This window comes from Eschrichtius robustus, chromosome 1, assembly GCF_028021215.1.
Source record: "Eschrichtius robustus isolate mEscRob2 chromosome 1, mEscRob2.pri, whole genome shotgun sequence".
NCBI lineage: Eukaryota > Metazoa > Chordata > Mammalia > Artiodactyla > Eschrichtiidae > Eschrichtius > Eschrichtius robustus.
Window position 1 is genome coordinate 57615659 of NC_090824.1, and position 144179 is coordinate 57759837.

Here is a 144179-nt window from a genome sequence, read left to right on the forward strand (position 1 = left end):
TTGTTATTTGTGTTCTTTTTGGTGATAGTCAGACTGACCAGTGTGAGGTGATATCTCACTGTCGTTTTGACTTGCATTTCTCTGATCATTAATGATGCTGAGCATCTTTCCATGTGCCTGTTGGCCATCTGTATGTCCTTTTTGGAAAAATGTCTATTCAGGTCTTCTGCCCATTTTTAATAGGGTTGTTCGTTTTTTTGATGTTGAGTTGTATGAGCTGTTTATATATTTGGGGCATTAAACTCTTATTTGTCATATCATTTGCAAATATTTTCTCCCATTCAGTAGGTTGCCTTTTTGTTTTGTAGATAGTTTCCTTTGCTGTGCAAAAGCTTTTAAGTTTAATTACGAAAACACTAATTCGAAAAGATACATGCACCCCCAATGTTCATAGCAGCATTATTTACAATTGCCAAGATATGGAAGCAACCTAAGTGTCCATCAAAAGACGAATGGATAAAGAAGATGTGATATATATATATATATATATATATATATATATATATATACACACACACACACATACACACACAATAGAATACTACTCAGACATACAAAAGAATGAAATTTTGCAATTTGCAACAACAAAGATGGACTTGGGGGGGTATTATTCTAAGTGCAGTAAGTCAGACGGAAAAAGACAAATACTGCATGATATCACTTATATGTGGAATCTAAAAATAAAACAAACTAGTGAATGTAACAATAAAGAAGTAGACTGACAGGTATAGAGAACACACTAGTGGTTACCAGTAGGGAGAGGGGAGGGGCAATAGAAGGCTATGGGATTAAGAGGTACAAACTATCAATATTATGTATAAAATAAATAAACTACAAGGATGTATTATACAGCACAGGGAATATAGACAGTATTTTGGAGTAACTAAAAATGGAATATAAACTTTAAAATTGTGAATCACTATGTTGTACACCTGTAACTTATGTAATATTGTACATGAACTATACTTCAATTAAAAAATAAATAAATAAATACCAAGGGATAGCCAAATTCCATGTATGACAAAATAAAAGTTCTCTGTGTGGAACAGAAGAGAGGAGAGACGACTGACGGAAGCACACAAAAGGAGAAGAGTATGTAAAATGGTGAAAGGCATGTGGCTTTCAGATAAGGAAGTTCTCAGATAAAGAGTATCTTGTTAGCTGGGGTATCACATTGCTGCTCCCCATCAACTTCAAACCTGAAGAAGTGTGCTTCCCCCCATATCAATGCTCTGTGGAAAACATCAGGATAAAAATGTTCCACATCTGACTTGGTATTGAATGATGAGAAAACTAAATCTCAGTGAAGGTCTGAAAACATTAGTCACTGAAGACTCCAATCTGGATTTAATACGCTGGTTTCTCTTTCTGTTGCATCTTATTGCAGGTAATCAGGTTTCAATGGACACGGGGGAGAAAGGTCTAGGATATAGAATATTATCACAAATGTGAAATGCAATGAAATCAACTATCCTGTCATTGCAGAGTTGTAGATGACCTCTGTTTTCTTCCAATTTCCAAGAATACGGCAGCGCCCTTCTCAGAATTCACCTTGCTTTTATGACAACTTGAAAGAACATCAAGAGGGTTATAATACAAATTCGAATGCCATTAATCTGTGTTTCAAATCTAGTAAGTGATTTAGTGCTTTATCCGTTCTTCTTTGGAATTCTGAAAGGTGACTCTCTGAGTCTTTGAGATGTCATGCTACCCATTATGTTTCAGTTTCCTGATGGTGTTTAACATTTCATGTAACTAGTCTCTGTGGTTATATTGGTGCTATTGTGCTGTTGCCATAGCAATTAAAGAGGCACAGTTGTGGAGCAATGCAGACAGAACGATCAGCACAGAGATGCTGTTTGACACAATTCAGGCCTCTAGAAATCTGGATAATTCTTCAGGAAAACAATATGGTTTAGACCTTGTCTTGATATTTTTGTGGGCATTGAGGCAGCCAAGATATCACCAATGGAAAATCTAGCTGAAAAGCTGAAAAAATTGGGAGAGGAAAGAAAGGCATACACATACAGCGGAAGTAATGAATTTACTGAGGGTTTACATACTAAATATGTGCGTGGGTGGAAAGTTCCGGCAGTACTCCTCCAGAAATGTTTTGACAAACTGACACCATATGGAAGCTTTTATGTCACTGAAAGCATTATGTGTTTTCTCGCTCTCTCTCTCTCCTCCCCCTTTCTCATTCTTTCTTTCTTCTTCTCTATTCCTCCCTCCCTCCCTCCCATCTCTCTCAAACACACTCACCCTACTCAGTCTTTTTGGATTCTCCTATTTTTTGTATTAACATTGTTTGGCCTTTTACAACATAATGATCATTTCAATTTGATGTTATGCATATTTTAAACAGTAATATAATAATATTACTACATAAAAAGTTCATGTCCAGTTACATAAAAAAAAATATAAATATAGCAGATAGCTGAGTAAAGGATACAAAGAGTTGATTCATAGAAGCCTGGACCTTTCCTGCTCTCTTTCTATATTGAACTGCCAACATGTCCACTCCACCTTGATCTTTAAAAAATCTCAAAATTGACATGTCTACAACTGCGCTCCTAATTTGCCCTCTCAAATCTGCTTTGCTCCCACTATAGTACTTTCCACTGGCATCCCATCTCACTTGGAGAAAATGCTCAGGTTTTTATACTGGACACCAATTCCTACATGGTGTGGTTACTACTGCTTCTCTGATTTCAGAACTACTCTGGCCCTGGTTCACTTAACTCTTACCAGATTGGCCACTTTGCTCTTTCTCAAACACACTGGTCAAACTTTTGCTCAAGACTTTGCATTCTCTTTTCCTTTTTTCTGGATCTCACCATCTATCTTTAAGAGTATGTGTAGTTTCAACCATCAATTCCTTCCAGTCTTAAATGTCACCTTCAGAGTGGGCCCACCCTATTTAAATTATAAGCCCTCGTTCTTAAATCCCTACTTTATTTTCCTCCATAACAATGACCATCATCTCACCTTCTACACATTTTACTTATCTTTGTCTACTTTGTGACTCACCAAATAAAATGCAAGTTCCATGAGGGCAGAGATTTTTCTCTTTGGTTCACCATTGTATCCTCAACACCTAGAGGAAGGGTTGGCATAAAATGGGCTCTCAATAAATATTGGGTGAAGGAATAATTTGGAAATCCAGCTATTTAGCAAGTGTCTGAGAAAGTTTTCAAAGTTTTTAGTAATTGAAATGTGAACAAAAATACTGTTTTGTAAAACAATTATGGTTTTTTAAATTATAATATCAGTGCTGGTGAGGATACAATGAAGAGATATTCTCACACATTGCTAGAGGCGGTAGACATTTAGAATTTTATGCCATCTAAAATGAAAAAGGTCCTGGAGGCTAGGGAAATAGATAAAATATAGAATGGAGGAATAAGGGAAAAGTCCAGTATTGGCAGGCTTTGACAAGGGAGAGAACTGATTAATTCAGCAGCCTTGAATTATGAGGGAAATGATGAATTAGGAGCATTATAGGATGTTTTATTGTATTTGGGGCCATGCAGTCTCCTCTAATACTCCCAAAGAAAACCTTAAGTAAAATTTGCATGATTTGTAAATGCTCCTGCATTTGGGGCTTGTGTGACCTATGCTACCCTTGCTAGCCCATGCCTGAAGACAAGCGTAAGAACCAAATTTATTCACCTAACTTATATATAAACTATTTAACAAAACCACTGGCTTATGATAGCTGTTCCATGAGTAGAAGCAGCAGCAGCAGTCATCATGGCAGCAGCATAGCAAGCGATAACAACAATAATAATATTGAAAAGCCTATCATCAACTTTATGGCAAATTATAATACATCAGTTCAGTTACTTTTTAATCAAGCCATTAAATGTTTGTTTAAGAATCACAAAGAAGTAGAATTTAGACAGGTGCTTAGAGAAAAAGCAGGATAAGCAATCATATATATATATATATATATATACACACACACACACACACACACACACACACACATATGTACATCCAAGTCTGTATGGCTATCTGTACATGTATATGCACGTGTGTAAGTACTAGTTCCCCTTTCAATATCTATTCTTCCCTTCTTTAATAACAGAATCCCAATTTTCCCTGGTATATTGTTTCCCAGAATGAACAGTTTATTTTCCAGCTTCTTTTGCAGGGAAATATAATCATGTGAGTCACTTATTTCCCATGAGGTATAAGTTAAAATGTTGACAAGAACTTCAGAGAAGGTACCTTAAAGGGAAATGACTGAAATGAGATGTACTCTTACTTGTCCTTCTTCTGAACTATAATTTTAATAGGATGCCTGGAACTCTAGCAGCCAACTTAGACATTGAGGTGACCTTGAAGATGGGAGTCATGAGTCAGGATGATGGAGGAAGACTTCTTGATTATCATGGCATTGCTCTACCAGCCCTGGTTTACCTTCTATCATGTTTAAACTACTATTTTGAAAAGTCTCTTCTACTCACAGCTAAACTAATCTCAACTGGTTACAGTATAATTTTAAAAACATTAAAGCACCAGGAATTAATATTCTAAAAATGCCTAGAAAAAATATGCATTCAAGTCTACATAGCTATAGATATTTCAAATATTTTAAAACATGGTATGTAGTAAGTACATATTTCCTGTAAAATAACAAAAAGTTAAAACTAACTTGGATTCTTTTAATATTAATTCGTATGTGTTAGCAATGAGTCATATAATGATAAAAATTGTCTATTAAATTGAGAGATTTTTGACAGGTATTGCTCTGGGCTATAACAAATGCCACAGAAGTACTAAAAACAAATATTTTATGATGATCAAAGTGAGTAAACACATTTAGCACACATCTGCCATATATCAGTAGGTAGATACTGTTTATTCAATCCCTGAGGCAGTGCTTGATAGTAAGTTAGTTATGAAAGTTCATTAATTATTTCAAGCTAACCAAAGAAAATTTTATAAAAATTAGGCATTGGGTCAACTACAGATATTCTCTTGACTATGAGAATGTAATGTAAAAATAGATTTCTGTCTTGGTCATTGACTAAATGTTTGTAGTAAGTGCTAGTATTGGCTTACTTCCTCAATCTTGGCTTTAGTAAGAGTGGATAGGGTGACATTAACTAAAATATAGAACACAGGAAAGAAAAATGGTTGGGATGTGATGAGAGATAATGAGTTTGGTTTAAGATAATCTATTTTTGAAGGGATTTGTGCTGTTTAAATCCAGGCTGGATATATTTTGAAATGAACAAGATACTGGTATTTAAATCTGTGAGCATGCAATCTCTGAAGGTTATGATCGATATGGCTGGTTTGCAGACAATGGAAATGCATTATTTTAAATTTCTTGACAGCACGCTATTGTCTACATTTGGGAGCATCTATCCACTGTCATTTTATTATTTTACAAAATAATGATTATTTTTTGTTTCATGATTATTTTCATGTGTCACCTGCCAAAGATTTTGACATAACATTTTTTTAAATGAGATGAATCTAGTGTCTAATATTTGCCTTTAGCATTTTGAAAACTGAGCTAGACGCCAAGTAGTTATTTAATAATGTGCCTACCCTTCATTTTTTCCGGTTTCTAAGGACCACTGATTTATAGCTGAGAAAACTGAGGCCCAGATATTGTTCAGATATGATTAGAGTTTTTGAACCCTTAAAAACTATGCATCCAAAACATAAATATATTCCAATAATCTAGTGTTCAAGTGAATTATAATATACTTCATGTTTGAATGTAATACAGTCATGAAACATCTTTACAGTAGATAGTTAAAAATAACAGGAAAATATGTGTTACAGTATGTGGTAGGTAGAATTCTAAGATGTTCTCATTATTAGTACTCCTAGGCATATGCACTCCTGTTTAATCCTCCCACTGAGTGCAGTTAAAACTTGTAACTGGCTTCTAACCAACAGAATGAGGCAAAGGTAAAGGGACTTTCCATATATTAATTATTTGACTTAAAGTTAATAAAAAGAAGCATTATTCTGGGGCCATGACCTATCATGTGAGTCCTTTAAAAGAAGGTCCAAGCTTTCCTTGAAGTTAGATGCCTCAGGTCGAAGAGACTGTCTATCCATTGCTGGCTTTGAAGAAGTAAACTGTCAGGATTCTACAGCAGTGAGGAAATGCATTTTACCAACAACCTGAGGGCACCTGGAAGTGGTTCTTCCCTAGTTAAGCCTCCAGATGAAAACTCAACACAGCCAACAATTTTCCTGTAGCCTTATGAGACCTTAAACAGAGGATCCAGCCAAGATGTGCCCAGATTAACCTATGGAATCTCTGAGATAATAAATGTGTACTGTTTTAAACCACCAAGTTTAAGGTAACATCACAGCAATAGAAAATTAATACAAAGTATTTAGATTAAAGAGTGGGAGGAGACCTTCAAGATGGCGGAGGAGTAAGTCGTGGAGATCACCTTCCTCCCCACAAATACATCAGAAATACATCTACATGTGGAACAGCTCCTACAGAACACCTACTGAACGCTGGCAGAAGACCTCAGACCTCCCAAAAGGCAAGAAACTCCCCATGTACCTGGGTAGGGCAAAAGAAAAAAGAAACAACAGAGACAAAAGACTAGGGACAGGACCTGCACCAGTGGGAGGGAGCTGTGAAGGGGGAAAAGTTTCCACACACTAGGAAGCCCCTTCACTGGCGGAGACGGGGGTTGGGTGGGAGGGAAGCTTCGGAGCCACGGAGGAGAGTGCAGCCACAGGGGTGCAGAGGGCAAAGCGGAGAGATTCCCGCACAGAGGATCGGTGCCGACCAGCACTCACCCACCCCGAGAGGCTTGTCTGCTCACCTGCCGGGGCGGGCGGGGGCTGGGAGCTGAGGCTCCAGCTTCGGAGGTCAGATCCCAGGGAGAGGACTGGCGTTGGCTGCGTGAACACAGCCTGAAGGGGGCTAGTGCGCCACAGCTAGCCGGGAAGGAGTCCAGGAAAAAGTTTGAAGCTGCCAGAGAGGCAAGAGACCATTGTTCCAGGATGCGCAAAGAGAGGGGATTCAGAGCACTGCCTAAATGAGCTCCAGAGACGGGCATGAGACACTAAGGCAGCTGCTGCAACCACCAATAAGCCTGGTGCAAGCGCAGGTCACTCTCCACACCGCCCCTCCCGGGAGCCTGGGCAGCCCGCCACTGCCAGGGTCCCGTGATCCAGGGACAACTTCCCTGGGAGAACACATGGCGCACCTCAGGCTGGTGCAACTTCACTCCGGCCTCTGCCGCCGCAGCCTCGCCCGCCTGGCATCCGTACCTCTCCCTTCCCTCAGCCTGAGTGAGCCAGAGCCCCGAATCAGCTGCTCCTTTAATACCGTCCTGTCTGGGCAGGAACAGACACCCGCAGGCGACCTACACGCAGAGGCCAGGCCAATCCAAAGCCGAACTCCAGAAGCTGTGTGAACAAAGAAGAGAAAGGGAAATCTCTCCCAGCAGCCTCAGGAGCAGTGGATTAAATCTCCACAGTCAACTTGATGTACCCTGCATCTGCGGAATACCTGAATAGACAACAAATCATCCCAAAATTGAGGCAGTGGACTTTGGGAGCAACTGTAGACTTGGCATTTGCTAAGTATGTGACTGACTGGTTTCCGGTTTTATGTTTTTCTTAGTTTAGTATATAGAGTTTATTATCATTGGTAGATTTGTTTATTGATTTCGTTGTTCTCTTCCTTTTTTAATATATATATATATAGATATATATAGTTTTTTTCTTTTTCTCTTTTTGTGAGTGTGTAGGTGTATGCTTCTTTGTGTGACTTTGTCTCTATAGCTTTGCTTTTACCATTTGTCCTAGGGATCTGTCTGTCAGTTCTTTTTTTTTTTTAATATAGTTTTTAGAGCTTGTTATCATTGGTGGATTTCTTTTTTGGTTTGGCTGCTCTCTTCTTTCTTTCTTTCTTTTTCTTTTTTTTTATTAATCTTTAATTTTTTTATTTTTAATAATTACTTTTATTTTAATGTTTATTTCTTTTTATTTCCTTCCTTCCTTTCTTTCCTTCTTTCTTTCCTTCCTTTCTCCCTCCCTCCCTCCCTCTGTCCTTTCTTTCTTTCTTTCTTTCCTTTCTTTCCTGCCTTTTCTTCTGAGCCATGTGTCTGACAGGGTCTTGGTGCTATGGCCGGGTGTCAGGCCTGTGCCTCTGAGGTGGGAGAGCCGAGTTCAGGACATTGGTCCACCAGAGACCTCCCAGCTTCATGTAATATCAAACAGCAAAAGGTCTCCCAGACATCTCCATCTCAACGCTAAGACCCAGCTCCACCCAGCAACCAGCAAGCTACAGTGCTGGACAACCTATGCCGAACAACTAGCAAGAGAGGAACACAACCCCACCCATTAGCAGAGAGGCTGCCTAAAATCATAATAAGGTCACATACATCCCAAAACACACCACCAGATATGGTCCTGCCCATCAGAAAGACAAGATGCAGCTTCATTCACCAGAACACAGGCACCGGTCTCCTCCACCACAAAGCCTACACAACCCCCTGAACCAACCTTAGCCACTGGGGGAAGACACCAAAAACAATGGAAACTACAAACATGTAGCGTGTGAAAGAAGACCCCAAACACAGTAAGTTAAGCAAAATGAGAAGGCATAGAAACACACAGCAGATGAAGGAGCAAGGTAAAAACCCAGCAGACCAAACAATTGAAGAGGAAATAGGGAGTCTACCTGAAAAGAATTCAGAGTAATGATAGTAAAGATGATCCAAAATCTTCGAAATAGAATGGAGAAAATACAAGAAATATTTAACGAGGACCTAGAAGAACTAAAGAGCAAACAAACAATGATGAACAATACAATAACTGAAATGAAAGCGACACTAGAAGGAATCAATAGCAGAATAACTGAGGCAGAAGAGCAGATAAGTGACCTGGAAGATAAAATAGTAGAAATAACTACTGCAGAGCAAAATAAAGAAAAAAGAATGTAAAGAATTGAGGACAGTCTTAGAGACCTCTGGGACAACATTAAATGCACCAACATTTGAATTATAGGGGTCCCAGAAGAAGAAGAGAAAAAGAAAGTGTCTGAAAAAATATTTGAAGAGCTTATAGTTGAAAACTTCCCTACCATGGGAAAGGAAATAGTTAAGCAAGTCCAGGAAGCACAGAGAGTCCCATACAGGATAAATCCAAGGAGAAACATGCTAAGACACATATTAGTCAAACTATCAAAAATTAAATACAAAGAAAAAATATTAAAAGCAGCAAGGGAAAAGCAACAAATAACATACAAGGGAATCGCCATAAGGTAAACAGCTGATATTTCAGCAGAAACTCTGCAAGCCAGAAGGGAGTGGCAAGACACATTTAAAGTGATGAAAGGGAAGAACCTACAACCAAGATTACTCTACCCAGCAAGGATCTCATTCAGATTCGATGGAGAAATTAAAACCTGTACAGACAAGCAAAAGCTAAGAGAATTCAGCACCACCAAACCAGCTTTACAACAAATGCTAAAGGAACTTCTCTAGGCAGGAAACACAAGAGAAGGAAAAGACCTACAATAACAAACCCAAAACAATTAAGAAAATGGGAATAGGAACATACATATCGATAATTACCTTAAATGTAAATGGATGAAATGCTCCCACCAAGAGACATAGACTGGCTGAATGGATACAAAAAACAAGACCCATATATATACTGTCCACAAGAGATCCACTTCAGACCTAGGGACACCTACAGATGGAAAGTGAGGGGATGGAAAAAGATATTCCATGCAAATGGAAATCAAAAGAAAGCTGGAGTAGCAATTCTCATATCAGATAAAATAGACTTTAAAATAAAGACTGTTACAAGAGACAAAGAAGGACACTACATAATGATCACGGGATCAATAAAGAAGAAGATATAACAATTGTAGATATTGATGCACCCAACATAGGAGCACCTCAATACATAAGGCAAATGCTAACAGCCATAAAAGGGGAAATCGACAGTAACACAAACATAGTAGGGGACTTTAACACACCACTGTCACCAATGGACAGATCATCCAAAATGAACATAAATAAGGAAACACAAGCTTTAAATGATACATTAAACAAGATGGACTTAGTGATATTTATAGGACATTCCATCCAAAAACAACAGAATACACTTTCTTCTCAAGTGCTCATGGAACATTCTCCAGGATAGATCATATCTTGGGTCATAAATCAAGCCTTGGTAATTTTAAGAAAATTGAAATCATATCAAGTATCTTTTCCAACCACAATGCTGTGAGATTAGATCAATTACAGGAAAAAATCTGTAAAAAATACCAACACATGGAGGCTAAACAATACACTGCTAAATAACCAAGAGATCACTGACGAAATCAAAGAGGAAATAAAAAAATACCTAGAAACAAATGACAATGAAAACACGATGACCCAAAACCTATGGGATGCATCAAAAGCAGTTCTAAGAGAGAAGTTTATAGCAATAAATTCCTACCTCAAGAAACAAGAAACATCTCAAATAAACAAGCTAACCTTACACCTAAAGCAATTAGAGAAAGAACAAAAAACCCCAAAGTCAGCAGAACAAAAGAAATCATAAAGATCAGATCAGAAATAAATGAAAAAGAAATGAAGGAAACAATAGCAAAGGTCAATAAAATTAAAAGCTGTTTCTTTGAGAAGATAAACAAAATTGATAAACCATTAGCCAGACTCATCAAGAAAAAAAGGGAGAAGACTTAAATCAATAGAATTAGAAATGAAAAAGAAGTAACAACTGAGACTGCAGAAATAAAAAGGATCATGAGAGATTACGGCAAGCAACTCTATGCCAATAAAATGGACAACCTGGAAGAAATGGACAAATTCTTAGAAAAGCACAACCTTCTGAGACTGAACCAGGAGAAATAGAAAATATAAACAGACCAATCACAGGCACTGAAATTGAAACTGTGATTAAAAATATTCCAACAAACAAGAGCCCAGGACCAGATGGCTTCACAGGCGAATTCTATCAAACATTTAGAGAAGAGCTAACACCTATCCTTCTCAAACTCTTCCAAAATATAGCAGAGGGAGGAACACCCCCAAACTCATTCTACGAGGCCACCATCACTCTGATACCAAAACCAGACAAAGATGTCACAAAGAAAGAAAACTACAAGTCAATATCACTGATGAACATAGATGCAAAAATCCTCAACAAAATACTAGCAAACAGAATCCAAAAGCACATTAAAGGGATCATACACCATGATCAAGTGGGGTTTATCCCAGGAATGCAAGGATTCTTCAATATATGCAAACCAATGAATGTGATACACCATATCAACAAATTGAAGGAGAAAAACCATATGATCATCTCAATAGATGCAGAAAAAGCTTTTGACAAAATTCAACATCCGTTTATGATTAAAAACCCTCCAGAAAGTTGGCCTAGAGGTAACTTACGTCAACATAATAAAGGCCATATATGACAAATCCCCAGCCAACATAATTCTCAATGGTGAAAAACTGAAACCATTTCCACTAAGATCAGGAACAAGACAAGGTTGTCCACTCTCACCAGTATTACTCAACATAGTTTTAGAAGTTTTAGCCACAGCAGTCAGAGAAGGAAAAGAAATAAAAGGAATCCAAATTGGAAAAGAAGAAGGAAAGCTGTCAGTGTTTGCAGATGACATGATGCTATACATAGAGAATCCGAAAGATGCTACCAGAAAACTACTAGGGCTAATCAATGAATTTAGTACAGTAGCAGGATACAAAATTAATGCACAGAAATCTCTTGCATTCCTATACACTAATGATGAAAAATCTGAAAGGGAAATTAAGGTAACACTCCATTGACCATTGCAACAAAAAGACTAAAATGCCTAGGAATAAAGCTACCTAAGGAGATAAAGACCTGTATGCAGAAAACTATAAGACACTGATGAATGAAATTAAAGATGATGCAAACAGATGGAGAGATATACCATGTTCTTTGATTGGAAGAATCAACATTGTGAAAATGACTCTACTACCCAAAGCAATCTACAGATTCAATGCAATCCCTATCAAATTACCAATGAGATTTTTCACAGAACTTGAACAAAAAATTTCACAATTTGTATGGAAACACAAAAGACCCTGAATAGCCAAAGCAATCTTGAGAAAGAAAAGCAGAGCTGGAGGAATCAGGCTCCCTGACTTCAGACTATACTACAAAGCTACAGTAATCAAGACACTATGGTACTGGCACAAAAACAGAAATATAGATCAATGGAACAGGATAGAAAGCCCAGAGATAAATGCACTCATATATGGTCACCTTATTTTTGATAAAGGAGGCAAAAATATACAATGGAGAAATGACAGCCTCTTCAATAAGTGGTGCTGGGAATACTGGACAGCTATATGCGAAAGAATGAAATTAGAACACTTCCTAACACCATACAAAAAAATAAATTCAAAATGGATTAAAGACTTAAACGTAAGGCCAGACACTATAAAACTCTTAGAGGAAAACATAGGCAGAACACTCTATGACATAAATCACAGCAAGATCCTTTTTGACCCACCTCCTAGAGAAATGGAAATACAAACAAAAATAAACAAATGGGACCTAATGAATCTTAAAAGCTTTTGCACAGCAAAGGAAACCATACACAAGACAAAAAGACAACCCTCAGAATGGGAGAAAATATTTGCAAACAAAGGGACTGACAAAGGTTTAATCTCCAAAATATACAAGCAGCTCACGCAGCTCAATATCAAAAACAACAAACAACCGAATCCAAAAATAGGCAGAAGACCTAAATAGACATTTCTTCAAAAAGATATAGATATTGGCAACAAACACATGAAAGGATGCTCAACGTCACTAATCGTTAGAGAAATGCAAATCAAAACTGCAATGAGGTATCACCTCACACCATTCAGAATGGCCATCATCAAAAAATCTAGAAACAATAAATGTTGGAGATGGTGTGGAGAAAAGGGAACCCTCTTGCACTGTTGGTGGGAATGTAAATTAATACAGCCACTATGGAGAACAGAATGGAGGTTCTTTAAAAAACTAAAAATAGAAGTACCGTACAACCCAGCAATCTCACTATTGGGCATATACCCTGAGAAAACCATAATTCAAAAAGAGTCATGGACCACAATGTTCATTGCAGCTCTATTTACAATAGCCAGGACATGGAAGCAACCTAAGTGTCCATCGACACATGAATCAATAAAGAATAGGTGGCACATATATACAATGGAATACTACTCAGCCATAAAAAGAAATGAAATTGAGTTATTCGTAGTGAGTTGGATGGACCTAGAGACTGTCATACAGAGTGAAGTAAGTCAGAAAGAGAAAAACAAATACCGTATGCTGACACATATATATGGAATGAATCAAAAAAAAAAAAAAATGGCTCTGAAGAACCTAAGGGCAGGACAGGAATAAAGACACAGATGTAGAGAATGGACTTGAGGACACGGGAGGGGGAATGGTAAGCTGTGATGAAGTGAGAGAGTGGCATTGATTTATATATACTACCAAACGTAAAATAGATAGCTAGTGGGAAGCAGGGGCATAGCACAGGGAGATTAGCTCGGTGCTTTGTGACCAACTAGAGGGGTGGGATACGGAGGATGGGAGGGAGACACAAGGGGGAGGAGATATGGGGATATATGTATATATATAGCTGATTCACTTTGTTAGAAAGCAGAAACTAACACACCACTGTAAAGCAATTATATTCCAATAAAGATGTAAAAAATAATAATAAAGACTGGGATATAAATTGGATATGCAGTATGATCACAATTATTAAAAAAAACTAAACTAAAACTGTAAATAATGCTTGATAGAATTCTGATTCTAATAATGTTGGGCTAAATTATATGGTCCCTTTTACTGAGTATAATTTAAAAAGCTTAATGAAATACTCATGAAAAGCTTTAAAAAAATCTCGATAAAATTAACAAGGCAGTGAAATATACCAGATTGAATTTTAGGAAATGTAAGATCCCACAGAGATAAGTTTACTTCTCAAAAACAGTTCCGTCCTGAGAGATTTTTCTGATCATGAATATAGAGACTTCCTAATAGATCAGGGGGCTGCACATGTGCTCAGGAGGCATGCAGAAAAATGTGTTCATTAGTGTTATGTGTAATAAGCCCAAACTGGAAAAAACCCAGTTGTCCATCCATAGTGAAATGGAAATAAACATTGAAGTATTTAAACAAGGGGATACTATAAAACAATGAAAACAAATGACTACTGCTGCAGGGAACTACATATTGTTCATGAGCATAATGTTGACAAAAGAAGAAAGATACACAAGAATAAACACAATAGACTCTACATAAATTTGAAAAACCAGGGACATACTCAAAAGGGGATAGAACCATAAAGAAAAGCAAGTAAGCGATTAACATAAAAGTCTAGATTATGTTTATTTGTGAGGAGATGGAGGGGATCTGGTCTAAAATAGGAGCAGACTGACAGAGGAACAGACCACATGGGCGTTCATCTTATAATTACTCATTGTACTGCACATGTATGTTTTATGCACTTTTTAGTATAATCTATTCCACCAAAAATGTTTTAAAATGGTTAAATATCAAAAAGTAGCCAAAGTGTCTTGTGATTAAGAATAGTCTTTATTTAAGTACATTTTCTCTTTTAGGCCAAGTAGGTACCACTTGGCAATAAGAATGTCATAGGAGTGGAGGATGTACTCTAAAGATACATTCTTGCATGGTGTACTCCATTCATGCCATGCTTCCCCAGATGGTGAGCACCTGGAGAGAAGGAACTTATTTTATGTGCCCTTTGGAGAAACCAGGGAGAAGCCAGAAGGGCTAAGAACTTATTCTGGTTTTGTTATATAAGTGAATGACTACAACTACTATTATTACTACTAAAATTAGAGCTATTATTGCTCTTGCTACCATTTGCTGATTGCTTTCTTTATGCCAAGAACTGTGCTAAGCTTGAGGGAGCATAATGGTATAAAATACGAGCCAACGAACATTTTTTTTTTTTGTCCTGCAATACTTTAATCCCTTTATATATTCCCTTGCCCATTCCTTCCCCTGTCCACTTATTTAGAACCTTGTCATCTACTGATTAACGGGTAGACAGAAAATAGAGAAAATGTAAAGAGAAATAAGGAAAAGTTAATTTTTACCTTGAGTTTTCAAAGCTCTATGTCTTGATAAAAATTTTGTTAATTCACCCTATCACACCTAGTTTGCCGTTGCTTTTTAGTTTTTGCTTTCTGTCTTTCTTTTTTTGTCATGCTGAAGGACGATGAAAATATTCTGGCTTAGACAAAGAGCACAAAGACAAACGTGGACATAGAAACAGTACCTCCAAGGTGAATATAAAGAGAAAATTGTAGTAAAACACTTCTAGTTTTCACAAGTTGAGGAGAGCTGTCCTACACTTTCTGTCTAGATCTGTGGAAGACTTAGTTCCCAAAAAAGATCTCTTAGCAATAATGGCATGAGAGGTATAAAAAGGTTATGTATCAGAGACAAAGAAGGCACCAAAGTAATACATCTGAGTACTGTAAGACAGCACTTCCAAGAAGCCTGTGGGGGTGGGGGTGGATGGAGAGAGAAAGGGAGGAAGTGGGGAAGGGAAGGTGAGAGCTAACAAGTATAAAGGGTCTATATGAGAGAGTTCAGTCAATACATCATTGAACAAACAGGGATAAAACATCTAATAAATGCTAATATCAGGTTTGTTATTATCTGAGAATTATCTGGGACGATGTATATAGTACGAACCCATGCCTGCGTGAGTTAATATTAAAAGACTTGACCCCTTATCCTGATAAAAACTTAGTTGGCACTCTGGAGAAAGAAATGGAAAGGAGTAAAAAATAAGATGTGAGTAGGTTAAAATACGGAGATTTCATAATGTTGGTATTATTATAATCACTGTAAAACTAAGAGACAAAATTTCAGGTAAATCATCAAGAGTCACAGGGCTATTAAAAAGTACAGCTACAATTCCAAATACCTTCCTAATGGAAGGTCACATAGATTTAACTCTATGTTTTCATCTAAACGTTTGATGGTTTTAGGTCTTACATTTAGGTCTGTGATTTTTGTGTATTGTGTAAGGAAGTGGATTCATCCTCCATGTTTTCTCTTTATCTCTTCCTGGAAAGTCTGACAATTACAGATTGCATGAATAGGCTTTCTTATGCTCTAGCAGACCAGAAAGATAGCACCTTTGAAGGAGTTCCTCATCTTTTTCAGGCTCAGGGAAAATATGGCTGAGGACAAAGTCCAGGTTATGACAATGCTCTACTCTTGGCTCTCTGGTGGGAAATACTTTTCACCCCAGTTTATGGTATACCTGAACTTATTTAGCCCAAGGATTTCCAGGAGATATAAATAAACTGCATAAGCAGGTTTATCAGACTCCCATGGTACCAACTATTATTGCTTAGCTGCCTCTTTTCTTCAACCCGCCCTGATAACCTCATTCAGGGTTTCTTATTATTATAAAAGAAAAGGGGGAAAAGTTTTGCATTTTATTGCTATTTCTATCATGATATTATTAATTACAATATATGGAAAGATCAGTATGAAACAGAAAAGCTCCCTTATGGAGCATATCACACAATTTAAAATTATCAAATCATTAAAAGGTTGCATTTAAGTGATAAACTGTGAATGTACCTTATTTTAACATATTGTTATCTTAATCTCTAAGAACACTAACATAGACAACTACCCAAGTTGTCTCTCAAAAGATCTATGAACAATCCCAATTAATGATTCTAGAATATTACCTAGATCTTATTATTAGATAAATAATATCAGATTGTGTTACTATATGAACCAAGTGTCTTATGTATGTTGTTAGGGAGCACTTTAAGTGGTTAAATTGTAGGGCATGTGAATCAATAATGCTGTTCTAAAATAATGGTACACGCAAAAAAATTTTGTAAATCATTAATGGAAAAGTCAAAACAGAGAAAAAATTCCAAATGTTGTATGGTTCACTGCTTGAAAAGTGGCAAAATAACTTATTTAGTTTTGCTATAATAAATTAAGACTACATGCTGTACAAGAAAATAAAATAAGATACAACAGAGAAGCTAATAGAGGGAAAAAAAGGAATCATATAAAAAGCTTTTGATTATCTCAAGGGGAAAATAATCAACCAAAAAGAAGACTAGAGTGGAAAGGAAAAAAAAAAAAAAAAGAAATAATGAATATACTGAAGAAAGAGAAAAAAATACTAATATGATATATTTAAACCAAAATCTATCAGTATTTACATGAAATTTAAATAGAATAAATGCTCTGTTAGGAGTTGAACTGGATTCCCCCAGAATTCATATGTTGAAGTCCTAACCCCCAAACCTCAGAATGTGACCTTACTTAGAAATAGGGTATTGTAGATATAATCAGTTAAAATGAGGTCATACTGGAGTAGGATGGGCTCAATCTAATATAACTTGTGTCTGTATAAAAAGGGGAAATTTGGAAGCAGACTCACAGAGATAACCCCAAATGAAGATGAAGAGAGAGACCAGGGATGCATCTGCAAGCTAAGGTACATCAAAGATTGCCAGAAACCACCAGAAGCTAATTGAGAGGCTTAGATTATTACACAACCCTCAGAAAGAAGCAACCCTGCCACCACCTTGATCTCAGACTTATAGCCTCCAAAACTGGGAGACAACAAATTTCTGCTGTTGAAGCCACCAGTTTTGGTACTTATCAGGTATTTTGTCTCAGAAGCCCTAGCACACTAATACAAACTCCAATTAAACAAATAAGTTTGTCACTCTGGACTCTATTGAAACTTTATGTTGCTGAGAGGAGACACATATACAATATAAAAATAGATAAATGCTGAAAAGAAAAGACAAAAAATCTTTTCATATGCAAACGTTAAAAAAAGCTATATTAATATCAGAAAACATGACCCTTTAGTCAAGAAAGCATTACTAGAGAAAAAGGATACGCTTCAGCAGGATGAGGCAGAAATTATAAAACTGTATAGTTTCTTAACAATGTAGCCTCACAATGTAGAAAGCAACATGAATAAAGTCATAATCATCAGATATAATTTAATACTATATCCTCTTGTGTACAAAAGAATAAACAGAGAAAATAAAAATAATCAATAAGAATATAGAATAGTTGAAAACATGATTCACTAGTTGCTCTAATAAACATTTTATACAAACACACACATACACTCTGTGTGTATATAAAACACAACACACACACATAAACTCTGTGTGTATACATATACACAAACACTACACTCTGTGTATCAACTGCAAATTACACATTTGTTAAACACAGAAAATATTTTTAAAAATCAAATATTCTTTGAATTAAAACAAGTCTATAAAAATTTCGAAGGACTGGAATTATCCAGAATAATTTTTTCAGACCACAGTGCTTTAAGCTAGAAATTAATAAGAAAAATATATCTATAAAACCTGCATGTGTATGGAAATTTACTAGTATACTCTAAATAACCCACGGGTCAAAAAAGAACTAATAATGCAAATCAGAAAATATTTTGAATTAAATGATAATGAAAACTCTAAATAGGAAATCTTGAGGGATACAGCTAAAATCACAAAGAGGGAAATGTATAGTTGTGAAGACATATTTTAGAAAATAAAAAAGACTGAAAAGCAAGGACTAATCTTCATTCTTAAGACGTTTTAAAAGGAACAGCAAATTAAGCCCAAGGAAAGTAAAGGAAAGAAAATAATAAAGATAAAGGCAGAAATTTTTGAAATAGAAAATAAATATACAATAGGAAAGTTCAACAAATCAAAACTCTTATTTAAAATAACTATTAAAAGTAGTTTCCCACTATCAACACTGATTAGGACAATAAAAAGGGATGCCATTAGAGATAATAAAGGTATTTTTAAAAATATGAAGCTGTTAGAATAACTGGAACCATGCATTTAAAAATTTACATGACATCAACAAATTTTAGAAAAATATAATTACCACACCAGTCTGACACAGATATATTATAAACAAATTTGAACATATCTATCGTTATTAATGAAGTAGAATCCATAATTAAAATCCTCCTACAAGGAAATCTTCAGGAACAGATGGTTTTACTGACTAATACTTCCAAACAAGTAAAGGAGAAATAATAGCCATCTTACACACTCTTTCAGAGAATAAGAAAAGAGAAAAACACTCTCAATTTATATTATGAAGTCATCATAACATTAATGTTAAATACTGATGAGAATGTTATTAGAAGAGAATTATGAACGATATTGCTAAGGAACCACCGGCACAAACATTCTTAACACATTATTATTAAACTGAGTTCAGCCATATACGTAATGAAAAACATAATGATGAGTTTGGACTGATTTCAGGAACTCTTTTTAACATTTCAAAATCAGTCAGTGTAATTTTCTAACAGAGTAAAGGAGAGAAACATGTATCATTTCAATAGACACAGTAAAAAAATTTAGAAAAAATTCAACACCCGTTCTGATTTAAAAAAACAAACAAAAAAAAACCTTTTTAGACTAGGAATATACAGAAACTACTTAACCTAATAAATGGTATCCTAAAAATATTATTCTTCATGATGAAATACTGAGTGTTTTCTGTCTGAGTTAAGTAACAAGATGAGGGTGCCCATTATCACCACATTTATTTAGCAATGGACTGGATGTTCTAGACAGTAAAATAAACAAGAGCATAAATAAAAGGTATAAATAATGGAAAGGAAGAAATAAAACTGTTATTGTTTGCAAATTGATAATGTACAAAGAAAAGCTAAAGCCACAGATAAAAATATACCATTTGCCATAGCAGGAAAAAAAGTCAAAGACCTAGGATTATATTTACTGAAAATGATGAAGCAAAAAACAAAAATAAATAAAATAAAATACTGAATTAAAAACTAAACTAAATAAAAACACTAGATTTGATATTCTAAAAATGCCATTGGTTAAAACTCCAACCCAAATCACAAGACATGTGGATTTGTTCTACTACATAGCATGACTGATAAAGCTATTGACAGAATAACTAAAACAGTATGATATTGGGTAGCATAAAGAGAATGTAGAAAGAAACAACTATCTAGAAGACATTTGCTATACATATAATAATAAAGAACTCATATCCAAATTATGTAAAAACTATGTAAATAATCCCTATAAATCAATAAGAAAAATAAAAACCAATTAAAGAGGTGGAAAAGACTTGAATAAGCACTTTACTAAAGGTATTTCATAAAAGGCCAATAAACATATGAAGAGGTATTCTACCTTATTTGTCATCAAGGAAATGGAGAGTAAAATTACAATGGGTTACAACTATATATCTATATATACTACCAACTACATTAAAAAAATAGGTACTGTCAATTCTAAACATGATGAGAACACAGAGCAATGGGCACTCGTATACCTTGTTGACAAATTGCACAATCACTGTCTGGCATTTTCTACTTAACGCTGAATACACACACACGCACACACACACACACACACACACACACGCACTATGATCCAGGCTTTCCACACATGGCATATATCCAGCACCAATGTACGCTCATAGGCACTAAGAGATATATATTGGAATGTTCAGATCAATATTATACGATAGTGAAAAACCAGAGGCATTCAACTGTCCCTAAATTGTAGGTATTCATATGGTTCAACACTATACAAGAAAAAGATAAATGGAGACACTTCCAACACTCAAAAGTGTGGATGAATCTCACATGCATAATATTGGGCAAGAAAAGTCATACCAAAAAGTTCTGGGTGGTTTACTACATAAAATACAAAACCAAGTAAAAATAATTCATAGTGTAGAAGTTAAGATAGTGGTTGCACTTGAAGAGAAAGGATGGGTTACTGACCGGGTGGGGCATGAGGTGAGTTTCTGGAATGTTGACCATGGTCTTTTTCTTGACAAGGCAGTGTTTACACAGATCTTCACTTTGTAATAATTAATCAAGCTGTACACTTACTTTTTGCACTCTTCTGATTATTGTACTTACTTTAATAAACATTTAAAATAAAATTAATTCACATCAGAGCTATTGCAGCCCTTTATCCACCCAACAAGTGTTTGTTGATCACTACTACAATCCAAGTATTCTGTTAGACATTGGAAATACAGAGATGAATAAAACAAAGTCCCTCCCCTCAGAGAGCTCTAGTAAACATGAAAAACAAAAGCATTCATTAAAAATGTAGTATAGAATTTGCTAAAATGAAGCTGGTTAGAATTTTGCTGCACAAAGTGTGTTTCATGAAATTTGAACATCAAAACACAAGATAGTAATGGTTTATAACCAGTTGAGTAAAATAGGAATACATGAGTCAATGCTGATAATACTAGTAGAAATGAACAAATGTATAAACAAGTTGGGGACAAGGAAACGGTGTTCCTTATAGTAGTAGAAGGTAAACTGATAAACGCAGAAATAATAATAAAGCTAGAAAAATCACCATTAGGCAAACATCATGGTAATAACTGACTCAGGCATAATCATTAATAGATGTTAAAACAGTGGGTGAAAGTTTGATAAAAAATAGAATATTTCCACAGTCTCAAAATATCTCCTCACAAAACGACTAATTTAAAAGAGGTGTGTAGTAACTTTACAGTGAAGAAAACTGGTTGACAACTTCTCAAAAATTTATAAAAAGCAACATCATTCTGCTGAACTGTTCTAGGTTAAAAGAGACTAAGGAGACCTGAAAACTAAATGCAGTGTGGATTGGACCCTGGACCAGAATTATTTTTTTCTATAAAGGACAATATTGGGATAGTGAGTTTAAAACCCTCTTTAAAAAAGTCCATTAGCATTTATCTTCAAATGTATTTCAATATAAATTCACAGGGATTTCACTTTGTAGTGGATGTCTGTTGCTTTTTTAAAAAAATTTTTTCCCCAAGCATTCCTTCCTCTTTCATCTGCTAAAGAAATCCTCCATCTACTGGAGAAACACCGCTGTCACTCCAGGTGGTTCTGGGGAAATGACTATTCACAGTACTATGCCCTAGACAAGGGCGAGCATGTGAGCCAAAGGAGACAAATTTGGGTCATCTGCCTTAATTATCCAATCTTGAATGAAAGTGGAAAGGAAACTCTCCCTTTCCTCATTTAATTTTGAAATAGCAGTTTCAGCAACTTTCTTAAATAGAACATAGAAAAAATATCATGAGAACCAGCAGGAAAAAAATATGTTGTAAATCTTGGTGTATGTTATAGAAAAATGTCCAGAGTAAAACATTAAATGAAAAAGGATTAACTTCAGGATAATCTACTTTGCTGAATCCATTTATATTAAAAAAATGTTTCTATGTGGGTACATATATTTTTGTTTATATAGAAACAGGTCTAAAAGGATATAAGTATAAAACAAAACTTCTAAGATCGGGAAAGAAAGAAAAAAGAAAATCACACTTTCATTTTCTAAAACCCTGTAGTGTTTGAAATATTTACAACTATTTTGTAAATAAGGCAAATGCAATAAAAGCAAGGTTTTTTGTTGTTCATTTCTGTCTCTATGAAATGTACAAATTTCCTTTTAATGCTAGGTGTCTTATGCCTTTAAATTTCCTGGATTTTTTGTTTTGTTTGTTTTCTGGGCTGTGGTAGAGCTTCTGGGCTTTATTTGTCTTTCTAGACAGCTGGCACTGTACTAAGGTGATGCTGGAAGTAAGAACTATCTGGTCCCACAATCCCTGGAGTCAATTACGGAACACTTGGACAAGATTCAAGCCGAAGAATGCATGATGACTACATCATGCCCATGTACAATCCATGTGTCTTTGTCTAACTATGAACCACAGTAGGTGGCTCCAAAACCCAATGCAGAAAGTAGGATAGGGTGACTGATGTGACAACTGGTTATAATATAACAGAGACCTGACATAAATAAGAGGAGAGATATTTTTAATATGATGAAAACAGTGAGGTAGTATTAAGGTATAAGAGCAATTAAAAATAAAATGGTGCATTTTAATTAATATATTATTGGAGATAAATTCAGATAAAACATTAAAACTGTTACTTTTGTCCTAAGTAATTCCTGCCAGGATGGCCTTGAATTTCTGTATATTTGGATAATGCTTGAATATCTTCTTTCTTGAGTAGAAAACTTTTTTTGTAGACTTTTCTTCCAGAATTTGAGCCCATTTATAGCAGTCCTTAAATATGGCTATAGGTAGGCACAGTGACTGCTGAAAATGTTTCCCCCTCTGGGAAACACAATAGGTATTTGTGATGTTTGGCATAAGGCAGGAAGGAGTGGCCACTGTCTGTCTGTTATATTAAAGTTGGAAATATGACCTCACCAAACATTGGGGTTTCCTCATGAGGTTACTTCTGTTAAACACTTGTCCTCCCTCTCAAATGGATGCAAATGGATGTAGTTTCACTAAGAATTGTATTTGGATAAAGTTAAATTTGATGAGAGGATACCTGGAAAGTTAATATAACTTTGGGGCTAATAAAATCATTTGGAACAGCTCTCTGTTTCAAGTTAGTCCTAAATATAATCTAATTTCTGATGTTACACAACTGATAAAGTTTCCTAATCCAATGGTATGCTGATGATGGCTCTCATTGACTACTAAAAGACAATTATTCAATTTTCAGGAATTTTGAGAGCTGATTCACCTCACATTTGTAGCTAGAAATTGGCCCTGATGTGAATAAGTATACCATAGGAATTTACAAATGCTACAAATCAGGGCTCCTCCCCCAACCACCAGACAGCTATGAAACATTTCCCAAAACACTACTGTTTAATAGCCTGCTAGTTAAATGGTCTTTGTTTTGATTTACATCATCACTAAGACCACATGGACCATTACTCTAAGACAGAATTTGTGCAGAAGACATAGAAGCAGGAAAAAAAAAAAAAGAAAACAAACTAGGGAGAACAATGTCAGGGAGTTGAGGGTCAGCAGAAAGTATTAAGAGGAATAAACCACGTGAAATGCCTGAAAAGCCCAGATAAGACTGTGGTTGAGACAAATCCACTGAAGTTTATAACTAACAGTTCATTAATTTTTGTGCAATAGTGGAAAGAAAAAAGTTTGCAGTGGAGGGGGACCTTCAAGATGGTGGAGGTGTAAGATGTGGAGATCACCTTCCTCCACATAAATACATCAAAAATACGTCAACATGAGGAACAACTCCTACAAAACACCTACTGAACGCTGGCAGAAGACCTCAGGCTTCCCAAAAGGCAAGAAACTCCCCACGTACCTGGGTAGGGCAAAAGAAAAAAGAAACAACAGAGACAAAAGAATAGGGACGGGACCTGCACCAGTGGGAGAGAGCCGTGAAGGAGGAAAGGTTTCCACGCACTAGGAAGCCCCTTCGCGGGCGGAGACTGCGGGTGGCGGAGGTGGGAAGCTTCGGAGCCACTGAGGAGAGCGCAGCCACAGGGGTGCGGAGGGCAAAGCGGAGAGATTCCCGCACAGAGGATCGGCGCCGAGCAACACTCACCAGCCCGAGAGGCTTGTCTGCTCACCCGCCAGGGCGGGCGGGGACTGGGAGCTGAGGCTCGGGCTTCGGAGGTCAGATCCCAGGGAGAGGACTGAGGTTGGCTGCTGGAACACAGCCTGAAGGGGGCTAGCGCGCCATAGCTAGCCGGGAGGGAGTCTGGGAAAAAGTCTGGAACTGCCTAAGAGGCAAAAGACCATTGTTTTGGGCTGCATGAGGAGAGGGGATTCAGAGCACCGCCTAAATGAGCTTCACAGATGGGCGCTAGCCATGGCTATCAGCTCAGACCCCAGAGACCGGCATGAAACGCTAATGCTTCTGCTAAAACCACCAAGAATCCTGTGTGCAAGCACAGGTCACTATCCACACCCACCCCACCCCTCAGGAGCCAGTACAGCCCGCCACTACCAGGGTCCCGTGACCAAGGGACAACCTCCCTGAGAGAACACAAGGCACTCCCCAGGCTGTCCCAATGACATGCCAGCCTCTGCCACCACAGGCTCACCCCACATTCCGTACCCCTCCCTCGCCCCGACCTGAGTAAGCCAGAGCCCCCGAATCAGCTGCTCCTTTAACCCAGTCCTGTCTGGGCGGGGAACAGAGGCCCTCAGGTGACCTACACTCAGAGGCGGGGCCAAATCCAAAGTTGAACCCCAGGAGCTGTGCAAACAAAGAAGAGAAAGGGAAATTTCTCCCTGCAGCCTCAGGAGCAGCAGATTAAATACCCACAATCAATCTGATGTACCCTGCATCTGTGAAATACCTGAATAGACAACAAATCATCCCAAAATTGTGGCAGAGGACTTTGGAGCAACTGTAGACTTGGGGTTTGATGTCTGTGACTGCTTTGCTACTGATATTTATGTTTATCTTAGTTTAGTGTTTAGCACTTGTTATCACTGGTGGATTTGTTAATTGGTTTGACTGTGCTCTTCTTTTTTTTTATTATTATATATATATATTTTTAAAATATTTTTTTCTTTTTCTTTTTTTATCTTTCTTTTTTTCTCCCTTTTCTTCTCAGCTGTGTGCCTGACAGGGACTTGGTGCTCCAGCCTGGTGTCAGGCCTGAGCCCCAGAGGTGGGAGAGCTGAGATCAGGACATGGGACAACCAGAGACCTCCTGGCCCCACATAATATCAATCAGCTAGAGCTCTCCCAGAGATCTCTATCTCAACACTAAGACCCAGCTCCACCCAACAGCCAGCAAACTCCAGTGCTGGATGCCCATGCCAAACAACTACTAAGACAGGAACAAAACCCCACCCATTAGCAGAGAGGCTGCCTAAAATCATAATAAGTTCACAGACACCCCAAAACACACCACCCAATGCAGCTCTGCCCACCAGAAAAACAAGATCCAACCGCACCCACCGGAACATAGGCAACAGTCCACTCCACCAGGAAGCCTACACAAGCCACTAAAACAATCTTACCCACTGGGGACAGGCACCAAAAACAATGGGAATTACGAACCTGCAGCCTGCGAAAAGGAGACCCCAAACACAGAAAGTTAAGCAAAATGAAAAGACAGATAAATATGCAGCAGATGAAGGAATAAGGTAAAAACCCACCAGACCAAACAAATGAAGAGGAAATAGGGAGTCTAACTGAAAAAGAATGCAGAGTAATGATAGTAAAGATGATCTAAAATCTTGGAAATAGAATGGAGAAAATACAAGAAACATTTAACGAGGACCTAGACGAACTAAAGAGCAAACAAACGATGAACAATACAATAACTGAAATGAAAACGACACTAGAAGGAATCAATAGCAGAATAACTGAGGCAGAAGAACAGATAAGTGACCTGGAAGATAAAAATAGTAGAAATAACTACTGCAGAGCAGAATAAAGAAAAAAGAATGGAAAGAATTGAGGACAGTCTTAGAGACCTCTGGGACAACATTAAATGCACCAACATTTGAATTATAGGGGTCTCAGAAGACGAAGAGAAAAAGAAAGTGTCTGAAAAAATATTTGAAGAGCTTATAGTTGAAAACTTCCCTACCATGGGAAAGGAAACAGTCAATCAAGTCCAGGAAGCACAGAGAGTCCCATACAGGATAAATCCAAGGTGAAACATGCCAAGACACATATTACTCAAACTATCAAAAATTAAAAACAAAGAAAAAATATTAAAAGCAGCAAGGGAAGAACAACAAATAACAAACAAGGGAATCCCCATAAAGTAAACAGCTGATATTTCAGCAGAAACTCTGCATGCCCGAAGGGAGTGGCAGGACATATTTAAAGTGATGAAAGGGAAAAACCTATAGCCAAGATTACTCTATCCAGAAAGGATCTCATTCAGATTCGATGGAGAAATTAAAACCTGTACAGACAAGCAAAAGCTAAGAGAATTCAGCACCACCAAACCAGCTTTACAACAAATGCTAAAGGAACTTCTCTAGGCAGGAAACACAAGAGAAGGAAAAGACCTACAATAACAAACCCAAAACAATTAAGAAAATGGGAATAGGAACATACATATCGATAATTACCTTAAATGTAAATGGATGAAATGCTCCCACCAAGAGACATAGACTGGCTGAATGGATACAAAAAACAAGACCCATATATATATATTGTCCACAAGAGATCCACTTCAGACCTAGGGACACCTACAGATGGAAAGTGAGGGGATGGAAAAAGATATTCCATGCAAATGGAAATCAAAAGAAAGCTGGAGTAGCAATTCTCATATCAGATAAAATAGACTTTAAAATAAAGACTATTACAAGAGACAAAGAAGGACACTACATAATGATCACGGGATCAATAAAGAAGAAGATATAACAATTGTAAATACTGATGCACCCAACATAGGAGCACCTCAATACATAAGGCAAATGCTAACAGCCATAAAAGGGGAAATCGACAGTAACACAATCATAGTAGGGGACTTTAATACCCCACTTTCACCAATGGACAGATCATCCAAAATGAAAATAAATAGGGAAACACAAGCTTTAAATGACACATTAAACAGGATGGACTTAATTGATATTTATAGGACATTCCATCCAAAAACAACAGAATACATTTTCTTCTCAAGTGCTCATGGAACATTCTCCAGGATAGATGACATCTTTGATCACAAATCAAGCCTTGGTAAATTTACGAAAATGAAAATCGTTTCAAATATCTTTTCCAACCACAACGCTTTGAGACTAGATATCAATTACAGGAAAAAAAATATGTAAAGAATACAAACACATGGAGGCTAAACAATACACTACTAAACCAAGAGGTCACTGAAGAAATCAAAGAGGAAATCAAAAAATACCTAGGAAAAAATGACAATGAAAACACGACAACCCAAAACCTATGGGATGCAGCAAAGCAGTTCTAAGAGGGAAGTTTATTGCAATACAATCCTACCTCAAGAAAAAAGAAAAATCTCATATAAACAGCCTAACCTTACACCTAAAGCAATTAGAGAAAGAAGAACAAAAAAAAAAAAACCCAAAGGTAGCAGAAGGAAAGAAATCATAAAGATCAGATCAGAAATAAATGAAAAAAATGAAGGGAAACAATAGCAAAGATCAATAAAACTACAAGCTGGTTCTTTGAGAAGATAAACAAAGTTGATAAACCATTAGCCAGACTCATCAAGTAAAAAAGGGGGAAGACTCAAATCAACAGAATTAGTAATGAAAAATGAGAAGTAACAACTGACACTGCAGAAATACAAAGGATCATGAGAGATTAATACAAGCAATTATGCCAATAACATGGACAACCTGGAAGAAATGGACAAATTCTTAGAAAAGCACAACCTTCTGAGACTGAGCCAGGAAGAAATAGAAAATATAAACAGACCAATCACAAGCACTGAAATTGAAACTGTGATTAAAAATCTGCCAACAAACAAAAGCCCAGGACCAGATAGCTTCACAGGTGAATTCTATCAAACATTTACAGAAGAGCTAACACTTATCCTTCTCAAACTTTTCCAAAATATAGCAGAGGGAGGAACACTCCCAAACTCATTCTATGAGGCCACCATCACCCTGATACCAAAACCAAACAAAGATGTCTCAAAAAAAGGAAACCACAGGCCAATATCACTGATGAACATAGATGCAAAAATCCTCAAGAAAATACTAGCAAACAGAATCCAACACCACATTAGAAGGATCATACACCATGATTGAGTGGGGTTTATCCGAGGGTGTGTGTGATCAAAGGAATGGATTTCACTTTGTTGTTTTGTTTCATTTCGTTTTTAACATAGCCCAGCCCTACTAGGCTGAGGAAAAGAGCCAAAAGAGAGTGAATGAATCTATGATGGAAAAAGTACTTGTTAGAGCAAAGCCTCTGTGAGGCCAACAGGGGATGAAGTAGAGAGCATCATCTGATCAGCAGACAGGAAATAAAGAATGAGTAACATGCACAATCAGATAGTTTGTTTGGAAGCAAATGTCGAGAGAGTGTGTGTGTAATGGTTTTTTTCTTGAAGAGGAGGTGACACATTCTGCTGACCTCATCCAAATGTGGCACGGACTGGGTGATACTTGGAGAGAGCGGAAAACATTTGGAACAGCCCCTGAGGTTGCTGAGTGACGACACTGCCTAAGGAACAGCTGAAGTAATGAGAAGATCATGTTCCTGCTCTTGTATTGCCCTTGGTTGCTTCTCCTCCAATTTATTCTTCAGCTCGCTTAACAAGGTGATGTTTGAAATAGAAGACTCACAATGTCACCTCTTAGGATAAAAATATTATATTTATAAGATAAAGTTAAACTTTCTTCAAGTGTACCTCTAACCTATTTTACTTCTTTCATTTCCCCCCACTCCTTGCTGACACTCTAAACTCTAATCACCCTGGCTGGCTTGTTCTTTGACCAATCATCCTGGCTCTTTCATTTCATTTCCAGTTGAAATATCCCTTTTCCATTCTCCTCCTGCCTAACATTCTCAACTTTCAAGTTTTAGCTTAAATGTTCTGATCTCCACAAGGTCTTCACTGACATTCCTGAGCATAAATTGCTATCTCCTTTATCTTCTAATAACACTCTGTATAAGACCTCTTGTAGTGACCTTGCAAGACTGCATAGTAATTTGTTTCCATATTTGTGTTTCCTTCTCAATTTTGGGTATGTGTCTTATGCACCTTTTTATCACAATACCTACTGTAGGCTGTACCACAGTGTTTACCATGTGGGATATACAAAAGAAACATATGTGTAATACATTTAAGAATGAATAAATAAATGAAGAGTTGCACACAGTAGTAGAGCCCTAGCAGAAGAATCAGAATTATAAATAGCAGCATCACCAACTATAAATAACATTAGTTAACTGAAGGTGGAAAAATGATTAGCATATGTACTGCACAAGCAGAATCTTTAGAAATATATTTTCTGCAAGTTGTATAATTCCATTTATCTATTTACTAATTATTGTACCACACAGACAACAGGATTAATGGCATCTGTCTCTTTTTTGTTTCCAGGGAAATGGTATGATTAAATTGGTTAAAATTATGGGCTAAATTTCTCAGGCTCTATCAAATGTGTCTCTGTCACTGAATTCCTGTAGGACCTTGAGCATGTCACTAAGGCTTTCTGTACCTTGGATTTTATCTATAAAGTGCAACTAGTAAAAATGATATGCACTTCAATTAACAGTGAAAATAAAATACACATATAAAGTACTTAGATAAGGTACTTTGCACATGTGTTCATTAAATGTAAGCTATTATAATTAGCCATTAATAACTAGGAAAGGGCTCAGGAATAGCTAGAAGACTCAGTAACAGAGTTGGACAAGTTCAGTGCCATGGTGTTCAAAATGTGTTCAATAAATGGTTCAGAAAACAAAAGTTTGAAATGTTGGTATACCAGGGAAGCACACTTCCCATGGTTCTTCATCCTATTATTTCGGTGTTAGCTCATTGAGGGAAAGTGCTATGTATTATTTAAATTTCTCTCTCCAGCACAATGTGCTTAGTACAATGCATAATGGATAATACATAATCAAGGAATATCTATTAAATGCATGAATTGATAGGTTAAAATCACACATTCAGTATCTAAATTTTGACCATGTATTTATAGAAAATGATTCTCTTTGTTTAATGAGTGGATCCCTAACTGTGGTCAGTAGTAGTTTCACAAAGAGAGGCTATTTGCTATATTAGCTACAAGAAGAAAATCTACAAACAATAAATGCTGGAGTGGGTGTGCAGAAAAGGGAACCCACTTGCACTGTTGGTGGGAATGTAAATTGATACAGCCACTATGGAGAACAGTATGGAGGTTCCTTAAAAATCTAAAAATAGAATTACCATATGACCCAGCAATCCCACTACTGGGCATATACCCAGAGAAAACTATAATTCAAAAAGACACATGCAGCCCAATGTTCACTACAGCACTGTTTACAATAGCCAGGTCATGGAAGCAACCTAAATGTCCATTGACAGACGAATGGATAAAGAAGATGTGGTACATATATACAATGGAATATTACTCAGCCATGAAAAGGAACAAAACTGAGCCATTTGTAGAGACATGGATGGACCTAGAGACTGTCATACAGAGTGAAGTCAGAAAGAGAAAAACAAATATCGTATATTAATGCATATTTGTGGAATCTAGAAAAATGGTGCAGATGAACCAGTTTGCAAGGCAGAAAGAGACACAGATGTAGAGAACAAACATATGGATGCCAAGGGGGGAAAGGGGGGGGTGGGATGAATTGGGAGATTGGGATTAACATATATACAGTAATATGTATAAAATAGATAACTAATGAGAACCTGCTGTATAGTACAGGAAACTCTACTTCATTTCGCTGTACAGTAGAAACGAACACAACATTGTAAAACTACTATACCGCAACTGAAAAAAAGAAAAAGAAGAACCAGGTAAGACAGAGAGTGCCTTAATGCACACATGCCATGTTCCTCTCCTTAAAAAACTACTGAGATTTGACTTTTTAATTATGATAAATAAAATTTTCAATTTCTGTGCTAACACAACAATCTCAGTCAGATACATTCATGGAGGGCAAATGCCCTTAGAGCACAAAATTAACTGTCGGGAAATGCCTAGCTATCAGGGTAATAAAGGGGGAGACAGAAAATGTTACAGGTTGATTTCTAAAATACCGCTAAAAGAAAATAATTATTGAGACTTTTCTAAGTTGTATCTACAAGATTTCTGTACGCTAAAAAAGAAAGTCTACAGTGATAAATAATTTCATAAAATACATTTATATGTGGGGTTATATCCTAAGAGGTAGAATAGTTTTTTGGTAAAACCACCTGTTTTATTGAACTCTTTGTGTTGTTACAGGTAAATCAAAAATTTATTTTAGGCAGTAGGTCTAGTTAAACATTTATAGAAATGTTTACTCAGCTTGCTAACAGTACTCATCAAGAGCTTTCTTAGTGGAGAAAATCCCTTTGGAGCTAAATTTTTCAAAGTGGAAATGTGCATGGGATGCTAAGTGGTTAAAACATTTAGCTGTATCTTAACAGACAAAAAACACACTTGTATCTAGGACACCCTTGCACAACTGTACAAATGAACATTGTCCTCGTGTTGCTTTAGGCTTGGAATAGAAAGGATAATATAAGGAAAAGTTATGTCAACCTAAAGGGTAGCTAGATAAATCCAGTGGTATTAAAATATCATACACTCCAAATTGCCAAACAGTAAGGCTCATTATCTACTTCAAAATATACTGTCTCATCACTCTACTGCTCAAAAACCTCCCATGTCTCCTGGTTTATTACAGAATAAATCTATAATCAGCATGATATTCAAGGCCTTCACAATCTGTCCCTAATACTGTGTGTGAATTATATCCTACTATATAACTTTACTCACCCTACATTTAAGCCAAATCAACTTTATTACTTTCAGTCATGCCTTTGCTTACCCTGCCATCTCCTTCTGGACTACACTTTCTGCAAAATTTTGCCCATCAAAATCCCATTCATTTTAAGAGTGTCAGCTGAAATGTGTTTTCGTCTATGAACCTTTCAAGATCACTGGGTTTAAATGCACACTTTTTTTGAACTTTGATAGAATTTTATCTGTCTTTCACCTGGAGCATTTAATTAATTCATGTCTAGAGTGAAGGATCCTTGCAGACAGACAGTTCATAAGACAGATACTTGATGAGTGTATGCTATTTGTGAAACATTGTTTTATTGAATGGAAATGTGAAGATTCCAAAGGCACTTAATGCAAAATCTACATGATAATTAGGCTCTCAGGCACAAATCAATCCCCTTTGATTATCTCCGTTAAAACACCAACAACCCAGAAGCAATCAAAAGGAAACTGCCTCATCTTCCCATACAAAAACTACACATCAACAATATACTCATATTGTACATTTATTCATTATTACTTCCCTTCAAATACACCGATTTCCACAAAGACCAAACTCTTCTCTTGAGTTCTGGATTCTGGATTTTCTTCAAAGACATAATTTTAAGAGTTAATTCTTTTTCTTACATTCACAATTTTTGTCTCTCTCCACCAGGTCATAGCACACAAATGTGTTCTAGTGTGTCCTTGTCATAAAACAAACAAACAAAAACTCACTTTATCCTGGAGTAGTCACTTTACTCCTTTGTGCCTTAGCTTCCCTTCAGGCAAAATGAAGATGATAATAGTGTACACACTATATGGTTGTCATGGATCAAACAGGTGTTCTAAAAGAGTGTAAACTGCTTAGAATATTGATTGATTCAGAATAAGGATACAATAAATCATAGGTGTTGCTGTTACTTTTGTTATCATTACTACCATAGCTATTCTGTCTCCTATTCTACCTGACACCTAAACACTGTTGTTCCTTCAGGATCCAGAGCCTTCTTTGAGCTTCTCTATTCTTATTTATCTACATTCTTACCCAAGTAATCTCACCATTACCCAGGGTTTTAAATAATTTCTGTGTGTAAATTATATGTGTGTAGTTCTGACTTCCAGTCTGAGTTCCAGACCCTTATGTCTACTTGTTTCTTGACATCTACATTTAGATGTTTACTAAGTATCTCAAATATACCATATCCAAAATGGAAGCCTGATTTAACCCAACAAATCTGTTCCCCACAACCCCATCTTCCCCACCTCCGGTGCTAAAAAGTTATCTTGAGTCATTATTGTATTATTACCTTTCCCATGCCCCATGATTCAATTCAATGCCAAATCCTAACAATCTACACACAAATAAATACATCCTGAATTTATACACTTGTCTTTATGTCTATTGTTACTTTCCTAAACCGAGATGCCATTATATTGTGCCTGAAATACTGTTATTTCCTACCAAATAGTCTTTCTTGCTATCTACATTGGTATTCCGCTCACTGTGAGTGAGAATAGAGCCGAGCACAATTGCCTTCAAAGTAGTACTTGTCATATAAATTAATGAAGGCAGTTGAGTTAAAAACTTTAAATTCATTCTGTTGAATTTTTTAAAATATTTACTTAAAATCATCTCCATTCTCAAATTGGGAGATAGCAAGTTCAAGAATGCTATGACATTGGCTTTATAAATAAATCAGCTTCTTTATCCATATTAATTTCAGATCTTTTTTCTAAGACTAACACTAAGCTTGTATTAAGGTAGTTCCTGTAAATAAAGAGACATATTAACATTTGTTAATTACCCCACAAGAAATAGTCTGATGAAAAGAAAATGCAATAGCGATTTCAGTAGCAAAAAATAAAAGCAAGTAATTTTCTTTTGAAGCATTTTACTGGAAAGTGACTAGAGTATAAGATCAGACAGAGGAGTCATGGTACTTATCCCAATATGATAATTCATTGGTGACATTAAAAACCTGCAAAGAGTTTCATGGTGTGGTCAAGTACTTGCCAAAGAAGCAACAATCTCTAAAAGAATGTTAGCATAGAAGTTTTTCGAAACCTGTGAGATAAGAAGAATAGAGTTTTGACAAGGGGCTTAGAACTAAATCGGGAAAGTTAGTGTGAAGGCAAAAACTGATTTTCAAAAAGGACAAAGTAACTATTCATCTCAGGTAAAAGTATGTCAAAAGGAAGGGTAGGAGATACGGGAGAAAGAATTTTTTACATCAGTACATGGTATCTGAAAGTCTAGATGCCTTTCAAAATCAGCTGTACATATTTTTAAGTTGTTTGAATTAAAGTTAGGAAACAAATTTAATTGTGAATTACCTGGGAACTAATGAAAAGAAGCCAAGGAAAGGAAAGGAAAATTTATATGACTTACATGTAAAGGAAAATTTACATGACATGCTGAAAATTCATTTGTCATAGATTATTAATAATTTTGCATTAATGTTGATGACAGTGATGGATTAGAAAGTTGTCTTCCTTTAAATATGCATCTTTGATTCAGAATGTAAAAATATTTAAAAAAGTAGATACTTTTGATTACGATATCATTTATCAACTCCTGGGAGTGAATTAACATGATTTCATCTTGCTCATAGATAGGGGTACCTTTGAGTAGGATTACATTAACAATAATAAGTAAGGGGAATGTTGAAAGCTGTGTATTGATCATTATGATTTATAGTAAATGGCAATTTAGGGGAGTATAGATGGAGCCACAATTTGCACTAGAAAAGAAATGTAATGTGGGCAAAGCTGGAAAGAGAAGATGTTATGATTGCTACAGTGGTTCTCTTCCTTTTCCTGCATTAAATTACAGCAATGCTGACAAGAATTGCCACTGCCAGAGAATGGGGATCAAGTTAGGCATTAGTTTTTAAGTGAGCATTGGATCATTAATAAAACATCCCAATTTCTAACTTTCCTCAAGTGCAACAGACCCATCAATTTTGGTTTATTAAGTATGTGGAAAGGCCTGAGACTGTCAAATACTTGGACTTAAATTTGTAATTCTAATAAACTACCCATGTAATGTAAATTGATGTTTTCTAATCAACTTCACTATGGCATTTGGTACTTTAAGCCACCCAATCTGTTTATGAAAATTAAACTAAAAATTACATTTACAGTATTTTTATTAAATAACCCTTGTGAACAGCTTTGGAAAATGAAATAACTGCCATAAGTTTCCATGTTAAACAGCTGTACCTGTTTAATTTAAATTCATTTACGTAAACATTACCTTTATACATGTTTTTAATTTTTCACGAAATTATGTTTCCATATTGGGGAACCTTTGCATAAGTGTTTTATGCAAAAATCTAAACACCATATGTAACATAATCAAAAGCCCAACTTTTTACTCTTTGGCTCTTATATTTAAAAAGCTATTTGGCTTTAGGTTCAGTGTATTTATCATATATCTGCAATCACATTTAAAATATTTTCCATATAAACTGAGTAGTACGTTTTACAGAATGTAATTTATATGTTAGGATTCTAAACCTGTTTTGAAAAGTCTCTGATAAGAACTGTTCTCTAATTTTATTGTTTTACACAATTTATACTCTGTGTATTCAGGTGCTGTCTTCACAGTTTAATTACAAGCAGTAGGTATACCTACATTATTATAACATTTCCTTGGAGTAGGAAATATGGTGTACCACAATATCATTACTGTGAAATAGCTCATCTTTTTGAATTTACATGAAGCATATTTGAGCAAGAAAGGCAAGCTTTTATGGTCCACAGCTTTCGACAATGTATTTATTATTACTAAGTCTGTTGGCAAAAATGAGGGACACTTTTCTCCTCCCTTCCAAGTATACCCCCGTCCTCCACCCAACTGTTTACCGTAAAGACAGGTAAGATGTTTTCGTCCAGTGTTACTTCAGTAACACTTATTTTTCCTGAAATACTAAAATAACACTTAAAGAGTAATGGTCATAAATTGTTTTTCCTAGGTATAACTTTCAGGAAGTGGGTTTAGATAGAGACAGGGGGCAGTGTACAGATCAGAGGAGGTTCCATAAAAGTGGACTGCAAAAATAATGGCTAACTGATGATCCTATAACAGACTGAGGTGATACGAAAAAGATAACGAAATTACTCACTGAAATTAATCCAGTGAAGAAAGAAATGAAATAGCTGTATCATGGAGAAATTGTTATTCCTTTTAATATGCTGTTTAACTCTACTTCTCTTTTTGTTTCTACTTAATTAGAATTAAGGCTTTTGTGTGGTACTTAATCCTATAACATGTGTAGCACTAAGAGACTGTAATATGACCTGGTAGTAATAATAAGTGAGAGATTTCAATATGGAGCCTTAAGTGCAGGTGCTTTGAAAGTGACAATATTTTTCTTCAATGCAAACATCTTTAAGCAAGACCACTCTTCCGTTCTGAAGTAGATTTGTATGACTGGATTTATCTATTCAGCACCTTAACCCCGTCCTCATTCTAACCATCACTTTTATTAATCACTCATTAATCACACCTTTAATAAGCACATAGTATGTGTGTATCATATATAGTACTTGAAAGATCAAGAGCTGAAGATCAAAACATAGGTAAATCATTGTTTCCGCTCTCATTCTTGAGAACTCACCATCTAATTTGGGGAAGCAGTGGAGGTATCAGTCATGTAACAAATAACTGCAAATTTAGAATGAAAAATGAAATATCTGTTCTTTAATAAAGTCTTTTTTTAACAAAGTTGACTAATCACTTGACCAACAAATATTCTCAAATCTCTTAATAGATTTTAATAACCACTTATCAATGAAAAATAAAAAAATTTAGCAGTGAGGAAGGAAGGGAAACTATTTTACAATTTATTAGCATATATATACCACTTCTCTTTGAGCCAAGACACGAACAAAGTAAATACACATCAACAGACACCCACTAAACAACTGAAAAGGATGAGAGCACGTAATTCCACCCAGAGGAGAGAGGGACATCTTCACAGAGATGGTGATGATTGAGGTGGTCCTGGGAAAATGAATAGGAGTTTATCACTCAGAATAAAGAGAGTGGAAGAACATGCAGAAAGAGAGGGAGATGTGAAGAAGCAGGTGAGCAAACCAGTGTTCACAAGGAGATCCACCTGTGGTTGTAGTGTAGCATCTGGAGATATCCAGAAGGGCCTTCTTTCTCACACTAAGCACACCTGATGTTCTCTTATAGGTGATAAGGATTTGTTGGAAATGCCTTAAGCAAAAAAATCATATCAGTATTTTAGAGGGAAACATTCATCATAAACAGAATACAGTTTGGGGAGAGGTAAAAATGGAGACCTGGAGATGGGTTAAGACACTCTGTCAATTACTAGCAGTGGGAATGTGGAAACATTATTTCACCTTGGTTTTCTCATCTGTGAAAGAGGGATAATAATTCAGAAGAAATAACATATATAAAACAAATAAAATAGAGTAAAAGCACCATCAATATTTTTTAATACAGCAATAGAAAGCAGTAATAGTGGTGACATAGCAAAAAAAAATTGATACTGAAGAGTCATCTTCAATGTTTAGATCAAGGAAAATAATTTCTTATGAATGATGTTAAGAGATCTTACAGAGCACTTAAAAAAAAAATTTCATGTTCAAGTATCCGTGGGGAGCCTTGGGTTAGCACAGCTAGGTAAATATATTTTCTGCGGGTATCACAGAATCTTTTTATATTAATGCATATTATGACTCCCCACAAGCAAAGATGGCGGTCAGAGTTTCCTAAGCTTAATTAAACAGTTTTTAAGGAGTACCAGGCTCACTTTTAAGAGAAAAATCTAGTATGATCTCAGGAAACTTATGAGTCTGAGGGAGTTGGAGGGAAAACAGTATAGGCCCCAAGAAAGGCTCTAGCTCTAAAGAAGAAGAATTATTCTTGAATCACTCTTGTCTGGATATACTTTTAAAAACATTTTTGTGAAGGTTGACTTTGAAGTTTAATATTGTGGTAGGCAGAAGAATGACAGCCACAGTGATGTCTAAGCCCTAGTCCCTGGAACCCATGAGTGTCTTCCCTCACATGGCAGAAGGAATCCTGCAGATTGAAGAAAAGTTATGGACCTTAAAATAGGTATTGATAGATTTTCCTTGATTATCTGAGACCAAGATAATCACTTGAGTCCTTAAAAGCAGAAGAGAAAGGCAGAGGGAGATCAGAGAGAGAGGCAATGACATGAGAAAAGGCAGGAGAGATGTGAAGCTGAAAGGGACTCGCGCTGCTGTTGCTGACTTTGAAAGATGGAGGAAACAGGCCACAAACCTCAAAATGTGGGTGGACTCTAGAAGCTAGGGATGGCTTTGGCTTGAGAGCCAGCAAGGAAATGGGGAGCGTGTTCCTACAACCTCAAGAAACTGAATTTTGCCAACATTATAAATCAAAGAGGAAAAGGAGTCTTCCCTAGATCCTCCAGAACGGAGCACAGCTTTGCAGACAACTTGATTTTACTCCGCTCAGCCTTCTACCTCTAGAAACATACACATAGAAAAGTACAGAAAACAGAAGTGTGCCACTTGACACACTTCCACATAATAAACACATTTATGTAACTAGAATCCAGATTAAGAAACAGACCACTTTCCCCAGTTATACCACTATCCTGATATCTAACATAATAGTCCTGTCTGGTTTTGAATTTTATGGATATGGAAAGATATAGTATGTATTCTTTTGTGACCTCTTTCCTTCAATATTGTGTTTATGAGATTCATCCATGTCCTTTCAGTCCACTCTCATTACTATACAGTATTACATTATCTGGATGTCATATACTTTATTTATGTATTCTATTGCTGCTGGGCACTTTTTCTAGATTTTGGTAATTTCAAATATTGCTATGATGGATATTCTTATACTTCTCTTTTTTTTAATATATGTAAACACTGTTGAGTTCATACTGAGGAGTGAAATTGCTGGATCATAAAGTATACGTGTATGTTTATGCACCCACATCTTTAGTAAGTACTTACAAATAGTTTTCCACCATTGTTGTACCAATTTATACACCACTAGTAGTGTTTGAATACAGTTTTGGTCTTGCTAGATTTCATGACTGCATAATTGCTTAGCCAGTAAACACTGAATGCCATAGTCATCTTTACATCTTACTAATCTTATCACAGTTATAGAAGGAGCTCTGAATTAGCTTTCAAATGCTGTTGGTTATCTTTCTGAAACAAATCCTTTAACAAACATTATGCTCTTGCAATTCAAGCTTTCTTATTAGTTTTAGCTCCTGATGCAGAGACAATGTCCCTGTGGTTCATTAGTCAACAGTAATTTGAACAAGTAGCTGGTAATAAAAGGCACTCAATACCTTAATTTCATATAAGAATGAATGAATTCATATATCTGTTTTCTTTTTTTAAAGAAATGATTTTTTAAAAAAGAATGTGGGAAAAATAAATAGTTTAGGGAAATATATTAGCAGTAGTTGGCTACATATAAATTTGTGAGCAATTTTTTATACTTTTCATAGTTTTGTATTTTTCAATTTTTCTATTAGTTGATAACTGATAAAATATTTGTTGCTAGTTGCATGCAATAACATCAGAATTTAAAACTACATTATATGAAACCGAATAGCCAAAACATATCTGAGAAAGAAGAACAAAGCTAGAGGTATCATGCCCCCTGACTTCATACTATACTACAAAGCTACAGTAATCAACACAGTATGGTACTGGCACAAAAACAGACACATAGACAAACAGAAAAGAATAAAGAGCCCAGAAATAAATGCACACACTTATGGTCAATTAATCTATAATAGAGGAGGCAGAATATACAATGGAGAAAAGACAGTCTCTTCAATAAGTGGTGCTGAGAAAACTGGACAGCTACATGTAAAAGAATGAAATTAGAACATTTTCTAACACCATATAAAAAATAAAATCAAAATTGATTAAACACCTAAATGTAAGACTGAAAACCATTAAAATCCTAAAAGAAAACACAGGCAGAACATTCTTTGACATAAATTATAGCAACATTTTTCTGGATCTGTCTCCTAAGGGAAAGGAAACAAAAGCAAAAGTAAACAAATGGGACCTAAGTAAACAAAAAAGCTTTTGCACAGCAAAGGGAGCATTGACAAACAAGAAAAGACAACCTACTGAATGGGAAAAAATATTTGCAAATGATATGACCCATAAGGTGTTAATACTGAAGATATATAAACAGCACATACAACTGAACATAAAAAAAATAACAAAGGGCCAAAGACCTGAATAGACATTTTTCCAAAGAAGACATACAGATGGCCAACAGGCACACAAAAGATGCTCAACATTGTTAATCATCAGAGAAATGCAAATTAAAACCACAATGAGATATTACCTCACACCTGTCAGGATGGCTATCATCAAAAAGACCACAAATAACAAATGTTGGTGAGGATGTGGAGAAAAGGAAACCCTCATACACTGTTGGTGGGAATGTAAATTGGTGCAGCCACTGTGGAAAACAGTATGGAATTTTCTCAAAAAACTAAAAATAGAACTACCATATGACCCAGCAATTTCACTCCTTGGTATTTATCTGAAAAAAGCATAGCCTATAATTCAAAAAGATACATACACCCCAAAGTTCATAGCAACATTATTTACAATTGCCAAGATGTGGAAGCAACTTAAGTGTCCATCTGTTGATGAATGGATAAAGAAGATATGGTGTATATACACAATGGAATACTACTCAAGACACAAAAAAGAATGACATTTTTCCATTTGCAACAACATGGATGGGCTTGGAGGAGATTACGCTAAGTGAAATAAGTCAAGCAGAGAAAGACAAATGCTGTATGATATCATTTATATGTGGAATCTAAAAAATACAACAAACTAGTGAATATAAGAAAAAAGAAACAGACTCACAGATATGGAGAACTAGTGGTTACCAGTAGGGAGTGGGGGGGAGGGGCAAAGTTAGGATAAGGGATTAAGAGGTCCAAACTACTATGTATAAAATAAATAAGCTACAAAGATACAACAAAGGGAATATAGCCAATGTTTTATAATAACTATAAATGGAGTATAACATTTAAAAATTGCGAATCACTAAGTTGTACACCTGAAACATAATATTGTTAATCAGCTATACCTCAGTTAAAAACTACATTATATGATATCCTTGACTAGAACTAGGTTCTTTCTTTACATTTCTGTATATCAGAATTCTGTGTCAGGTTTAGAATCACAGACCAATCTGCAGGTTACAAACAGATGTAGAATATTGGGAATGTAGAGAAAAAGAAGGAAAAAAAAGAAAATATAAACCTTATACATGAAGAATGCTCTAGTTTAACTATAACATGTAAAATATGTAAATATATATGCATATAGTGGGGAGATGATATATATTGTACATATTGTATGTGTATATAGTGTGTGTGTGTATATATATATATAGTGTAAATATATGTGATACGTGCAGATAATCAGTTAAACACATAAAATGATTTCTATTAAAAGACTGTTAAAGGTGTTTTATAATCTCCTTTAATTTTGTCATGTCCTTAAGTAATATTTTAAGTATTATGTATAATGACTGCCTATTAATCCATCTTCTAGCTTAACCATAATTGGATAACAATATTATTATTATCTATAAATGGTTTTTCCAAAGAGTTACTAAAAAATGCAATACTTCAGTGAACCTAAGAGTAGGTAAAATTTATGATCATCTGGGCTTCCCTGGTGGCGCAGTGGTTGAGAATCCGCCTGCCAATGCAGGGGACGCGGGTTCGAGCCCTGGTTTGGGAAGATCCCACATACTACAGAGCAACTGGGCCTGTGAGCCACAACTACTGAGCCTGCGAGTCTGGAGCCTGTGCTCCGCAACAAGAGAGGCCAAGATAGTGAGAGGTCCACGCACTGCGATGAAGAGTGGCCCCCGCTCGCCACAACTAGAGAAAGCCCTCGCACAGAAACGAAGACCCAACACAGCCATAACTAAATAAATACATTTATTAAAAAAAAAAAATTTATGATCATCCATTTTAAATTTCTTAGGATAAATTCCTACAAGTAGAATTTCTGTGTTAAAAGTTAAGTATGTGTTTAGACTTGATGCTTATTTCTAGCTTGCCCTTCATAAAGCCAAAGTCTTTTAATTTCACATTTTAAATGTGAAAAATAAACCATATTCAGATCCATTTCTCCTTAAACATAATTAATTTTATTTTAAAGAAGATTGCTAATTTTACCCTTTATATAACAATTCACTACCATTTAAAAAAGAAAGAATAAAAAAAGAGTTACATGTAGTGGAATCCTTGTGCTGGCTTGTATTAGTTTGCGAGAAACAACTAGGAAATTTTGAAAGGATTATTAACCTCTTAGTAGCTTGAAAGCAGACATGGTAGGGGTACCTACCTCAAAAATATTGGCAGGGCTTCCCTGGTGGCGCATTGGTTGAGAATCTGCCTGCCAATGCAGGGGACACGGGTTCGAGCCCTGGTCTGGGAAGATCCCACGTGCCGCGGAGCAGCTGGGCCCGTGAGCCACAATTACTGAGCCTGCGTGTCTGGAGCCTGTGCTCTGCAACAAGAGAGGCCACGATAGTGAGAGGCCCGCGCACCGTGATGAAGAGTGGCCCCCGCTCGCCACAACTAGAGAAAGCCCTCGCACAAAAACGAAGACCCAACACAGCCATAAAAACAAAACAAAACATAAACAAAAAACAAATACTAAAAATATATTTAAAAAAAAATATTGGCAAATGTTACAAATTAAGCTCTTTTTAAAAAAATTAATTAATTAATTAATTAATTTAATTTTTGGCTGTGTTGGGTCTTCGTTTCTGTGCGAGGGCTTTCTCTAGTTGCGGCAAGTGGGGGCCACTCCTCATCGCGTTGCGCGGGCCTCTCACTATCGCGGCCTCTCTTGTTGCAGAGCATAGGCTCCAGACGCGCAGGCTCAGTAGTTGTGGCTCACGGGCCTAGTTGCTCCGCGGCATGTGGGATCTTCCCAGACCAGGGCTCGAACCCGTGTCCCCTGCATTGGCAGGCAGATTCTCAACCACTGCGCCACCAGGGAAGCCCTAACCTCTACTTTTGTCTGACAGCCAAATTACCAGCATACCATGATTATGTGTAATCACTAGCAGGGTAGTTAAGCAGCAAAGGATATGATTTTGGTATCACTAAACTGTGCTTAAAAAATTAGAAATGATTTTTAATTTAATCAGGAACTTAAAATATGCCCATTTTGCCACATCAAAATCACTATGAATAAGCTGAATAAGGTCTGTGGATCTAACGTACAAAATGTGACTAGAGTTGACAACACTGTATTGTATAATTGAAACTTGCTAAAAGAGTAGAATTTAAATGCTATCATTAAAAAAATAGTCAAATGCATGAGCTGATGACTGTGTTAATTAGCTTGATGGGAAGAATCCTTTCACCATATATACATATATCAAATTACCACTTCATACGTTTTAAATATTTTACAATTTATTTGTCAATTGACAAAGCTGAAAAAAATGTATGCAGGTACTTAGTCCTTTCCCATAATAAACTGCAGTCATCATAATGATGGATGATGACAACTAAAAATTCTCCTTTACACGGCAAGTGAGCAAAATGGAAACGTTCTTTGAATTAATAAATCTGTATGAATTCTATTGTACCATGAGTAGAGGGAGAAACAGAAAAAAGTCATTGTGAATTATATGTTTTGAATATATTCATTAACTTGAGAGTTGAATTTTGACATTGTGAGAGTCCACATTACTCTAACTATTAGCATGGTCAAAACTCTTTCATGAGTTTGTCTATTTTCCCTCTATTATGAGTAAACTGTTCATCTGCATTGTTCTTTTAGCTATTGGCCCCTTTGTGTTTTTTATTACTTTGCATAAGCTATTTGTACAACAAAGACTATGAAGATTTCATCTTCACTTGCTACTTGTTGCAAATATCTTTCCATATCTGATTTTCCAAGTCATTAATTCATTTTTTATTGAGATATAATTGACATATAACATTGTATTAATTTTAGGTGTGCAACATAATGATTTGATATATGTATATATTGGAAACTGATTACCATAATAAGTTTAGTTAACATTCATCAATACATATAGTTAGGAAAAAATTTTTATGATAAGAACTTTTAAGATCTACTCTCTTAGCAACTTTGAAATATAGTCAGCCTCTGTATTTGCAGCAATTCAACCAACCATGGATTCAACCAACCAAAAATCAAAAATACTTCAAAAAATAATTCCAGAAAGTTCCAAAAAGGAAAACTTGAATTTGCCACATACTGGCAACTATTTACATAGCATTTACAATGTATTAGGGTATTATAAGTAATCTAGAGATGATTTAAAGTACACAGGAAGATGTGCATAGGTTATATGCAAATATTATACCATGTTTTATAAGGGACTTGAGCATTCACAGATTTTGGTATCTGCAGGTGTTCCTGGAACCAATTCCCTGAGGATAAATACTAAGGGACAAATGTTTACTTCTTCCTTTCCTATTTGAATACTTTTTATTTCCTTTTCTTTTCTAATTGCTCAGGCTAGAAATTCCAGTACAAGATTGAATGGCCATGGTGAAAATGGGCATCATTTTTTTGTTTTTTATTTTAGAGGAAAACTTTCAATCTTTCCTCTAGATGATGAATATGATGCAGACTGTGAATTTTTCAAAACTGGCCTTATGGCATTAAAGAAGTTCCCTTTTCTTCCTAGTTTCCTGTTATTTTTATCATGGAAGGATGTTGCATTTTTTTTCCAAAGGATTTTTGTGTTTCTTTTAATTGAGACATCATGTGGTTTTTATGGTTTTGTTGTTGTTTTTGTTGTTTTCCTTTATGTTGTTGCTGCAGTATATTACATGGATTGATTTTTCTTACCTTTAATCACGTAAGCATTCCTGGGGTAAATCCCACATAGTCATGATGTATAATCCTTTTAATATGCTGTTGCTTTTGTTTTGCTAATACTTTGTTAAGGTTTTTTGCATCTCTATACAAAATGGATATTGATGTATAGTTTTATTTCCCTTTAAAGCTTGTATCTGGCTTTGGTATCCGGTAATGTTGGCCTCCTAGAATGAGTTAGGAAATGTTTCCTCCTCTTCTATCTTTTGGAAGAGCTTGAGACAAACTCGTATAAATTCTTTTTGAAGTGTTTGGTATAATTCAGTAGTGAAGACATCTGATCCTGGAGTTTTCTTTGTTGGGAGATTTTGGATTATTGATTCAATTTTTTATTGTTATAGGTCTGTTGAGATTTTCTTTCCTCTCGGGTCAGTTTAAGTAATTTGTGTGTTTCTAAGAATTTGTTAATTTCACCTAGGCTATCTAATTTGTTGATGTTCAATACTTTCTAGTATTCTCCTATAATTCGTTCTGTTTCTATAAGGTAAGTTCTATCAATTATTCAAAGTGACTTATTGAAGTCTCCAAATATTATTATAGAACTGTTTCTCTCTCCAATTCTGTCAGTGTTTGCTTCATTTATTTTGGGACATTGTTTGCTGGTATATATAAGCTCCAAATGTTATACACTCTTCTGATGATGTGATTGGTCTTAGAATGTTTTCAATATTATAATCTGATTGTCATCATTGTTAACTGAATGAACTTATTTTGAGTTCACTAGCTCATTTGATAGATGTAAACTGGTCACATTAATTTAACTTGCTTCCAACCTAAACTATCACTGGCTTCTCTTCTTACGGTATTTACTAATTCTAATCTTTCATTTCTGTCGTCCTAATTGGAATCCAGTTTTAAGGGTAATATCCATCACCCACCTGAGTCTTATCAACTAACCCATATGCCAGTCTCTCTGTTATTAACATACTACCAAACTCTCAGAGCCTGCTCCCACAAACCAGCATTCCCAAATGCCACCTAATCAAATCACCAAACCAGCATTCCCAAATGCCACCTAATCAAATCAACAGCAAAGAATTTTTTCTCTCTGTAGGTTAGTAAAGCAAGTCAAAAACAACTCTGTCTGCCCTTATGATCTGAGTACCAGCATAAAAATTAAAAGAAACCACAAAAGAAATGAAGCAAGAGTACTTTCCAAAGTAATGCATAACTTATCTATATGTATAGATCACTCACAACATTTAATAGCACAACATACACGAATTCATATAAAATTCAACAATAAATACTGTAAATATATTATTGTAGCACAAATGCAGGTTAATTGTGGTTCATGATGTCTGTTTTAAATAGTTGTTTTAAGCTGTCTTTTTGTTGTTGTTCCTTTTAAAGAAAAGAAGCATCAGGGGTACCTATAAAGATAGGGTATAAAGTAACATTTCATGACCTCTAGGGAGTATGATATGTGCAAAGGTCTACAATAAGAAAACAATAAAATGGGTGTAAATTATTTTTCCAGTTTGAGTTAAGAAAATAAATTTGGTACAATGAATCATAAATTATCATATTTAACAATTGAAATATAAAAAATTAATTGAATGTGATTACAAACTTTTTTTATTTGAGTGAATTTCTGAGTGGAGTGGCTTAGAAAATGGTCTCAGGGAATCTCTAATCCCTAAAAGGCCTCTATTTTATTTCAAATGGAAGATTTCAAAATCTCTGATCCCTTTATCAAACTTGTTCAATTTTGCAACCACTTTTCAACATTTAATTTGTCCTGGTTCTGTTACTATACACTGGGGATACGGAAATAGCTGACTCAATGGCTTCCCAAATGTTCATATTTAGGTGGTAGGTAAAGGTGTAGACAACTTGTATTAGTCCACTCAAGCTGATCTAACAAAATACCACCTACTGGGAGGCTTATAAATAGCAGAAATTTATTGCTCACAGTTCTGGAGGCTAGGAAGTCAAGATCAAGGCACCAACATGGTTGCATTTTGGTGAGGGTTCTCTTCCTGGTTCATAGCCGATGCCTTGTCACTGTGTCCTCAAGTGGTGGATGGAGTTAGGGCTCTCTCTGGAGGCACTTTTCTAAGTCACTAATCCCATTCATGAGGGACCCACCCTCATGGTCTAAGCATCACCCAAAGACTCACCACATCCCAATACTATTATCCTCGGCATTAGGATTTCAACATATTAATTTGGGGTGGTGGTGGGGACAGAAACATTAAGACCAATAGCACACATATGTCTATACAGGAATTGATATTGTTAGGGATTTAGGATAACTGTGTGGAAGCAGAGTACACACCAACCCAGGACAAGAGAAATGAAACAGAGCTCATTACAATGGTGCTACTTAAGATGAAAGCAGATTTAACAATGTCCCCAAATCATAATTCCAGTTACAGAAACACAAGATTTTATGGTCTTATTTTGAAAGTACACTCAGTACTTCATCACATCAACTCAAACCACTTTCACCAAATTCAGTCCCCTTGTGTTATTTATAGAAATGTGTATCTTCGTCTCTAGACTTGAAATTCCTGAGATCAGCTAGTATGTCCTAGTCAATTTTGGATCTCCTACAATGCTCAGTACACTGCTTTGAATATTCAAGACAAGTCATATATGTTTGCTATATAAATATATTGCAACAACAGCTTTATATAGAAAGAACAGAGGAATGGCAAATTTGGAGTCAGCTATGAGGATGTGGGAAAGTCTTCTCTGATGAGATGAGGGTAACAGCTAACAAACAGAAGTAGAAATAAGATACAAAAAGTCCCAACAGAACCTCCATTTATCTGTTAAATAAACATAATATTTGTTAGAATTATGTGCTTCTTAATCTTGTAATATTTTAGGTGATCAAGATGGAGAATTGGTGACCTTTGAACATCTATGTGTTCATATCAAATCAGTCTACTATCACAGGAAATTTTGTACCTGAGCTAAAAGAGCTCATTTTTATAGGAGTAAATAAATATATAAACCAGAGTTTCTAAAAAAGACATAATATATACACTATAAGCATAACAGATATACTGTGAGAAACAAAGAGAAAGAAATGGTTGTAAAGGATTACATGTTTCTGGGTTTGGTATCTGAAAGTATGGCAATTAACACTGAGAGTGATAGAAAAAATGAGAGGTATAAAATGTTATACCCATTTTAACATATGTGATATTTTGACTTATAATAAGAAATATATATTTGGTCTTCTTCCCAGTTTTAGGCACAGAACTCCTAAAACCGGTGGAATTTCCTAAGTGAAGAGAGTAATAAAAGTGTCTTAAATTATGTTAATGAGCAAATTTTGGGCAACACCTAAGAGCTGAGGGCTGGTTGCCAGGAGAACTAATCTTGTGATTAGAGGGTTGAAACTTTCAATCCTACCTTCCCCACCTCCACTCCCCACCTTCTGGCAGGGGAGAGGAGCTAGAGGTTGAATCCTTTGCCAATGGCCAATGATTTAATCAATCATATCTCTGTAATAAAACCTTCAGAACACCCAGACAGCTGGGTTCAGAGAGCTTAGGGTTGGTGAATACGTTGAGACTGGGGAGAGAGGCAGAGAGTATGGAAATCCCACACCCTTTCCCCAAGCTTTGTGTCCTATGCACCTCTTCCATTTGGCTGTTCCTGAGTTATATCCTTTTAAAATAAATCCGTAATCTAGTGAGTAAATGTTTCTTTTTTACTTCTGTGAGCTGCTCTAGCAAATTAATTGAACCCAGAGAGAGGGTCCTGGGAACCTCTGATCTGCAGCAGGTTGGTCAGAAGTACAGGTAATAACCTGGTTTTGGATTGGCATCCGAGGTGGAAGGGGTCGTTGGAAACTCCAATTTGTAGCAGGTCAGTCAGAAGTTTGGGTGACAACACTGGGCTTGGGACTGGCGTCTAAAGTTGAAGGGGAGGCAACGGTGTTGTAGGACTGAACCCTTAACCTGTGGAATCTGATGCTATCCCCATGTAGATAGACTTCAAAATTGAGTTGAACTGTAGGGTACCCGAAGATACTGAGGGATGACTGCATACAACACAGTGTTGTTAACTATAGTTACTATGCTGTATATTTCATCTTTAAGACTTATTTATTTTATAACTGAGAGCTTGTACCTCTAGCCCACTTTCACCTGTTTCAAGCCCACACTCCAAACCCTGCCTCTGGCAACCACATATCTGTTCTCTGTATCTGAGTTTGCTGTGGTTGTTGTTTTTAGATTCCATGTATAAGTGAGATCATACAGTATTTGTCTTTCTCTGTCTAGTTATTTCTCTTAGCATAGTACCCTCCAAGCCCATACAATGGAATACTATAAAGCTGTGCAAAAATCAATTATTAATATAGGCAAAGCATAAATGATTCTATAAAATATGTCATTGAGAAGAAGAGATCAGACACAAAATAATGCAAACCAGCTAATGCCATATGTGAATATGCACATGTGAAACCCACCCCTCGCCCCACCTCAACACACAGACAGACAGACAAACATACTTAAGCCACTGAGATACATGAACTTCTTGGAGAGAAAAACAAGGTATGGGTCTCCAGAGCCCTAACTTTAGAGTTAGCTGTTTCCATCCAGTAAAGCTATTTTTCTTCTTTGTTATAAAGTATACTTCCAGAAATTGCCTTTTCATATTCAGGTTTTCCAAGTATGACAATAAAAGATAACATCTTTTTATATTTTCTAACCTGGCTTATAAAATATTGATATACCACGAAGGAGTTCTTGATGTATTTTTAGTTCTTCTACTTATTTAGCTAGTTAGTTATATATTTATAATTTATATATAGTTACATATTTGCCATTGTGGAAGAAATTTTTTGCATTTTCATATTGCTACATATATATACCATTATCTATTGGAGTTTCTGGAATACCTACATATTTCTTGGATACTAACATTCTGGAATAAAACGTAAATTCTGACTACTAAAATAAGTTACCCGCACATCTATCCTCTGTATTTCTATTACAAAAAATAAAAATAAAACATTTATCAACACTGAGTAGATTCCTATTTTAAATGAATCAAAAATAATTCCATCTCAGCTTTGTATACTAAATGGATCATGCATTATTAAAACATTTAACATCAGCAAGAGCTAATTGTGTAAAATTAAATAACAATGTTTTTCACTTAGAATTATTTTAGTTGCCTTCCAGCCCCCTGAAGGATATGACTTTTTTGGCTCTCTCAGCTGGCCTATAATACAATGGCAAGGTTACAACTTTCCCTACTTAAGGGATGAAGGGAAAAAAAGGATATTCATAATTGATGCATACAGAAAATATTTATGCCTGAGAGTGCTATACCAGAGTTCTTTAAAGGCTATTTTAAATTGCACTTCAGAACCAATAAAAGATTTTACATTCTACATCTGTAATTTTGATGTTTTGTGCATATTATTATAGTGAAGTATTTAATAATTATGATTAAATAATAACAGAATTTATTCCATGGCACCATTGCCTGAATGTCTTTCTGGAACAGCTTATTTGAAAATAACCACAAAAGAAATTCCACTGATAGTATTAATCTTAATTTCTTTTATAGGGGAAAAAAGACATTTAGAGATATTTAGTCATTAACCTACATATATGTTGCTTGAACTCCTTAGTGGCATACTTTTTACACTGGTAAGAAAAAAGGCACATTAAAATTTTGTAACTTCTTTAAGGCTATGTACTTGGCCTGCTAGGTTGATCCATTTTTGTCTATACCTTTCATGACATGGTGGATAGTTTAATAAGTTACTGGACATTTCTCTCTAGCAAGCATAGTTAATGCACATTCAGAGTTGCCTTCCAAAGTTAATGCACATGACCCAATTACCCCTCTGAATAATCATGAAATTAAAATTACAGATTGGGGTTATATGGATGAATGAAAGAGAGGAAGAATTAAGAAGCAACAGAATGCCAGGATAATGTGACTACCGCAAGAACAGAGAGCGTATCTTGATTTGGTGATTCTCTGCCTAACTCCTCTCTGTATTATCAAAGCTGGGAGTATGTGCACACAGCATGCTTTAGCAATACCTGCTGGGTAGGAATTGAATTAGCTGAAGCCAGGGGAGTTCAATGGAAAGACCTCAGCGAGGGTACGGCAATAGGTTCAAGGCATTTAGATCAGGAGGAACAAAGATGATCATTGTTAAGGTCCCTCCACAGAAACAGCTATGGTGAGTTACACTATTTTTGTCCACACATTTTCCAGCTATTGTTACCATAAAGTAAAACACTTGGTTCATATTTAGCCTGAACGTGTAGTCCTTCCTCTCAGAATGCATACACCTTGAGAGAAAAATGTGACCTTGCTTGATGGAAAGCATGGGATAGCATCACCAGAGAAAAAGGCAGATAGTTGTCATCTGGGTTGCAAGGACTAGGAATAAGTACAATAGGTGAATGTAGAAAGAGAGATACCATACAGATAATACAGCCATTGCTACTGAAGTTATTGTTATTGCATTATCTTAAGAATTACACATTGCTTATACAAAAAAAAAAGTCTGGAAACATTTCACTGTTCATGAAGCCCTTTCTTTTAAAAAAAAAATCTGTTAAATTAAAAAATCTTGGCTAGGATATCACATCTATTCAAACACTCAGTAAAATCATTCACTTTGCTTTTCGCTCCAAAAATTATTTTGCTTATATATGAAAGAGGGGGAAAGCTGTTAATAGAACAGTCTGAGAAAATGGAAATTTTGGAAACATGACATTCTGACAAATTTATGAAATTGAAACTCCGTTCTGTAGTACATAGAATAGACTACTTGGAACCACCAAGGCCATTCAGAGGAAACTGACATAATTCAATATCGAAACCTGAAGCTACAGAAAAAAGACATAAAATAAACAACAAATTGTATTCTCCAATAGCCTGGCTCCTCTAAGAAAAGAAAAAAAGGACAGTATTTGAAAACTGCTTTCCTTTTACTCTCCTGAAAACAAAGAAGGGTTTCCAGTTATATTTTTAGTGGTAATTGACCATGAACAACAAGCTCACACATTCATGGTCACCAATATTTTTAATGTCATCTTTTACATGTCAACCTTTCTCACATCAGTCTAACAGTCAATTTTACTTTCCTTATACGCATTCATTCATTTGTAAAGCACGCATTACTTAATGACTTTTTCGAAATAGTGCCATGTTATGCCTATTAAATAATTATTTAAGTATTAAATAATTTAGTTTAATCTTACTTTCTTACCTTTATTTCTTCTCTTCTTCCATTCCACCATCTTTTTTTCTTTCAAAACCCTAAGGAAGGGAACAGGGATAGACACAGGACCTACCTTCCTGGAAATTGTTAAACATTATTGCTCCCACTCTTTTTATTTTAGCTTAAATTATTTTATTTTAATTCTTTTTATTTTAGTTAAATTCCTTATTTTAACTTTGTTCATGGCTCTAAATGCAGAGAGTAGGAACAAATTCACAACTAGGTCATACGGTGTTGGCAGGTATTGTAATAGGATGCTAGAGGAAAGAATAGAATAAGGACCTTTCTCCCTAGATTTGTAGCTGTCATACAATATGGTGCTATTCCAACCCAGTCCTATTCCATTGAAGCATCTCACCCAGGTATCACATATGCCATAATCTATATTTTCCAAACTCAAATGCATAATATTAAAATGTCATAATAGTTGATATATTATTTGAAAAAAATCATCAAAGGAGAGGTATGCCAGAGTCAAGTTTTCCTTTGATTTGGTCTTAACAATACATAATAACAGATAGATTAACACAGTTCATATTGGTGTCAAAGGATTTTAAAAAATCTCTATTACATTATAAGTGCACTAATGATAAGCTTACACCTACTCGTTTACCTTTTTTAACATTTTGATGTGCTTTACAATGTAAAAATCTCAACTACTGGGACTGATAATCTTCCGAGATTTGCATGATTTTCTTCTTCAAATACCAAATATACTTATCTGTAAGTATGCCAGCACTGTGTGTATGCCCATGCCTACACACATACAATTCCTACATTTTCAATATTGAGTATATTTGTGAAATATTGGCTCATGGGACAGAATTAAATTAGAATTATACCAGCATTTAGTTTTCATTGGTCTGCATTACTAGCTTCAATGCTGAATATCATTTTATAAACTCCCATATAAATGATTTTAGCTATTTTAGGGCAGCAACTCTTTAAACACAGTAATTCATCTGTATGACAGAGAGGTTGAACATGCAGGAAATACGTTTTAAAACATGCGACTGACAAAATAACTTTAAAAAAGGCCCTTATTCCTTTTTTCTGACCTACCCTGCTCCGTATTTAAACAACAAATATTACTCACTGTTGCCTATTACATGTAAATGTATCAACATATTTATCTCTAAAGTAGGTTGTTAACTTGTCCAGATTTTATAACTTTCAGTTAGTAACTTCAGTTGTTCCAATCTCATTTCTGAGTCAGAGCCCTCCCATCCACCATCTCAGGACAGGTCAAGAGGTCCAAGACGCAGGTGGACGTCAATTCTGTCTTTGCGTGTCTTTCCAGGTCGCCCTCTTTTAAGCCCTAACATTTCACCATTGGGCAGGGGGGTGGGCTGGAAAAAAGCTCAGATTTGCCTTAACTGCAGGCTGCAGATGCTTCTTTAACTAACACTAACTTGTCTGTTGAGGCCATTGGTGTAATCAAGATATGTTTCAAATACTGGCCCTTTTGTGGAATATGTGTAAAATTTCTTCAAAGACCTATCAGGACCTCCCCACTTCCCAGTCCCCTGACTTGGAAAACCAAGTGGAATCAACCACTGCCACCTTTCAACTTCCCAGAGCTTTCTGCTTGGATTTCCCTTCTTCAGAGCAATCCTCCTTAGTGGGAAACTGGCAAAATCACTCAAGGCTGGTCAACTTCCCAAGTAACCACTAGGCTCAAAGAAAATTCACCCATCCTAGTCCAGTCAAATGGAGGGTTACATAGTGCTCCTCTGTCATTACCACTCTGTGCCTGGCTGCCTCTTTTCTCCACCCTCCTTAGAAAGGTACAAGCTGGAAAGAAAAATCACTGATTATACATATATCCAATAAGGAGGAAAAGGGTTGTTAAAAAAAAAAAGGGAAAAGAGGCAGTTATATTGACATATATAAATGCCTCAAATCAACATGCTGGACACTTTTAACGTATACAATGTTACATGTCAATTATATCTCAATGAAATACACATATATTTTATATATACATATTATTTATATATATATACACATATATTCACTATAAAAGAAGAGAAAAATAGCCTTCAACAGCTTGAATACATTCGAATCTCTTTAATAAGAGTGAGTCTTTTTAGGCGCAGTAGTATACTCATACAGAGACAAAGGAACTACCTCCTAGAATAAGCAACACAAATCCCACAAGGCCAAAGATTCTATTAGCAATCTGAGTAAGAGCTGATGCCAGTTGTTACCGGATTGCTTCAGAATATGAGGATAGTTAGAGTCTCTTTTTCTTCAGCTTCGGGCCCCACTCTCCCAATCAGAGGCAACCAAAAGGTTCCTTTTACTATCCTACAACAAATATACACATGCATATTTATAGACATATAAATGCACAATGCAAATATTTTACATATATGTGTACATATAAACATACACATGCATACATATGTATGTGTATATCAGGTATGTATTTCCCTTTACTTCATGCATTCCAAATGTGTTTGCTTTCTTGTTGATTGTATGTAACCAATTACATTTGCTGAGATCGCCAAAGAAGAAAAATGCCTTTTTGCCAAACGCGTGTATTAGAAAACTGTCCGTCAGTACTACCCCATTTGTCCAGAAATATTTATGTTACAGGAATAATGAAAGCATAAGTACAAAGTTTGAGTTCACAGAAATGTATACCAGTACCCTCTCCCTTACTCCAAGGTAAACAGCTTTTATTCATAAGGTTCTTTTATATATTTTGTGACTTTTTTCATGATGGAAGGTTATATAATTTCTGAGCTCATTTTGAGATTTATATCTTTACAAAGAGGTCACATTATTATATTTGCAATACAGCGAATTCTGAGGATGACTGAAAGCCACATTTTCAAAGATTAAAAAAAGCTTTTTTAACCCTATTAAAACTATTTTTTGATTACATGCTGTTTATGGATGACCCATTACTTTCATCTAGAATCATTACTTTGATATGAACTCCAAAGATTTCCATCTGCATTTCCAAAATCTTTTCCTCTCCACCTCATTTATTCACCCATTAGTTTTTAATGCTCCCTTGACTACTTTTACCCCTATTTAAAGTCATAAGGTCTATTTGACATCAAAGTACTTGACAGGTGTTCTATTTCCAAACATAAGCATCTGCTTAAATTGTTCGGACCAGAGGTTTATTTGAACTTGCTTACTGCACAATTCTGTGTCCTTATACAAAAGAGGATATATTCCATTTTTATCTTACAGTTACAGCAGAGTGAACTAGTGAAATACAGCGATGGGTAATTATTTACCCACACACCCCTCTTCACTTGCTAAAACGGAGCTTAACATGTCTAAAACTTCTGGCCTCAAATTTCTTTTCCGTCTCAATAGGGCATTTGAAGTCTAAAACTGCCATATGTGTTCATTCTTACATCTATACTTCATTTTATTTTAGTCTTTTTTAAAGGTTTTCTTTGTTAAGAAATAACAATAAGTAATGACGAAAAAATTGGCTTCCATGCTTCAGGTTTCTAAAATTTCCTTCTAGCCAATGTTTTTTTCAAATTTCTTCTTCTAAATTATATTAAAGACCCATACTCAAATATCAGTCCCTTTACACTATTTAACATGATTATCCTGTAATTGGGTAAAGATATAAAGGGTGTACTTATTTGTTTTTTTTAAAGATTTATTTATTGATTGATTGATTGATTGCTATGTTGGGTCTTCGTTTCTGTGCTAGGGCTCTCTCTAGTTGTGGCAAGCGGGGGCCACTCTTCATCGCGGTGCGCGGGCCTCTCACTACTGGGGCCTCTCTTATTGCGGAGCACAGGCTCCAGACGCGCAGGCTCAGTACTTGTGGCTCACGGGCCTAGTTGCTCCGCGGCATGTGGGATCCTCCCAGACCAGGGCTCGAACCCGCGTCCCCTGCATTAGCAGGCAGATTCCCAACCACTGCGCCACCAGGGAAGCCCAAGGGTGTACTTATTAAATGTTAAGGTGAAATAAAAATGTAAAATAGTGTGCTGTAAAATTTGCATACAGCAGATCTTGGCGGACTCTGAGGATAGGTCAAGGTTAATAGGATTAAGTGTCCTAACTTTAGTTGGGTTCAAAAAGCAAATATAGGTCTCATTCAGTATGGTGATTTGAGTGGTTGGGTTTAACTCCTTCAGCTCTGAAATACCCAGTGAAATGATAAAATGCAAATAAATACATAAATAGTTTAATAATTAAGCAAACCAACAAATGTTAAATGAAACAGAAAAAGAACTTAGAAAATAACAAAAAACTTTGCAAGAGATATTGAAGAATTTTTGGTTACCAACCTGAGGCCTAACTACCTAACTACACTGAAGCTCCCTGAAAGCAAATGCTTTTAAGGCATAAAGGGGAGCATCAAATCACTCCATCGAATCCCATTGACATCCTTAGCTCACTGTGTGGATCCGGAAGCAAGCATAAGCCATGCTGAGGTATGAACATAAATGTTCTTCTCAAGTTCCTCTCTGCTTTGCCTGGAGAGCAGGACACTACTGTCCTAAAGTCACACACACATATATAAACACACACAAAACATTATCCCCTTGTAAAATATATGGAGTATAGTTTGTTAAACAAGCATCTGCCTCAGCTGTCAGATTCCCAATTATAAGTAAATACTGACACAATTTCACCTTGTTAAGGCTGCTCAGGGAGTCAGGAGTTCAAAGAAATCTAAGCAACTCTCTCTCTCGACAAAGAGATTTATGCCAAGGAAAGGGAGAAACTAGGAGAGAGTTATCATATGAAAAAATAACTCGACAAAGTTAAGAAAGTAGAAAAAGCGAATGATAAATTGGTTACTGCCCCAAAGCCAAGAATGGAGTATGCATGGCTTGTTCAATGAAGTGCATCAGATTTTCTTTGTTCTTGATTGAAAATCACAAACATGGAGAGCAGCAGGTGTAGCATTAAAATACCACTCAAGGGTGACCCTGAAGGACAGTGGTGAAGGAAAATCCTTCCAGTGGGCAAAACTCTGAGCAGTGCACCTGGCTATAAATTGCCTGGAAGGAGAGAAGAAAAGAGGTATGAATTTTCTCTAGCTCATGGGTAGTATCTAACATTTTGGCTGGACAGTTAAGGATTTGGAAAAAATATCATGGAAAAATTGGTAACAAGAGATTCTGTAGCAGTGGTTTGTAGACAGATTTCTCTGGATGAGTCCAGGGAATGAATAAATGTGTGTCCTTTGAGGATACCCAGTAGACAACACCTCAGCAGAGGATCTTAATAGTCAGGTAGGTGGCTAAGATGACTTTTTTCCTGTGAACGTTAGTCAGCCTCTTTCTCCAGGTCCTTCCATCCCTATTGAAAAAAAGTTGTCACAGCATCTATAATGCTGTCATGTATAAGTTTATCAAAGTGAACTTCCACTTACCAAGGACTGTCTGGCTAGAGACACTGAATGATCAAACTATTAGCACACTATCAAAGATCAATGATAAACCCCTGCTTTTGGCTTGATTCCCTGAGAGGGGACAGCCAGCTACCTGGTGACAGCTTGATTATACTGGACCACTTCTAAAACAAAAGAGGCGGCATGTTTTTCTCACAGGAACAGATATTTACTCTGGATAGAGACTTGCCTTCCCTGTCTACCATGTTTCTTTTAAAACCAATATTTCACTTTACAGGAAAAAAGGTTTGGCAATGGGCTCACACTCTTGGAATTTCCTGATATTACAATATCTGCCATCACCCTCAAACAGCTGACACGGTAAAAAAAATGGGATGACGATTTAAAGACCCATAGTAATGGTGCTCCCTGTGTGGTAATATATTGGGACTGGAAAATGTCTTCCAGGATATGAGATATGCTATGAAAAAGTGACCTACACATGGTACCATTTCTCCCATATCCAGGATTAACAAGTCCAGTAGCCGTGCTGTACAAATGTGAGAAGCTCTTTTTGTTATTGCTGTTAGTGATCCTCTAGTGAGAATTTTGCTCATCACTACAACTCTGAGTTCTGATAATTTGAGTCTTAGTTCTGAAGGGAGGACTATTTCTCCCCAGGGTCACAACAGTGGTTCCATTAAACTGGAAAATGAAAATGCCACCTGGTCACTTTGGGCTTCTCATGCCAGTGAATCATCATGCACAGAACGGACTGATGATACTGATCATTAAGGGAAGTGGGATGGGTACTATAGAGTGGAAGTGAAAAGGAGTATGTCTGGAATGGAGGGAATGCTACTGGGAACCTCTTAATGCTTTCGTGTGCTGTGACGAGTCAATAGAAAACTGGAACAATCCAATATGGACAAGACTAGCAATATCACAGAACATTCAGGAATAAACTTTGTTCAATTATAAAAGTCTGGGTCACCGAAGCAGACTGGAATCCCTTACTGGCTGAGGTGCTTGACGAGGGCTGCTACGGACTTAACTGTGTCCCCTAGAATTCATATGTTGAAGTCCTAACCTCCAATGTGCTGGTATTTGGAGATGGGGCCTGTGGGAAGAAATTAGAGTAGAATGAGGTCATGAGAGTGGGGCCCTCATGATGGGATTGGTGGCTTTATAAAAGGAGGAAGAGACAGAAATTGCACTTTCTCTCTATCTCTATATTGTGAGGACACAACAAGGAGGTGGTAATCTGCAAGCCAGGAAGAGGGCTCTCACCAGGAGCCAAATTGCCCAGCACCTAGATCTTAAACTATGCAGCCTCCATAACTGTGTGAAATAAATGCCTGTTATGTAAGCCACCCAGACTATGGTATTTTATCATGGCAGCCTGGGCTGACTAAGACAAGGGCAAGGGGAAAATGTAGTATGTAGGGTAGTGCAAATGCCACCTTGGACAATACGGACTAGTTACAGAAGAAAAGTACTGTGGTAGTTATATTGCATAAAATGGAAAAAAAATGTGAATATATATATATATATATATATATAATATTTTTATGTGTGTGTATTCAATTGAAGGAAGAACTACTCATAAGGATATAGTCATTTTTCTGTAACTAGTTGTATGGTCCAAGTTGATAAATAAATAAATAAATAAATACATAAACACATGTATACACATTTATACACACATATTTGTGTACATGCACACACATGCATATTGCATACATCATGCATTTATATTCTGTATATATATATGTATAGTATGTGTGTATATGCATGTAGATAAGTACATATACATACACACAATTGTTTCCTTTACTCCTTCTCCTATTCATAAAATGTGTTAAGAATAATTAATGTATTTCTCAATTTTTAAGTTATAAGCTATCAAAGGGTGATTGTGACACAGCTAGAAAAGGAATGTACATTATTCAAAGATAGATAAAGCGACTTGTATCCTTTTTGAGGAAGAAGGTTAGTATGTTCTCAGTTTATGTGGGATAGTTGGATGGTTTTTCTATCACTTTACTCAGAAAGAATATATGATTAAGAAAGTGAAATACAGGGGCTTCCCTGGTGGCGCAGTGGTTGAGAATCTGCCTGCCAATGCAGGGGACACGGGTTCGTGCCCCGGTCTGGGAAGATCCCATATGCCGCGGAGCAACTAGGCCCGTGAGCCACAATTACTGAGCCTGCGCGTCTGCAGCCTGTGCTCCGCCGCAACAAGAGAGGCCGCGATAATGAGAGGCCTGCGCACCGCGATGAAGAGTGGCCCCCGCTTGCCGCAACTAGAGAAAGCCCTTGCACAGAAACGAAGACCCAACACACCCATAAAAATAATAAATAAATAAATTAAAAAAAAAAAAAAAAAGTGAAATACAAATGCCAAGTTTTCAATGGTGATTTTCAAATGTTCAAATCTATAAACTGAAGCTACTTTTTCCAGAATTCCTGGCATGGATAAATGGTAGAGGTTGTCTAAAGGGAAATTTGTGTGAGACGTGGAGAGAAGAAATGAAGTGACAGCTATTACCTCCTGAAGGTCACTGTGGTGAGAGGAGGGAGAGACATGGCAGAGCTGAGGGTGGGTCCAGCTTGTCTCTGCTGCTGTCACTCCAGGTCCAACTCCTCTTGCCAACTGCTGACACTGCTGCCAGCAAGCCCACACCAGAAGAAGCATCGACAGACTTCCACAGGCGTCTCCACCACCTTCCCTTATGGTTCCCCTCCGGCAGATAGAAGTGCCCAGCTTCCCAGCTTCCCTGCCACTCAGATTTATCCAGCTGTGCCAGGACTGCAGAAGTGCTACTCAGTGACTGTTCTCTGACTCTCCAAGTGCCTTTTCAGGATTTTACCTCCTATAATACATTCCTTATCCTAAAGTACTCATAGTAGTTCTGCTTCCCTTATCAAATACTGACATAGAAGTTTACATATATAAAGTACCATAAAGATAAACCTTTCATAATATTCTATATATCAAGTAATGGTATTAAAATAAAAGACAAAGCTGATAAGAAACATGAGAAAAAAAATTTTTAATCTGAAAATTCTTTAGCTTTGATTTTTAAGGATCATATTTATTTAAACTAAATTAGATATTAAAGTTTATGGATATCGTTATATATCTACATTGATCACAATATAGGTCCAAAAGAAAAATTTTCCCAAATCAACACAAAAGCAAAACAAAAATATGTGGACCACACAACTCCAATTCAAAGGAGACAGATACAAATACGAAAAACATAAACTAAATATTTGGAAGTTAATAATAATAATAATAATATATAACTCTTTGATCTAAAAAGCAATAAAATTTCTACTTACAAAATATTTATAAGATAAATATAATTGGGACATTTCTCAAAGGTGAATTTATATACTCAGAGATATCATTAGTGATAAATCCAAAGCTCTAAACAGTTTCATGAATGATAATAAATAAAATATAGATGAAGTAAGCATTCAACTAAATACATTTTTAGAACCAAAGAAAATAATTTATGAAAGAGGATTTTATAAATGTTAGAGGAGAATTTTAAGAAATTATTACAAAAAAGTATAGAATCAGAAAATTCAAGAAATAATTATTTAGGAAAAAAATAAGAAAGTAATACCTTTTGAGCCCTAATCTAATTGAGGTAAAACTAAACATGCACACAAATATACAATATTTTAAATGAGCAAGGGAATAAAATCACTTAAAGGGAATTTTAAAAATAAATGAGGATGTATTTGAAATTACTAATTTTTTTTTTCCTTTAGGAAGACAGTAATTATCGGATTAATTCAGAAAAATGTAAAAAGAAAATAAATAAGCAAATGGTCATTATGGAACTGGAAAAATGTTGGTAACACTCAACCTCTTATTAAGATGACTGGCGTTTATTTTTGCATACTTTACATACTTTTATAACCTCTAAAAGGCTAACAATTTCAATGCCATTTCAATTTTCTGTAGAACAGAAAATAAAGTATTCTACAAAAATTGGTTGTTATTTACCACTGGTCATTTAAAACACACACAAATAAATGTAAAATTATAAATGTGATATGTGCCAGCACATCTTACGAGTGAGCATAACAGGGCAAGTGGACTTAGTCTAGAGGTCAAGAAAAGATTCCCTGAGGAAGTGATTTCTAAATATAGTTAATGAAGTTAAAGAAACAATATGTGAAAAGCTCCCTTGTGAGGAAAGAGGAATTAAAAGAAGACTAGTGAGGCAGGTAGTGTTGAAGGATTTGGAGTTTAACCTAAATGAAATGGCAATCAAGTGAAGGAGCCTGAGCAGAGAATATTATAATCACAATTGCCTTTGAAAACGATCACTCTACAATACAGAAAATGGATTGGAGGAGTTTGCAGAGAATGAAATAAGGTCACTTAGAAAAGTATTACAATTGTCTATTTGAGATATCATGACAACATGAGATGGTGAAAAACACTTGTACTGGAGAAACAGTTTTTAGGTAAAAATTACAGAATTTTGTGGTGTACTAGATGTGAGGGTGAGGAAGAAAGGTGTCAAGGTTGACCTCCCAATTTCTAATTTATAAAAATGGATGGGGAGCAATGTGATGGATTCTGGGATGATACTAAGAGATAATTCACTGAAATAGAACACAATGGAAGAGGACCTCATTTGGTGTGGTTTGATGGTATAAAAGAAGTAAAGACAACATTTGGCAAAGAGGAGAGGATGGTGAATGAATTCAATATTGGATATGAGTTGGAAATGCCTTTGAAATAGTCAAGTGGAAATATAAAGCAAACATCTAGCAAAATGGGTCTGAAACTCAGTGAAGCATTCTGGGCCAGAAAAAAATTATTCTTGAAATAATGATAACTGGATAACAACCAAAATCTTAGAGGTAGAGCAGACTGCCTAAAATAAATGTATAGAATGAGGTTAGAAAGCTAAGACCTTTACTCAGAGGATTTTAATATTTAAAGCCTTATAATCTGAAAAGAAAATGAAAAAGGAGCAACCAGAGAGACACAGCAGAGGAACAGCCATGCAAGCTGATGGAGGAAATAGCTTGAAGAAGGACGGGGTGCTCGGCAATGCCAAATGTTGATGGGACATCGAGGGATAGGAGAACGGAAGTAAGTTTATTATATAATTTCTCACAGGATTGCAGTTTTAGTAATGTGATAGGAACAGAAGCCAAATTTTAGTTTAGTGCAGATTAAAGAAATTAATCGGACTCTTTCAAGAATCTGGGCTATGAAAGGGCACGATAACTTGTGGGACATGAAGAATGAAGGACATTTTTTTTCTTTTAATTGTTATTAAGTATGATATTCACCCAGGAAAGTGCACAACTCACAAGTGTATATCTTGATGAATATTCATCTTGTAAAACTAGAGGCATAGTCAGGACCTAGATAAAGAGACAAAACATTACTGACATCTTAGGCACCTAACTGACGACTCCTAAATTCTAAAAGCATAGATTAATTTTGCTTGTTTTTATACTTCATAGAAATGGAAGTGACTATTGGGTGCTTTGTTGTGACTGTTAGGAATAAAACTTTTTTTTTAAATAAATGGAAGATATTTAACAACTTATATGCCATGTGTAAAAGAAATTCTGTTGAAAAGAAGTTTGATGCACAAGAGGCAGAAGGAAGAATCAAATTATTGGTAGAAGCACTGGCCCCAGGAAGGGGTAAGTGTGTCTCCTCTATCTCAAAGTGGGGAATGAGAAAAATCTAGGCAGATGTAGGCAGATTTTTATTCCTAAAAGTGAAAAGTTGAGGGAATTCTCTTCTGATACTTTCTTTTTTTTTTTTTTTTTTTCTGTAAAGGAGAGAATATCTACAGAATTGGGGGCAAATTTGGTAGTGGTTTTGCTCTTCTGAAGTTTACAGAGAATGAAAGATGTTTGAAATGATTGTGCTAGAGAACCAGAGAGAGTGTTAGTCAGATAAACATAAATCAGCAGGCTGTATTGACAATTTGTCTGAAATTGGTAATCATGAATTTTACATGAAGAAAACTATAACATTTTCATGAAATACATTTTAAGAATAAATCAGGAGGAAGTTATGACCTCTTCATGGATGTGAATATTCATGATCTCAGTGGCCTTTTTGTTAATATTAAAATTAATTAATACAGTTCTCTTCAAAAATGTATTTGTGGATTTTGTTTTTGTATTATCTTAAAGGGAATGTAACAAAATGAGTCTAGGTTCACAGAACTAATCTCTATCTTCATGAGGTATAGAGCATAGTTGAACTGACAAATATTAAACATGCAATTATGCAAATGATTAATATAAAAGAAACTTGCAGAATGCTTTAGGAGTATAAAGCTGGGAGTGATTATATTATCAAAGTAAGAAGCTTTCTGAGAAAGTGAAATTTAAGCTAAATGGTTAATCAGTAATAGCCAAGTCGTAAAATGTGGAAGAGAGATGAGTGAGAAGAGAGGGAAGAGTATTACAAGAAAAGAGATCATGTGTAAAGCCCTGTATCAGGAAGTACTTAGAGCTGTAGAACAACTGAAAAAGGGTTATTAATCTAGTGCTTGTTGTAAGGAAATTGCATGAAATGAGGCTAGAGAGTTATAAAGAGGTATGGAGAGGCCATAAAATGAAGCCCATGGTAAGCGTTTTCCACTTTAAGAAAAATGATGCAGTAGTTTAAATTAGGATTAGAGAAAGGCCTACTACTATGCCTTCAAAGACAGGTGATTATAAATTCAAAGACAAGAAATTAGAAACAATTGTTTTTATTTCCTGAAGAGCATAATATGAAATGTTCTTACTTTCTTCATGATCCAACTTTAACCACCAATAAAGTATATTATGCTTTTGCACACTGAAATAAATCTTTCAAAAATAGTATTTAGTTCTCACTGATACCTCAAAATTTAGGAAAATAGTTTTAATGTGTCTTTATTTTTAATGACAATGTAGATAATGCATAAGTTCAATAAAAAACCTGTTCTAATTTATAAAGATATAATTGAACAAATCAACTGTTCAAGCAAGGTCATTTCTGGTGTGTCATATTTGAGAATAATTTTGATTTTACCAAGGATGATAAGCCCACAATTAATAACAAGGGTTTTATTTCAAATATGGAAATAATGCCTACAAAGTTCTTCCCAAGAAACTGGAATGTGTTCTATGGCTTACAAGTATCCAGGGTTGCAGGTAGTTATGAAAGTCTTCCTAGTAGGCCAGGAAACCTAACAAATATTGGGGAACCTCAAGGAGGAAGTAATGCCCACACTTGTAGATCGGAAGGCAAAATTTGATGAAGATCAATATCTTAGGTTTGGTTTTCTGAAATCTTTAGAGTAATAGAAGCCATTGAAGTAAACTGTAATAGAATGTCTTTTCATTTGTATGCTTGGTCTGCAATGATGTCACAAAGCTCAATCACCTTAGTGAACTGAAACCTTAAAAAAGCAAAATAATTTCGTTGTAAATATAATTTTATTATTAAAGAGAAATATACTAGGGCTGTGTGACAGTTGAATTTTATGTTAGTTTATATTTCAGTTTACTAATTCTGCTATCTAGACTTGTTGGTCATAATTTTATTTACTAGTACCCCTGGTTTCCCTTAGATCATGAATAAAGAGATTATTAGTAATTCTCTGATATTCTTGCTTTTCATCCCTCTCATATTCATTAATTCATTATCTCTTACTTGGGAAAGACCCAAATAAAGAGTGTATAGTATTATTTATATATAGTCATATATCCAATGAATGAAACTGTATATAAATATCTCTATCTCTCTATCTATCCATCCATCCATCTATCATCTACTTCCTATAAATCTAGTCACCATCATTTTTTTGAGTAATATTTAAATATTTTACTTGGGTTTCCTTGATTTAAAAAATAAATGTTGTTATAAAAATATAAGAATATAAAAAATATTAAGGGAAATGTAAATATAAACCATAATCTACCATCCAGTGGTAACCACTGTTAATATTTTCATGAATATACTTATGTCATTTATATATTATAATAAAAATATTGGAGACATATTCTAGGCCATAAGATAGTTTAACAGTTAGAAGCATAAACTCTAAAATCAAACTTTTTTCGTTCACATCCCAGCTCTGTTGCTTGGAAAAATGTGATGATGGGATGTTACTCCTGAGTCATTTATTTTCCCCACCTTGATTAGGAAAATTAATACTACCTACCGGGCTTCCCTGGTGGCGCAGTGGTTGAGAATCTGCCCGCCAATGAAGGGGACACAGGTTCGAGCCCTGGTCTGGGAAGATCCCACATGCCGCGGAGCAACTAGGCCCGGGAGCCACAACTACTGAGCCTGCGCGTCTGGAGCCTGTGCTCCGCAACAAGAGAGGCCGCGCTAGTGAGAGCCCCCGCGCACCGCGATGAAGAGTGGCCCCCGCTTGCCGCAACTAGAGAAAGCCCTCGCACAGAGACGAAGACCCAACACAGCCAAAAATAAATAAATAAATAAATAAAGGAGTTCTTTAAAAAAAAAAAAACTACTACCTACCTTATAGAGTTGCATTAATGCAAAGTTATTTACTGCAGGAGGCCAACTATAATCTGCAAACTTGGTTTTAAACATCTATCCCACTTAAGCTTCCTGGCCACTGAATTTTGAGTTTGCCTCCTTATATTCCCATACCCACACACATGGGCCAAGAAAAAAAAATTTTTTCATGCTAATTTTTATCTTCATTCAAAGCTGTGTAGCAAGGGGTTCAATTCGTTATTAACCTGCCTTTACATTCTTTTCAACATTTGCTGCTCCTCTGCTCTTGCATTAACCTAAAAATACACCAAAAGACGTCACATAATCCCCTGTTGACATGCTGGTCCGTACCTCCTGGCTTTTGCATTATCCTTGGGATCTTTTTGAAGCAGAATTTAGTTCTCATTTACTCTAGTTCCAGTACCTAGTACATGCTATAGACTAAGTAAATGTTGTGGAATTTATTATCATCAGATATTTCTCACATTCTTAAGTACCTGGCTTCATTTACAGTACAAATGATGAGGCACTGGCCCTAGTTTATTACTTAAAGGTACCTAGAATACTGGTCATTTTCATATATAATCACTGAAAAGCTTTTAGTTGCTCAAGGTCTACCTTAAGTGCTATCACTTCTAGGAATACCTCTCTGCTTACTCTAGTGGTAATAGTACAATAAAACAGGAATTGATTACCTTGTACATTTTCATGTATTTGTCATTTTTTCCTAACAAAGCAGTAAACTCTTTGGCTAGACAGATGGCTCATATGTCTGTCTTCCCCAAATGCTGAACACAATGAAGGCAGTCAAATTCAGAGGTGTTCAACTTACCTAGGCTGAGTTAGGTACACACATATCTAACTGTGCAAGGTTGCTGGGGTTTTTTGGGGGGGGGGGGGCACACTGCGCAGCTTGTGGGATCTTAGTTCCCCGACCAGGGATTGAATCCGGGCCCTCAGCAGTGAAAGCATGGAGGCTTAACCACTGGACCCCCAGGGAATTTCCGGCAAGGTTGCTGTTTAAGGTTATCTTATGGCTTGCTTGAGGTATCACTATGCTTATATCTGGGACTTCTGGAAGTCTAGTCTTGACCTTTGGTCAAAGTATGGCCAGGATGAGCTGGTTAGTGCTTTTTTCTGTGCAGTTTAAAGTTCGATACTCTCAAGTTGGCACCCAAGATTAGCGTGTCTATATCGTTTAGGGGTATATATCAATAGATCAATGGTTTATGCCTGGTTTCACCGGCTACACAGTCTGGCCTGGCGGCAAGGCCAGTAGTCTATCAAAGGCCACATTGAAAACTTTCATCTGAAACCAAGATTCCTTATCCACATCTTGGTGATTCTTCATTTTTGAAGAAAAAATCATGCTGTGCAACAAAACAAGCACCCTGAAGACCTGCACCAGGAAACTAGTCAGCCCCAATTATGTGCCTGCACTTTCATCCTGGGTCCATTGTACCCTATATTTGAATAAAGCGTTATGTGAGTAGGTCCAGAGGAGTCTTGTGAGAAGTTTCAATGATCCAAACCTGTGTAACTGATGGGGTTTCCCTTCGATATTTTATTCTCTGTTTATAATACATAAGAATAAAATTTTAATCTAATATTCCTGATATGTTTTTCACTTCCATAATTACCAATCTGGCCAACATTTCTTCCTATATAAAAGGCTCTGATGTTTGCTGACATCCAAAGTAATGCTTCAGGGACAAAGCAGGCACAGAATTGTGCTGTAATCCAATTTTTATTTACATTGAAAATACAGATGCTATTTATTGCTTTTCTTCTGTAGCTAATCTTAGTAATGTTATCCTCCATCTCCTTCTTGAATCACATTGATCTCCCATCCTCCCTCTGTCCGCTGTAAAACCATTACCACCACTAATAGTCTAAAGATATTCTTAACGCAAGTAATAGCTAATATAATGATGATTTCTAGAATTAATGAACTGACATTCAAAAACAAGAAATGCACATCTCTATCCTGAGTTTTTATTACTTTTAGAGCTAATGTCAATTTCTGTTCAGAACACTATAAGGCAATTAAATGTTAGAAAATAAATTAAGAGAAAAAAGCACTCATACATTCAACAAATGTTTTGAGAACTTGCTATGTTCCAGGCACTCTTCTAAGCTTATCACTATAAAAATGATATTGTAAAGCAATGACATAATTAAAAATGTATGCACACAAATCTTCTATTCAATGAGTTGAATTATCTTTTTCAATTACTTTATATATGTAGTTTTGAAAAATAATATAAATAAAACTTAAAAACTGTATCTCCATTAGCCATCAAAAATAAATGAAAAATACGGAAAGATATGATCTGTTCTGGTGATAATTCATGTATGCTATAATTTATTAGTTTAATAACCTGATTTTTACATACAAATAATGGTATGCTATTTGGCAACCACTGATTTCTTTTTATACTGTTTTTTGTTTCTTTCTTTGTTTGGTTCTGTTATTTGGGAAGGTATATCTTAAAAGCTTCAGGTTATCTTCATACCAATACTAAGGCACACTTGTATTATTAAATAGGACATGAGATACTCCTATAAAATATACTTTCTATACCCAGAAGAACATAAATAGAAAAGGATTATGCCCTCCAAAAATTAAGTGTTGTTAACATTTGTCCGTAATGACGTCCAATTCCCTCCCTTTCCTCTTGTTTTCTGTCCCCATCTCAGTGCCAAATATTTCTCGATCCCTCTCAGACACCATCTTCCCACTTCATATATTGGATTAAACAACTTAAATAATAAATAAATGATATATTCTGGAGCCTAAGGTTACAGGCAAGGGAGAAAAAAAAAAACCACATCACTCCCTCTGAATATAATCTTCACTAAGACATTAGCCTGAATTTTTCTTAACTGGAAGCAAATAATCTCATTTTGCAACTAGAACTTAAGGACCTGAAAACTCAAGGCTAAGAAGATGTCATCTTAGCCTATTAAATTATACTATGGTTAAGGCTGACTACTAGCAATTTAACACGGTGGCAGGATAACTCCAAAGGGGTGGAATGATGCATAAAATCAGTCCCCAAAGATTCCCATCTTAACACCATTTCACCTCATTTCTCCACCACAAGACTCTCATGATTTCCATATTCTAGGGATTTAGAGCCCATTCTCCCTCTGCTTCTTCACTCTCAGTGAGGTCCCTCCCAGTTCCTTGTTTTCACCATGGTTTCATGGCAGGCAGTACCCCTGGGGGATGTCAAGGACCTGGCAAGTCCGACACTCCCCCTCCCGCTCACTCTGTGGCAAATGCTGCCTTCCTCCTGCAGGGTTTAGAGCATTCTCTCATTCTCAGAGCAATATATGCAGTCACTACCAATCATTCAAAGTTGGCACCGTGAGATAAAACCTATTTACCATTTCTAACACACTCTGTATGGTGCTTCAAGTACCCCAACATCTAGGATGATGAGCACATGCTGTGAGCTTTAAAGTTCCTCAAGGACCCATCATGTAGAGAAGAAAACAGGTGTGGGAGAAAACTAGAAAATGGAAGAGCACTGATGGAGCACAGAAAATCTTAACTCTGGAGTGACTGTCAACAGTAAGGGAAAAGAACACTTTGAGTGTAAGTACAAGGGCTCTTGTTTTTAAGATGTGTAGCTTGTTTCCTTGTAGGTGGGTGTGATGACTGAAAGTTCAATATTATTAATGAATATTAATTTCAGAATGAAGGACTAAGAAGAAAGACAAAAATGTTTTTGTGAGATTTTTATTGTCAATAATTGCATCCTTACCATTAATCAGGAGCCTATATTAAGTGCTTTATAAACATACATGTACTTAATCCTCATGGCAATTTTTCAAGGGAAGAATGCTGTTCCACTTTTCACATGCAGATACTGAGTGGTTGAATACTTTTGTGCAAATTCACACAGCATTTATAGCTAAGTGGTAGAGACCAAATTTAAATTGTATTAGGTGCCAAAGTCAGTATTTTTCCTACTCCATCACCCATCTTGCCACATGTAAGTTATTTAACACTCATATTTAACTGATATGGTTAGATATGGTAAGATAATGCCATTATATATCAATACAAAAGTGTCACATTAACTTTGCCATAGTTTATTGCAAAGTTTAAATACTATATATAAATATCCAGTCCTTCTATTTGATTCATAATTCATAAGGTTCAGTGCTTGAACTTTACCTCTTTTTTTTCATGATCTTGCTGTTTAGAAGTAACATCTTTAAAAGCAGAAATCTGCCTCTCCTTTATAGCACTTTGGCAGTACCACTGATTTTTCCATAATTTTCTCCAAGTTGACACTGCCATGCTTTCCTTAGGGGACTCTTTAATGAATTAGGAGGAACCTAGTATCAAAATTTCTATTCTATTTTTATTATATACATTTTTTCTACTATGTATTCCTGTATTTAGAAATTTTAAAATGTTATTCCATTTTTAATAAATTATTGCTTTAGTTTGCATTTTATGTTTATATACAGTGCAATTAAACCCATACAAATGAGATTAGTGATGTTATTTGTCTTGCCTGTATCTCTAGTGTCTAATGATGTGCTGGGCATATAGAAGTTGCTAATACATTTTTGTTTAACTACTGAATTTATCCATTCAATTATTAAGAAATATTTATATTGAGAAGTCATGATCAGAATATACTATTTCTTTAAAAAGAAAATATGAAACTAGATAATCTACATATGGTTGCACATCCTCACTTTTACTAATCTTAGGCTATTTTTACTTGAGAGAGTCTAGCATTATGAGGCTAAGATACTAAATTATTAATTACTTTTTATTTAAGGGCACTTGCTGAGGATGTTTTGTTCCTAGCTGTGATCAGTATTTTGGGAAACAACATTAATCACACATAAATCCTGCCCTTTAGGACCCTCCAATTTAGTGGCAGCTGAGTGGGGGAGAGATGGAAGGATGTAGACAAATAATTATAGGATGTGACATGACTTCAAATTTTAAATGAGCCACATGGCACACCATTAAGGTGTCAGATTTTTGAAATGCTCTTTAGAAACTATAGCTGGTTACAATAATAATTGATATCACAGGGTTGCTATTAGTATTAAATGAAATACTTTGTCCAGTATCTAATAAATAATTGAAAATGAGTAACTATTTTATTTCTTTCCTTTCCTTTCCATTGACTAATTCACAGCCTGAGATTCTCATTTCTATACAATCATACAGTTTATAAAAAAGAATGTTTAGGCCACAAACACAACCCATCACTTAAAAACTATAAAACAACTACGGTAGAAACAGCAGCAAGAGCCACTCTTTCCTAACTTCCAATTCCAGTAGACAAACACGACCTACAAGCATTTACCTCCTCACCTGCCCTACCGTAAAACTGATAGTAAATTCATTTAGAAAGAAATCTCTCCACAGTGATGAGGAAAATAGGTCTGAAGCCATCAGTAGAAAACATATTTTAACAAACAGCAGAAAAAAAGTGGATGAAGGAGATTTAATGTCTATGACCCAGAGTAGCAGAAGCTGCAGAAGAGAAGGATTATAATAACTGAAGGTGAAAGCAAGAAGTCCTTCAGAACTCCAGAAAAATAAGTTGTACCTGGAAATATTAAGAACGATGGAGAAGAGAAGTAAAATATGCAGTAGAAACAGGGGCATTTATTGTAAGTTTTTATTCGTTTCAGTAATGTGCTCCTCCTACCCTACCCTACACACACACACACACACACACACACACACACACACACACACTGCTTAGTACATAATGCCTGGCAGCAATCCACCCTACAACTCCCCAGGCATAGTACTGAAAGGGATTTCCTAACAAAATAATAAATAAACTCTCTTGGACGAATTAGAATAGTTTTTTGGTTATTTGTACTCCACAGAAAAGATCTTCATATTCTGACATTTAGTGGCCCCTTGACTCAATGCAGCAGCAAGCAGTCTCCACTCACCCTCCAGCCAAGGGCACTAGTCAATAAGCTTGGATCAGGCACAGTGCTCTCAAGTGGATTTATACTTCATTTTAAAATTTGAACATACAACTAAGTTTCCCAGGTCATCTAGGGAGAAATCAGAGACCAAGTTAAAATAAACACCAGAAAAGGAAACAAAAGGTAACTACAATGAAAAACAGCCACACATCACAAAACTTCAATTAGGAGTCTCAAAGAGATTAAAATAGATATTACATGGATAAAAATTAATATGATACCATGATAAATGAATAGATACAACAATGAGCATATATAATATGTTCAAATATAAGAAAATCAACAGGATTATGTGATAACGTCAATAACTGACCTAAACTTCAGAACAAAACAAAGAAACAGACAATATAACAGATGTAAGAGTCACAAAAGATTTATATAAAATTTTAAACTCTGACAAGACAAAGTTTCAGAAAGGAAAAAAAATAGTGAATTAAATAACTAAATCTTAATATAAGAGAATTCCTGTTCCTAAAGATTCCAAAATTTCTGATTGAAAGAACCTGCTAAATGCTCAACACAATGCATGTAAAAATATATATTCTTGGACCTGATCATTAGGAAATTGCTAGTCTCTCTCTCCCCCACCATGATCAACTGTGAGAGAAGGAATTGTGCCTACCTTGCTCACTGCCCTGTCTTGAGCACACAAGATGAAATGTAGTCAGCACTATTTATTGGATGAATAAATGAACAGTTCTTAAAACCAGAAATTCTAGAGAGTAAAAAAGAAGACATGCCACATGGGTATTGGACTCTAATCAGCAACACTGGTGCTAGCAAGAAATGGGGCAGTTGGCCTTCAAGCAAACCTACAAATCAAGTAAGATTATTCTCAGACATGGAAGAACTCACCAAGGCTTCCTTTCTAAAAACTTTCTCAAGAAGTATTTGAAAATTGCTGCAATAAAGTGAGTAAACCAAGAAAAAGTAAAACCTATGGTCCAAGAAACAAACCGATCCATTATTGTTCCAACTAGATGCGTAATTAAGAGAGGTTCCAGGATAGCAGTTTGCAGCAGGCCTAGAGAGCAGTAAGTCCAGGATGAAGAAGGACATAGATCTGTCCAAGAGAAAAATCATCTGTGAAAAAATTTTGATGATCATAAATAACTTAAAGATGTGAAGATCTAAAGAATGGGATAAAAATGAAATACAATTAAATGACCAGGAAAAGCAATTAGTTTTAAAAAACAGGAAACGCAAACACAGTAAAATTTAAAACTGATAAGCAATACGTGTACGGTATATCAAATAAAGTACACCATTTTTTTTTTTTTTTTTTATAAGAGTTGAAGTCATTTGGGCAGATAGCAAGGAGTGTGATTGCTGGATCTTAGTATGTAGTGGTTTTTTTTTTTTTTTAATTTTTAATTTTATTTATTTATTTATTTATCTATTTATTTATTTATTTATGGCTGTGTTGGGTCTTCGTCTCTGTGCGAGGGCTTTCTCTAATTGCGGCAAGTGGGGGCCACTCCTCATCGCGGTGCGCGGGCCCTCTCACCAGCGCGGCCTCTCCTGTTGCAGAGCACAGGCTCCAAACGCGCAGGCTCAGTAATTGTGGCTCACGGGCCTAGTTGCTCCGCGGCACGTGGGATCCTCCCAGACCAGGGCTCGAACCCGTGTCCCCTGCATTGGCAGGCAGACTCTCAACCACTGCGCCACCAGGGAAGCCCAAGTACAGCATTTCTTGTAAAAATATTTTAAAAAATAAAATAAACAGTTTGAGTGGGACAAATGAATGTCACTGGGATATTAATTTTATCAAAGACAGATAGATAGAAAAGTTTGCACGATTTATATATTGCCATTTAAGTTTGCAAAATCCAAAAATTTCCTTTGGAGGTAAATTTAACAAATTCTAAATAGAGAAGATAAATAGTCTCACTTTGATAACAAACATTTTTTAAAAAGAAGTGTAAAGATAGAGTACTTTTCCAATAAAATATTAAGAAATATTATCAAGCTATACATATTTAAAATAGAATAATGGTATCATAAGATTCAAAAAGCTAATAAAAATATATTCCAATGATCAAAATGTATCAAAGACCTAATTGTAAGGTCGGATGTTATAAAACTCTTAGAGGAAAACATAGGCAGAACACTCTTTGACATAAATTGCAGCAATATCTTTTTTGATCTACTTCCTAGAGTAATGCAAATAAAAACAAAAATAAACAAATGGGACCTATTTAAATTTAAAAGCTTTTGCACAGCAAAGGAAACCATAAACAAAATGAAAAGATAACCCACAGAATGGGAGAAAATACTGGCAAACGGAGTGATCGACAAGGGATTAATCTCCAAAATATACAAATAGCTCTTGCAGCTCTATGACAAAAAAAGAACCTAATCAAAAAAAATGGGCAGAAGATCTAAATAGACATTTCTCCAAAGAAGACATACAGATGGCCAAAAAGATGCTCAACATCAATAATTATCAGAGAAATGCAAATAAAAGTACATGAGATATCACCTCACACCCATCAGAACGGTCATCATCAAAAAGTCTACAAATAATAAATGCTGGAGAGGGTGTGGAGAAAAGGGAACCCTCTTACACTGTTGATGGGAATGTAAATTGGTATATCCACTATGGAGAACAGTATGGAGGTTCCTTAAAAAACTAAAAATATAGAGCTACCATATGATCCAGCAATCCCACTCCTGGGCGTATATTCGGAGAAAACCATATTTCAAAAAGATACTTGCACCCCAATATTCACTGTAGCACTATTTACAATAGCCAAGACATGGAAGAAACCTAACTATCCATCAATAAAGGAATGGATAAAGAAGATGTGGTATATATATATATATATATATATATATACAACAGAATATTAGTCATAAAAAATAGTGAAATAATGACATTTGCAGCAACATAAATGGATCTAGAGATTATCACACTAAGTGAAGTAAGTCAGACAAAGACAAATATCATATGACATCACTCATATGTGAAATCTAATTTTAAATAGTGATACAAATATACTTATTTATAAAACAGAAACAGACTCACAGGTTTTGAAAACAGACTTACAGTTACCAAAGGGGAAACTTGGGGGAGAGGGATAAATTAGGAATTTGGGATTAACATACAAACACTACTATATATAAAATAGATAACCAACAAGGACCTACTGTATAGCACAGGGAACTCTACTCAATATTCTGTAATAACCAATATGGGTAAAAATCTGAAAAAGAATGAATATATGTTTGTGTATAACTGAATCACTTTGCTGTACACCTGAAACTAACACAACATTGTAAATCAACTATATCCCAATTTTAAAAAAAAACCTAAATATAGAAATTTTTAAATCAAAACAAAATGATATACATTAACAAATGGCACTGGAGAAACTGTTTAATACAAAAAATCTGCATTTAATGACTTAATAATCCATTTTAAATTATTTTTAAATAATTTGGAAAATAATCATATCCATTGCATTAATCAAAACTGATTCTTAAATGGTCAAATAAATAAATGATTTTCAAAAACATAAAAATGTGTAAGGAAACATAGTTGACTAATCATCCTCATGATGAATAAGAAATTTCTATGCATAAGACATTAAAAATTATCAAAATACTTGATACATTTGATTTAATACACATTTAAAATTTGGTAGATTAAAAACCACCAGAAAGAAAACTGGTAACCAAGTAGGAAAATATTTGCAACAAGTACACAAGATAAGGTACTCTCTTACTAATCAATTTAAAGAAAATTCAAACTTTAAAATAAGTAAAGGATACAAATAGAAAAGACAAAAGATAGTAAGAAATTTTAGAATTATACTCAACAACTTTAATTATGAAAGACATAGAAAAATACTAAGAAATTATTATATTCTATATCAGTTGAAAAATATTTGAAAGTGTCTGTCTGTTGAGAGAACATACTTAAACCAGAAATAGAACAGTTAGATGGGCACACGTTTTAATGCTCATGAGGTTGTTAACTAGAGCAATGTGACCAAAAAGTATCATGTGAAATTCTATCATATATATTATTGTAGAATCAATACACTTTAATATAGTAATACTTAAAATTGATCCCTAACTAGTATCTAATGAAATAATTAGATACACAGACAAAACTATCTGTGATATATTAAAATATTCTTAACATAAAACTACAAAAATATAACAAAGTTTAAATTTCCTAAGGTATGTACAGATAACAAACTGTGACCCAGCCTTTTTAAAAGCATATTGTTTAAGAATATTAAGTAATTTAGAGACAATGTTCATGATAAAGTGACTTAAACTGAAAATCTGAAGTTCTATATAAAATATTTCAGTTTATCTACTTATGTAGTATGTATACTACCATAAACAATCACATCCACTAAACTTATTAAAATACACAATGTTGGATAGCCAGTGCACCAACATTTTAACAGTTGTAATATCTGAGTAATGTTTATGAATAATTTTTATTTTCCTCACATTTTTGTGCATTTTGTACAATAATCACACATGACTATTACGATCAGACAAAATTACATTTTTAGAAAGTTGAAACATCAGTCTTCTATTGAAATAACATAAGATAAACAAGGAGTATAAACACTTCAGTATTATTAAACCAAACATACACACAAGAAGAGGAAAGGTCAGATATGGGGCATGGATGAAGTATAGAGTGATGAGTAAAGTACAAATCCTTGGATGCAGAGTCTGAAATTCCTTGAAAGCTCTAGAGAACTATTATGTTCTTTTTGGCGGGGTCATGACTTGAATAAACTGTCATGTTAGAAACAAAACTCTAGAAACAATGTTACAGGGGTAGACTGCAGAAAAGAAGACCATTCAAGATGGGGTCACATTTATAAATATAAGAATTGATACGGCAGAGCCAAGGCAGTAGAGGTGAGAATGGTGAGGATGAGTAAAATCAATAAACTTGGTGACAGATTAACTACAGAAGTGGACGACAAGAGGAGTCTCTAATAACTCTATTTCTGGCTGTGGCAAAGGAATGCAAAGGCAGAAGATTTTCAAAGATGAATTCAATTCCAGATATATTGAACTTGAGGACCATTTGGGACATTCAAGTGTATATGTTCCCCCCCAAAAAACCAACAATATCCAGGATAGAAATTTATCAAAGATTTCTGGCTAGAAAGTAATTAGTTACCGATCTTCTTGTGCTTAATCCACATTCCTCATTGGCAGAATCAGCCTTGGGCAGCATGATCAACTAGTTCTAATCTCTTCCTTAAGAGTAGGGTAACTGTATACTATGGTTGTGTCTAGGTGAGTCCCAGTTGATGCCCATTGCCTCAGCATACTGTCTAGATTAACATTTTTCCAGCTAAAAGTGCCCCAGTTTGGAAGATAAATTGTAATGTTACCCTACTAGAAACCAGCGGTCCTGTGTCAGAGTACTTATGCCAATAAAATATATAGGTCCCTTGAATGAATACTTGAGCATTAGAGACAACAATAAATCCACCATGATGTGGGCAAATAAGTCTTTCTTAGTAAAACTGTATTTCAAAATTTACAATATTATGAATTTTTCTGGGATGGAAGCTATTTGAAGAATACGCTCATTATCATGCATAGCATTTTTGCATATCCCAGTGCACAGAGAGCATTCTGAATCATTTCAAAACTGTGTGCTTGATGTGTTTTACTTACAATTTTGGAGAGTATTTACACTTATCATATGTGCTGCAAAGGCATAATCTATTGTTCTACCATATTGGATAACCAAAGTTAAAGGAACTGTATACATTTTATGATGTCTTAAATTCTAAGACTCATCAGGAATCACTTCTTAGTTGATAAGTGATATTCAGAAGGCTTATCTAGCATAAATTGTTGGGATAGCCTAACCATTGAATAAAGGATGGCCCACAGATAGTATCTCATCTCTTTCAGCAATATGACCTGGCAATTGAGATAAAATAAACCTCTTAATGGAAACACAGTACTGTCAAAGGCACTTTTATCAGCGATAAACCCAAGACAGATATTCAGTGACACTGTTAACAGAAAATATTTTTCAAATGAGATGACTGTGGGAAAAGCTACCAATCTAAGTATTAATTAGTCTTGAAACTTCTTTCCCATATCAGAACTGAGTAAATATTCGGGGCAAAAGTAAGTGAAGTAAACGTTAATCTAACATGACAATACACCATATGAGAAGCTTTAATCATTATTACCAATTATGACCTATTGATCTCACTTTTTGATTGGATATGACTGGTCACTGCTTAGAAGAAAGTGCATCCATGAGACTGGCAGATAACTACATCTGAATACATAAGACTGGTAAATAACTACATCTGAATTCTTCTCTTGATGTGGACTGATCATCTGTATTTCTAAGGAAGATGATGCATGACAGATCTGTTATTACCCTACCTCCAAATTACTAAGGTATTTTATATACAGTGGTCTGAGCATCTGAACTATAATTTCAATAATGTTAGAATGGTTTCCAAAAGACATTTAAAAGAAAAGAGGTAATCAAATGTTCACTTTAGGCAAAAACACAGATAATGAATTGGCTCATAATGTTAAAATTTTCAATTTGCCTACAGGCTAACACATTTTAAATCTATTTGCACCAAACAACATAGCCTCAAAATATATACAGTCAGCCCTCCATATCCACAGTTTCTGCATCCATGGGTTCAAACAACCAGGATTGAAAATACTGGAAAAACAAATTCCAGAAACTTCCAAAAAGCAAAACTTGAATTTTCCATGCACTGCCAATTTTCACATAGCATTTATATTGTATTTATAAGTACTTACATAATATTTACATTGCATTAGTTATGATAAGTAATCTAGAGATGATTTAAAGTATACAGGAGGCAGTGTATATGCTGTATGCAAATACCACACCATTTTTTATAAGGGAATTGAGCACTGCAGATTTTGATATCCATGGGGGATTGTGGAACCAATCCCCTGGAGATACTGAGGGACACCTGTACAGCAAAAACTTTGCCAATTTATATGGAGAAATAGGTAATTCTAAAACAATACCTGGGGATTTTAACATATCTCTCTGTATTATTGATAAAATATAAAGAAAAATACAAAAACAGATTTAATCACATGATGAATAGATGAATCCAGTGAACACATATGATACATAACACCCAATAATTATAAAAATATATAATCATATCATGCACTCAGAGATCATTTAAAAATTTGACTATTTACTAGTCTATAAGGCAAAATCTTAACACACTTCAATCTGGAATCATAAAGACTACTATTCCTGACCAAAATTAATTATGCTGTAAATCAATCATAACTATTATAAAATAAGAAATACTCCTAATCAAGTTATAAAATATAATATAAATAAGAAAACATTTTGAACTGAATGTTGATAAAACTGCAATTCATATCAAGTATTGCAACTAAATCAGTACTTTAAAAAATTAGCCTATATCTATGTATCATTTAAGAACTAAGGCTGAAAGTTAATTAGCAAAAAAAAAAAAAAAAAAATCCATCTCAAGATACATCTCAACTAGTTAGGAAAAAATACATCAAAGTAAATTACAAGGAGTAGCAGGAAGAAAATAATAGTGATAAAAATTGAAATTAATTGATTAGAAAATAAATATACCAGAGAAAATGTCAACAAAATAAACAGTTAGGTCCTTGAAAGACAAAAGACACACAGTTCTGAAATAACTGGTAAAATTAAGAAAGAAAAAAAAGATAAGAGGCACACATAACCAAGATCAGGAAAGAAAAAGGGAACACTACTACTAAAGATGCAGATATTAAAATTTAGCTTAAAGGTATAAGTTCCTAGAAAAAAATACATCTCTCAAAACTAATTTGAATGGAAATGGAAAACCTGAATAGTCCGATAATCACTAAAGAAGTGAAATTTGTAATCCCAAATCTTCTCACAGTGAGAATTCCAGGCTGATATATCATCACTGTCAAGTTCTACAAAGCTTTCAAAGAAGTAGTAACTTCATTCCGAAATCAACACTTCTAGAAAATAGAAAAAGAGGGACTATTCCCCAAAGTATATAAAGCAGCATAACCTTTGAGAATATGGGAAAAAATGATTATTGGATAACCTCAGTAATAAACACAGATTATGAATACATATTAAAGATTTAAAGAAAAATATTAGCAAACCAGATTCAATAAAACATAAAAAAGGATAACATTTCATGGCCAATACGTTTATCCCAGGAATGTAAATCTTCTTTAATATTATAAAAAACACATATGTTCATGTTAGTAGATGCAAAAAAGAAATAATAGATGATATACACTAATCATTAAGGCTAAAAATTAAGATTAGTGGCAAATTAAAACTAGAAAAAAACAGCACACATAATATTTATAGTGAAACATCTAATGTAGTCTTTTTTCAGATAAAGAACAAGGATGTCTTCCATTACTAATTCTATTTAAAATTCTACTGAAAATTTTTATATTAAAGTAAGGCAAGAAAAAGTTAATCAAATAAGAATTGTAAAAGACAAAACAAAGCTATCACTGTCGATAAATGGCAGTATAGTTGAGAGCAGAAAGTATACAGAATCTACAGATCTAATTGGATTCAAGTGAACAGCCCCCATCTTACCTGCCGCCTCTTAGCAAAAGTAAATCCTACACATGATTTCATCTACTGAGATTTCATCCATATAATCAAATTATTTTTACAATTTTTCATACCCAATATTTGGAAGATAATTTTTAAAATTCAGCAGTCAAATAAAAGGGCAATATTTAACTGCATAGAAAAAAAGTAAAAGATACAATTGCAAGACATGCAAAGTCATCAGAATATTTGATTTATCACTCATCAGACTCAGACTTTAAAATAAATTTAATTAATATGAGCTAGAAATTAAGTTAACAAAATTTAGGATTTTGGAAGAAAACTAGATTTTATTAAAAACTTCAAACATAAATTCCAGAACCAAAATTTAAAATTCAATAGGTGGGTTTAATAGGACACTACCCATTTTTAAATAAAAACTATAAATTTGGAAAACTACTTAAAGAAAATATCTAGATTAAATATTAAGAGGAAAAAGAATGGGGAATCCAGAAAAGAAAATTAAGAGATATATGGAACATGATGAACAGATATACCACACATATAATTGGAGTCCCAGAAGAACTGATTTCCAGAAATCAGGGAAGAAGCACTACCCAAAGATATAATGAACAATATTCCTTAAAGCTGGTAGAAGGTATCAAGGGATTCAGGAAAACCTATGAACCCTAGCATAATAAATAAAAAGTATAACTCACTGTCTTAGTCTACTCAGGCTGTCATAGCAAGATACCAAAGACTACGTGGCTTAAACAACAAAATTATTTTCCAGTTTTATTGAGAAATAATTGATGATTTTTCACCACATAACTTTAAGGCATACACTGTATTGACTTGATTTACATGTATTGTGAAATTACTATAATAGGTTCAGCTAACAACCATCATTGAATAAAGATACAATAAAAAGAAAATAAAGGAATAAAGAATAAAGGAAAAACAACTTTCTTTTGATAAGAACTCTTCAGATTTACTCTATTAACAACTTTCCTATGTATCATACATCAGTGTTAGCTGTAGTCATCATGCTTTACATCACATCCCTAGTACTTACTTATAGATGAAATTTGTACCTTTTGATCACTTTTCTTCAATTCCCCCTCCCCCCATCCTCTGCCTCTGATAACTGTAAGTCCAATTTCTTTTTCTATAAGTTAGAAATTTATTTTCTCACTTCTAGAAGCTGGAAGTCCAAGATAATGGTGTCTGTGTGATCAGGTTCTGGTGAAAGCTCTCTTCCTGGCTTGCAGGGAGCCTCCTTCTCAAACTGAGCAATCTTTCTGGTGCCTCTTCATACAAGGTCATGAATCCTATCATGAGGGCCCACCCACAGGACCTAATCTAACTCTAATTACCTCCCAAAGGCCTCAACTCCAAATACCATCAAACTGGGGGTTAGGGTTTCAACATATGAATGGGGGGGGGGGAGAAACAGACATTCAGTCCATAACATTTACTTAGTTGAACTGTAAAAATCTGATATGAAACAAACACAAGAAGAACATCTAAACAGGAATAAGTAACAACATATTATATTCCTTTAAATCAAATAAATAAAAGGAACAATGGAACCTAGAAAACAATAAAATGAAATATCCACAAGCCTATAAAACTACACCCAGTAAATTTTGCTTCAAAAATTAAGATAAAAATAGAGCTTGCTGTTTCCAGCTATGATGAAGTAAACAGGACTGGTATGTTCTCCCACCTTTTAAACAACTAGAAAAAATGTATAAAGATACAACATTTTTCATATATTGGACAGCAGGTAGCATAGAAATATAACTCTTGAAAGAAAAATTGCAATAAGGTTATCCTTAAAATCGCCTCAACTTTCTGCCTGGAGGCAGTTTCTAGGTTGTAACACAGGGAGGAGTGACCCAAACAGTCTTCCTGAGAGTGTGGAGAGAGATCAGAGTTCAGGGAGGTCAAGGGTCTACAGTATATATGCAGATACCAGAGAAGAGGGAGATACATAGGGAAGCTCCAGAGATTTCCACAGAGATGCTCTTGAATGCACCACTCAAAAAACATAAAATTGTGTGGCATCCAGTTAATAGTTACCAGAATTGTAAAAAAGCAAGAAAATATGACCCCAAACCTGGAAAGCTTAATCAACAGAAAAAGATGCAGAAAAGAAAGTGATGATAAAAATAGCATACATTGGGACTTCCCTGATGGTGCAGTGGTTAAGAATCCGCCTGTTAATGCAGGGGACACAGGTTTGATCCCTGGCCTAGGAAGATCCCACATGCCACAGAGCAACTAAGCCTGTGCACCACAACTACGGAGCCTGTGCTCTAGAGCCCCCGATCCACAACTGCTGAGCCCATACACCACAGCTACTGAAGCCCATGCACCTAGAGCCCGTGCTCCACAACAAGAGAAGCCACCACAATGAGAAGCCCATGCACTGAAATGAAGTGTAGCCCCCGCTCGCCACAACTAGAGAAAGCCCTCCAGCAGCACCGAAGACCCAATGCAGCCAAAAATAAATTAGTAAATAAAATTTTTAAAAAAATAGCAGATATTGATGTTCAAACAGCTATAATAAAGATGTTCCATATGCTCAAAAAGTTAGAGGAAAACATGACCAAGATGAGGTGAAAAATGGAGATACACAAAACCAACCACAGGAAACCTCTAGATATGAAAAATGCAATATCAAAAATAAAAAACATGCAAGATGATACTTATAGCAGATTAAACACTGCAGGAGAAATGTTTAGTGAATGTGAAAATACAACATTTTAAAACTATCCAAAATGAAGCACAGAGAGAAAAATGCTAACACAGAAACAATGAGATAAACAAAAACAAAAAAGAAAAAAATATGCACAGAGCATCAGTGACCTGTGAGACTATCAAACACTCTAACATATGTATAGTTGGAAAAGCTGTCAAGTGAGAGATAAATTTGAAGAAACTATGGCTAACTTATTTCCAAAAATGATACAAAAAAATCATAAACTAACAGATGGAAGATACTCAACAAACCCCGAGCAAAAGTAATCTAAAAATCTACACCAAGGCAAAATTGAATCAATTTTTGGCAGAACAGTGATAAAGAGAAAAACTCCAAAACAGCTACAAATACATGCACATTACATATAGAAGAAGATAGGCAAGAATGAGCATATAACTTTCCAGAAACTGTAAAAAAGAAGACAGTGGAGAGACATCTTTAAAGTACTAAAACTAAAAAAAAGTAAATTTAGAGTATGTAAAAATAACTTTAAAAATTAACAATCAAATACTATTGGAATAAACATAAGCTTAGAAATTCGTCACCTGCACACTTGTACTAGCAAAAATGTTAAAGAAACTTCTTTAGAAAAAGGAAAATGGTACTAGATACAATGAAGGTATATAAATGGTAAATATGTAGGTAATATAAAAATATTTTTATCATTGTTTACCTCTTTAAAATATAATTGACAACTTAAGATAAAAATAATAACCATGTGTTGCAGAATTTATTACATAGGTAAAATGTTATATGCTATATGTAAAATATATGTTAATGTTATACATAAAATATGACAACAATGAACCAAAGGATGGGAGTGGGAATATGGATATAAACCACTGTACAGTTCTTGCACTATATGTGTTAAAGTGTAATATCATGTAAAGGCAAATTTTGATAAGTTAAAGATGTATGTTTTAAAACCTAGAGCAAACTGAAAAAAATAAAACAAAGAAGTACAACTATATAATTAAATAAGGAAAATAAAATAGAATCATAAGAATATTCCATTATTCTAAAAGAAGGCAGGAAGAGAGGTAAAAAATGAACCAAGCACATATGAGATAAATAGCAAAGAAGAAACAAAATGGAAAATAAAAACCCAACCATATCAATAATCACATGAGCTATAAATGACCTGAACACTGCAATTAAAAGGAAAATTATCAAACTGATTATAAAAACAAGACCGAACAATATTTCCCCTAAAAGAAAGCCACTTTAAATTTGAAAATGCGGGGGGCGGGGGTGGGGACCTTCAAGATGGCAGAGGAATAAGACGTGGAGATCACCTTCCTCCCCACAAATACATCAAAAATACATCTACATGTGGAACAACTCCTACAGAACACCTACTGAACGCTGGCAGAATCCCTCAGACTTCCCAAAAGGCAAGAAAATACCCAAGTACCTGGATAGGGCAAAAGAAAAAACAGAGACAAAAGAATAGGGACGGGGCCAGCACCTCTAGGAGGGTGCTGTGAAAGAGGAAATGTTTCCACACCCTAGGAAGCCCCTTCACTGGTGGAGACGAGGGGTGGGTGGAGGGGGAAGCTTCAGACCCACAGAGGAAAGCACAGCAACAGGGGTGCAGAGGGCAAAGCAGAGAGATTTCCACACAGAAGATCAGTGCCGACCAGAACTCATCAAACCAAGAGGCTTCTCTGCTCACCCGCTGGGACGGGTGGGGGCTGGGAGCTGAGGCTCGGGCTTCGGAGGTCAGATCCCAGGGAGAGGACTGGGGTTGGCTGCGAGAACACAGCCTGAAGGGGGCTAGTGCACCAGAGCTAGTCGGGAGGGAGTCCGGGAAAAAGTTTGGACCTGCCTAAGAGGGAAGAGACCATTGTTTCAGGGTGTGCGAGGAGAGGGGATTCCTTCCCCGTCTGCCCATAGAAGGCACAGCACCACCTAAGCGAGCTTTAGAGATAGGCACAAGCTACGGCTATCAGCTCGGACCTCAGAGACGGGCATGAAACGCTAACACTGCTGCTGCAGCCACCAAGAAGCCTGTGTGTAAGCACAGGTCACTATCCACCACCACCCCCCACCACCCACCCCGGGAGCCTGTGCAGTCCTCCACAGCCAGGGTCCCGTGATCCAGGGACAACTTCCCTGGGAGAACACACAGCATGCCTCAGGCTGTTGCAACATCAAGCCGGCCTCTACCACCACAGGGTCTCCCCGCATTCCAATTATAACTACCGGTTCCGTTCCTCCCCCCGGCCTGAATGAGCAAAAGCCCCCTAATCAGCCGCTGCTTTAACCCCATCCTGTCTGGGTGGGAACAGATGCCTAAGGGCAACCTACACGCAGAGGTGGGGCCAAAACCAAAGCTGAACCCCAGGAGCTGTGTGAACAAAGGAGAGAAAGGGAAATTTCTCTGTGCAGCCTCAGGAGCAGTGGATTAAATCCCCACGATCAACTTCACATACCCTGCATCTGTGGAATACCTGAATAGACAGCGAATCTTCCTAAAATTGTGGTGGTGGACTTTGGGAGCAACTGTAGACTTGGGGTTTCTGTCTGTGACTGATTTGTTTCTGATATTCATGTTTATATTAGTTTAGTGTTTAGCATTTGTTAGCACTGGTGGATTTCTTTATTGGTTTGGTTGCTCTCTTCTTTTTTCTTATTCTTTTTTTTTATTTTAATAATTTATTTTAACTTATATTTTTATTTATTATTATTACCATTATTATTTTTCTTTCTTTCTTTTTTTCTCCCTTTACTTCTGAGTCATGTGGCTGACAGGGTCTTGGTGCTCTGGGCTGGTGTCAGGCATGAGGCTCTGAGGTGGGAGAGCCGAGTTCAGGACACTGGACCACCAGAGATCTCCCGCCCCATGTAATATCAATCAGTGAGAGCTCTCCCAGAGATCTCCATCTCAACGCTGAGACCCAGCTCCACCCAACGGCCAGCAAGCTCCAGTGCTGGACGCCCCATGCCAAACAACTAGCAAGACAGGAACACAATCCCACCCATTAGCAGAGAGGCTGCCTAAAATCATATTAAGTTGACAGACACCCCAAAACATATGACCGGACATGGTCCTGCCCACCAGAAAGACAAGATTCAGCCCAACACACCAGAACACAGTCACCAGTCCCCTCCACCAGGAAGCTTACACAAGCCACTGAACCAACCTCACCCACTGAGGGAAGACACCAAAAACAATGGGAAATACGAACCTATAGCCTGCGAAAAGGAGACCCCAAACGCAGTAAGTTAAACAAAATGAGAAGACAGAGAAATACGAAGCAAATAAAGGAGCAAGGTAAAAACCCACCAGGACAAACACATGAAGAGGAAACAGGCAGGCTACCTGAAAAAGAATTCAGAGTAATGAGAGTAAAGATGATCCAAAATCTTGGAAATAGAATGAAGAAAATACAAGAAACGTTTAACAAGGACTTAGAAGAACTAAAGAGCAAATAAACAATGACGAACAACACAATAAATGAAATTAAAAATTCTCTAGAAGGAATCAATAGCAGAATAACTGAGGCAGAAGACCGGATAAGTGACCTGGAAGATAAAATAGTGGAAATAACTACCACAGAGCAGAATAAAGAAAAAAAAATGGAAAAAAATTGAGGACAGTCTCAGAGACCTCTGGGACAACATTAAACGCACCAACATTCAAATTATAGGAGTGCCAGAAGACGAAGAGAAAAAGAAAAGGACTGATAAAATATTTGAAGAGATTATAGTTGAAAACTTCCCCAGTATGGGAAAGGAAATAGTTAATCAAGTCCAAAAACACAGAGAGTCCCATACAGGATAAAGCCAAGGAGAAACACTCCAAGACACATATTAATCAAACTATCAAAAATTAAATACAAAGAAAAAATATTAAAAGCAGCAAGGGAAAAACAACAAATAACATACAAGGAAATCACCATAAGGTTCACAGCTGATCTGTCAGCAGAAACTCTGCACGTCAGAAGGGTGTGGCAACACATATTTAAAGTGATGAAAGGGAAATACCTACAGCTAAGATTACTCTATCCAGCATGGATCTCAATCAGATTCGATGGAGAAATTAAAAGCTTTACAGACAAGCAAAAGCTAAGAGAATTCAGCACCACCAAACCAGCTTTACAACAAATGCTAAAGGAACTTCTCTAGGCAGGAAACACAAGAGAAGGAAAAGACCTACAATACTAAACCCAAAACAATTAAGAAAATGGTAATAGGAACATACATATTGATAATTACCTTAAATGTAAGTGGATTAAATGCTCCAACCAAAAGACATAGACAGGCTGAATGGATACAAAAACAAGACCTGTATATATGCTGTTTACAAGAGACCCACTTAAGACTTAGGGACACATACAGACTGAAAGTGAAGGGATGGAAAAAGATATTCCATGCAAATGGAAATGGAAAGAAAGCTGGAGTAGCAATTCTCAAATCACACAAAATTGACTTTAAAATAAAGACTATTACAAGAGACAAAGAAGGACACTACATAATGATCAAGGGATCAATCCAAGAAGAAGATATAACAATTGTAAATATTGATGTACCCAACATAGGAGCACCTCAATACATAAGGCAAATGCCAACAGCCATAGAAGGGGGAAATCGACAGTAACACAATCATAGTAGGGGACTTTAACACCCCACTTTCACCAATGGACAGATCATCCAAAATGAAAATAAATAAGGAAACACAAGCTTTAAATGACACATTAAACAAGATGGACTTAATTGATATTTATAGGACATTCCATTCAAAAAAAACAGAATACACTTTCTTCTCAAGTGCTCATGGAATATTCTTCAGGATAGATCATATCTTAGGGCACAAATCAAGCCTTGGTAAATTTAAGAAAATTGAAAACATATCAAGTATCTTTTCCAACCACAACACTATGAAACTAGATATCAATTACAGGAAAAAAAACTGTAAAAAATACAAACACATGGAGGTTAAACAATATGTTACTAAATAACCAAGAGATCACTGAGGAAATCAAAGAGGAAATCAAAAAACACCTAGAAACAAATGACAATGAAAATATGATGACAAAAACCTATGGGATGCAGCAAACACAGTTCTAAGAGGGAAGTTTATAGAAATAAAATCCTACCTCAAGAAACAAGAAAAATCTCAAATAAACAATCTAACCTTACACCTAAAGCAATTAGAGGAAGAAGAACAAAAAAACCCAAAGTTAGCAGAAGGAAAGAAATCATAAAGTTCTGATCAGAAAAAAATGAAGAAGAAATGAAGGAAATGATAGCTAAGATCAATAAAACTGAAAGCTGATTCTTTGAGAAGATAAACAAAATTGATAAACCATTAGCCTGGCTCACCAAGAAAAAAAGGGAGAAGACTCAAATCAACAGAATTAGAAATGAAAAAGGAGAAGTAACAACTGACACTGCAGAAATACAAAGGATCATGAGAGATTACTACAAGCAACTATGTGCCAATAAAATGGACAACCTGGAAGAAATGGACAAATTCTTAGAAAAACACAACATTCAGAGACAGAACCAGGAAGAAATAGAAAATATAAACAGACCAGTCACAAGCACTGAAATTGAAACTGTGATTAAAAATCTTGCAAGAAACAAAAACCCAGGACCAGATTGCTTTACAGGTGGCTTCTATCAAACATTTAGAGAACAGCTAACACCTATCCTTCTCAAACTCTTCCAAAATATAGCAGAGGGAGGAATACTCCCAAACTCATTCTATGAGGCCACCATCACCCTGATACCAAAAGCAGACAAAGATGTCACAAAAAAAGAAAACTACAGGCCAATATGACTAATGAACATAGATTCAAAAATCCTCAACAAAATACTACCAAACAGAATCCAACAGCACATTAAAAGGATCATACACCATGATCAAGTGGGGTTTATCCCAGGAATGCAAGGATTCTTCAATATATGCAAATCAATCAATGTGATACACCATATTAACAAACTAAAGGAGAAAAACCATATGATCATCTCAATAGATGCAGAAATAGCTTTTGACAAAATTCAACACGCATTAATTGTAAAAACTCTCCAGAAAGTACGCATAGAGGGAACCCTCCTCAACATAATAAAGGCTATATATGACAAACCCACAGCCAACATCATTCTGATTGATGAAAAACTGAAACCATTTCCACTAAGATCATGAAGAAGACAAGGATGCCCACTCTCACCACTATTATTCAACATGGTTTTGGAAGTTTTACCCACAGCAATCAGAGAAGAAAAAGAAATAAAAGGCATCCAAATTGGAAAAGCAGTGAAACTCTCACTGTTTGCAGATGACATACTATACATAGAGAATCCTAAAGATGCTACCAGAAAACTAGAGCTAATCAATGAATTTGGTAAAGTAGCAGGATACAAAATTAACACACAGAAACCTCTTGCATTCCTATACACTAACGATGAAAAATCTGAAAGAGAAATTAAGGAAACGCTCCCATTTACCAGTGCAACAAAAAGAATAAAATACCTAGGAATAAACCTACCTAAGGAGACAAAAGACGTGTATGCAAAAAACTATAAGACACTGTTGAAAGAAATTAAAGATGATACAAACAGATGGAGAGATATACCATGTCTTGGATTGGAAGAATCAACGTTGTGAAAATGACTATAGTACCCAAAGCAATCTACAAATTCAATGTAATCCCTATCAAACTACCAATGGCATTTTTCACAGAACTAGAAGAAAGTATTTTACAATTTGTATGGAAACACAAAAGACCCCAAATAGCCATAGGAATCTTGAGAAAGAAAAACAAGAGCTGAAGGAATCAGGCTCCCTGACTTCAGATTATATTACAAAGCTACAGCTACATTAATCAAGATAGTATGGTACTGGCACAAAAACATAAATATAGATCAATGGAAAAGGATAGAAAGCCCAGAGGTAAACGCACTCATATATGGTCACCTTATTTTGATAAAGGAGGCAAGAATATATAATGGAGAAAAGACAGCCTCTTCAATAAGTGGTGCTGGGAATACTGGACAGCTACACATAAAAGAATGAAATTAGAACACTTCCTAACACCATACACAAAGATAAACTCAAAATGGATTAGAGACCTAAATGTAAGGCCAGACACTATAAAACTCTTAGAGGAAAACATAGGCAGAACACTCTATGACATAAATCACAGCAAGATCCTTTTTGATCCACCTCCTAGAGAAATGGAAATAAAAACAAAAATAAACAAATGGGACCTAATGAAACTTAAAAGCTTTTGCACAGCAAAAGAAACCATAAACAAGATAAAAAGACAACCCTCAGAATGGGAGAAAATATTTGCAAATGAAGCAACTGACAAAGGATTAATCTCCAAAATATACAAGCAGCTCATGCAGCTCAGTATCAAAAAAACAAACAACCCAATCCAAAAATGGGCAGAAGACCTAAATAGACATCTCTCCAAAAAAGATATACAGATTGCCAACAAACACATGAAAGGATGTTCAACATCACTATTCATTAGAGAAATGCAAATCAAAACTACAATGAGGTATCACCTCACATAAGTCAGAACGGCCATCATCAAAAAATCTACAAACAATAAATGCTGGAGAGGGTGTGGAGAAAAGGGAACCCTTCTGCACTGTTGGTGGGAATGTAAATTGATACAGCCACTTTCGAGAACAGTATGGAAGTTCCTTAAAAAACTAAAAATAGAACTATCATATTACCCAGCACTTGCAGTACTGGGCATATAGCCTGAGAAAACCATAGTTCAAAAAAAGCATGTACCACAATGTTCGTTGCAGCACTGTTTACAATAGCCAGGACATGGAAGCAGCCTAAGTGTCCATCGACAGATGAATGGATAAAGAAGATGTGGCACATATATACAATGGCATATTACTCGGCCATAAAAAGAAACGAAGTTGAGTTATTTGTAGTGAGGTGGATGGACCTAGAGTCTGTCATACAGAGTGAAGTAAGTTAGAAAGAGAAAAACAAATACCGTATGCTAACACATATATATGGAATCTGAAAAAAAATAATGGTTCTGATGTACCTAGGGGCAGGAGAGGAATAAAGACGCAGATACAGAGAATGGACTTGAGGAAACAGGGAGGGGGAAGGGTAAGCTGGGATGAAGTGAGAGAGTAGCACTGACATATATACACTACCAGATGTAAAACAGATAGCTAGTGGGAAGCAGCTGCAGGGCACAGGGAGATCAGCTCGGTGCTTTGTGACCACCTAGAGAGGTGGGATAGGGATGGTGGGAGGCAGTCGCAAGAGAGAGGGGATATGGGGACATAATAATACATATGGCTGATTCACTTTGTTATATAGCAGAAACTAACACAACATTGTAAAGCAATTATACTCCAATAAAGGTGTTAAAATTTTTTTTGAAAATGCAAATGACGATATTACATGTTCTCCATAAAAAGAGCTCACCGTTCAAAAGAAAATATTTTTATCAAAGATAAGTCCTGTCTCTGCGCCTCTGAGAAGTGATTCGTAACCACTTGAGCCACATTTAGCCTTTCTTACTCACCTACTGCTGCGGGTGAGGTGGGGTGGTGGTGGGCAGCTATGACATCAAAGAAACACTTGAGAAAGTCAGCCATGAGTCACAGCTCACCTGAAGACAGATTTAATCATAAGATTATAGAACACTTTTCTTTCTCCTCTTGTTAGTGCCACAACAGAGGTCTAGTATAATAAAATTGGATTACAGCTGAAGTAGCTGTAAGACACAGACTTTTTCTGATGAGGAGTACTAAGAGAAGCCCGAAGTTATGAGGGTAGACAAAAACAAAGGCTCCAAAAGAATCTGAAGCCTCTGGCACCCATAGCTACAGCAAATACTAAACAAATTCATCTCTTGCCAGATGAACATAAATCCTCACATTAAAGGTCCACTTATTTCAGATCCTATTATGCAATGCAATGTATCTGATGTTTAATAAAAACTTACAAGATATGGCAAAGGGTAGAAAAAACACAGTCTGAAGAAACAAAGCAGGCATCTGAACAAGACTCAGATATAACTCATGTGTTGTAGTTATCAGAGAGAGAAGTTAAAATAACTATGTTGACCTAACCAAACGTCTAAGCTTTTGCACAGCAAAGGAAACCATAAACAAAGTGAAAAGACAAATTATGGACTGGGAGAAAATATTTGCAAATAATGCAACCGACAAAGGCTTAATTTCCAAAATATACAAACAGCTCCTACAATTCAATAAGAAAACAACAAACAACCCAATCTAAAAATGCACAGAAGACCTAAATAGACATTTCTCCAAAGAAGACATACAGATGGCCAACAAACACATGAAAAGATGTTCATCATTGCTAATTATAGAAGAAATGCAAATCAAAACTACAATGAGGCATCACCTCACATCAGTTAGAATGGCCATCACTAAAATGTCTGCAAGTAACAAATGCTTAACAGAGTGTGGAGAAACGGGAACTCTCTTACACTATTGGTTGGAACGTAAATTGGTGCAGCCACTATGAAAAACAGTAGGGAGGGTCCTCAAAAAACTAAAACATAGAGTCACCATATGACCCAGCAATCCCACTTCTGGGCATATACCCAGACAAAACTCTAATTCCAACAGATACCTGCACCACTGTGTTCATAGCAGCACTATTTACAATAGTCCAGACATGGAAACAAACTAAATGCCCATCAACAGATGAATGGATAAAGAAGGTGTGGTACATATCTATATACAATGGAATATTACTCAGCCATAAAAAGGACAAAATAATGCCATTTACAGCAACATGAATGGACCTAGAGATTATCATACTAAGTGAAGTAAGTCAGAAAGAGAAAGAACTAATACCGTTTGATATCACTTATATGTGGAATCTAAAATATTACACAAAGGAACATATCTACAAAACAAAAACAAACTCACAGATATAGAGAACAGACTTGTGGTTGCCAAGGGGGAGGGCTGGGGAGGGAAGGACTGGGAGTTTGAGATTAGCAGATGCAAACTATTCTATATAGGATGGATAAACAACAAGGTCCTACTGTATATCACAGGGAAGTATATGCAATATCTTGTGATAAACCATAATGGAAAAGAGTATGTAAAATAATATATATGTATAACTGAGTCACTTTGCTGTACAGCAGAAATTAACACAACATTGTAAATCAACACTTCAATAACAAAAATAAAAATAAAATACCTATGTTTAATTTGTTAACAGCTGCAAAGGAAAAGGTAGACAACATGTAAGAACAGATGAATAAGGTAAGTAGAGAGTTGACAACTTGAAGAAAGAATCAAAAAAGAAATGATAAAAAACAATATAACAGAAAAAAAATGCCCTTAGCAGACTCATGAGTAGACTGAACGCAGTCAAGGAAAGAAACAGTAAGCTTCAAGGTATGTCAATAGAAACGTCCCAGACTGAACTACAAGTAAAAAAAGAATGAAAAAAAAGAAAAGAAACAGAATATCCAAGAACTGCAGGACAATTTCAAAGGATGAAACACACACAACTGTAAAATCCAAGGAGAAGAAAGAGATAATGGAGCAGGAGAAATATTTGAAATAATCCTGGCCAAGACATCTCTAAAATTAAAGACAAACACCAAACTACAGGTCCAGGAAGCTAAGAAAACTCCACACAGAACAAATACCAAAAAAATCTACACTTAGGCATATCATATTCACACTGCAGTAAACCAAGTATAAAGGAAAAATCTTGAAAGAAACCAGAGGGCAAAACTCACCTTAATTATAGAAGATTAAGTCTAAGGACTGTGTCGGGCTTCCCACCAGAAAAGAAGTTAACAAAAAGAAAGTGAACTAAAATGTGCAAAGTATTGAAAGAAAAAAAAAACAAAACAAAACACTAAGATTCTATATCCAGAAAGATTTTCCTTCAAAAGTAAAGGAGAAAAAAATATTTTCTCAGACAAAATAAAAAGTGAGGAAATTCATGAGAAGCAGATGTGCCCTGCAAGAAATTTTAAAAGAAGTTCTTCAGGGAGAAAGAAAGTGATATAAGTCAGAAACTTAGATCAACATAAAGAAGAGCATCAGAGAAGGAAAAAAATGAAGGTGAAATATTTTTCTTATGCTTAGCTGATTTAAAAGATAACTATTTGTTCAATATAATAATATTAATAATGTTTTACATGAATATAACATACGGTTAAGTGAAATGAATGGTAACAACATTATAAGGGATGGGAGGGAGAAATTGGGAATGGTCTCAGTTATGTATATACTTGTGAACTAGTGCAGTGTTATTTAAAAGTGGACTTAAAGGTAAATATATACTGCAAATGCTAGAGCAGCCACTAAAAACATCTTTAAAACTAGTATAATTAATACAGGGGAGAAAGTGGAATCATATAAAATGCTCAATTAAAATCTTTGAGAGGGCAGAAAAATAGGAGTGGTTAAGAAAGTAAAAAGAACAAGTGCAATAAGTAAAAAACTTAAAATATGGTAGAAATTAATCCAACGAATGCAATAATCATTTTAAACATGAATGGTCCAAGTAAAAGACAGAGATTGTCAGATTCAGTTATAAAAAAAAACTTAACTGTATGTTTTCTACAAGAAACTTTAAATATATAGACACACATTAAAAGTAAAGGGATGGAGAGAGATCATATTAACACTAATCCAAAAAAAGCTGACATCGTTATATTAATTTCAGACAAAGCTGACTTCAGAACAGATTTCTAGGGACAAGGAAGGGCATTACTTAATGACAAAAGGGTAAGTTCTTCAAGAAGACATAACAATCCGTAAAATGTATCCACCTAACAACAGAGAATCAAAAGATATGAGGCAAAACTGACAGAATTGCAAGGAGAAACAGACAATCCCACTATTATAGTTGGAGAGGTTAATGCTTCTTTTTTAGTAATTGATAGATCCTGCAGGCAAATAATTAGTAAGGACATAGTTTGAATAGCACTATCAATCAACTTGAAATAATTGACATTTATAGAGTACTTCATCCAACAGCAGAATACACATTCTTCTCAAGCTCATATGGAACAATCACCAAGACAGACCACATTCTGGGCATAAAACATACCTTAACAAATGTAAGAGGATAGAACACATACAGAATATGTTATCAAGTCACAATGAAAATAAATGTTATTAAATCAGTAACAGAAAGCTGAAAAATATAAAAATATTTAGAGATGAAGCAACACACTTCTAAATAACTCATAGGTCAAAGAAGTTTCAAGAGAATTTAGAAATATTTTGAACTAAATGAAAATAAAAATACAAATTATTGAAAACTGGGATATAGCAAAAGCACTGCTTCTTGGGAAATTTATAGCATGGAACACATATATTAGGAAAAAAGATATAAAATCAATAATCTAAGCTTTCATCTTAGGAGCCTAGAGAAAGATGAGTCATATTAAACTAAAGTAAACAGAAGAAAATAAATAATAAAAATTTGAGGAAAAAGCAATTAAATGGAAAGCAGGAAAACAAAAGAGCAAATCAATATAACCTAGATCTGGTTTTATGAAGAAATCAATAAAATTGATAAACTTCAACCAGGGTAACCAAGAAAAAAAAGAGAGAAGATACAAATTACTGATATCAGAAATAAGGCTATCACTACTGATGTCTGATTTAACAAACATTAAAAAGGATAATAAGAGAATATTATGGACAACTCTACATCCACAAATTTGATAATTTACATGCAATGAACCAATTCCTTGAAAGATACTAACTACCAAAACTCACATCAGTAGAAGTAGATAATCAGAATAAGTCTCTATTTCTTAATGACACTGAATGAACAATTAACAATTTTCTGAAAAAGAAAGCACCTGGCCCAGTCTGTCTCAATGGTGAATTCTACCAAACACTTAAGGGGAAATGGTACTGACTCTATACAAACTCTTCCAGAAAATAGAAGCAGAGGTAACATTCCTTAACTCATTCCATGTGGCCACCATGACCCTGATACCAAAACCAGATAAAGACACCGCAAGAATGGAAAACTACAGACCAAAATTTATCCTTAATGTAAATGTAAGAATCCTTTAAAAAATTAGCAAATTGAATCCAATGATAAAGATTATGCATAATTAACAAATGACCATTATTCTTGTCATGCAAGGCTAATTCAAAAATTAAAAATCAGTGTTCCATCACGCGAACAAGCTAATAAAAAAAAAAGGCATACATCAAATTGATGCAGAAAAAGCATTTGGCAAAATCCTACACCTTTTCATGAGAAAAATTCTCAGCTCACTAGGAATAAAGGAGAACTTCCTCAACTTGGTAATGAACTTCTACAAAAAGCCTACAGCTAATATCTTACTTAATGGTGTGAAACTGGATGTTTTCCCTCCAAGACTGGGAACAAGGCAAGGATGTTTCCTTTCACCATTCCTGCACAGCAGGATACTGGAAGTCCTAGCTAGTGCAATAAGACATAAACAGGAAATAAAAGTTATGAAGATTGAGAAGTAAAAATAAAACTGCTTTGTTCACAGAAACTTAATTGTTTACATGAAAAGTCCCAGAGAACTGACAAAAAAACTCCTGGAATTAATAAGTGAGTATAAATCTAATAAAATATATACAGGATATTTAGGTAGAAATCAGTGCATGTGTGTAACAAGGTACTTTATCTGCAGTAGTCTTAAAATCAAAAAAAGAAGAAATAAATAAATTTTAATGTATTAATACAACAGATCACTTCTACAACAATGAAGATCTATATACAACAACTGAAATATATCTCAAAAAGCATAATGTAGAGCAAAAGACACAAGATACAAATGGCAAGTGCAGTATTAATCCATCTCTACATAGTTCAAAATCTGACAAAACTATCTGTATATGTTATGGAAGCACACATAGGAAGTAAAACTAAAAAAAAAAAAACAAAGAAGTTATTATATAGCTTAGATCATGATACAGTTGTCAGCTTAGTAAAGAAGAATAACATTTCAGATAGAAGCAGAGAAGGACAATGGCAATGTTCTATTTCTTGAACTGAGTGATAGTCTCACTGTTATGCACACTGTAGTTATTCATTAAAATGTACATATGTTTTATGAACCTTTCTGTATTAAATGTTGCAATAAAATAAGAACACATTTTTCAGTAAAATATTAAACCATGATGAAAATAACCATAACAACAACCACCAGTCAATGGGAGTAAACAGCAGTCTAGAGGCCAATGATAATCCAAGAAATAAACTGGAAGATGGAAAAAAAAGAGATTTATCCGTAAAAGAGTAAAACAGTCCCAAATGAACTTTAAGTATTTAAGTTATACCTGAGAAGAAGTTAAGCCAGTTTCTTCCATTAATTGTCTGTGAAGCTCAGATATATTAAAAATCTTCTCTTGGTCCCTAATCCTTCAATTTTAAATGAAGAAAGCCATGCTCTTTTAAAATTCTATTTAATTATGTGAATATCTGCTTACTTTCTATCTATTTTAAAATGTATTTCCTACTGATTTCTAGATTCTGACTAAGAATCAGATTGATCACACTATTTCCAGCTAATATAAAGATTTTATATTTAAATATGCCCAAATCAAGCTTTCTGGGAGAGTGCAGAGAAAAGGTCATGATTCTGGGGCTGGAGAAAATGCTAATAAAACTAATATTAACAAATCTTGAGGGATTCAAACATGATTCTATTCTCCCCCAAAAAAGGAACCCATGAAATTTCTTAATGGCATTTTAGTGTTGAGTACAATGTAAATTAGGAAAAAAATTAGAAGCTGACTTAAGGTTTGATGAGCTCCATTATCATGATCCATTAAAATCTAAAACTGACTATCACAATAGAAACACCATAACGTTCATTATCAAGAAAATGATGAAAAGGAAAATTGTGCTTTCCTAGTTTGTAAAAGTGCATGTACCCTAAATTGGTACTTACTTAGTGCAAACATCATACACTATGACAAAACATGAAAACCAGTACTCTTAAAGGAGAGAAAATATAAGAACGACCATGATCACCATTTGCATTCACCGTTATAAGAGATCCTAACCTGTTCAATTAGATAATGGAAATATAAGGGAAATTTTAATAATGCTATTTTATAGATATTATCAATAAAATTGTATAATTTCAAGAACTACAAACTACTAAAGCCAGTAAGAATTCAGCAAAGTTTCTTAGAATATATAATGATTAAAAAGCAACATTACTATACAGACAGAATCAGCTGAAAATGTAACATTTTAAAAGTCCATTCGCAAAAGCACAAAATCTTGTAAAGAAATAAAAGAGAAATGCAAGACATATAAGGAGAAATGTATAAAACCTTATTATAGGACCTGTAAAAGATGATTGATAGATATATTTATATTAAAAAATTGAAAAAAATATTTCTTCCCAAAGTAAAATAAAAATTATTAGAGTAAATGTGACTCCAGTAAAATTTACATGATTTTTCATCAAACTTCTCTATGTCCAAAATTGAAACAGAAGGATGAAGAATAAAGAGCCAACATTGGCCAAGGCAAGTGTGAAGGAGGAATGAAAGGAGTGGATTCATTCATCCTACAATCTATCAAGACATAAGTAGAATAATTAGATTACAGCATGGTATTTGTGCAAGGATGATGAATAGAATAAAATAAAATAGAAAATCAAGAAATACATCTATGCATATATGAAAGCTCTGTGAATGGCAGAGTTAGAGTTTCAATTCAATAGGGAAAGGATAAATTATTCAATAAAAAACAATATCAGGACAGTTGGTTACCAGCATGGAAAAAATAAAATAGAACTCCAAATATAATATAATTTCCACACTATCTAAAAAAATGTAAAGATACTTTTAAAATATTAAAAGAATACATAGAAAAATATCTTTATTTCTTCAATAGCAGAGAACAATAGCTTAAACAATGCAAAAAAAAAAAAAAAACCACAAAGCACACATACATATATCAAACCAAAAGAAACAATTGATAATTTTACCACATTAAAATGAAAACATTTTATCTGGGTAAGGAGTTTCTGAGATAATCCCTTTTCTAGAGCTTGGGTCCTTTGCGCATCTCTCTCTTCGTAAAAATGATTTACTGCCTTTGGTCACTGCACTGTCCCTTAAAATTAAAGACTGAAACTAGTAAATATTTTAAAAAGCTGATGAAACTTGATGACATTAAAGTATGTTGAATTAAGGCATGCATACTGTATGTGAAATGTTAAATGTGTCAGTAGCATTTATATTTAAAAACTACCTCTGGGTTACTAGTGTAGGTAAGCCCCAGAATTCTCATAAACCTACACTAAATAAGATCCAGGAATATTCTCAGCTGATACCATAAAGGAGGGTGCTTAATGACCATCTCTCCAGTACAGTCTGAGGCAACATAATCTCATCCAGTTCACCACTATTTTCTGGTAGATCCTCTGATGGAAGTGCTATTTCCCCTGAGGATGGGAAAGGATCAAGTTTCCTTGGGCATCTGAAAGCTGCAGAACAATTTCACAACTCTCACTCTCCTTTGACTTTAGTGTATGCAAACCACTCCTGAATGGTAATAAATATTAGCTATATATCTCCCTCTTAAGCCCTTCTGAGTGTCAAGGTTCAGATGCAATCATTGAAGCATGCCTGTTTATGACTCATACCTTGTGAGGCTGTGTCTGATTTAGGAAGGAAAAATCTTATTCTTGCCTCAACCCCTGAACCTAGAATATTAGTCCTTAATGAATACAGTGTAACATTATGAAAGTGAAAACACTAGCCATAGATTATGGGCAATATGTGTGTGACCCAAAAAATCCATGAAAGACTATAATGCAAAATATATTTTTAAAAACTACTACAATCTGGTAAGAAAACACACCTTAATATAAGGATTAGCAAAGGGTTTCACCAAAAAGAAAATCTGAAAGGCCAATAAACTCTTGCACAGATTTTCAATCTTACTAATATATCAAATAATTTCAAGTTAATATAAGAATGAGAAAGCAACCCATATCAAATATGGCAATTCCAAAGTAATAGACACAGTACTATTTCATAATATCTAAGGAATTTATTTAAAACCTGAAACATGGAAGAAAGTTCAACAATGAAACTACTGAAATGTTTATACTGGGTTTTTTTTTTTTTTTTTTATTAAAGCGTTACTTTTTAAGAACAGTTTAAGGTTCACAGCAAAACTGAGGAAAAGATAGAGATTTTTCATATACTTACTATTCCCTGCCTCCACACATGTATAGACTCTCTTATTACTAATATCCTCAACTAGAGTGGGACATTTGCTACAATTGATTAACATAAAATTGACACAGCATAATCACTCCAGATCCATAGTCTACATTACCGTTCACTCTTGGTGTTTTACATTCTCTGGGTTTGGACAAATGTATAATGACATGTATCCATCATTATGGCATCAGACAGAGTATTTTCACCGCCCTAAAAATCCTTTGTGCCCTGTCTATGCACCTCCTACCCCCAAACACATAGCAACCACTGATCTTTTTACTGTTTTCATAGTTTTGTTTCCAGAATACCATATAGTTGGAATCATGCAGTATGTAGCCTTTTCAGATTGGCTTCTTTCTTTAGTAATAGGCATCCGTCAATTATGAATAAAACTACTATACAAATCCATGTGCAGTTTTTTTGTGTGGACATAAGCTTTTAACTCTTTTGGGTAAATAGAAAAGGAGCATGGGGGCTTCCCTGGTGGCACAGTGGTTGAGAGTCTGCCTGTCAATAATGCAGGGGACGCGGGTTCGAGCCCTGGTCTGGGAGGATCCCACATGCCGCGGAGCAACTGGGCCCGTGAGCCACAATTACTGAGCCTGCGCTTCTGGAGCCTGTGCTCCGCAACGAGAGAGGCCGCGATGGTGAGAGGCCCGCGCACCGCGATGAAGAGTGGCCCCCGCTTGCCACAACTAGAGAAAGCCCTCGCACAGAAACGAAGACCCAACACAGCCAGAAATAAATAAACAAATACTTTAAAAAAAAAAAAGAAAAAGAAAAGGAGCACGACTGCTGGATCATATGGTAAGAGTATGTTTAGTTTTGTAAGGAAAAGGCGACCTGTCTTCCAAAGTGGCTGTACCATCTTGCATTCCCACTAGCAGTGAATGAGAGTTCCTGATGCTCCACATCCTTGCCAGCTTTGGTGTTGTCAGTGTTCCAGATTTTGGGCTTTCTAATAGGTGTGAAGTAGCAACTCACTGTTGTTTTAATTTGCATTTTCCTTATGACATATGATGTAGAACATTTTTTCACCATCTGTATATCTCCTTTGGTGAGGTACCTGTTAAAGGTCTTTGGCTCATTTCCTAAACATGTTGTGTTTCCATTGTTGAGTTTTAAGAGTTCATTGTGTATTTTGGACAACAGTCCTTTATCAGATGTATCTTTTGAAAATATTTTCTCCCAGTCTGTAGCTGGTGCTCTCATTCTCTTGACTTTGTCTTTCAAAGAGCAGAAGTTTTTTTTGTTGTTTTTTTTTTTTTTTTAAAGAAGCCCAGCTTATCAATTATTTCATTTGTGGATTGTTTCTTAGGTGTTGTATATAAAAAGGCATCGCCATACCTAATGTTATCTAGGTTTTCTCCTATATTATCTTCTAGGATTTATAGTATTGTGTATTACATTTAGGTCTCTGATCCATTTTGAGTTAACTTTTGTGAAGGTTGTAAGGTCTGTGTCTAGATTCATTTTTTTGCTTGTGTATGTCCAGTTGTTCCATCACCATTTGTTGCAGAGGCTGTCTGCTCCATTGTATTGCCTTTGCTCCTTTGTCAAAGATCAGTTGACTATACTTATGGGTGTCTATTTCTGGGCTCTCTATTCTGTTTGCCTGTCCATTGACCTATTTGCCTATTCTTTCACTAATACTACACTTTCTTGATCACTGAAGCTTTACAGTAAAACTTGAAATTGGGTATCATCAGTCCTCCAACTTTGCTCTTCTTCAATATTGTGTTGGTTATTCTACGTCTTTTGCCTCTCCACATAAATGTTAGAATCAGTTTATGAGTACCCACAAAATAACTTGTTGGGATTTTGATTGGGATTGCATTGAATCTATAGATCAAGTTGGCAAGTAATGGCATCCTGACAATATTGAGTCCTCCCTTCCATGAACATGGAATATCTACTTTTTTAGTTGTATGTTTATACTGTTTTTATGTTTTACTTGCATGAGATCCTTTTATATGCTCTGGAATTTACAATTTTTGAATCACTTAAATTATTAAATTACATAGTTGTTTTTGTGATACAAGATAATTTGTATAAATTTAATCAAACATTATGAGGTTTATTCTTATTTTCAATTTTTTAGTAAACTTCTGTTTATTCAGAATGATTATGAAATGCTGGTTAATCTACATTCTAGTGAAGTGAAAATTCCTATACGTCCTAAGCAAAGATTACTAATTTGCAAGGAATTGCAGCATATCAAAACACACCTAATACGAAAAAGAGAAATAAGATATAAATCTTTATAACTAACAATTCCTCATAAAGACTTCTGGTGCCTTGGAATTGCCATTCTGATTATTTTTAATGTATTTGATCTGTGTATTTTTAAAGTAAATCCCTGATATTTGCTACTTCTCATACGAGTATCTTGCATAAAATTGCATTGCAAAATGTATAAATAAGTGGTCTTTTGGTTTATTTGGAGTAGGTTAAATTAGAGTTTCTCATATAGTAGTATATCTTATAGACTAGAGTTACTGTTTTCTTAATATCTAGACTTATTTCTGAAGGTGACTCAAGAAATATCCTGTGAAACAAAAGCATAAAAAAACCTATTTGAGAAAAACACCTGCCTGAGTCAAGAGCACAGACTTGATAATTTCTGAGGTTTGAAATATATGAGAACAAAATACTACCTGTCACATGGGTATCATGTGGCAAAAATAATGATAAGGATACTAACAAGACTGGGTAAGGATAAGTTAGACTTAATGACTGCTAGATTCTTACTTGACATTTTCTTAAATATCTTCCTTATTTATCATTACTTTTCATAATGGAACAGTACAGATCTCTTTTCATAAATACCCTTGCACAACTGCATGAGGAGTCATATATATGGATTTTGTCCCCAAGTATTAGAAATCAGGAATACCACCGTGAAACTACCAATAAAATGTAGCAGAGCATTGTTGAAGAGGTTTAAAGAATCTCTCTATACCTTTAATAAAAGTTATTTGTATGTTATGATGAATAGAGGACAAATCCAAGAAGTGATTCAGATGTTGGATGTCTGCCAGGCTCACTATTATGTCACTCATTCCTGGATACCAGTTTCCAGACTGAGGATATTTACATATAACTGCATCAATAAAATCCATGAATGACATAGGCCCACTCATTATCACTGTAATTGTTATATATAGAGTCATTCTTTAATTAAACCTGATCTAAAATTTTGAGATTCTACCATTTCATTTCAAGACGCATATAAGAAATATTGAAAAGTGCTTCAAAATATAACCCTGATAAAATGAAAACATTTTATTAAATTACATATAAAATGTTTTGTCAGAATTTCCTTTTCAGTCTTCTCCTTTGAGTAGAGAATTCTTATTACAGAAAAGTATATCTTTCTGTCTCTTTAAAAATAATGAATGCATGTTTTCAATTGTGGATTATTTCTGTGTTAGAATCATTATTGTAGTAGGTATTGAAATAATCTAAAAGGCAGTCATTTGCCTGTAACAGAACTCTATCTTCAAGACATAAAAAAGTAAGCAGGTATTAAAAGGTAATTTGTTTTCTAGATATTAAACAGTATGTTAAAGCTTCAGGATTTAGCATAGTAATCCATATTTGCATGCAAGTGATCAAAAAGAAAGCCAGATTCTTATGATGGATTTAGAATTGCCCGACACTGAGAAGAATAGACGCCTTAAAACAAAAGTTGCTTTTACCTCAGCAACAGAGCTTTCGCTTCAGTTGCCAAATCTTATGTGCCTGATCTTTTACCGTATAAATTCACAGAAAATGTGTTTTATGTCAAGTAAGTTATACCTTTAACATTCCTAATAGTCCATTAATTAATTAAACAAATGAGATCAAGCTACCAACCTGCAAGGTCACGGTCATCATCCATCCAGCTTTATATATGTAACCAGGGGTGATGGAAGAGGTTATCCTAAACATCACCTCCTGCTTGTCTGCATCCCCAATGGTGTGCTTTATTTATCCCCTCTAGGTGATAAAATATCTTTAGCACCACTGATGCTCTTAAACATTCTAGGTATCAAATACTTTTGTGCCAAAACCATATCATCTAAGTTAAGTGTGTTATCTAAGTTAGCAGTTTTCAAAATCAAGTCTCTAGGTTTTCTTACATTATTAATGTTTTCAGCTGGTAATGATATGTCTCTGAAGTCCCTGATTTTTACACATCTTTCCATGTAGTTCTAAGTATACATTTCACTATTTCCTCCCTTCATATTATGTCATCAGCAATATTAAGTTAGTGTTTATGACCAATATAGCATACACATTTTCTCACAGTCTGTGAGTTTCTTCCCATGGTAAATCAAGAATTTTTTGCTAAAAGAAGTCTTTGTACTGCCAATTTTTTCCTCTTCTGTAAAGTCTCCCACACACTGTTGAATATTGATGGAGAGATGCCTCGGTTTACCCAGAGAATTCCAAATCTGACATATGTTAAAATACTCCTAGTGCAGAGCACAGTGATATAAGGGAGGTGAACTGCATAGTCAGTGGGACAGGGCGTCCATCACAATAAACTGGGTAAGCTTGGGTCCATACAAATTGGATTTTTTCCAATGGGTTCCATAGCCAATGCTTTGCAATTAAGATTGTTGCCATGCATCTAATGTCAGTTGCCAGGAGTACTCTCCACATGACATCAATTTCTTCTGGTCCTAAATGTAAAGTAATCATTATCTCCTAAAGCAAAGCATTTATTCAGACCTCTTCCCAGGACTCCTCACAGTAAGAGCTGTAGTGTTAGCAACTCACAGGGCCAACACTAACAGTAGGCAGAGAGTGCAGAGGCTTTTCTAAATGAAATATTGCCAGCTAAGACATTTTAAATTTTGGTGACAGTACTTAAGGGCTTTGGGGAGAACTTGCATTATCTCTCTAGCTCCTGGAATTTTTACCTAAATGAGAAAACACATCAGCACATTAACAATAGTCCAAGGTTGAAACCTATCTCTGAAGCCCAGACAAAATCTACTTCTGGTAAGAATTACATTGGCATAATCTCAGGTGCAAGTAAGCTCTTTTTACACTGAACATGACTATGTGTAGCTTTTCATCACTATTTATCTTTTGCTAGTTCTTTCTGCACTGTAATACTCTTACCTCTCCTACTGATTTATAATTATTTTTAGACAAAAATTTCAGTCGGATTCATTTGTACCTGCTTCATAACAGCAAGGACAGGGTCTTGATCCATCACTTATTAAAAAACAAGACCCTGAAGAATGATGCTGAGACTAAGAAGGGGAGAGGGTGGCAGGATAAGGGTACTGAAAATTCAGACACCTGCTGTGAATGGTGAGCGTGCAGTAAACTGGGGTCAATCTCTGACAAAAAAAAAATGCAAAAACAAATGAAGAGATCTAATAGTTGATACTTAAAAAATTTGTTCCAGTTGATGTCCTTGGAATCTTTCTTTTCTAAAATAAAAGCAAAAGAATGCTCATGTTTTACATGATAGAGAGAAGCTTCCTGTATTTTACCAACCAATGCCTTGGATTTCACACTCATATTTAAACATTTGAACATTCATATTTAACATTCACCATTATTAGTATAGAAGTAAAATAAGTTTATGCCACTACTTGCAATGCTATTAGTTCTAGAAATAAAGAGGTCTGGCTCTTGTCAGGTGAATCAGAGTTTCAGGAACTTTATAATAAATGTCATGACAGTTGTAAGGAAAATTGTCTCAATAAGTCACTAAAGAAAGGCAAACAACAAAATAACAATAACAAAAAACCCAAGTTGGCAGAAAGGCAAAATTTAAGTACTAATTTTCCAGTAACAGTTCCTGTCTGTTATAATTTTCTCTCCCTGATACTCCAGTGATTTCTTTTTTTTCAGACCCCAGGGATTTTTCTCTCTTAAAACACACACACACACACACACACACACACACACACACACACACACGGGGCAGTGGGGAATTGGGGGGGGGGGACTCTATGCCTGTGTTCACAGTGCCTAAAGGAAAAAAAAGGGGTCACAATGTTGAGCAAAACGGACATGGATTGTGACCTTATAGTGCTTTCCATCTGGAAGGGAAGTTAGTATTAGTCAGACAACTGTACAAAGAGACATAACATGTTAATGAATTACAGTTATATGGTGCTATGAGACCATATAGTTGGGTTGGCCAAAAAGTTCATTTGGGTTTTTCCATAAGATGTTACAGAAAAACCTAAATGAACTTTTTGGCCAACCCAATAATAAAAGGATGATCTCATCAGGCGGAGCAAGAAAAGCTTCCTTCAAGAAGCAACTACTGTGTTGATATACTAGGCAAAAAGGAGATGGGAGTGGTGATCTGCTTAGGGAGAAGCAACCATGTGCAAAGACCTCACTGGAGGTCACATGACAGGAAAGAGGAACTGAAAGGCCTCTGCATCTAGAATGCAGGGAAAGATGAGTTGGAGGGATGAGTTGGAGGCATTTTAAAAAGTGCTAACCCATGGGAGTGTGGTAAGCCAGGAAAAGAAACTTGGTGAATGTTCTAAGGGGAATGGTCTTTAGAGAGGTGTGTCATCTCAATTTTGTATTTTTTAAAGCTCTCTATGGAGAGCAGACAGAATAGATGCATGAGTGGGCATGAGCAGATAATTCAGGAGGCCTCTGGAGTAGTCCAGGGGAGAAATTATGGTAGTTGGGACCAGGGTACTGATGGTCCCAAATGAAGACAAGTGGATGAATTCAAGAAAAAATTTTGGTAGGGAAACATGACCAGATTAGGTGATCAAATTGTGGAATGAAGGAGAGGGGTGAAAAGAGGATTCTTATTTTTTCTGGTACATGATGATGTCATTTACTGAGCTCAAATCCATCAAAAGAGTGTATTTGTAGAGATGGCCAAGAGCTTAGTTTGCAACATGTTAGATTAAGGCACTTAGGTGATTAGGTATATCAATTTGGAATTAGCTGGCACTAAGTCCATAAGTGAGAGTCATTAGCAAGTTTGCTTTCTTTGAGAAATTTTTTATTCTCCCTTCTTTTAAAATGAGCACTGCATGATATAACATGTTTACTCTCTGCTCTACCTGTCAGGATTATTGAACCTAATTCATGTAACCACTTTAGCATATTACTTTGTCCTATCAAGAATACTAATTCTCTATCTATGTTTTTGTGGCTCAAGAATCTGGAATGATTTCAAGTATGTATATATATATATATATATATATATATATATATATATATATATATATATATACCTAAAGATATTAAGCATAAAAAAAACTGGTTGAGAGCATATTCAAATTTTTAAAGCTACCTCATAGAAATAATATAATAATCAAATAAATTAATGTTTATTAAAAAGTACTAGAAAGTGTCAAATGATTATAAGTTGGTCATTATTATGATGAGGGGCTAAGCCACTGTCAATAAATGTTACCAGAGTTGATAATTTACAAGTCTTAAGTGTAGGGGAATTTTTTTCAGAAAAATAAAAAGTGTTTTAAATATTATATATTTAATGTCATTAAGGATATCTTAATATTTAGAAGGCACACTAGCCTTGTAGAGTTATTATCATTGCTGTTATGTCTATAGTAAACAATCTTTAGATAAATATATACATACCTATATATTTACACAGGCATGCACATTTCCTATTCCGATATTACTGTTTTTTCTTTAAATTTATCTGTGCTTTAGCTAAACAAGAACAGCAGAAACACACAGAAGTACTACTTACTGGCCAAGACTAATTGAAGATGCCTCAATGAGAAAAATAACCATCATAGCAGGCACCACCATCTCAACTGTCCTGTACTAATAACAAACAGGCATTCCATTCCCACATTATTTTACTACTTCTCCATTCATTGCTTCCACTAAGAAAGTTCCCAGTATCCCATTTAGTTTTTTAAAGGGATTTTAATGGATGTGCTACGAATGTTCAATGAGCTATCTGAAATTTGAGGAACCTAATTAGGAATGTATTTACTTTCTCTTTTTTAAACGTGATTAATTCCATGCAAGACTTTCAGCCTAATGTTACTCCAAAGAAAAAAATTAAAAGGGAAAAGGAGGCTCTACTTTCACAGACTAATGGACTGATAATTAAAAAAAACGGAATTAAGCATTAACTCAGAAGAGTCCTTTCCAATATATAAATTATTTCTGTTTAGCCTTCTATTGCCAGGTTAATTAAGTAAATCCTCTGGCCTTGATTATAGCCATTAGTAAATGAAAATGTAGTTGAATTCACTAAGTCTTGTGATTTACACTAGGGAATCTATGTCAGTAAATATATCTCCTTGGCTAACAGCTTTCATAAAGTCAGATGTTTATTTAGAAAAAGAAAAATAAATAATGTTTCCCTTATCTGTGGAAAACAAAAAATCGTTAATTATCTAATTAATTGTTTGGGCAGATAAACTCTCTGGGATTTCTTGTGACCTTGCCTTTAAGAAATAAACCCAATACATTCCACATCTTCATAATGTGTGAAATCACCTCAGGCTCAGAGATGATCCTCAATTTCTTTAAGAAAAGTAAAAGGTGGAAAATTTAGAATGTCTTCCTCAAGTTGTTTTATTTAATAAAAAGCTCAAGGAAAAAAGCCATGAAAGCAATTCTTAAGAGAAATGAATAAATCATGTACAAAAGGAACACAAAGTAATAAAATATACATAGAAAAAACCTACACTAAAATAATGATTTGTAACCTATCTTCTGCATACTCAGACTCATCATTTTATGCTACAGTTATAGTTATAATGAATTAACCTCAATATAACCTAATACATCCTTTTGTTTATGTCTTAAAAGTAGTTCTTCTATATTACTTTGAGTACACTAGCAATGATATACCGGCTGCCTGTTTTAAATCTTATACAACGTAGCACCCTGATTCATAAATAAATTCTTAACAACAGTCTCTATGTTCCCTTAAGGACACAGACCTGTCTGTTGCTGGCATTTTAAGCTGTAATATATTGCAAAATAAAACTAAGCTTATTAAGTATCTGCTACCCATTCCCTTCAAGGAAATTTCAATTGCTAAGCACCAAATTACTGAGAGACAATCTAGGCTATATCAAACTTCTGTTCCCTATACAAATGCACGCATAATCATTTTCTGTGTGGTCACTTTGTGACACAAATATACCCTTAACAGCAGCAAGGGATGCTTATACCAAGTGTTTGGGAGAAGAAGGAAAAAAATAAACATGTCAAATTTAAACCAAATACACTAGAAAAATGGCAAAATGATAGAATCTTATACATGGACCAGGAAAGTCTAAACGTTTCCAAATAAATTGTCTTTATTTTTTAAATCCTGAGAATATAATCATGTAATTGATGTGTTTACCTGACTTATCCAGTAATTAGAAAGCCAAAAGATAAACATGTAGCTGGGAATTTGGTTTTGGGTAGTACACAATACATTATGTTATATAATTTGTAATATGTCCCTCTTTTTCATTTTATTATCATACATGTGATTTCCCTTTTCCTTAGTTTTTCCGTATGCATATTTATAGGCTGCCATAACTCTCCTTCAATGACACAGAGAACATATCATTCAGTAAATCAACCAATCAGGAAAAGTGCTATTTCTAGCACCAATCCCTTACCCTCCATGTAGCGCTAGAGATCACAGGCCTGGAAAGAGTACTTGATTTTTAAGAATCAAAAAACCAGGGATTTTATTCCATCTTCATAACTCATTAGCCAAGCAACTTTGATAAAATACTTGGTCATTCTGAATCTGTTTATTCATGTGCAAACATTATTATTTTAATCTCTCCCTTGTGTATGCCTCAAGGCTGCAAATATGAGTCATGATAACACAGGTAAAATAATCTCAAAAAAAATCTGCAGATTCCATAAATATATAGGTTAGCGACATACAGTGTGGTAGACTTTGTATTTCCAGAAAGACAGGACTCAAAAAATAAACGAAATAATCAGTGACGAATAATGCTGGTTTTTAATTTGTATATTAATTTGCAAGATTTCTATTTAGCCTCCCCTAAGCATTTTCAAACCCACTGGCCAATGATCAAACTGAATGCAAGCAACTCACTTCTGGAGTCTGAAGAGTTCCTCACTGCTGAGAAGGAGTCAGCACTCGGCCTGGCTGCTGCAGAAGACGGACAGGGTGAAAGCATCTCCAAAGTTGATTCTGAGGATGGTGACAGAAGTAACGTGCTCAGCGACTACATATCTTCCCAACACCTGGCAGAATGGTTACAGGGACTCTTCAAAGGAGACAAGCACAAAAAAAGTATATCAAAATATGCTTATGAATTATCTTTGAAAAATATAGTTGCTGTTAACTGTGTGATCGATTTCAAACTCTATCAGGAATATCACTAAACAGAATTTAAATAGATTTGCATAATAAGGCTTTCCAGTGGAATGTACAATATGTTCTGATTCCAGTAGATATGTCAGCAGTCTGCTTTTCATTTTTGGAAATTTTCTTATCTCATAATTGAAAACAGTTTAAACAATCAAAAGATGCATCATAGTTCAATTTTCTTTCTATTTCAATTAATTCAACTTGTAGGCTAATGTTAAACAAATTGCGTAAGTCAACAAATACTAATCATCACCTACTGAGTACCAGATACCTGACGATGGGGATACAGCAGTGAATGAATCGCATTAGTTTTGCCCTCATGGAGCTAATAGTTTTGTCATGTTGCCTGCTTTTTCTTAAATAGGGAAAATCCATTTATGTCAACCCATATGTCTAGGGAAAAAATACAGACGTGCCATTTATATTTTAACTTCAAGTCAGCAGATTGCTGATTTCTACCTTTCTGAGGGTTCCATGTCAATTTAAATAATAATCGACCTAGCTCTATCAGACACAATATTTAACTTTCTTTCCCCTAAGATGTATATAATAGTACCAACTGATATTCAATCACTGTCATTTTTAATGTAGAAACAGGCTGTTTTAAAAAATGTTCTTGAAATGAACAAAAGCATTTTGATTTTACTTTGGCTATGACTTATTTTATCTGCAGAGGTAAACACGAGGAGTGATACAATTCCAAAGGGTAAGAATAAAAAACAGACAGAAGATGACACAAGGATGACTTGGGTTTCGTTTATTGCTACTGCTATCTCCATTTGCAAAGATGTATGAATGGTCTTATAAAGCCAGAATTTAAGGGGGTGATTACATTGTCCTGGCATACCCAATAATTAGGACTTTATTCAAAAAGAAATTTAAACTATTGCTAAGTTAATACAGAATTTATTCCGAAATGCTAAAAATCAATACACAGATAAATGGTAAATTTGAATAAAAGTACATTACACTTTATTTATTTTAAGTTATTTTTATGAATCTGTCAACCAATCCTATCTTTATAATTTATATTTATCATGAAACATGTTATTATAAAATTATAGAATAAATCAGACACAACACCCCCACACAGATAGAAATCAATCATATGCCAAACATCTGAGATAGCTATTGTCTGCCTTTTCATTTATTTCCTTCCATGAATATTTTAAACTAAATTTTACATTTATATATACATGGTAAAAATATAAGAAATCCAAAAGTAAAAGTAAATCACCCTTTAAAGCAAGATATATCCCCCTCAGAAAGAACCAATTTCACATTTCAGAACATACTCTCAGAAATATTTCATGCATATATAAGTGTGTGTGCATATGTGTAGATTTTTATACATACATAAGAATCTTGTATGCTGTTTTGTCCTATTCCTTTCACTTAATATATCATGGAGATTATTCAATTTCTACCTTCTATCATCAACACCATCCATTCTATCAGTCAATACCTATCATATGAATACAACATAATCTGCTCGTAATATGTCCCAATTGAAAATTATCATTTCCAGGATTTTGTTATTATAAAAATGGTATAACCAACATCCATGTATCTATGCACATGCGTGATTGAATAATATATTAAATCCCTGGTATAAGTATAATAAGTTCTTAGAACTAAAATGTTTAAGCCAAAAAAACTCAGTGTTTTTGAAACTCTGATTATTTTCCCTTCTCTGTAGTAACGAGGTAGTATTTACTACTACAGCAAGAATAAACGTGAATTTATAATTATGCTTTATATTAGTGCATTAGGATAGCAAATTATAAGTACTTCCAATTATTATGCTAACCAAAAGGAAAAAAAAGGATCGATGATCAAGGGTATTTCTGTCTTCATTTTAACATGAAAAGCATAGAAACTAATACAATCCCATCTAATTAAAATTCCCCAGAGAAAGTTCTTTATATGTATGGTTACATAATTTATTAATGATAACATTTTTCTTTTGTTATACTATCTTTTATTAAGAAATTACGATGTGCTAGCTACAAAAAAAAAAAAATGTGTTATCCCAATCAATTCTCCCAGGAATCAAATGAGATAAATATATATTCATATACAATGCTATACAAAGTAAAGCAGGATAGAGCTAGTACCTGGCAAAGCTGGAGGTTTCACCAGGGCCATCTCACTCCAAATCAATGCTTTTATATCTCATAATGTAAGTGAGGATTTCAGAAAACCATTATAGATTCTATAGTAAACACACCCAAAAAAGGTGCTATTTCTTTTTTTTTTTTTTTTTGGTCCATGTATTTTGTTTGGCAAGCACAATGCCTAAAACAAGGGATTTTAGATTGGGATTCTAATAAAGCAATTTTCCCGTGTGATCTCATAAAGATTTCCCTTTCTTCATGACAGTATGTTGAAATAAAACATCTTATAAGAAATTCTGATTAATTCCTTAGTTCCAACTTGTTGCTATGTTGGCCTTCTTCCACAGTCTTAGAAAATTTGTCAACTGTTACTGTTTACGTACATGTATTCCCGAGAAATATGGTTCTCCCTCTAACAATTATCTTAGATGCCAATAAACTCTGAAAGAACTCAGGAAACATCAGTTCTTTGTTTGGCAAAACTCTGGAAGTTATTAAGGAATATCTTTTGGCAAAACTCTGGAAGTTATTAAGGAATATCTTTTAAACAACTGAGAATCATGACCCCTTCCAGTTCCTAATAGTACTTTCTTCTCCCCTATAATGACTGTCCATCAGTTGTCTAAACGTGTATTTTAACTTGAATTTCACTATCAGCAAAGGCAGAACTTTAAAGTCTTACGAACCTGGGTTGGAATCATAACTATGACAGTATTCCTCAGTTTCCTCTTTTAAAATGAAAAAAAGCAATAGTATAAAAAGTTGTAATTGTTTCAAAGCAGAGTATATCTGAAAGTACCAGTTGTGGTGCTTTATTCACTGTAGGGCATTCAATAATTTTGTTTCCCTCAGGAACTTCTTCCTAAGGCTGCCCTAAGTTTTAACCCATTGAACACTAAGGAAACCCTTGAAGTATTTGAAGATAACAGTAACATAATCTTAAGTATTCCTTTCAATATAAAGATCCAGAGTTTGAACAATTACGAATCCACCCAATGGCATCATTACCGATCTTTCTCCACCTTATCTCTAATAGTGCAAAATAACACGAGGGAGGTGTTTTACATTAGTCCTTAATTATATTTACCTTGTGTTGAAAATGATTAAAAATTAAACATTTAGTTATCCAGGTGCTTGATCTACATGAAGCAAAAAGTCAGATGTTTGGATATATGTGAACAAATGGATCATATGGTTTCACTGCAATTCATTTAATCACATATTTAATAATCGAATATTGCTTGGCATAGTATGGCCATGATCTTTAGTGCACTACTCCAAAAATGAGGGTACAACATAAGAAATGCTATTTTATTAAGACGAATAGCTTGAAGAAATGGACCAGAAATGTAAAATAAAACTGGAAATCACTTCACATAAATGAGTTTTTTAAATGCATAAGTATTCAGAAGGATTCAGATAAATATTATTACTAAAGCAAGCTTGCCTCATCACCAGCACTGCTAAACCTAATTTAAAAATTAAATTAGAGACACTGATTGAATACGGAAATGCATTTGTGTTATTGGATAAAAGTGTCGTATCATGTACTTAGCTATAGGAAAATGTTTACAAATTATTATACACATCCAGGATCATATGATAAATAAATTAATGCACCACTAGAGCATTTATTCCTTAATGTAAATGTCACATTGTAAATGAGAACAACTAATCATTCCTTTCCTCTAATTGCAAGAGTTCAGCAGTTAAATAAAACATAAATCCTGGTGACCTAAAAATTTTATTACTGCATTTGCAATTTCCTGTTAACAACTCAAGAAAATAACTTCAAGTGGTGCTGTATTTCAATAAAATACAACCCAAGGTGAAGGGCATTTTTGGAAGGGGCAGAGGGTGGGTAGAGGTGGTTGTTGGCTTTGGATTTATTTTTTTTAAGGAACTGAGTCCTTCCCTAAATTTAATAATGATAATTTAATATAATGGATTTTTCATGATAAACAGCAGATACTAAACTAATAACTGATTTGGTGAAGAAACCAAATGCATTATTCCAATTTGACTTTAATTATAAAACGTTTATTTACTAGATTTTGTTTGCAAAAGTCTTATACAAAAATAAATAAAATAAATGTAAAATAAGGCCCAATGAAGATTATAGAGCTAATGAAGTATTTTTCCTTGCATAACTAATATTTTCTTACATGACAGAACCAAAATAATCCAAAAGAGTAACAAAAAATACTTCAATGTATAAATCCTTCACAAGATAAACTTTCTCTGCTAAAAGTTTCCTTGAAATTTCTTTGAATTTCAAAGTTCAGGAAATTTTTTTTTTTTTTTTCTCCTAAAGACAACTTTGAGTGGCACATCTTATCCCTTGGTGAAGTGAGAGAATTGTCCTTTTACTTTTTCCTGTCCTAGATCATGGTCTGTTCTCACAATATAAATGTCAGTCCTGCTCTGTTCCCTTGAACACAGGGAAAAATAAAATGCAACATTCTTATTGCTCTTAGTGATTAGGGAAAAGTCAGCAGACAGATACTATGGTCACATAATCTTCATGTCAGTGTGTCACCTTGGTAATGATCTTTTTCAGTTAAGAGAATATCAGTAAGTTCTTATTAATACAATGTTTAACTATATGTATCTACATACAGTGTTTCATTCATTCCTCCTTCACTCCTTTCTTCTTTCCTGTTCCCCCATTCCTTCCCTCTCTTTCTCCTTCCCTCCTTCCTTCCATTACTTCCCTGCCTCCCTGTCTTCTGTGACTCTTGATTTACTTAAAACTTTTGTCTCTTAGTTTTAAAATGGTTATAATAATACCTACATCATAGCATCATTTTGAATGTTATTTGTATATTACACATATGCACATACTTGTGGATGTGAGTAGTGCAAGTGCCCAAATACTATAACTTGCAAAAAAAAAAAAAAAAGAGAGACTTTATATTTTATATAAAACAAAACCCTCTACATTTCAACCTATTTCTACCTGATTCTGCCCTCTTTCCACTTCTTTCTTCAGAGTACCAACAGAGTTTCACATCAGGTTGAGATATCAAGTTTTTAATATTAGTCCATACTGGCTTTGGTGCTTTGTCTCCATCTGATCTCTGACCATTTTGTTCAGTGATGCGTCAGTTTACTCAGACATTCTATATATGCAGGTTCTCATCCTCCCCCTACTTTTCCTCCCTCCAACCTTTCACCTCTTCTTCCCCCCCCACACACTTCCCTTTCTCTCCTTTCATTCTTTTCTTTCCTCTACAACCTCAACTCTTGCAGGTGCAATCAGAAATGAGTTCATAAAGAAAGCATAATACTGTACACATCCTCTAAACATAAAACATTTTAAAGCACATTTTAACAGAATTTCAAAGCATGTATATATTATACATGTACTCTCTTCAAATTCTGACTCATGTAGAAATCTGTAGAAACCAGATCATTTTTTAATACACAGATGAGAAAGTACATGTCCCATATGTTTATTAATATTCATTATACAAGTAATACATGAGTACACTTCTTTTAAAATTAAATATAATCGATAGGAGTTAGGGATGGGGGAGGGATGGAGCTGTGGGTACAAATGCGTAGCAGGAGGTATTATGGTGATAGAACCGTTTTGTATTTTGACTGTATTCATACATGCCTACATATGTGATAAAATTTAGAAAACTAAATATAAACACACACAAGTATATGTATAACTGGTAAAATCTGAATAAGGTCAGTGGATTAGAGCAATGTCAATTTCTTGGTTGAGCTATTAGATTTTATACTACAGTTATGCAAGATGTATCACTGGGAGAAACTAGGTATAGGGTACATAGGGATCTCTCTGTATTATTTCTCACAACTGCATGTGAATCTACATAATGGTACATCATGTGTCTTGGAATAACCTTTATGAAGCAACAGTATCAGGCTGCAATCTCAGCATTCATTAATAGAAAAGGAATATCCAGAACACCAATTTAACAATTTCAGTAAATTATTCAGTCCTTATTAAACTACGTCTTGAATACAGTGTCTCTAGGAAAACTAGAAAAAAAAAAAAACTTAAATCCATTAGTCAATGAAAGTACAGCATTGTTGCTTGTGTTGGGTACCAGAGCACATCAGTGGCATTACTGTAAGGGACAAGAATTAGGTCTTGCACCACTAATGTGTATATGGTAAATTATCCAACTGCTGTGTGCCTTGCTGGGCTGAGGTTGAACAGAGTCTCTCTAGCTGGTCTTACCTGTATTAGCCAAAAAATAAAAGAAAATATGGATTTCTGGTGCTTGGGAAATGTGAGGTGGTTTAAAAGAGTGGGAGGAAATGCTGCGTGTATGGATAGGGATCGTTCTGTGTTTTTGTTGTGGTAGTGGTTGTTTCTTTGTTTTTAATTCATTACCTAAGCTCTATTCAAAATGATAAATAAACTATATTAAAAAATAAATCTACTTGAAATTTATAAATCCAAAGAAGTGAACTTATGGTCTAAGTAAATTCAACTCACACACAGGCATACTATATATACAGTGTATTAGAAATACCTACATAGTATATATGCACAGTATATTAGAAATATCTACTTTATGCATATATGGATAAAGTAGACATTTCTAATATGCACACCTTCATGAGTATATATGAGAACACTGTATAAATAAAAACGTATGTAGACAGATTGAGCATGCTTTATAATGGTCACAATAAGAACATTATAGCATATATACTAGACTAAAGTCAATGAGTTGAATAGGAGGCTGTAAATCCTGGGCAACTGTTGAGCAATTGTAAATTAGATTCACAGTGGCTTAAAAGAAGATTTTGGAGCAATCTCAGAAGAACCAAGGACCACCTGGAGATTGGAAGTTGGAACCACTGCAAACATGCTAATAGGCAATATGGGTACAGAAAATATCTAGAAGCATGAGGAGTACTTCCTTTGAGTGGGTGGGTGGGAAGGACTTAAAGCCACATTTACAACTACAGGGAAGAACTAAGAGAATGGAGTGAGAGGTATCACACTTACGATGTACCCCTAATGGTACATCATGTGCCTTAGCTCTCTTATTGTCTTACAAGCTCTTTGAGGTCCAGGAACATCATATGGGTAACTGCATGCCCAGCAGCATCAAGCACACTCAGCTGCATAAAACAGACACTCAAGAAATACAAATTAAAAAATTTTCAACTGCAAATAAAGGAAAATCATATACTAAAAAACTCAGAGAAGTTACCTCTTGTGAAAGTTTCTAAGAGAAAAGATGACTCAAAAAGCGAAGAAAATCCTAAAAGTAAAATCCAAATGATGCAATTAGAAATGATGTGATGATAAAGAGGTAATTGGAAAGAAAGTTAAAGAAACCATGAAGACTGTACAGGAGGAATTCCACATAGGGTCAGATTATAAAGTAGCATGTATAAAAGACAGAAAGAAGGACGCAGAACCAAAGATGAATATAAAATAGAGTTTGCAAAGCACTTTCAGTTACATAATTTCATTAGAGAGTAACCCTGCTGTCCTTGGTCTTTTCTTGTTCAGCATTTTGACACTGACTTGCAAAAGTACATAAGAAACGGTGCTTATTAAATCTGTGAATCCAAGACTGACACAAAACTGTGATTTAAGAATGACTCCATAGGTTTAATGGATGAGCCAAGACCGTCAAAATGAAATATAATAGAGCCAAAGGTAAAGATGCTTAGATTCAGAAACTAAATTATTAAAGTGCAGGGTGAGGGATAGATCTTTAAAGACAGTTTATATGAAATGCACTTAAAGGTGTTAATTGTCTCCATGATCCTAATGGTCAACAGTTTCAGGGCTGCAATCTCAGGATTCATTAATAGAAAAGGAACATCCAGAACAAGTTTAATAGTTGCAGTGAATTATTTGGTCCTTATCAAGCCACATCTGTAATACAGTGGGTCTCATTCTGAATTCTGCTGAAACGTCTGGAGACAAATACCCAAGGAAACTATGGCCAATCCCAACCTCTGCAAATAAAAAATGGTTGAAAAATAAAATTGGAATTTTATCTTGGGAAAGAGGTTAGAGGGAAGATATCTTCAAATATCTTTTGTAAGGGGTGGGAGAAGGGGGTGTTAATGCCAGAGAATATAATTTGAAGTGAAGGATAAGAGCTACATTAAGAACATGCTATTAACATGAGGATGGGCTGCCCTGGAGGCAGTGAGTTCATTGTTTGCTGAGAAGTTCATTCTATATGGATATCAAAGATGACATTCTCCCTCCACACCTCCCCCTGCCCCCCGCACTTCTTGCAGGATTGCAGGATCTTAGTTCCCGACCAGGGATCAAACCCTGGGCCCCAGCAGGGAAAGCACCGAGTCATAACCACTGGACAGCCAGGGAATTCCCCAAGATGACATTCTTGTGTGGGATTTAAGGTTGGAGGGGATGGTCATGAGGATACTTGCAAGTATTACTGTCCTTACAGGACTGCCTCTAATAAGGCAGCCAGGTCTATGCTGGCCCTTCTTCAAAGGCAAACTGACTTTCCTGCACCCTCAGAGTGCAGCTCTGCTTGGAGAGAGGTCTCTTTCAAAGTGATGAGATAAATACATGTAGGTATCATCACTAAGTTTATAAGAGGATATATATTTAAGACTGAATATAAATGAGAAATTTTACCTCATTCCTGAGGACTATCAAGAAGCAATATGTTTCTGCTCAAACACATAGGTGTATGGGGGAGGTACAGTTTTAATTATTTTTTCAATATATTCTAGTCTGTGATTTTCACATCTGACCAAGGGAACTGTAACTTCCTTTATAACTCTAAAAATATGTGCATTTGAATTTTATTATTAATTTACTATTTGCTATGAACTCTGTGAACTCTAAGTCTCTGAGCAAGAGCGCAATTTGATTTTCTTCTTTAGTGACTGCATGCATCAGCCAAATGGTCCTGCCTAGGTGAAACTGAGCTCAGAATAAAATAAAAGCCAAGTTTAATATTTTATTTGTGTACTTCATTATTTTCAAAGCTTTTCTACACATTATTTAGGTTGGCCTTCAAAACAGTCTTAAAGAGGCAGGTAGCACTGTTATTTGATGTCATTTCCTAGGCCCAGATGTAAGCAGTCATTTGCACTAGGCCATGCCTCTATTTGTAGTAGAGAATCTCTGACTCCTTATAAGTCTCCTTCCATTCAACTCTGTTTTTCTGACTTATATAAAAAGTTACACAAGCACAAGAAACTTCAACCAAGTCATGTCAAAGAAGAAGGGAATTGATAGCCCTAGAAAGGATGTGAGTAATGAGAAATAAACTGGAAATTTAATTCATAGGAGTCAAATTGGTAAATCACTTATGCACACTTTTTCTAATTTATTTTATAGCTAAGCTCAATATATGTTTAAATTTATCTCAACATATCAAAACTGGATAAGCTGAACAGAAAATATATTTTAATATGGAAATGAAAGTTAGAGACAGTTTCAAAATGTGCATGTATTCATACTGATGTTGGCTTGAAGTTACCATTTTTGAGATCGTTTTATTAAAATATATGTTGGTTTCCCAACCTGCCACTTCTTAATTAATGTAATAATTTAGTGGTAGTGAACACTCAAAATTAGGATGAAAATTTTCTCATCTTATCAATTAGGCTCTCTTGAATTATAATCTTCAATAAGGTTTTCTTGACTCATAATCTTAATATCCTAGTTCTGTTGGCACTCATTCCTCACTACCTTTATTGTAATTCAATATTTCACTATCTACCACCTGCATTAATACAACAGCCTCATAAATGGAATCCATGCTCCTGTCTTATCACAAGACAACATATCCTCCATATTTTAATTTCACCACCACCATAAAGATTTATCTCTATAAAATGCAAATCAAATTGTGTGTCACATGTAAAATTCTAATATGGCAAACAGTCCCATAAGCATCTGTCTCCCACCATTCTTCATGCCCTAAGCTGTATGCATACTAACCATATCCCTTTGAAGACAACTTTAAAATCTCTAATTATATTTACAAATCCTCAAACCAACTTGCCTTTTGGATATGTGAGGCCTCTGCATAGGATGTTTCTTCAACACGGAATATCCTTATCCTTCTTCTTTGCCTAGCTAACTTCTTATCTTCTAAATTTAGCTCAAACAACTGAGACTAAGAGGGAAACAAATTAAGAATGTGTTACATGATCAAATTGACATAACTTATAATAATAGTTTATAATAACTTATAACAATTTAAAAAATTATTCTGGCTAATATGGAAGAAGATAAACCAGTTAGGAGATGTTTTCCTTAGTCCACGACATACATGAGATTTTTAGAATAGGATGGTGGCAGAGGCAAAAATGGAACTTAGTACAGCTCTGTCTGATGTCAAGCCTGTATAAGCATTGTGCTACAAAAAAACAGCATTTGAAAATTATGACTCCATCACTTACAAGTTTTATGATTATGGGAAAAGTCATTTTACCTAAGCACAAATGATCTCATCTATTTTACATGAGAATTAAATGAGATCATGTAAGTGAAGAGTTTCCACAAAAGCCTGGAATACAGCTGGTAGTCATAGAGGGGGCTTACCTTTGAAAAGTAGCAAATCTGGTAAGTTTGAGGCTAATTTTAAAAGTGGGTGAGCACTTCAGATATTGGATACAAACTTATAGAAAAAATGGCTCCCTAAATTCATATTAAACTGAAAACATGATGTTTAAAAAAAAAGGTTTAGACCATTTTAATCTTGAGCTAAAGGAAAAGAGAATGACAAGACCTGCAGTCTGTGTGTGCTCAGATCTTAGTTGGTCACACTTTTTGTTGTTTTGTTCTTGGACAAGTTAATTAACGTCTTGCATTATCAAATATTTTTGATAAAAAGGAAGGCACTAGGCTATATAAAAACAATATTTCTTCTCATTTTTGAACTGAACATCTCGATAACAAATGCCCAGTTTGTGCAGGGCATCCTATTGGGTACTACTCACATACTAATCAGAGGTGAACATTTTGTTCAATTAACATACAAAGATATAAATAGGAAATTACCAACAATCAGAAGGAAAGGCAATGTCAAATTCTCTGAAGAATTTGCCAAACAATATCATTTTGGGGGTTTATGTTAATGAAAAATATACTTTAAAAGATATTCATTACACATATATTTATAATGGTAAATTGAGGAATAGGAAAGAACTAATGTTCAAAAACAGAAAAATGGTTAAGTGAAAAAGAGGCTACTAGAACAATATGTTCTAACCTTAAAAGTGAAAATTATATAGTATGTATTAGCATAAAAAATTGGAATGTTAGCTTTAAAAAAATCACAAAATACTACGCATGTTATAACTAATCCTATACACCAAGTCCACACTCAAACTGCATTTCCTCTGATAAGACTTTCCTGACTCCTAAGTTGGGTTACTCCATCATATTTTAGGCTCCCTATAATATAAACTTAATATTTATGATACTTTATGTCTATTTACCCATCTTCTTGCAAGATCCATGCACTATCCATCTACCATACTGTTCTCAGAATTCATCAAAGTACTCCAGGCTTACAAGTCACTACAATGTTTGTAAATTTAACAAACTTTGCTAAAAGTAAGTTTGCATACAGCTAAGAGCTTGAAGGGAGTTATTGTGGTTAATATCTGCTGAAGTAGTAGTAAGCAATTAGGACTTTATTTTTCAACTACAGAGTTTAATTAGCATTTCATAACCTTTGTACAATAAAAGGTCAACATCAGCAGACAGTCACTTAAAAAAAAAGTCTATTGCTTTCTATGGATTTATCTGTATACATAATATAATAATGAATAGCACTGATGATTAAAAAGACAAGTGTAATGTTCAAATATCAGAGACAGAATTCGGGGCAAAAAGGACTATAGATTGGATTGGGAAGATTAATTCTCATGTTTTAAGACAATTTCAAACTACTGCAATTTCAGCAATTAAAATTGTTAATATTCTTTCAGAAAACTGTCTCATTAAGAGAGTTATTCTTCACTTATTTACAATAAGATAATATCTTCTTAAAATTTTTCCATGATAATCATAGATGTTTAAAAATGTATTACTCTAAAATTATTGCTAAATATTTAGAAAAATGAACATTATACATGGAGAACTTATAACTATAGAATTTAAAACTGGGGTGTGGAAAAAAAACCTTTAATTAAAAAAAATCATCTCTTCTATAGAACTATTTATCAAGAGATGTTCAAGCATTATTTAACAAAGATAATAAATTATTGAAGTTACAGAAGTATTTTCATTCAAAATAATATTCGTTCTTGTACTTAATAGGTAACTCTTACTGTTAAAAAAAATGAGGATAAGGGATACAGTTTTTGATAGTTTGATTGAATGATTAATTGCAAAAAGTTAGCTTACTATTGGAAACCTTCATTCTAGATTTCTAACTGCAATTCGTATTCATTTTTAAAAGATGCCATATGTGAATAAACAGTTAATTCATGTACTGAACTGAAGGGGAGCTTTTAAGCTAAAATGGATGGGTCTTTAGAATTGCTGGTTAGTAAGTTCATTTTTTGAAAGGTCTCACAGAAACAACATACTTGATCAATTTTTGATGGAGTCATTAAAATTCAAGTTGCCATTTTTGTCAAAATGATAAAAATGTCTCTCATCTAAAATGCTCAGACATTCACCTGAGTTAGGAACATCAGAACCAAGAGACTCATAAAATATTTTGGCTTCAAGATAGAAGACAGCTATAAAATTTGGAAACTTTCCCAATCCTATGCAATAGATTTGATGGATTCTCTTAATGATGAAGAATTAAGAGAGACAGAAGTCTAGAAAAGACTATATTTCTTAGATGCAAAGGAAATCTGAGAGTTAACTAAAGGACTTAAAAACATTTATAAGGATCATACAATATCTTTCACTCTTATTAAAAGATAGATAGGCATATGGGTTTCAATTTATTTTTATAGTTGAACTTTTGGGGGTCACCTTTTGAAAAGGATAAACAGAGGTGTGTTTTTCCTTCTCTGAGAGTCTTGGAGTTCATTAAGATGATCTATATGAGGCTCAGATACTGTTAGACTTTTTTTGCTGAGTGATTCTACTTAGTCTTTTATTTTACTCTGGATTATAGATTTTTTTAGTTGTTAGTCTGAACTCTCAGAGAGGTAGTTACAGCCATTTTATCTGTGTTTTCTTCAAAAAGAAGCAACACCAACTAATTTTGTCTGCATGTACTTTTAGTGACTGCTGACCCTGCACGTTTATCCAATAAATGTGACTAATGGCAGATTGCCCAAAATGAGGTACAGCCCTTTAGATCCTGTAAAAGCCACACAAAGAGGAATGACACTGCCAATATCACCACCAGAACCTTCCCATTAAGTGAAGACTGAACTGAAAATAAGGATAGGCCTATGTTACCGCAGTGCCATGAAAACAAAGCAGATGCTTTGCCTGAAATGAAAAAATAAAAGCTCCTTAGGGATGTTCCAATAAAGTTTTTGAGTGATTAAACCTAGAAGAAATTCCTAAAGAAGAACTTAAGGAGAAACAAAAGTGATTTTTCTTGGGAAACAGATCATGACAAAATTGCAGAAAAGGCCAAAATGAATTTAGATGGTTTTCTTCCAATAGACTTGTCATCCTCTCAATAAACCCTAAATTCTACAAGGAACTTTTTCCAAAACACTCTGGAAAAAAAGGTCTGAGGGTCGCTTAACACAGAGATGTTGAAAGATAAAGCTTGTTTTGGTACTTCAGAAAAAGCATTTAATAATCACCCCCTGAGTAAAGATGTAAAGAGGGTGAATTTTTCCCTTTAATCTTTGTCTTTTGGCCACCTTTCCCTTTTCAGTATCCATTCCTTAAATCACAAGACAGTAAATATCTCCATACTATCCAGGAATCTCAAATTCAATCCCAACTGCAACTGGCCTTTCTGGAGTGAGAAAGAACAACTGCATTTGGGATCATTTGGCCACAATCCCAATACATGCATAATTAAACAGTTAAACTATAATGTATAATATGCTTTATACATTTAAGCCTTATGTAAGAAGAAAAGGTAAAAAACAGGATAATTTGACAAAGGAGAAGATGGTGTGCCAAAATCTAAAGGGCCTATGAAAAATAAGTGACTGATTCCTGTGATGGCTATTAAAAGTCAAAAGTGTAGGAAAAAGGAATGAAACTTCTTTTGGTTGTGAAGAGGGTATGACCAAGTAGAGTACACTACTGCTCATATATAATTACAGGAGCACTTCAGGCTTTAGTTTCAATATCATAACGCCCTTATGGAAATTCATGCATTATAGACATTCTTCTAGTTATTATTACTAGAATGTTCCTGAAAGGATGCATGTGTGTTACTTGTCCTAACGCACAATAGCAAGAGTTACATTTCACATTGTATATTTGTTATTTAACAAAGATTGAGTTCTACCAAACTATGGCTTAGAAAAGGGAAGTTTTTATTGACAGAAATCGTGACAGAAAAATGAAGGCGTTATATAGGAAAGATATGCAATGGTGAAAGTTCCATGGATTCCTTTGAATAATCATACTTATAAAATGGCATAACTGGGGGGACAGATATTGAAAACAATGACTGAGAGAAGCAAAGACTTACTTTTGAGTTTCCAAAAGGGACAGTCTTATAGCCAATAGCAAGTCAAGCTATTTAAGTAATGTGGTGCCTCTTTATCTAATTAATGTATTATGACTATCAGTCATACTTGATACCACAGGCTTGGGTTTCTAAGAGTAAGCATTTTTTTAATAACTAGGCAAAAGCACTATCAAATAAATAACTTAGGAGAAATTTCAACCAAATACATCATAATTTTCTGTTTAGAAAATAAAAGGTTAACATTTTGAACAGTAAGTTTTTCCAACACGTTTTTTTCAGCCTAATGTAAGAGAAAATAAGAATATATAAAATTGGGTAGTTAAGAGTAAACTGATTATTCCAGAGAAGAAAAGACTGTGTCTGCAGCATACAGGGACCTAGATGTGTCCTATGAAGTAGATTTACATTTCCTGGCATAGCTTAAAAGACTTTAAAAAGTAAAGCAATCTGGTTCAGTGGAGACCAAGAAATAGTATTTGGCCAAACTCTCTGAAATAATTACATAAATGCGGCAATTTACAGTAACCATGGCAAATATTTACCAGCTCCTGACAAATAGATGGGTTGAGGGTAAGAAAGATATAAATTTTAAAGATGTTCTGATCCCAAAAGCATGGCACAGCAACTGGGGAATTAAGGATGACTTCTGGGTTTTAGTTTTGAGATAACTGATGAGTCTCCAAGTGTCAGACAGTGAAAAATATCTGGTAAGGGTTAAAAGAGACAGGAAGATATCTTGCTCTGCCAGACCTAATTACCACATTATATGTAAGAATGAAACTTGTGAATCAAGATGCAGTCAAATATCAACTGTCTCCAAACAACAGATGAAGCCATGCAAGCAAATGGGAGTTCAGAAAACAGGTGTTAAAACACTGGGTTCCAAAATCAGATAGCCCTGCCTTCTTATGCTGACCGTACCTTTTAACAGCAGTATTACTAGGGAATAATCTTTAAGCCTCCAATTTTCATCCCTAAAATGTGAATACTAATTCGAGGCATCTTGTTAATGTGGTCATAAAACTTAGGTGAAAGAATGACTGCAAGCCTCTGTACCTGACATATATGTGCTCATTAAAACATCATAACTACTGCTGACTTCATTACTAATACTAAACTACTATCTGCTATGAAATGAGAAAGGGAAAGGACAAAGCCCCAAGGCAATATATCTCAGGGGTGTTCCACATCAATAAGGTCAATAAAAGTAACAATTCAGGACTGTTGAAAAAAGAATAATCTGACAAGATGCAGGAAAAAATAGGGAAATTTGGTGCTAGAAAATCTACAGCGTCTTTGAAAGGTAGTAACTGATTACTGAGATATGAAATAAAAAGTTCAAAGGGTAGGAAGAATGAATTAAGCTTTTATTATGGCTATGGAGAAACAGTGAATTAAGAGCTGATATGATGATCATATGGTGGATAACAAGATTATGTGAACAGATGAAAATAATTATCACAGCAATAAATTCCTGAGTTTCGTTTATTGCATGTTATATATTAATGATAATATATTCCTGAAAGTATGCTTATGATTTTAAATGTCTCAACCATGTTTACTTGGATTATGTCCACTCTCAGCAATAGAAAGAACAAATTTATAATGTTCTATAAGAAGCAATTATGTGTATTTATTATATTACAGAAAGATAAAAGAAAAAATCGGCCATATTGCCACTTAAAACATATCGTAATATGTCCTTGTGCTTTTAATTAGTGTAAGTCAATTCATGTGAGCTTATGAATGTTATTTTTTAAAATAAATTTACTTATTTATTTATTTATTCATTTATTTTTGGCTGCGTTGGGTCTTCGTTGCTGTGCACGAGCTTTCTCTAATTGTGGCGAGCGGGGGCTACTCTTCGTTGCGGTCCGTGGGCTTCTCATTGCCGTAGCTTCTCTTGTCGAGCACAGGCTCTAGGCGCCCGGGCTTCAGTTGTAGTTGTGGCACACGGGCTCATAGTTGTGGCTCGCAGGCTCTAGAGCGCAGGCTCAGTAGTTGTGGCACACGGGCTTAGTTGCTCCGCGGCAATGTGGGACCTTCCCGGACCAGGGCTCAAACCTGTGTCCCCTGTATTGGCAGGCGGATTCTTAACCACTGCGCCACCAGCGAAGTCCCATGAATGCTATTTTTAAAGCCCAAATGGAAATTATTTCAGCCTTCTGTGTGGCATATCAGAACAAATCTTAGCTAAAGGTTTCAACTAATTGATAGTGAAATATAAATGTCTTAATCTGTTTCAAAGGTTTTTAGTTTGTAATTTGGTGGCCTCAAAAGAAAAATTTTCCAAACTTAAAAGGCTATTTCAGTCTTACTATATGTGACAAATTAGGTATGGCTTCAATGTTTTGAAATCATCTGAATAAGACACTTTTTAAAAAAAAATATTTTCTTTTAACAGAAGTTGTCATTAGATTTTCTTATTATATTGTGGTAAGAACACTTAACATGAGATCTGCCCTCTGAATAGAAATTTAGATGTATAATACAGCAGCAGCACCGATAGCACAATGTTGTACAGCAGATCTCTAAACTTAAGCATCTTGCCTAACTGATATTTTATACCTCATTTCCCATTCCCCCCAGCCCCTCACAACCACCATTCTATTCTATGCTTCAATGAGTTTGACTATTTTACATACCTCATACAAGAGAAATCATATAGTACTTGTTCTGCTGTGACTGGCTTATTTCACTTAGCATAATTTCCTCAAGCAGAATTTTACTAAAAACTTTTAGCAAAGGTTTTTGTTTATTTTTGGGTTTTTTGGGAGGGATTTGCTTTGTTTGGTTTATCTTTGGCCTTCTCTTTCAATATTAAACATATATATTGAGATATATACTGATATACATTTAAATGTATTCTATATATTCTCTTCCAATATTTTATATATATATAATACATTATAAAATCTTAAAGGATGAAAAGAGTAAAATGATTTAAACAAGAAACAAAAAGGTATGATTAGAGAGACTATGAGAGAATATGTTAAGTTGAATTACAGGTAAACTGAAGGTTATAAGATTACTGAATTAAGTGGTGCCATGATTAGAACAGTAGTGAGGAATAAAGGTTGTATGTGGGTGACTTGAAATAATAGCTCTTATAATAATAGGATAATTTCAGCAGAAATTTCTTAAAATATGCATATGTATAAGAGATATAAAAATACCACACACTATGACTATAAAAGGATGCTACAATCTTGGGGTATTTTTGTATTTTTAAGAATCATATACAGGAATATCTCATTTTATTGCACTTCACTTATTGCACTTCACTTTATTGTACTTCGCAAATAGTGCATTTTTTTAACAAATTGAAGGTTTGTGGTAACCCTGCATCGAGCAGGTCTATTGGCACCATTTTCCAACATCATTTGCTTACTTCATGTCTTTGTATCACATTTTGATAATTCTTGCAATATTTCAAGTTTTTTCATAATTATTATGTTAGTTATAGTGATCTGTGATCTTTGATGTTACTATTGCAATTGTTTAGGGTGCCACAAACTGCACCCATAAAAGATAGCAAACTTAATTGATAAATGTGTGCGTGTTCTGACTGCTCCACGGAAGTGCCATCTCCCTGTCTCTCTCCCTCTCCTCAGGCCTCCCTATTCCCTGAGACACAACAATATTTAAATTAGGCCAATTAATAACCCTACAATGTCTTCAAAAACACAAAGTGTTCAAGTGAAAGAAAAAGTATCACATCTCTCACTTTAAGTCAAAAGATAGAAATGATTAAGCTTAGTGAGGAAGGCTTGTGGAAAGCCAAGATAGGCTGAAAGCTGGGACTCTTACACCCAACAGTTAGCCAAGTTGTGAATGCAACGGAAAAGTTCTTGAAGGAAATTAAAAGTACTAATCCAGTGAACCCACGGATGATAAGAAGGTGAAACAGCCTTATTGCTGATACGGAGAAAGGTTTAGTGGTCTGAATAGATCACGCCAGCCACAATATTCCCTTAAGTCAATGCCTAATCCAGAGCAAGGCCCTCTCTTCAATTTTATAAAGGCTGAGAGAGGTGAGGAAGCTGCAGAAGAAAAGCTTAAAGCTAACAGAGTTGGTTCATGAGGTTTAAGGAAAGAAGAGTCTCCAAAACATCAAAGTGCAAAGTGAAGCAGCAAGCGCTGATGTAGAATCTGTAGCAAGTTATCCAGAAGATCTAGCTAAGATCACTAATGAAGGTGACTACACTAAACAACAGATTTTTAACTTAGACAAGAGAGCATTGTATTGCAAGAAGATGCCATTTAGGACTCTCACAGATAGAGAGGAGACATCAACACCTGGCTTCAAAGCTTAAAGGACAGGCTGACTCTCTTGTTAGGGGCTAATGCAGCTGGGGACTTGATGTTGAAGCCAATGCTCATTTACCATTCCAAAAATCCTACGGCCCTTAAGAATTATGCTAAATCTACTCTGCCTGTGCTCTATAAATGGAACAACAAAGCCTGGAAGACAGCACATCTGTTTACAACATGGTTTACTGAATATTTTAATCCCACTGTTGAGACCTATTACTCAGAAAAAAATATTTTTTAAAAATATTACTGCTCATTGACAATGTACCTGGTCTCCAAGAGCTCTGATGGAGATGTACAAGGAGATTAATGTTGTTTCCATGCCCACTAACACAACATCGTTCTGCAGCCGTGGATCAAGAATAATTTCGACCTTCAAGTCTTATTATTTAAGAAATACATTTTGTAAGGCTATAGCTGCCATCGATAGTGGTTCCTCTGATGAATCTGGGCAAAATAAGTTGAAAATCTTCTGGAAAGGATTTACCATTCTAGATGCCATTAAGGACATTTACGATTCAATGGAAGAGGTCAAATATCAACATTCACAGGAGTCTAGAAGAGAGTGATTCCAACCCTCATGGATGAGTTAGAGGGGTTCAAGACTTCAGTGGAGGAAGTAACTGCAGATGTGGTAGAAAGAGCAAAAGGATAAGAATTAGAAGTGGAGCCTGAAGATGTGACTGAATTGTTGCAATCTCATGGTAAAATTTTAATGGATGAGGAGTTGCTTCTGATGGATGAGCAAAGAAAGTGGTTTATTGAGATGGAATCTACTCCTGGTAAAGATGCTGTGAAACCTGTTGAAATGACAATAAAACATTTAGAATATTACATAAACTTAGTTGATAGAGCAGCACTAGTGTTTGAGAGGACTGACTCCAATTTTGAAAAAAGTTTTTCTATGGTAGGTAAAATGCTATCAAACGGCATTGCACGCTACAGAGAAATCGTTTGTCAATCGATGTGGCAAACTGCATTGCTGTCTTATTTTAAGAAATTGCCACAGCTGCCCCAGCCTTCAGCAACTACCTCCCTGGTCAGTCAGCAACATCAACATCCAACATCAACATTGAGGCAAGACCCTCCACCAGCAAAAAGATCGCTACTCCCTGAAAACTATAGCATTGTTTAGCAATAAAGTATCTTTAAATTACGTACATTGTTTTTTTAGAGATAATGCTATTGCACACTTAACAGACTACAGTATAGTGTAAGCATAACTTCTATATGCACTGGAAAACCAAAAAATTTGTGTGATATTTGCTTTATTGTGGTGGTCTGGAACTGAACCCAAAAAATCTCCAAGATATGCCTGTATTTAAAAAGCTATCAGCTTAAAAATAATAAAGCACTCATCCAAAATCTTCTACCTTTGCAGAAATGGAAAGGCTGAAATAGAACAAATAAGATGATATATTTCAATAAGTACATAAGCCCTTTGAAATGATTTGAGTGCCCAAAGATAGGGTAAGAGTAAAACAATGAAAAGAACACATTTTTACAGATGGTGTTCTTTTTGCTTTTCATATGATGAATAAAAGCAAACTATTCTGCTGGTTCATAATTCTGGAAGTCCAGAGGAAAGGCAGTTCTGAAAAGTATTTGAAGACCCTGGCTCCTTCTAGTCTGATGCGCTGTACTCTGTAGTGCAGTGTTAGGCTTCATCCTGAGGCTGCTTCCTCTGTGGTTGTACAATGGCTTCTGGAAGCACTTGCTTTCTCAATTCTGTCTGCCGCGTGGGAAATGGCACAGGCCCCTCCCGAATCACGAAAAGGACCTTCTGCCAGTTTTAATGGCCCGATGTAGGTCACATGTCCACTCATAAAGCAGTAGTGGAATGTCAATCACTGATGTGCTTAAAGGTGGGTTTCTGAACCAGTTGCTAACAAGACATGTGGAGTTACTACCTCTGCCTTAGATTAACTAAGGTTAAGATGTAGAGCTTTGGCCAATCACCAAAATGGCTATACAATCAGCAAGAGGTGAGGTGGATTTGAGGAAACCAACCATAATGTCTACCTAAAGGCACCCTTCCCATACAAATGTGGTATGATAAATAAGTATACAAATATTTGAATTCTGGAAATTGAGCATTTTATGTTATGATCTTTAAAATGTACACTATGGTTAAGTACCTATAAAATACAGGCTTAAAATAGTTAATAATAATGAGCACTTTTGCCTGTTGTTAGCGAAAGACATATTTCTCTGCCCTTTCTAATCCATGTCAAACAAATCAAAGAACAGGTTTATAAACTTGACATTTGATAATATGGTTGGCTAATTTCAATAAGCTCAATGGTCACTTATGTTAGTGATACTTCAAAATTGCAAGGCAGAGAAGTACATAGTCTAGAATTACATCCCATAGCCATCTTATTGTGAATCAACTATTTCAGGCATTTAAGTCTAATAAAGTAGATATCCTTCTGACAGATGAGGAAGCTGAGGCTTAAAAAGGCCAAGTAACTCCTCCAAGGTCACTGAGTTAATGAAACAGATCCAAGACCATACTCAGTTCTCTTGAAATAAGTCCAATTATCTTTTGCTATATGCATTGCAATGAATTTACATTTTATCTATGCCTGATAAGGTGCTTAAAGTGGGCACTTTCTGTTTCATTTTTGAGAGAGGTCACAAAAACTGAGAATAACACGACAGTGACAAGTATCCCCATATTCCACAGTGAACAGCTAGACCATGAATGCAGTACTTGTGATATTAGGGATCTAAAATATATGTAGTAACTTTTGGCCTATCATCCTTTTCCAGGCTAAGTAAGAGGTTTGAAGCTGAAGAAATGAACAGAGAGATTTTTGGGAGGAATTTGTAGGAATGTTGTGGAATTTCCCCTCTTTACATCTCATATAAGAGGGGAGGGAGGTGATTCCCTGTCTCTTACGATGAGGGAGGGATCATCATTCATTACTGCTCCTAGAGATTGGCCCATGCCTCTTAAAGTTATAGGGGAGGCTGAGACTGATACTGGACTGCAGCTTGGAAAATTCCAAAGGTAAGAGGCTATAACGCTAGCATTCTGGCTAGGGACATAGAAAGTAGAGAGGGTTATACTTCTGTCAATTATGAGTCAAACGGACCTATTTCTAGCTGATCAGATATGAAATACTTGGTAGTGAACAAGACTGGATTTACTTTAGTTTACCCAAATATAGGTAACAGACAAATATCTGGGGGCTAAAACAAGAATAATGTATGGCAAACCAGAGGAAATGCATCACCTCTGTAATATTGAGAGAAAGCAATATCCTTGATTAGCTTCTGAGTATCTCACAACAAAAGTCAGCTTAGAATATCCCCAATCCCAGAAAGTACCCATACCAGAGAACATCGCTACCAAGAAAGTAAAGTTCTTCCTCATCTTCAAGTCTCTTCCCTTTCTGAACTCTAGTCTCAGATTAGAAACCAGGAAACAGTGAGCAGGGGAGGAGAAGAAAGGATGTGGGAAAAGACAAAAAGCTGAATACAAGCCCCACTCTGCCTCCTAGTTTCTAGCCTGAAATAAGACTGAGTTGTAAGAGAGGAGAAAATTAAATTTAAATGAAAATGAAGAATTGGAAAAATATATTAGACTGGCCATTTAATTTTGGAAATTAGATAGTTATTTTAAGTAAAAGAGCCTGAAAAGCATTTATATTATCTAACAGTGACTGAAGAAGTTGTGGAACTTGCATGAGATTCCTCCAAATGGAAAGACAACACAGCCCACTTTGGGGCATTAGGAGAAAAGAGTACTTCCTGTAGGAGTACACCACGCTGAGCATTGTGCTTTCAACATACTGGTGCCATACACCAAAATACTAACAATGATAATAATAACAACCACCACCTTATATTTGAACAAATCACCTTCCAACTAGTATATATGTAGTAAGTGTACTTCTTTTTAGCAGCAACTAATGAAGCTAAAGAACTAAAGTTTGGGGGGTTGCAAAATCTTGGTGCTGGCATGTTCTAGTTTTGCAGTCTTTGATCCATTTACTTAAACATTTTTATCCTCCATTCCTTCATGTGTAAATAAGATCAATATGCTTTCCTTTAGTAGTTTCCTCAATCAAATATGACTTTGTCTGACAGAGGATATTTGGCAGTATCAGGAGATATGCTTAGCTGTGACAACTGGTAGGTGTTCCTGGCACCTAGCAGGTAAAGGCCAGGGATGTTGCTAAACATCGTACAGTGCACAGGACAAAATCCCACAACAAAGAATTATGTGGTCCCCAAATCAGTGTTGCCGAGGTTGAGAGAACCTGCTATTAAGCAATGCCTATTAGAGTTATAAAATATTTAAAATGTCAACTTCCGGATTTGACACAGAATAGATATTTAATGAAGACTAGTGTAACCCTTAGGATGGATATGATTGAAAGTGATGAAAAATACAACTTAAGCTGACTTAAAATAAGAAAAAATTATTAGCTGACATAAGAGAAGCTGTGGTGAAGGATGGGCATCAGCAGGGTTCAAAGACTCAGAAATGTCATCCTGGACCCAAGTTTTCTAACTCTCCTTAGTGCGCAGTGTTAGTTTTACTCTAAGGCTGGTCCCTCCTCACCATATAGACACCAGTGAATTTGAAGCTACACATTTTGGGGTTCACATCTAGTAAGAGATAGAAAATATCACTTTCATAGTTCTCAAACACAAGAATAGTCTGTCCCACACGTGCCCAGCAAATCTGTCCTCTACGTGCATTGACCCATCTAAGCCTAGTCTGAGCCATTCCTGAATTTATCACTGCAAGACAGAAAGATCAAATGTTTGGCTTAGTATGACCAGGTGGGGTATAATGGAAAGTGAGATGAGAAGGAAGAAGGACAACCATAATATCCAGAATGGTTAGCTAATATCATTACCATTTTCATCCTTCTTTATAGACACCTTAAAACACTAATCTATAAGCTTAAGAAATAGTATCACGGAAAAGAGTCAGAAAATGATCACTGATATCATGAGATTGTGATTTTTTTCCCAGAGCAATACATATAAAGCAAAAAAGAATAGGATTTAAGAAATAAATTGGTTTGGCAAAAAATAAAGGTCAAAAGAAGGAGGGAGAAAACAGAACTTGAAAAAGTAATTTCATCAGAACAAAGACTTCATTGAGTACTATGACTTGAAGGAGAGAAGTTAGGGAGAAAACTGACCAGGAACCAAGGAGAATTGTAAACTCATCTGTTTCTGAAAGAATAGTCTCCACCTGCAAATTAAGACCAAATGTGAGATATGACGTGAGGTGCTTTTGTTAAAGGAGGAGATTAATAAAGACCAGAGAGGCAGAGCTGGAATTCTGACCTTTGGTATGGAGCCATAAAAAGCCATTCTGATTCTTAAGTTACAAACCTAATTTAAGACCCAAGATAAAATCAATTAAACATTCTATAGGAATGGATTGGAGGATAGAGTGTTCTGATGACTCAATACAGAGGAAGGACAAAAGAGGAAAAAGTTTTAAATGTCAAAGCTCTGGTCTTAGAAGAAATCCTCTTTGATTTTTAAGCAAACCATTTCAGAATGGTAATGAGGAGCCATTTATATGCAGAAGCACTAGATTTGGGGGATGTTTTCTCTCTTGCTTATTTTTCATTCTCTTTATTTCATTATATTATTTAATGTACAATTTCCTTCCATTTTTAAGTATGTAACTCATGAGTTTGAGAATTCTGGAAATCTGTCTGCCCCTATATATCTTTCCCCATCAATATTTCATACAACCCCATTATTCTATGTCTATGTTCTGGGAGTTTGAGGAATGTATGAGGATAGTACTGTGAAAAGTTCTGAAAACACATGATGATGTTTAGCATATTTGACCAAACCATCTAAAATACCACTGCCCCTGCATCTTGGAAAATAACAAAAGTCTATCCAATCAAAGTTAAATTTCTATTAGAGTAAAACATTAGTTCATTATGGCAAAGGGAGAAATTTAATCTGAAACTGTTACCCAGGAATAGTTTAGATATAATAAAGACATGCTTATAAATAGTAAAGACAAGCAACTATTCTTGTATGATAATTATGTCTCAAGTATTATGTTGTAGGTTTTGAGGGTAAACAGATTAATAATATATTAATGCTGTACTGGTAAAACTCTTGATTTAATGCAAATCCTCAAGGAGGGGCATGACCAAATATATGTGGGCCACCGAAAAGACAGAGAAACAAGCACCCATTTACATACTATCTAAAGAAAAAAATAATAATATGACTCTCAAGCCCCTATTCCTCCCCATTCCATATCTCACCCACATAAAGTAACCATGTTCTAGAATCTTACGTTTTCCATTTCTATTATAGTATTAATTTTGCACATTTATGCATTTAGTTATAGTTCATTTTCACAGCTACATCATATTCCCCTGTATAAATACACTGCAATTTACATATTCATTGTTCTGTCGCTGGACATTTGGATTATTCTGACTTTTTTCTATTATAAGAAATGTAGCCAAGAATGCTCTTATCTCCTCATCCACATTCAGAAGAGCTTCTCTAGATTATATCCCTATAGTTGAAATTATCACATTATAAGGTATGCACATACTCAAATTTACAAGGTAATAACAAGTTGTTTCACAAAGAGATTGTACCAATTTTCCTGTCACCAGCAGGCAAAATTATAAGCATGGTTCTATATACTCTAACAACTTGATTCTGGATGTTTTAGGGTCTGCCAACTTTGGTGGTAGATTTGAAACGGTATCTCATTTTGTTTTTAATTTATATTTCCCTGATTACCAGTAATATTGCATGTATTTTTATAGATTTATTAACCATTCTTATTTCCTCTTCTGGAAAATATATATTTATGCCTTTGGCCATTTTACAGGGTAATTCTAAAGATTTTATTCTGTGTATGGGATATTTTTCACATATCACTGATACTAATCCTTTGTTAGTTACGTATACAGTTACGTATATCTTCAAGTATATTTTTAACAAAGACAAGTTTATGGCTTATCTTTGTACTTTATAAAATGTTTAGATTTTTAAAATCTTAATTTTACAGGAGTCAAATTTCTCAATATTGTTCTTATGGTTTGTACATTTTTCTTTATTGTTTATTGTTAATGAATGCTTGAATATTTTCCTTTATATCATAAAGATTCTCCATTATTTACTTCAAAAGTTTTAAAAGATTTGTTTTTGCACACTTATGTCTCTACTCCAACTGGAATTTGTGAACAGTGATTCATGAATAATGTAATCACAAATTTTAAATATTTTCACATGTATAATCAATTGTTCTTAAAGCATTATTAATAATCCACTCTTTCCCCATTGATCTGCAAAAATACTTCTATCAAATACTTTTCATATTTGTGTGGATTTGTCTGTAAATCTCTATTCTTCTTCATTGGACTCTTTCTTGAATATCTCAGTGCTAATGTCACATTAATTGCTAAAGTTATATGACAATTGTTGTTATTGGGTTTGGCCAAGACCAAAACATGTTCATTTTTTAACTATGTCTTTGTTCTTCTTGATCTGTTTTGTTCTACATTAATTTTAACTGTCAAGTTTCATAACAAAACCTATTATAATTTTTGTTTGGAATGACACCTAATCTACAGATCAATTTTAGAAGAAGGTATCTAGGAACAATACTAATACAAAATTCAAACTATTTTTCTTGGAGAAAATTAATAATCCTTTGAGAAAACTTTCTTGAAAGACATTAGATGATATGGAAAAAGAGAGAGAGATACTTGTTTTATAAAACAGTGTAAGACTGTTTATTTTTTTTTTAATAGTTTTAAATTTATTTATTTATTTAGTTTTGGCTGTGTTGGGTCTTCGTTTCTGTGCAAGGGCTTTCTCTAGTTGCGGCAAGTGGGGGCCACTCTTCATCATTATCGCGGCCTCTCTTGTTGCGGAGCACAGGCTCCAGACACGCAGGCTCAGTAGTTGTGGCTCACGGGCCTAATTGCTCCACGGCACGTGGGATCTTCCCAGACCAGGGCTTGAACCCGTGTCCCCTGCATTGGCAGGCAGATTCTCAACCACTGCGCCACCAGGGAAGCCCTGTAAGACTGTTTTAACACATATTAGATTATCTCAAGCCATCCTTCACGTCTCTCAATATCTCATGTATATTCTATTTCTACTGTCTATTGTGTAATTTCTTCAGTCCTCCTTTCAACTTCACCAATTCTTTCTTTTACTGTGCCTGATCTGCTGTTGATTGAATTATTACTTTCAACATTTTTCTCATTTCCTTAAGTTTCACAGGTTATTTTTCTAACCTGTCTGGCCACCTTTCATAGTCTCCTATTCCTAAGCATTCTCTTGATTCAGATAGATAGATGATAGATAAATATCTCCATTATGTGTGTGTGTGTATATACACACACACATACATACTGGTTTTATATATACATTCTGGCATCTAAATATGAAAACAGTGAGAGTCTGATTTTGTTTTCTATTTGTTTCTATTACTTCTGCTTAGTTCTACTGTCTCATTCATTCATAGTGCTTTTTTTCTCATATATTTTCTGATGTTTTATTATGAGTTTATGTTAATGAAACCTTATCTGTGAAATTATTTTAGTCCTCTAGTTAAGGAGGGTTTCTTTAGAGAGAAACTATGATTGCTTCTGCCAGTTGTCTGTAAGCACTACCAAAGAGGAACTAATTTGGAAATAATTTATAGTTTAAGATTGCTTTGAATGAGAAGTATGATAAATTCAGGTCACAAATCTATTTTATATATGGTATTCATTTTGAGGTTTTTAATTCTCAGGAGACTGTATTTATTGACATATCTCTCGTAGCCCCAGTGCTATAGGCAGAAATGTGCTTGTTTTTATTTTTCTCTCTGTAAAGCATCTTTTCTTACTTCTCTTACTCACTAAGCATGTTACTCTCCAGGACTCTGGTTTTAGATTGGCATTTCCTATGAGTCACCCCATCTATATGTGTCCTGGCTTTGTCTCCTGTCCCCTGCACTGTATGTACCCATCTAAAAAATGGAAGCTCAAAATTTTCCCAAGAACAACCAGCAAGTTTATAAATTGCTTATCTCTATAGGTTCCTATTTTCACTTTATTTTTATCCTTTAGTCAATAACCATTAGTTTCCTGAAACTTTTATGTACGTGTATGTGTGTATATATGTGCATGTGTGTCATATTTAATCAGCATTTTTTTTGTTTACAGTAAGATATTTTTTCAGGCTATCTGGTCTTCCCTTTTGACAGAGGGAAACTCATAAACAAAATTTAAGTATATATTTCCCATTGTTATTTTTGAGTAATTTTCAGAATTAAGAATCATTAAATTATAGATCATTAAATAAATATGAGTCAAATAAAAATGCATCTTATGCTATACTCGTTTCTGGCAAACTACATTACCTTCTTAAAACAGTGTCTTATGTTATTATTCTAAACACATTTGCATTAATAGGAAACCCTCTACTAAGTACACATTTGGCAGAATATAACCACATTAGCTATTTCAAAAAAAGATTCAGAAAATTTATGTAAATGCTTTCTAAGACTCGATCCTGAGGTACTTTCATAACCCGTGGTACAGGAATATGTCATTAATGAAACTTCATTAATCTGAGGTCCTTTCAAAATGTTTGTGAACTAAGGTTCTTGATCAGGATCTAGAATTATTACATACTAATGTCAACATTAATGTACTGATGCTTCCATGTAGTTTCAAACTGGAGAACAGAAATTACTTATCTAATGTGTGTGTGTGTGTGTGTGTGTGTGTGAGTGCATCACTACTTTAAAAATGTTTTGCCTAAAAGCAAAAGTTATCTGTAGTTTTTAACAGTTGTAAATTATTCAATGTACTATTTTTTAAAAACAACAAATATGCATTCTCTCATGATATTGGGGTTTAGAATAGATAATAATTTATATGTAATACCAGTTAATCTATCCCCAGAGAGAGAAATCTGAACTCAGAACCTGGCTTTCAACCCTATGGCTTGTTTTGCCTTGCTTTTTGTTTTTTGGTTGTTGTTGTTTATTTCTCTAGGTATGTTTACATCCAATGATAAAGTCACTTAGGCTAGAATAAACCATATTTTTCTTTATAGCTTTATATTGGGGTAAATCTTACATTTTCATATTTAGGTAAAATTGAGATATATCTACTTAGTATTTATAAAATAAAGCTAAAATAAGTTTATATTCTCCTTTAATTTTCTCGTTATATTATTTGGATACATATACATATGTATATGTAGATAAATATACATATTCCTAAAATTATAATTACTTTCCAAAGAAATACAAAGTAAATAAAAACGGATGGCATAGAGTGGCATTTTTCACGTATAAAAAGGGATTCAACACCATAGTCAGTGCTATAGAAAGAAACGATAGCTGAGATTTTTAATAAGTATAACACATTTCTTTCACACATTTGGGAACTCTTTAAAGAAAAATATGAGAAATGGAAATCATAAATGAGACAATATATGAAGTATTTTCTCATTGATACATTTATGAAACAATGTGAAAAATGAAAAGTGATTTCAAATTCTAATCCTCAGAAACCCAACAGGATTTCACACTGGGTCCAAAAATATACAAGAAGTGTTTGGATTATCTCATTTAACAGATAAGCAGGGAAGATCACTGAAGTCTAATCAAAAGGACTTAAGAAGTAACAAAAGGAACTTTTACTAGTTAAATTTGGGGCAATTTAAGCATGGTGGTACTTAATAAGTAATTAATTCAACCAAAAAAAAAAAAAACAAAACCCACACATGTTTAGAGGATGCTAGGAAACCAAAATATTTGGATGATTTGTAAACTAAGGGAAAGAATCAAGTATTTATTTTGCTTTTCCTCTACAAGAACTGTACCTAAGCGTAACAGATATTTGATGAGAGTTGTTTTACTTTGTAGATGATTTTCAGCTAACAGATGAAGAAATAATGATAAACCTAAAATATCACCACTTTGTAATGAGATAATGAATCTAATGAAATAATAAAATAATGGATCTCCATAACAACCAACAAAATTTAGTGAGTAGCTGATAGATAACTGTATAACAGATGTGTCAATTTCACAATACTTGAGAGCTCCTACTTGAGAGAAACCCAGACATCACGTACTTCCTGATAAAAACAAGTGGAATACACAGGACAATCGATGACTAATACTGGTCAAAAAAATGTGAACTTGAATCTTATCCATATCTATATCTAACTACCTGTCTACAGAAAATACAGATAACAGAAAAATATGTGAAAAAGATGGCAGCCACAAAATCCATAATGTGGGAATCTATAAAGAACAAACCAGCCTAGTGTCTTCAATTAATTCATTGCAAGGAGGAAAAAAGGGAACAAGAATTCACAGATTAGAAGATACCTAAGAAATAACAACTAATTGCAATTTGTGGAACACCTTTGCATCTTGATTAGAAGAAACCAGTCATGAAAAAAAACTTACGAAGGAAATATAGAAATTTAAACACTGATTGGATACTTGATTATATAAAGATAGTAATAGTATTTTTTTAGGTGTGATAATAGTAATGTGGATTTGTTAAAACAAAAAGTACTTAACCTTTAACAATGCATGCTCAAATATTTACAGATGGAATAATATGATGTTGGGGTTTGTTTTAAAAAAATTAAGGTTGTAAAAAGAGATTAGGTGGATAAATGAAATAAGATTAGCCATTTGGTGATAATTATTAAAAGTGGGTAATATGTACTTAGAGGTTCATTATACAGTTCTTTCAATTTTTTAAATGTATGCTTGAAGTTTCCTGTAATAAAAATAACAAAATTATTTAAATATAATGTAATATGATCCCTATTAGGAATGTTTACCCCTAAAATGACAACGTAATAGTGAAAAATAAATTCTAATATGAAATGTTTTACTATCTAATTCTCTACTTAATTGGCAGTCTTTTTGATACCAAAAAATGGTTTTGATAATTTAACTATATAATTTGTAATGGTATTTATATATGTCATCTTATTTATTACTCAGAACGGTTAACACATGTAATATTTAAACATGCGCAGATGTTTAGTTTTTGAAAATCTATAAATTTGGTGAAGTGCTACCCAGTTAGTTATTTAGGAACCAGCAAACTTTTCTGTAGAGGAACAGCTATTATTTTAGGTTTTGTGGCAATGCAATTTGTCACAACTACTCAGCTCTCCTAATGTAGCACAAGAGAACCATAGATGATACAAAAATGAATGGGCATAATCATGTTCCAATAAAACTTGATTTACAAAAATAGGCAGTGGGCTGGATTTGACCCATGCACTGTAATTTGCCAACCCCTAAAAATTATGACCTCAGACCACTATGAATGTTGACAAAAGAATAGGAAATATATAAGAAGAGAAAGTCCAGAAGTAGATTCTAATATACATGAAAAGAAAATAAATGGCAAGTGTGGTACTTTAATTCAGTGAGAAAGAAGATGAATTTTATCATTTTAATCCATAATGGTAACATACCTAATATCCATTAAGAAAAAAGATAATACAGAGTGAAGTGAGTCAGAAACAGAAAAACAAATACTGTATGCTAACACATATATATGGAATCTAAAAAAAAAAAAAAAAGATAATTTAGAACCTTAACCACCCTCGGATATGTCTGATAGATATGAAAAACATTTACCAATGTATGTACATATTGGTTACATATTTAAATACGCAGAATAAAGCAATAATAGTCTTAGAAAACTTTATATAATCATGTACATCCAATGACTCAGGAAAAGCTCCTAACCAACACAAAAAACTTAGAAGAAATGGAGCTATTTGACCGTATGAAAATTAAAGGTATTATGCAGTAAAATATTACATAAACAAATTCTATACTTAGACCAATATTTGCAAATGTAGGTCGCAGGGAAGTACCTTAAAATTAATAGAAAAGATCTTTTTTATGCATTGTTGGATTCAGTTTGCTAATAGTTCGTTGAAATACATGCATCCCTATGTTCATAGCAGCACTGTTCACAATAGCCAAGACATGGAAACAACCTAAATGTCTATCAACAGAAGAATAGATAAAGAAGATGTGGGACATATGTATGATGGAATACTGCTCAGCCATAAAAAAGAATGAAATAATGCCATTTTCAGCAATATGCATGGACCTACAGATTATCTTACTAAGTGAAGTAAATCAGAAAAAGAAAGACAAATAACATATGATACCACTTATATGTGGAATCTAAAATATGACACAAATGAACTTATCTGTGGAACAGAAACAAACTCAAAGACATAGAGAACAGACTCGTGGCTGCCAAGGGGAAGGGGTTGCCGGGGGGGAAGGATGAACTGGGAGTTTGGGATTAGCAGATGCAAACTTATATATAGAATGTATAAACAACAAGGTCCTACTGTATAGCACAGGGAACTATATTCAATTTCCTGTGATAAATCATAATGGAAAAGAATATGAAAAAGAATGTATATACATATTTATAACTGAATCACTTTGTTATATAGCAGAAATTAACATAACATTGTAAATCAACTATACTTCAATAAAATAAATTTTAAAAAATTAAGAGAAAAGACAATCCAGTAGCAATATAGGCAAGGATATGGGTGGCAGAGAATACCTGTGGCTTCCTAATGTATATTCTTGCCTTCTTCCTTAGTAACAGAAACCTGCCTTTAAACTGGGCACCCAGTCAAAAACATAAAGAATTACATTTTGCAAACTACTTCTGTAAATATGCGCAGCAGTACCTACCTTTGAGCCAGTGTAATATATGCAAGAAAAATGAATATGTGCATTTAAGAAAGATTTATTTTAAAGTTAAGGAGCAAGCACTTACTCCTCTTCTTCCTGCTTCCGAGTGTCTGGAATTTAATAGCTAAAGTTCCAGCCCATGACAGTGAACCAAGTAGAATGGCATGGCAGAGCACTCAGTGGACCCGGAACCCAGATCACAGCAGAAATCACCAATACTTGCATTTTCTACCCCAGATTTCTTTTATAACAAAGAAAATCAACTGCCTGTATGGTTCATGGCACTATTAT